The sequence below is a fragment of the Alexandromys fortis genome, unplaced genomic scaffold (genome assembly GCF_014885135.2).
Source record: "Alexandromys fortis isolate MF-2015 unplaced genomic scaffold, M_Fortis_MF-2015_v1.1 scaffold_103, whole genome shotgun sequence".
NCBI classification, from domain to species: Eukaryota; Metazoa; Chordata; class Mammalia; order Rodentia; family Cricetidae; genus Alexandromys; species Alexandromys fortis.
Genome location: NW_026067978.1, coordinates 3510211 through 3651681, shown reverse-complemented (window position 1 = coordinate 3651681; position 141471 = coordinate 3510211). Strand labels below are relative to the sequence as shown.

Sequence of the window (141471 nt, the reverse complement as noted above, 5' to 3'; positions counted from 1 at the left end):
GTTTAGTCTCATTGCCAAGAGCTGGTTGGTGCTAGATGCTGGTGCTGCTGAATCCCTCAGAAAAGAGTCAACAAATGCCCTATGGTCACTGGGTGATTAGTTACTGTTCTATGACTGTGACGAGACACCACGACCAAGGTAACTCTTATGAAAGAAAGCATTTAACTGGGAGCTTGTTTACAGTTCTAGAAAGTTAGCCCATGTTATCATGATGGGCAGTAGCTGAGAGCTTTACAGACTGATCCACATGCAACAGGAAGAGACAGAGAGAGAAAAAAAAAACATACAGACAGACAGGCAGACGGACAGACAGACAGAGACTGGGACTGGCATGGGCTTTTGAAACCCCAAAGCCCACCCCTAGTGATACATCTCCTCCAATGAGGCCACAACTCCTAATCCTTTCTGAACAATTCCACTAACTGGGGAGCAAACATTTAAGCCTATGGGAGAGGTGCATTCCTTTCAGAACACCACACTTGGCTAGACTATGGTAGAACCAGAAACCCAGAGTTTTTCTATTGATTTGCTTTTTATTTCAAAGGCTACTACCCCGCCAACATCCCCTTACTTTTGACAGGGTCTCACATACACCATAACTCAAACTTACTGCATAGCTGAGGATGACCTCCTGCCTCCACCTCTCCAGTGGTAGCAATAGGAGCCCGTGTCACCATGTCTGATTTATGCTGGTGATCAAACCCAGGATCTCTTGTATGCTAGCCAAGCATTAAACCAACAGAGCTACATCTCTGCTCCAGCAGAAGTCTTGGGAACAATGCTGCAAACCATCAGGCCAAGTCTTTTGTGCTCTGATGCAGGGAGAAGCCAGAGCCTTCAAGGCTATCAGCCAACACAACACATCGCCAGCCTACTACAGGGGCAATAAGGACTCTGGCTTCATCCGGCTCCTCTTCCAAGATACATTTCTGGATTTCTATAGCATTGAATGACATACAGATGTTTCCAGATGTCCTTTTTATTAACAACTCTCCAATACATCCTCCCTATATGGATGGTTTTGTGGTTTATATTTTGATGCAAAACTTCCTGCAGCCCAAGACTGGCCTTATCTTTTCATCTTTGCTAGAGATAGCCTTGAACTCTTGATCCTCCTGCCTCCACCTCCCAAGTGCTGGGATTAGAGGTGGGTAGAATCACACCCTGTTTATGGCAGTGCTGGGGATTGAGCCCAGAGTTTCATGCAAGATAGACGAACCCTCTACAAACTGAGCTGTATCCCTAGTCCCTGATCATCCTGGCACTTCTCTCTTTACTGCCACCATTTCGAATCAACCCATGGATGGGGCATCGATTGCAGCTCTGAAGGCCACTCATTTTTAGAGGACCTCTGCTAGGCTGTTGCTGCAATCGAGGAGCAGGAACATTGCCACATCTCTGGAGAGATTCCAAAACCAGTGATTGCATCCAGAGCCTTGCTTAGGCTCCAATCATGCCACCAAGCAGGGCATGCGTGGCATCTGGAAGAAGTGTCCTCAGAAGGCTTGCCAAGGGGAAAGAGACTGAAGAAATCAACTCCCTGTGGCTGAGCTGGCAAGTGACTTCACCCTGAGTGGGAGTGGGGCTGGCACTGCCGAGCTCCTGAACGTGGCTCCTGGGGAACTAAGTGTAAGAACTGGATAACGCCAGAGCAAGAGCACAGAACTGAAGGCCATGCAAAGGGAAGGAAACTGTGGAATCAAAAAGAAAATCGCCAGCCCAGACATGGTGGCCCCGGGCTTGCCATCTCACCATTTCGGGAGGCTGAAGCAAGGAAATCATGTTGAGTACCAGGCTAGCCTGAGCTATGTGGCAAGAATAAGATTCTGTCTCAAGAGAAATAACAGAGAAAGAAATTCACAAGGAAGGGTGCAGCCGACCTGCAGACCTCAGCTGGATTTCAAGAGTGCGGGAACCTGACGGCGCTCAGAAGGCATGGTGGTGTGTGTTCCTGACATCTAGGCACCGGGGTCTGCGGAAGGAGGTGGAGAGTTAAGATCGGCCTAGGCAGCATAGATGACACCCTGCCTAGAAAACAAACAAACCCAACCTTTCACAGGGCTGGAGAAATGACTCGGCAATTAAGAGCACTGCCTGCTCTACCGGAGGACCCAGGTAAATAGTCCCAGAACCCATAGGGCAGCTGGTAAGTAGTTCCAGTTCCGGATTATCCAATGCCCTCTTCTGGCCTCCATGGACACTGCATGCGAATAGTAAACAGAAACTCTTTTAGGCAAAGCATAGATACACATAAAATAAGAATAAACCTGGGAGCCAGGAGTGGTGGTGCACGCTTTTAATTCCAGCACTCAGGAGGCAGAGACAGGTGGAGCTCTGTGAGTTCAAGACCAGCCTGGTCTTTCCAGGACAGCCAGCAACCAGGACAGAGGACCCCTGTTTGGGAGGGGAGGGTGGGGGTGGAATTCAGAGAGCTGGACCCCGAAATCCCATCAACTCCCTTTAAGAGAGAGATGTTCACAAAACAGTAGCTGCTTACCGTAAATCTAGTATGCATTTATTATTATTAGGGGGCATTTCACACATCAGTTTAAACCATAAAACCCAATATGGACAATTCAACAGATCCGCCATATACAGGCTGCCCATGCATGCTTCAGCACTGCCAGGGCATAAACTTTAATTTCATTTCATACATACCACAGCAGGTATGTGGAGGTTAGAGAACAATTTAGGGAGTCCATTCTCTCATCCCACTATGGAATCCCAGGGAGGCTCAGGTCATCAAATCTGCACAAAAAGAGCCATCTCCACAGCCCACCAGGTACAAATGTCAGCAATGGCTCTTCCATAGGAGGACCCTCAAGTTGTTCAGGATTTTTCCAGAAGATATCGTCATAGGAGGTGACAGCCCCCGACTGTCCTGAAGAACCTCCAGTTGAAATGGTGGCTTTCCAGGCTGGTCTTAAACTTCTGCCCCTTCTGCCTCCACCCCCAGAGTGATGGTATCACTGTGTGTCATCACACCTAGAAAAATGTATTTTAACAGTGTAGCCCAAGACTGTTCATAAAGTCCATAGCAGTGCACTGTTATACTCTGGGCCTGCACACCACATCTGCTTCCTGACACCGGAGCAGAGCAGTTCTAGGCCTCCTTTCATAGGAGGCCCAAGTCCTGAGTTTGCAGCATGAGCCATCATGCCCAGCTCAGTTCCTACAGTGCTGAGAACAGAACCCAGGGCTGCATGTGTGCTAGGCGAGCCACATCCCAGCCCTAGAGTGACCTCCTGTTCCAAAGTGGGTGTCTTCATATTGTGAAATTCCATAGCAGGAAATAATCTTCATGCCAAATGGTCAGGAACTATAAAGAGAATCAATTGTCATTATTTTTATATTTTACTAATTCTTTGAGAATTTCATATAATGCATGTTAATCATATTGACCCCCAACTGCTCCAGATCCACCCCCATCTCCCCACCTTCCCACCTCCAGTTCCATGCTCCTTTTTTTGTTTTTTAAAGTTCTTAACTCTTATGCAGGCTCTGAGAGAGGTCTTGAGGGCTTTGCAAGAGAGCATTTCAGACAGGATTCCCGGGAGCCTGCAAGAAGGCACCACATTGCCTGGCCATCATCCAGCAACTGGCCAGCAGGTGGCAGTATATGTCCACTTTCAGCTTCTCCAGGCCGTGCCCAAAGATAGTCCTATAAACAGTAAATTAAAGCCCAGAGAAGAGAGTTAAAGAAAATCCCCAGTCCCGGTGCATTGTTCTGGTCTGAGTCATGGCATCTCACCCTCTCCCATACAGACCCCTTTGGACAGGCCAGTCCGTGGAGAAAGGGGCCCTGGAGCGTTCCAAAAGCGTGATGTCATCTGGATGCTTGCTTCCTTCCAGGGTTTGTTTCCATCAGACTGTGAGGAGGCCGTGACACCTGCTTACTTACAGTCCCACGGCTGAGGGGGTTTCCTCTTCACACTTAAAAAAGCACAGAGTTGCACTCAAAGCTTTCCTCATATCTCAGATTGTTTTCTCAGGACTGACTCCAAGAAGCAAAGACAATGACCTCCGCCAAGGAATGGTAACCGTTAATTAGCCATCAGTCTTGCTGGTTGCTTCCGCCTCTGAATTAAGGCCCCAGCTATGCAGCCAAAGGAACCGGCTCTTAATCCTGCCTCGGCCTCTTCAGCTGACTACAGGTAAAAGTGATTATTTTGATTACCTGTACAGCAATTTAGGAAAAGTAAATGAAGCCGACGGCCGTGCAGGCCTATAATCCAGCACTGAGGAGGCAGGGGCAGGAGGATCAGGCATTTAGGGTTATTCTTAGCTACAGAGAGTTTGAAGCCATCCTCAGATACGGGAAACTTTGTCTCAAAAGACAAAATCAAATCCGTCAGTTATAATAGAATATAATCAGTACTGCCGGGGTGTGGCAACGCACACCTATCATCCCAGAGTCTGGGAGGCCAACACAGTGGCAGCCCACGCTGAGCAGGGAGACCTTGAAAACTCGTACTCTCTAAACCATTCTCTACAAAATCTCTCGGGTCATTACCCCTCCCTGCCTCTTCCAGTCTTCTAGTGGTCACCAATTGACCACTCCCTCTGGTGCGCCTTGAACTCACTACTAGCTGAGGATGACCTTGAACTCCTGCCTGTCCTACTTCTACTTCCTGAATGCTGGAATTACAGGTGTAGATTGTGTTGCCTTGCCCCACCATGAAGACCTAAGAGCCTGTACGTGTACTGATGGTGATGATCAGAGACAGGGGAAAATCTGGACTGGGGTATGTATCTCAGTGGTTGGTAGAGTGCTTGCCTAGTATGCGCGAAGACCTGGCGTGGATCCCCAATCCACACAAAGGAAGCTTGGCGGTGCTGATGAGGACCAGTAATCCCAGCACCAAGGAGTGCAGGCAGATCTGGGGTTCTAGTCATCCTCAACTACGTTGCCAACCGAAGGCCAGCCTGGGCTACAGGAGACCCTGTCAAACAACAAAAAACACCTAAATAAATCAAATCTTAGGCTGGAGTTTTAACTAGAGTAATTGGCTAGCATACCAGGCCCATGGTTCTATTCCTAGTAAAGCGTGTGTGTGCGCGCGTGCGTGTGTGCACACGTGCGTGCATGCATACACACACGTTGGCAAAGATATGGAGAAATCTGAACACTGTGCGTTGCTATGGTAAAGATGGTGCAGTCGTTGTGAAAATCAGACCCGTGATTCCTCAGCAAGCTCGACATGGAGGAATGAAGTTCAGGGGGAGAGAGAGAGTTGCCTGGCACACATAAGGTCCTGCCTTTATTGCCCAGTGCCGCAAGGAGAGGAGAGCCATATTATCACACAGCCATGCTGGTTTCACTTCCAGGTAAACACATGAGGGAATCCGCACACTGGCATTCAAGTAAGTGTCCCCAGCTGTAATAGTGGCTCAATCACAGTAGCCAGAGAGTTGAGATGAGTTAACTCCCACGGGCCGATGAACCGAATGCAAAATTCAGCAGACTTCCACACAGAATATTATCAGCCATTAAAAGGAACTACTGACACGTGCTACAAGGTAGATGAAGTAAGACATGCCAGATGAGATCGGACCCCGAAGGGTAAAAGTGGATAAAAGAATCCATAGAGACAGAAATCCAATCCGTGAGGGTGGGGGTAAGGTGTGGGGGTTCACAATTGTAAATAGCAGCACTTGGGAGGGAGAAGTTGGGGGTGACAAGTTCAAGGTCATTCTCAACTACACCAGGAGTTAGTTCACAGCCAGCCTCAAACACATAAGACCTTGTCTCAAAAGACCAAACATGGGGGAGGAGAGAGGAAGTGAAAGGAGAGGAGAAGAAAAAAAAAGACAAGGTAGGACTGAGGAGGAAAAGCAAATTGATCCCGTCTCATCCTTGGACGGGTTCAGGAGAGATGGGGACTGACTGCTGAGAAGGTACTGGCTTTTTGAAGTCAAGAAACGGCGTGGAGTTAGACGCAGCATTTACACAGCTGTGCACTCAACCCTTGCCCCTCCCTTACCCAACATCCTGCAGCAGCCTCCTAAGGACTCCAGGCCCTGCAGGAGTTGATCCCTCCTCTGTCTCTGCCTCTTGCTGCCTCTACACCCTGGACCCCTTCTGGTCTCCAGGCACTGTAGTCCCATTCCCACCACTTTTTCCTGCTTGTGTCCGCTCGGTCCTACTGACTTCACCTCCTCTGCGTCTTCCTCAAATCTCTCAGATTTAGCTTTTGATAAACACCCTACTAAGTGCTCGCATCTGTCACCTAGCACATGTCACCTGTCCACGGTTTTTGTCCCGGCTCACATGTTGTCATTGATATGCTGTATCCATCTCCCCTGGGCTGGGATGCAGGATGCAGACTATGAGAACAGACATCTTATTTTTGTGATAAAGCTTCTGAAATTAGAGCTGGGCACATAGTAGATGCTGAATAAATAAATATAAATATCCAATCAATGGATTTTAGGACTAGATATGACATTATAATTAAAAGGTGTACAGGGATGGCAGGATGACCTGGCAGGTAAAGAAGCTTGTCCCCAAACTTGACAACCTGAGAGAACCAAGTCCTGCAAGTTGTCCTCTGACCTCTACATAGATGCTGCAGCACTCGTGCTCAAAGGTGAGTGCATGTACACACCTGTACACACAAATTCATAACCGTGTGACTGAAGGAAAATGCTCAGTAAAAGTCAGTAGCTATGACTGTGTGCAAGGAGACCACTGACCTCCATCTTGGCAGGGCCAGCCCTCTTCTGTCTTCTTCCCCCACCACTTCTTCCATTATCTTCTTTACATTTAATTTATTTGGTTGTCTGAGAGTCTCAAATAGCCCAGGCTGTTCTTTACCTGCTAAGTGGTTGAGGATAGCCTTGAACTTCTAATCTTTTGAGCACTGGGATCACAAGTGTGCATCACTAAATCCAGTTTTATATGGTGCCGGCCATCCAACCAGGAATCCGTGCCTGCCAAACACTCTACAGACCGAGTCACAACCCCCAGCCGGGTTTTGCAAGTTTTTGAGACAGAGTCTCACGTAGCCAAGGCTGGCCTTGAAATTGTTGTGAAGCCAACGATGACCTTGACCCCCTGATCTCTGGCTTCTCCTGCTTCAGCCTCACAGTGGGGACACAGGCTCTGCTGGTCTCTCACTTGAGCTCGCTCTTCTCCAAAGTTCTGTCATTCCCATTCCGAAGGTTAGACTGCCCAACCTGCTTCACCTCCTGTGTTTCCTCTACCTTAGGCCCCAGGCTTCCTGGAAAAGCCATCAAAACCTCCTGTCTACTGGAAGGTCCCCAAGGGTGGGGCAGGGCTGCGGCACCCATCTGTTCTATTGGCTCTAGCTGCAGCAAGCACTCAATCAATGCTCACTGGGTGAAATAGAAAGCCAGAGAACACGTTTTCCAGTCAGACCTTTCAAGAAGAGGCTTGTAAGTCTCTGAACTAGTGACAGATTCCGAGGATAATATTTTTTAAGAACATTACAAATTACATTTTTTTTTTATCAGAGTGGGTCTCAGGGATCAAACTCAGGTTTGGCAGCAAGCACCCTTGTCTGTTGAGCCAGCTCACTGACCCCTGAGGATGAGCCTTAAAGAAGCTCAGAGAAGAACCTATGGACAGTTTGCTGTCTGCTCTGTGGCCACCAAGCAGGGAGCCATCTCTTGTTAAGGCCAGGCCACCTGTTTCCTAGGGACTCCCAGAGACGGCCGCTTTTCCAAACACAGACCTGGGTGACAACGTGGTCTCCTTGGCTGACCCTCTTTGACCAGAGCGCACTCCCCAAGACCAAGGGAGCCACCTGCCCGGGGTTGGAATCCCAGCTCCACAATCTGCAAACTGTATGACCCTGGGCGAAGCACTGTCTCCTCCGGGCTTTTCTTCCCTGCAAAGTAAGTGACTCTGCCTGTGACCGGATAGCGCCGCGCCGAAAGGCGTGAAATCTGATCAGTCCGGGAAGGTCTCACTTGGATCCTGACAAACCTCAATTTTCGGTTTCTCAACAAACCTTCCGTAAGTAGCAAGAATGTGGAGCAAAGTGTACGGAACAGGACTTTAGCTTGACTTTAATTCTGATTTTCCGAGTCTCCTTCCGTCTGGAGGCATCAGGTCTGAGCCTGAACCGACCCAGGTAGGAGATGGCAGGTACCCCGGGAGAGCACCCTCCCCCGCACGCCCTTTCCCTGCAGCTGGTGACACCCAGACTCCAAAAGTGAAGCACTCGGGGTGGGGCGGGGCGGGGCGGGGCGGGCAGCGAGCGAACCCGATTGGTCCCTACATGCCACGTGTCCCCTGCCACGGTGAGCCCAGTCTGCGCTGCAGCTGCTGCTAGGCTAACGGGCTTCGAGCTGCGTCGTCTGTCCGCCCTGACCTAAGGCCTCCCCCGCACGGTGAGTGTGCAGAGTCGCTGCAGGGCACAGAGTCCATGGCTGCAGGGACCGGGGACCGGCATCTTGCTTGCTGGGTCCCTGCTGGGGTACGGCCACCCCGGAGTGTCGCGGTTGGGTGTGTCCCTGGAGGGAACCTGAGATGCAGGCGTGGGGTGACAGCGCCTCTGCGGGGGAGGGGGAGATGGTGAAACCCCGGCCCCGCCGAGGGTGTGGTCCAAGGCTGGGGACGCCTGATCGTTTTAATTTCACGGGTGGAAAAACTTGGGAAGACTGGAGACGCAGATCTAGGGACCCTCTGGGAAGTCTGTGAGTTGCCCAACTTTGAGAGTTTGAGGAATCCTCTCCTGCGCGCCGTCCCAGAGACTCCATGATGCCCACCTAGGAAGAACCAGCTGTGATCCCGAGGGTTCTGATGGTCTGGCCCACATTGCGCAGCTGCTCACCTGTCGGGGAGCCACAGAGGCGCTTAGCCGGATGCAGAGGCCCCACTCTTTCTTCTGCTTCTCCTAAGCCAACCCTGCACCTTCCCAAAGCTCCAGGGCCTTAGATGCGTTCTAATGACCTCGAATCCTGACCCCGCCACCAATTTATAGTGTGACCTTGAGCCGGGCTCTTTCCCTCCCTGAGCCTCCTTCTCCCCTCTTGCTGGGTAAACAGTCACTGTGAAAGTGGGTTGCTCTGGCTGCCAGTACAGGTGTGGGCGGTGAAAAGCTCCTTTAGGAGAGTGAATCTGGCCTCTGCTTCCTCCTTCCCTCCCTGTCCTTTTGTCTAAACTCTGGTGGGTCTTCCCAGACACTTCCAAATTTGGGCATATGGCTCCTGGGTTTATAAGAGCTCCGGGTGTCCCCCGAGGATCTGCCCTCCTTTCCTCCTCCTCTCCTGCCCAGATCACATCTTGAGCTGCTGTCCCCACCCCCAGACAAGATAGCTTGACTTCGAAGCCTTTCTTGCCCCATCTGCAACCATTTCGGCCCGGAGCTTTGCAGAAGACCCTGGGCAACTCTTCCTTATGTCCATGGGCGGCAGCTTGCCTGGGGCCCTTGGATGGGTCTCTTTTTCTCTCTGGACCCTTGTGGCCCATAGCAGTCTGCTGAGGTGGTTGCTACTTCCGGTGCTCCCCCACCACCACCGCCCAATTCAACTGCTCTCAGATTTGGGAGTTGGGTGTGGCTGGGCATGGAGGGAAGGTCTTCATCCCCTTGCAGCTGTGACTGTCGCTCACCATGTCCCTTTACTTCCTGTCCTTTTGTTCATGAGCCTCCCTCTGCTGGGACACTGAACCAGTTTGCTGTGTCTGGGCAGGGGAATGCAGCTGTTGATGGACAGAATATGGACTTGCCCTGAGAATGGAGAAGCTGGGGTTGGGGGTGGGGCTGGGAGTGGGGGGACTGCAGCACTGGAGAGCTGCCAGAGACCATACAGACATCTGCACTGCAGCTCCCAGAGGAGTCCTGGACACCAGCCCCAGCCCCGCCCCATCTCTGCCCCTTCACACACCAGCTGGGCACCTCCCCACCTTGATTCCTTCCTCCCTGGAGGAGGAGACCTGTACCCAAGCCCCCAGCTGGTAAGATGTGTTGGCTCTTTAAAGTACCATTCAGGCTCAGTGGTGGCCCCAGGGCATCCCTAGTCAACTTCTTCAAGAGACTTCCTGGGTGGGGTCAGAGCTGAGGATGTGGTCTCCACAGATTCCTGGGGTGGGGGGGGGGTGAGGGTTGTATCCTGGTTTGCTGCTTCTTGGCTTGGAATCAAGCCTCTTCTGTTTACATTCTGCATCCATTTGCATTCGGAATGCTCTCCTGGTGGACTGAGAAGCCCCCATTGAGGCTGGCCCTGCAGAGAGCTGTGTCAGCTTCCGGGTTCCACCATTTGTAAAAGAAGGACTGAACCCTTCATGTGGTATCGAGCCTGTAGATATGCAAGTGCCTCGCAAACTGTAGAGTGCTCTGTGTAGAGAAGCCAGTGCTGCCATGGTAACCTCAGCCGGTTGTGGTACTCAGGAGGCTACCTGAGCCTCAGGTTCCTCTTTCTGCTGTCCACAAGCTCCTTAAAGTCATTGTCACTGATGGAACCCTTCCAGCTGAGCAGACTCAGGGAACCCTCCCTGGCTTTGTTGGATGCTGGTATTAGACCATTACAGAGATAGAGATACCCTAGTCCTCAAATGTAAAGAAGTGGCTAGAAATGTGGTCCCCTACTTAGGGGATGCTTTGGTTCCTTCCCCCAGGGTGGCATAAACTGTGTGTATCCACAATCCCAACACTTGGGAGGTGAAAGATGCAGGATCTGGAAGGTCAAAGTTCAAGATCACTCTGAGCTACTTGGTACAGGAGGCCCCATCTCAAAAAAAAAAAAAAAAGGTGAAGCATAGTTGTAAGCCCTTGCACAACACTTTCTGTGCATGAACTTTCTGTGCAAGGTCCTTGTGTGCACACTCATCTTGTCTTCATTCTTGCCAGGTGTGGTAGCCAATGGCTTTGTTTTAATTCCAGCAGAGGCAGTTGGATTTCTGAGTTTAAGGCCAGCCTAGTCTGCTACAGAGAGAGAGAGACCTGTCTTGAATCAAACAAACAAACAAAAAGTCTCAAATGTCTTTATTCTTTACACCTTAACCATAATCTTTATGAGAGTTAGGTTTTAAATATTTTTATTTACATGCGTTTATTTATTTGAATATGTACATATGTGCCAGGGTATGCATGTGGAAGTCGGGCCATCTTTCCCGAAGTTGATTATCTCCTTCCATGTTGTGGGTCCTGGATGGAACTCAGGTCAAAAGGCTTCTCACATGCTGAGTCATCTGGCTTCTGTTTTTATCCCCATTTTCCTTGAGACAAGGTCTCTCTTTTTGTTTGCCACTAGCCAAACAGAACTATCGAGGGTTCTCTTGTCTCTGCCTCCTATCCTGCAGTAGGATGGTAGACTTGGGTTCTGGGGATTTGAACTCAGGTCCTTCCCGCCACACAGTTTCTAAATAGCACCTTGGAGCTTTGACTTCAGGACTCCTGACATCTGTGAGACTTTATCATTCACGGAGTGACCTCACCCAGGATTCAAACCCACATCAGGCAGTTTCTGATCCTGGGGCAGTCAGACGAATGCCTGGGGCCCTGCCCAACTGGGGATCAATGACTGTTGGTCAGGAGTTGGAAGACACTGCTCTCGAAGAAACCTGAGTGTCTGGATTGGGGGGAAGGGCAAGAGAGGGATGCTCAATCCTACTGTGTCAGCTGGGATTGGGAGCTGCTCCTTCTGGCTGGGGGAAGCCCATAAGAAAAAGAGAAATCATTTTCTAGATTTACCTTTTCTTGGAGGTAGGAATAGAACCCAAGGACTTACACAGGCTGGTTGAATAATCTACACTAAACTGCATACCCAGCCTGAGAGGAGTTTTGAAAACCAAAGCCTTCAAAGTACAATAGACTTACCCCAGGAGGCACCAAACCTTTCTGGCACACAGAAAGTTCTCAGACTCTGTTATTAAAATGGTTGTTTTTGAGACAGGGTCTCATGAAACTAATAGGTTTTCTGTACCCTGATAGTAGGTTTCTCCGCCGGCACAGTAAGCCAGATCAAGCCAAATTAAAAAGTAAAAGACTAGGTTTATTCTGAGCAAAGCAACTCCTGGGTGATTCCTCCAGCCCCCAGAGATGGAGGTGGGAGAAGGGGCAGGAAAAATCACATGGCCAATCTAAGGGAGGGAGCTTAAATACCCTCTGGGGAGGGTGAGGGGGTGGGTGTGGGTGGTGATGACCACAAGCTGGGTTTGCACCCAATTATAACACCTTAGGCAGGGATTGGACCGACACCCCTGCCTCCAAGAATGCAGAACTGGGCGTTTGGCTGTCTTGGAGATTCACCAAGAGAGCGGGGTTTGGAGAGAGAGAAATGGAGGTTTTCAAAGGAGCGAGCTGGAAGTCCCAACGGAACAGTAGCCCAGGCTGGCCTTGAACATGCTTTATAACTGATGGTGAATTTCTAATCCTCCAGCTTCCACCTCCCACATGCTAGGATTGCTTGTGTCTACTATCATGCCTGATTTATTCGGTGCTAGGGATCAAACCCAGGGCCTTCTGCATGCTGGATAGGTACTCTGCCAGCTGAGCTACATCCCAACCTACAACATGTACTTTTTCTATGTTATTTTAAAAGTGGACTGAAGGGTAGGGACGTGAGCAGTGAAATGGCTTAGTGGGTAAAGGCTCTTGCAACTAAGCCTGATGACCTGAGCTCATACCCCAGGACCCACATGGTAGAAGGAAAGAAACCAACTCTCACAAGCTGTTCCATCGCACATATGTGACCCCTCAAAAAAAGTCTATCTAACCAGTGCTTGTTTCTTTTTGTTGTTGTTGTTGTTTGTTTGTTTGTTTCTCGAGACAGGGTTTCTCTCTGGCTTTGGAGCCTGTCCTGGAACTAGCTCTTGTAGACCAGGCTGATCTCAAACCCACAGAGATCCGCCTGCCTCTGCCTCCCGCGTGCTGGGATTAAAAGTGTGCACCACCACCGCCCGGCCAGTGCTCATTTCTTTTCCTCTGTAGTTACCGATGAGGAGACTTCAGTATTAGGCAGCCAGTGCGTGGGCACAAGAGCCTTGGCTGTCCCAGTTTCTGTCCTAGCCCCAGCTCCCACCAGTGACCCTAAGTTGCTAGTAGGTTTGTTGCTTTGTTTTGTTTTCTCATGAGTCCCCTGTTAATCAGTAATTTTCTCTATGGACTTGGACAAGTTACTCAACTTCTCAGGTCATTTCCCCTCTGGTCACAGCAAGGGGAGCAAAGCAATTTGGTTCAATGGTTTCATTTTTTTCTTTCTCTGTGACTTCTCAATGGTGTCCCTAAAGAAACCTCTCGTGGCTATAACTGAAGTTTTTATCATGTAAACCTGGATTTCTGCAGCCCTAGCTGGCAAGGCTCAGCCACCTGGTCCCAATAAACCAGTTAGAGACCAGTCATAGTAAATATATATGAATAAAGGAGGTTTATTCAATGTGACCAAGTTGGGAGGAAGAACAAGCTGAGGGAGGCTGCAACACAAGCCCATTTTTAGGATACTGACATGAGTCTTAGGTCTGAAGAGAGGAAGAATTGGGACAGGAGCTGTGCACAGTCAAGTAGTCCTGGTTTAGAGTTGAGTGTCTCCATTCTGGTTCTTCTAGAAGGTTCATAGAAGCCATTATCTCTGTCCTTATCAATACCATTGCTTTAGGAGCTCATCCTGGTTCCTATTGACCAAACACTTCTGCCTCAGGGTAGAGTTTGCCCTCACGTAATGACTGTCCTCTTTTACAGGGTGGTCTGTTCGGTACAGTGTTATTCTTTGGGAATCTAAAGTGACTCCAGAGGAGAGGTTCAGGACGGTACTTAGCTCTGTACTTCCAGCCAAAGTAAAGGAGAGAGACGGACAGACAGACAGACAGACAGACTCCAGATGAAGAGATGCCAGAAGATACCTTGGATTTGGTTTCCTTGTGAGCGGAGTGAGGGGTCAGTGCTTTTGAGGAAAAGCATCCTGGAAAGATTGGTTTCTTAGCCTCTCAGTGCAGGATAACCTTTAGGAACTACCCTCCCTGACCAGAGGCTCACAGCAGGCACAATAGCTGTGCAGTCGTGTCCCCCAGAAAGGGCCAAACGGTGAGTCACATGCAATAAAATAAAAATGATCTTTCGCTCAGGGTTTTATTCTACCTACAATCAATGGACTAGTCCAAGCAGTTATTAGTAACCAGCTCAAAACGGAACCGACAGCCACCGTCATATTGAAAAGACTATGCACTTAGAGGCAAAACTGGTTTTTCCACCCAAGGGGGAAGGGAGAGACAGTGGTATGTGCAAGTTATTAGAATGCTGTGTATGAATATTAGTCACCTACAACTCGCTGAGCTGTAAAGAGCCTGAAGACAAAAAAACTGGAATCAGATAACCCAGAAAAGTTTTCTTTGAAGAGAATTTTTTTTTTCTTCCCCATGGTGCATTCAGGGTCAGTGACCTCCAGCTACACAGGAATGGCAAATCCTCAATGGTTGACCACAAGCCAGTCAAGGGAGGGTGGTGTAGAGCCCGTGGGGATTCCAAGGAGAGGAAATCTCCCTGGCTCCCCAGTTGAGATAACAGCGGAGACCAGTCAGTTGGTTCTCAACTTTTGGTGGCTGCTATGGCCCTGAAACGTTAAGTTAATCTCTAAGGTTGGCCTTTGGTCATTTGGGGGAAAAAAATCTTTAGGTTGTACTAATAAAGCTAGAACACTGGTTTAGGTACTAGAAGATTGGGTAGAAAAATGATAGTGGTGGCCATTCCTGGCATAGGGAGAGGAGGGAACAGAAGCCATGAAGGATAGCCAAGAACCTTGAATGCTGGGCCTAGAGACCTGGCTTTGGAAGGCGCTGTAGGAGGGAGACTGCTTACAACCCTTCAAGCCCTCCTCTTCACACGTACAGTTTGAAGTAGGGCTGATCCAAAGTTTTGATCATTTAAAAAGATAATTTATTATTGGTGCACTGTGGATGTGTGTGAAGAGAGAGAGAGAGAGAGAGAGAGAGAGAGAGATGCATGTGGAGGCCAGAGGACAGCTTTGTGGAGTCTGTTTTCCCCTTCCACCTTTCACAGTTCTGGGAATCAAACTCAGATCACCAGGCTTGCATGGCAAGCGCTTTTACCTGTGAAACTGTCTTACTGACCAAGTTTTGTTTTGAGGCAGGGTCGCACTCTGAAACCCTGGCTACTCTGGAACTAACTTTTTAGACCAGACTGGCCTTGAACTTACAGAGATCCACCTGTCTCTGTCTCTGCCAGTTCTGGGACTAAACACGTGTGCCGTCACTCCTGGCTCTACCTACCAGTTTTATTTTCATCTTTGAAATGAACTGAAATTATACAGGAGGGGAAAACCATAACAATGACCTCTGTATTACATTAATATGCATAAGTGCTATTGCCAGGCACTCCAGAAGAGGCAAGGGACCCTGCCTGGGGGTGCACATCTGTAATTCCAGGACACAAGAGGCTGAGGGAGGGGGGGTAACCTTTTCCAGACCAGCCTGGACTATATAATAAGGCCCTTTCTCAAAACAACAAAATCAAAACATGGGGCTCCCGGGATGATGGAGCCCTGCAGTCAGGTAAACAAAGGGATGAGGTTGGGCTTCTAGGGGGTAAGAAGTGGCCCAGGCCTATAATGCATATAAAGTCTCTCAGGTCAGGGTCACCTGTGGTCATTTCCATCTGGGCCAATCAGACCTCCACTGTCCTCCTATAGATAAGATCTCTCCTGCGCAGAACAATGCCTGCACTCGCTGTCTACTGACTGGGCAGAAGTGAACAGCTTCCTTCAAAAAAGCCCATGTTCTATTTGCAAAGGTCTGTAGTTCCTCTGAATGGCCAACTTGACATAGGGCACGGAAATACATTTGGTTGACCGTGGGTGTGGCTCAGTTGGTAGAGTGCTTGGAAGCCAGCCCTGGGTTCAGTGTCCGGCACTGTATAAACTGGGTGCAGTGATGCGCGCATGCAATTCTAGCACTTGGGAGATGGAAGCTTGAGGGTCACCTTCTGTATCATCTGAGGACGCATAGTAAGTTCAAGGCTAGGCTGGCATACAAGAGACCCCGTATCGAGTAAAAAAAAATTAAATAAATAAATAAAGCAAAACTGTGCTAAAAAGAAACAGTCTGAGGCTAGAGAGATGGCTCAGTGGTTCAGAGCATTTGCAACTCTTCCAGAGGACCCAAGTTTGGTTCCCAGCACCCAGGTCCTTTGGCTCACAACTGTTATATGGCTCCAGCCCCTTGGAAATCCAATCCCCTCTTCTGATCTCCATACACTCACATGTGGCATACATTCACCCAGACAGACGTACACACCTAAGCGTAAATAAAAAGAAATATTTAAAAAGTTACTTGTGTAGGCCTGGAGAAGTGGCTCAGGGGTCAAGAGCACTTGTGGCTCTCACAAGAGAACACAGCATCTACAGGGTGGCTCACAACCATCTCTAACTCCAGTCTCAGGGTTCCTACACCCTCTTCTGACCTCTGTAAGCACCAGATACACATGGGGTACACTTCCATACGTGCAGGCAAAACAGTCATACACATAAATGAATTGTAAAAAAGCATTTCAGTTACTTTCAGGTGGGCTCTTTTGGTCTCCCTCAGAAAGGGTGGTTTTTGCACACTATCTTGCAAAGAAAACCTTACAGAGTTCCCATTTCTAAGAAGGAAAATTTCTAAACTGAGGCAGAGAGAGAAGCAGCTCAAGTGGTTCAAAGTCCTGAACAAGGTGTTTGCAGTGTCAGGATTTGAACTTGGGGATCTTGACTTCAAAGCCTTTGTTACTTGCCATGTTAAACTTAGCCCAATAAAAACGATCATTTATTGCTTTTTTTTTCTGTGTGCCAGACTAAGCATTTTTCATCTGCTGTGTCACAGTTCACATTGGAATTCCAATGTCTTTGCAGATGCGCAAACTGAGATTCAGTTTAAACAATTTATTACGTAAGTCAGAGCTCAGGAGACACAGTGACCCCTGTCCATTCTCTAGGTTGGGCAATAGGACCCTGCCCCTGCCCCCACCCCACCAAAGACCACAGTGGTCACCAGCTACCAGGCAGGGCAATGGAGATAGCCACCCAGGAAGAAGCCATCCAGGTCACTGTCCAGAGGGAGGGGTTTTCAGGAACGGTCCAGTTGCTTGGGTGGTCAGATGAAAGAGACTTAGGGCTCTGAGGAGAGAGAAGCCAGTTTTAACCAGTCTTGAGCATCTTTTTCAGGTAAGTTGGTAAAACTTACAGATTGAGGGAGGGCTGAGGAGTTCTGGGATCTGGGGAGAACCTTCCCGGTGTTCTGTTGTGGAAAGGGCTCACTGAAATATAGATAAGTCATTCGTATTGACTATGGGGTTTCCCAAAGAGGAGAGCTGTGCGTTGACCTCATCTCATTAAGTTCCAGAGAGGGAACTCAGCAGGAATCACATACCGTGGGCCTGTCTCCAGCTGTGTGACATGGGACTGTAGGCCGGTCTGCTAGCTGAGTCCTGGCCATCTTGGAAAAGGCTTGGAGGTCAGATGGTTCAGGCCTCAGCTAGGATCCTGGGCCAATGGCTGCTTAGCCAGTCTGAAGCGTGTGGTGTAGGCTGTCATGGGAGGGGCCCCCAGTGCTCAGACAGCCACCATGGTGCTTCAGCCTTTAGCTTCCCTGTTGGAATGGACCGGATTGATCCTCTGGACTGTGATCTAAATGTTAAATTATCAAGGAAACTCACTTTCCACACACGCAAGAAGCAGGCCCCCAACGGGCCCACAGAAACTGCCCTTGGAGTTTCCCCCAAAGGCATGGTGGCCTCTCCTTGGAGTTGGCTCTCTGTGGAAAGGGGCTGTCGTCCAGATGGGCCTGGGCGCCAGCCAGCTGCTGAAGTTTCCAGCAACCACGCCAAAAGAAAGTGCCTCGGCCTTCAAGTGACAGGTCCCAGCCCTCCCACCCTCACGTCAGCTCACTTCCTGGGCCTCTTTCACTCCCTGGGTCTCTGGCAGTTTGGGGGCTGGTTCCTTCACCAGCTGCCCCTTGGGTCTCCAGGCTTGGGGAAACCCCAGAGCTGGTTCTGGGCCCAGTCCTGGAAGTCACCCCTTCTCATGTGAGGTTTCCATTTCCTGGTGAGAGCTGCCCTTTTATAGCAAGGGGCCCCCAGTTGCCCGGGCAACAGCAGGGTTTCCTGTAGCTGAGCTTCAATCACAGGCAGATCTCTGTGTCCCCCAACGCCAGCATTACCAGGTCACTGCTCCTTGCTGACTGCCGGACTCCAGCAGAGGCAACATGGGGGCAAACTGATAAAGTCCCTGTACCTAAGGCCCCACCAGTACAATAAACCACCACCCCTGACATGTCTGCTCTATGCTGGAAGTGATTCAGGTCCCATCCCCCAGCAGTTTGTGCTTAGCATAACCTTGAACTCAGAAATGGGCGCTAAGCCCCAGTCACAGACCTTAGAAGTGTCAAGGGAGCCATCTCCTAAGTTAGGGGATGTGTAGGGCTGGAGAGTGCTGAGTTGCAGGTCCCTATGGTTCCACCCTCCTTTCTAGTTCATTCCTTGCAAGTAAGTTATTTTTTGCTCTTACAAAGCAGTTTGTAGCTGTTTTAAGGCAGTCCGCGTACGCCTGCCGCTCCTAGTGGCGGTCAGTGGCCCTCCGTGGTTCCTGATTGCTTAACTTGCATCTCCTGCCCTTCTGCTGAGTGCTCGTGAGCTCAGTTCAGCCCTGCGCCCACTTTGCTTCCCTTTTTTATTTATTTATAAATTTGTTTATTTATATACCTGTGTCCCAACTTCATTGTAGCTCTTGTCCCTGACACCTCCAACCCATAGTCCTTCCCCGGTTTCAGTAAGATATTTCACCCTGTTTGTTCCCACAGTGGCGATGGCCGTGTTCCACCAGAGTAGAGCCAAGTCTTCACAGTGACCTCAGGTCATCCTCTCACCATCCTTCTGTCTGCTGCCACCTCAGTCACCTCAGTCACATTGACCTCTGTGTTGCCTCTTACCCAGGCATCTGTGTGAGACCTCTGGCTGGCCGCCCAGGGTTACATCCCATCGCCTTTTGTCACCAGGTGCTTCTTGTAATCCATGTGGGACTGTGAAAATGGGACCGTCCAGTCTTGAGTATGTTCTGCTGTGTTCTCAGGGTTCAGGGCATTGCTGGCTGAGATAGATGATGGGCGAATGCAACATACCCAAGCTGAGATGATGTCCTCAGAGAGGACTCCTGCTTCTTCCCATTTGTATGTGAGAAGGCCTGGCTGGGAAGTCATTCTCAGTGGCTTGGAACAAGGGCACACCAAGTGCATGTAGCACACAGGGGCTCTGGATTCTGGAATTCTAAATGGTTTGTATTTGGACCAAATGTGGTACCTGGCCCTGGTCTCCTGTCTCTTACAAAGAGCATCTGCTGCCTGTAAGGACTGCTAAAAGGATTAGGGGAGATACCAGGCACATAGCAGGGCCCGGGTCAGTGCTAGGTCAGTGGTCATACCCAGCCTCCCTTCTCCTCCAGGTGCCTTTCCCACCCTGCTAAGACTGGCTGTACAGTATCTAATCCAGCCCCTGAAAAACAAAGTTCCTGGCTCCACCGGGTCTCTGGGTATGAGAACAAGAGGGAAAATTGGGGGGGGGGGGGATAAAACAGAGTTACAGAGTCCTGGAGTGGTCTCTCAAATTTTCTTTGTCTTTCCACAGTGGTTTCTGCTACAGAACCTGAGACCATGGCCAAAACAGCACAGGTAAGTGTCTCTCCTTCTCAGTGTCCTACCCTTAGGTCTGGGAACCCTAGCATCAGTAGGCCAGAGTCCCAGGTACCTTCAGCTAAGCTAGGTACCTTCAGTTAACCCTTGGGGCCCTCAGCTAACCCCTGGTACTTCAGGTAAGCCCTGGTACTTTCAGCCCTAAAGGACTAGAAGTGGCTGTAAATTCACAGCTCTTCCTATGCAAGTCGCCAGAGACGATGCACAATATCCCAGGTACAAAAGGATGCGAATTGACTCAAGTACTGGGAACTGCAGGGCTTCGGGACTGGTTGGATCCAACTCTTAGATGGCAGAGTGAGGATTCGGCTTTGGTGGGCAGCTCTTTCTAGATTGCTTCATTCCTGAGAGGTTCTTTCTTGCCTGCCATGGGCATCGTGCACCTCCAAGCTTCCATTATCTGGTGGTCTTCAGAGACCCGGATACAATAGTGCAACTTATTTTCAGTGGTTCTGGGTTTTATCCTCATTGGCCGGGTTTGGGTAACATGTTTTTTAGAGTGGGGAGTTGAAGTGACCCCACCAGAACTATGGGGGCCCCAGGAAGGGAGATGGGCACTAGATCGCAATGAGAGGTGCTTATGCCCCGAAGAGGTGTGTTCCGTGTTATACCCATTGGGGTTATGTTTTCCTGGCTGGGAAGATCATGACCTCGGTCTTTCATGCTATTTGGCCACTTTATTGGGTGATAGAATTTGAGACCAAATGAAGCATTCTCTCGTATGTGACTAAGTGAGGCATAAGGGATTCCTCTGTGTCAGTCAGGGTTTACCTGAGAAGGGGTCCCACTTGGCTACCCTTACAGTGCTGGAAGGGGAAGATGAGCTGAGGGACCCCCAGCAGATCCCTTTTTGTTGTTTACTCCATCTCTTTAACTTCCGGTCACAGAGCAGGCCTCTTACCGTCTGGCCGAACTGAGAGCTAATTTCACATCATCCCTCCTTGTGACATGACACGCAGTGCACCGAGGATAGCCGCAGCTTGCAGAGAGTCGTGTTTATATGATGCAAGACAGACTCTAAATAGCTCTTGCACAGCTTCCACCCATGCCCCTGAGGAGCAGCATGCTTTGTCCCATAGCCTCTATGATCAGGCCGACTGGAAAGAATATTCCTTGTTGTACAGAAAGCTCCAGGACGGGAGCTGCTGCTGCTTCCTTCTTCCTGTGTGTGTGCACGGGCAGGAGCTGGGAGGCACTCGCCTTGCAGGGTTCTGAATGACTCAAACGACAAGTCAAGCTGGAAGATCGTTCGGGCCAAGACTTGGGGTTCAGAGGTTTGGGCCAGGGCCAATAGACCAAGCAAGTTTCAGGGGGGTTGGGTGTGAATGCAAGTCAGGCATCCTTGCGTCATGCTTTGGTGGGACATGAAAAAGGTCTGGGGCCAGCAGAAGGGTACCCCCTTTGGGTTAAGAGGCTTTGGAAAACAAGAGGGGTCTGGGGCAGGCTGGCTGGATCAGAAGGCCAGAACTGAGAAAGAATCCAGTGTAGTCAGGGCACAGGGTAATTCTGGGTGCCTGGCAGGCAGCAACCTCAAGAGGGAGAAGGTTGCTGAAGACAGGGCAGCGTGAAGAAGGAAGTTTGTCTATTGCTTGCTCTTAGCACTGTCTGCAGGGTGCCTCCTCCCCCCACACACACACCCTCGCAGACACACAGCACATTGTTCACACTCCTTGGGTCCAGTCACCTTAGCTCCTTCCATTATGATGATGGGTCCTTCCTGTCACCTTCCAAAGAACTGAACTTGGAAGAAGGCCCCAGGAGACGTGGCTCTGTGGCCTGTTTAGTAGTGAGATTTGGTATTGAAATGCAATAACAAATACAAAAGCACTTTGCAGACAGGGAGAGAGGGGTGGGTGTCCTGGGATCCCAGCAGCTGCAGGATGAGGTGGGTACCAGAGCTGGCTATGGTTGCTGTCTGCTAGAGTTCCCGTATAGGCAATCATCCGTCTAGGTAATGTGTATCTGCGTTCTAGGAGGCCCAGGACACCTGCAGTAGCTGGGGTGGGGCCTCACAGGCTGGAGCCCCAGGGCCCAGGCTGCTCACCACCTGGCAGCGGGGTCTGCTAAATATTTCAGGGTGGAAAGCTTTCTCCCCCACTCCCTCCGTCCTGGGTATCTGCTTCCAGAATCCTATCTGCATGGGGTGGGACAGGCTGGTTACAGGTGGCCGGGGCAGCTGCACAGGTGGCATTTAGGAATATAAACTTCCATAATGGGGTGAGCCATGGCCTGTGGGAGCTAGGCCTAGACGGTTTGAGGGAATGTTTCTATAGCTTTATGTTAGCAGCTAGAGCTAAGTCCCATTTTGCTTGCAGTGCCCATGACTGTGTGATATCTTAGATTGTGGAGCTAGCGGGCAGGCAATGAAAAGACTTCTCTATCCTTGTGCAGAGCCGCATGGGGGACTGAACTAGATCCCCACTTAGTTTCTCTCTGGCCAAGCCTATGTGGGCCATTAGCCACCCTTCCCTGGTGTCACCTTGATTGTTTTATCTTCAGCCCAAACAGCACAAGAACCCAGCCACACCATCCACAGCGGGAGAAGGGCAGAGACGAAGTAGCCACAACAGGGAGGGCAGCATGCCTGGTGCTCTGTCTTCTGCCCCACAGCCTGGCAGGTGCCTCTTGTCTCCTCCAAGCCCTGTAGTGACATTTCGTTTTTATTTTAATAAATAAAGCTTGCCTGAAGATCAGAGAGTAAAACAGCCTTACAGACCAGGCAGTGGTAACACACATGTTTAATCCTAGTAGCCACACTAATTGCCATAGAAACCGGGCGGTGCGTGCCTTTAATCCCAGAACTAAAGAGGATTATAAAACAGGAGGAGACAGCTCTTAGTCTCAGTCTCGTTCTGAGATTCCTGGAGACAGGATCGCCATTTTCAGACTGAGGACAAGGTAAGAGCCAGTGGCTAGCTATTTTGCTTTTGTGACCTTCAGGTTGAACCCCAATTTCTCTCTCTAAGTTTTTATTAATTGTGCTTCACAGCCCCTGTAGGCAATTTCTAGTCTTATGGTCATTGACCTTGGGCATCTGACTATGAGCTTTCGAGAACCATCTCAGAATCTGTCTTGGCACTTGTTGCCTCTACCGTGAGCCTTGTAATGATTAATCTCAGTTGTCAGTTTAATAAGATCTAGATGCACCTAGGAAAATGTCTTCTTGGCATGCCTACGGAAGGATTCTCTTCCCTGTCCACCCCTACACACACTTTATGTAGCTCTGGCTGGCCTGGAACTCACTGTTTAGACCAGTCTGCCTGCCTCTGCCTCCTGAGGCCTGGAATTAAGGGGGTATGCCACCATGCCCAGCTCTGGAGGATTACCTTAATTAGGTTAATTGAGATAGGAAGACTTACCCACTATGAGTAACACCATTCCCTAGGCTGGGATCCTAGACTGTATGAAGAGGAGAAAGTGAGCTAAGCACAAGCCTTTATTGTTCTCTGCTTCTTGACACTAGATTGAGTATAACCCCAGCTTCTCCACCATGATGCACTGTGCTCTTGAACCATGAGCCAGAATAAGCCCCCTCTCCCTTAAGTTGCTTTTGTTCAAGGTATTTTATCTCAGAGATCGAAAAGAACCTAAGGCATCCCTACTATTGGCCTTGAGAAAGGCATCAGTTTGAAACTGCTGCTGTTTGACAGCTTTTAACCTACACAGAAGATGGGTTAGTTACATGGTTAAACTTCCTGGGGGGGGGGGATACAAAATCCTGGAAACAGCATCATGAGGAGCATCTCTGTTTAATGGGCAGAGACAGCAATGCCAGGTGCAAGAACCAGGCCCTGACTTAGGGGGCATGCCTAGGGTAGCCAACAGGACTGCAAGCTCTTGATAACATTGCAACCCCATCTTCTTCTTCATTCTCATTGCACCCCAAATGAGTTGAAAGACTCTGGGCATCAGCTCCTAAGCACTGTATCCTGGGGTTCCTTTACGCAATGTTCTCACTGTCTCCCAGCCCTCTGCCGTATCTCCTCTGTGTGGTAATTTCCACAGCCTGTCTCCCGAGGATAGAGGACCACCATTACTCATCCTATAGAACTCACGGGGACTCAGACATCATCTCCAGGAAGTCAGCTCTAATCTGCTCAGCATGTATTCTCATTAATTCACATCTACTTCAGAAGCTAATACCAGGTGTGCCTAGATACCCCAGGTCCTATGCTGGGGGCTGGAAATACATCAGTGAGCAAGACAGATGCAGTCCCAGCCTTCACAAGGTTTCTTCTCCAGCCCCTGTGATGTACTTAGCTGATTGGATTGTGGGTGCACTTACCATGTAGTTCCCTACCCGACTGTGAGTTCTTACAGGTCCCCGGGCTAAGCACCTTATAGATTCTCAGTGAGAGATGGATGGATGGATGGATGGATGGATGGATGGATGGATGGATGGATGGATAGCTTGGTAGGTAGATGGAATGGCAGATAGACAGATTGACAGATACATAAACAGACAAACAGATAAATGGATGGGAGGATAGATTGAGCATAAATTGGCAATGTGTGGTTTGGTAGGTAGATAGGCAACTGAATAACAGATGGATGAGTAGGTGGCTCTAGTTTCCCTGGAAACAAGAATCTTCGTGTGAGAAGCCTTTGGGGTCTAGGCGTGGTGAGGCACTGATGCCTGTTTATAGCTTGAATGTGGGTCACCCTGACAGGGAGAGGAAACGGGTCTCCAAAGCTGCCATCCCAGCAGGGGAGTCAGACAGTGCAGGACAATCGTTCCATGTTTGGTCTTCAAGAAGAGATAGGTGGGTGTCGTTAGCTGGGGAAGAAACTCTAAGCTATATGATGGTCACGCCTTCCCTTATGATCGGCCACACCATTCTGGCATCTGGCAGGAAGGGAGAAAGCTTGGTTTGCTAGAAACGGCCATCTTGACCTTCTCAGTCAGACCTCTGACATGCTGGCTGGTCACATGTCACTTGTCCTCTCTATTTTGGGTCTTTGAAATTTTAAGACCCGTTACCTTTTTTCTCCAAGTGAGCCCGAGAATTGGTGGCAAGGAGGTTGGAGCTAGAGAGATGAAGGCGTGTGGACTCAGGCAGGTGGAAAGAAAAACATCATGAGTCATGGCAGCAGCTGGCTGCCCCAGATAGACCCCAGAGGACCTGACTCCCAGAAAGCTATTTCAAAGCTGGACGCTCTGTTGCTGGTCCCAGCATCTCCAATGCTGAGCAATGGTGCTAGGAATCCATGCTAAGGAGTCAAGCTGCCCTCCCCCGACCTGCCTCCCTCTTCAGCATTCTTCACCTCAGTCCTTCATTCAACTCAGTTACATTTAGCAAGTCCTCTCTGGTCTCCATTGCTAAGCCTGTGCTGGGTGTGGGGATCCACTCTGTCCTGTGTGGTCATGTCCTGTTCATGACAGCTCCTGTCCTTGTGGAGTCAAGAGTCTGAGGGCCAGATGTGGTGTCACTCACCTGTAATCCCAGCACTCAGGTGGCAGAGGCAGGTGCATCAAGAGTTCAAGGTGAGCCTTGGCTACTTAGTGAGTTCACGACCAGCCTTGGCTACATGAGACCTTATGTCAAGCAAACAAACAAAACTCCCAAAAGGATCAAGAGGAAGAAAGGTTAGACTAAAAGTCTTTAAGGCCCTTTGCAAAGCAGACATTCTGGTTCCCTTTGCTCCCTTTTTCTCCACCCTAGAAGCTAATGGTAGTTATTCTCTGACATTGCTAGACCAGGATAGACAGAGAGAAACACCAGGTGATTAGAAGGTAAAATTCCAGCTGGACACCGTCTTTTTTTCTGACAGCAGGGACTTGAGGGTCTCTTCTGGTCCGTCTCTGAGCCATGCGCAGACCAGGCCTGACACTGGACCTCAGGTCCCTGGATCAGGCTATCCAGGGTGGCACTGTGCAAATGCAAATGTAGCAGGCAGGCCTCAGAAGGGCTGAAGAGGGCGGAGGGAATCTAGGCAGGAGGTGGGGCCAGCATGTGCCATCCTTTGCCTTGTCTCTTGCTTTGCCCAGGCCTGAGATCAGATTGCAGGGGATTCCCGAATAGGGAATGGCGGGAAGAAGGTGTGTCCCTTGGAGCACTTTAAATAGTCGCCCTGCACCCACACACGCATACCTCTGAAGAGTTAGCTTTGGTGACCGATGGCAGAGGGCAGACAGATGTCTGGCTGGACTCTGTGGGAGGAGCCACCAGGGGACACAGGACCATGGGAGGACTCCGGCTTTGCCTGTCCTCGTCTCACTCATTAAGACACAATCTGTGGACTCCTCAGCCTCCTGCTGCTCCTCCATCTACAGAACCTTTTATAATCTCTCTGGAGCTGGTGTTGGGCTTAGCTGTTTCCTCTGTACCGTGCCTCTCTCTCTTTAGGTGTTTACATAACCATTTCTGGTTCATCTCTGTCACTGGGCGAGGGGCTCAACAAAATTAGATCTTCGGTTTTTCTGAATCTTCAGCCCTTGGCCCAGGGCCTGGCACAGACTGTGTGTTATGTGCCTGCCCAGCGACAGCCCCGTGTGCACTGGATTTACCAGGTGGTTCTCCCAGACCCCATGCTTCGCCATACTGTAAAGCTGACCCACATCTGACTCCTCCGTGAAGCAGCCCATTGTGCATTCAGCTTTGATCTGATGTCTGAGGTCCGTTGGCTCTCTGCCTTCCTCTTCTGGCCTGCAAGGACCCTGCCAGCTTATCCTTAGATGCCAGTTCACAGCTCAGTTTACTGGGCCCCCAGGACCTGTGCTCATCTTGGCATTGAATCTGAGAGTAGCTCTGGGTCCCCTGAGTACTTGGCAGCTGTTAGGTTTGTGCAGCTGAGGGGAATAGGGAAGAGGACCGCGGTCTGTGGGACTCCTTCTCAGGGTTTGTTTGTAGATGCCACCTTAAACACGGCCACCATGGCTAATATAATTGTGTTCACGGAGACAAGAGGCTTTGTAAACTGTAAAATGCCGTTAAAAAATGGTTAGGAGTACTGGGAAGGTGGCTCAGACCTCCTCAAAGTACTTGCTAGGTAAAACATTGAGGACCTGCATTCAAGCCTGAGAACCCAGACCCCACCCCCTCTGCAAAAACAACAACAAAAAGCAGCATGGTGGTATGTCCTTGTAATAGCAGTGTCGGGGAGACAGTAACAAGTGAATCCCTGGGGCCCAGTGGCCAAGCCACCTATGATAGGTGATCCCCAAACCCCTGAGAGACCCTCTCTCAAAAAATAAGGTAAGCCAGGCATGGTAGTTCATGCCTTCAATCCTAGCAGAGGCAGGTGGATCTCTGGGAGTTGGAGATAAACTTAGTCTTCATAGTAAGCTCCAGGACAGCTGGGGCTCTGTAGAAAGAGCCTTGTCTTGAAAAACAAAGAACCCAAAACAAGATGTATGGCCTGGCAAGATGTCTCAGTGAGTAAAGAGTCTTGCTACACAAGCCTGCCACCCTAAAGGTGGAAAGAGAGAGCATCCACCTAAGGCGGAAAGAGAGAACCGGCTCCAGCAAGCTGTCCTTCATATGTGCAGCATGGCCTACACATACCCACCCTCTAAACACAGTAATAATGAACTTTTAGCCATTCTTAACAAAAATAAATAAATAAATAAATAAATAAATAAATAAATAAGGTAGGACGGGGTGTGATGGCACAGGCTTTTAATCACAGCATTTAGGAGGCAGAGACGGGGGTGGGGGTGGGGGGCATCTCTGTGAGTTCAAGGTCAGCATAGTCTACAGAGCAGTCCTAGCCCTAAGTAGTGAGACCCTACTTCAAAATAAACAAACAAAAACATCAAAGATGACACTTGAGAAACAACACCTATGGCTGCCCTCCAGACACACACACATACACACACACACACACACACACACACACACACACACACACATGGGACTCTTGTCACTCACAGGGATCATTTCCAGCCCTGCCACTCAGCCAGGCTTTTTAAGCTCTCCTGCTGGTGCCAGGTGATGAAGGGTGATGAGCTGTGACCCGTGGCCAAGCTGCCCTCCCTTGGAGGATGGCACTGTCTTTTGAGCAGCCACTCCCTTCCCAGGTGACCTCAGGTGACCTCTGGGAACGGAGCTCAGCCTGAACCAGAACTAGGGTCTGACCTGGGTGCAGGTCCGAGGTTGGAACTCACCCTCTGCTTTTCTCTCCACAGGGCACGATGTACCGAGGCTCCATCCATGACTTCCCAGACTTTGATCCAAATCAGGATGCTGAGGCTTTGTATACAGCCATGAAAGGCTTCGGTGGGTGTCGGCCACCCAAGAGTGGGTCGTCCCATGGGGAGGAGGGTGCATGGAAGGTGGCCAGTCCACTCTGCATGTGGCCTGTCCTCGAGCCATCTGTTAGTATTCTGTGGCTTTTCCTAGAGAAACATGAACAGACTTTAGTCTATCCAGTTAGGGCACCCCAACAAACCAAAGACACCATTCCAAATTCATCTAGTTTGATGAATCAGTGAGTTTATTGGGGTTACTTAAAGGAGCATAGGTGACCTCAAAACAGCTGCATACCAAAAAGCCCACGTTCCTGGAAAGCTTCATCCTTAGTGCCCCCTGCCCAGCTTGCAGGCAGCTCCATCAGCAAGGCTTCGCTGTCCCCAGCCATTGCTACTGTTTTTATAATCCTGGGGAAGAGCCCCGTGGTCCATGTCGCAGTCTGTGCTTTCTGAATCCACTAAGATCCCAGAACTTCTGAGCCCTGTAAATTTCATGAGCATCTATGCCTTAAAAGCCTCCCTCCTCCATCCTTGAGAGAACGTCCCAGCCCGTGGAAATGGCTACACAGTAACTGTTGGTGGGGGAAGAGCCTGGAATGTGGTTTGGTTTTGTTTTGTTCCTGTTGCTAGGGGTTGGACCCAGAATCTCACGCATGCTAGACAAGTGCTCTGTTTTGTAGCTGTGTGATTAGCTTATTTAATTAATTTTTTGTCTTTTTCATATTTATAAATTCTCAATAAAATATGTCAAACCAAAAAAGTATATACATACACACACATATATGTATATACTTTTTTCTGTATTTGTGCTTCAGAGAGCTCGATCATGTATATATTTATGTCAAACCACTAAAGAGAGGTTTAAAAAAATACTGAAGCCTTACCCATAGACCTGAGCTTATGGAACAGACCTGGTTGGTATAACTGAAAACCTTGGTGAGTTGGTACCCTCCTGGTGACTCCCCTGCCTTTCTTCAGGGTGTCCACTGACCTGAATTTGTGCTCATTGCCACCTTTGCTTCTCTGCAGTGGGCAGAACACATGCTGTTAGGACATCTGGGTCTTTCTAAGTCAAGCACATTGTGAGGCCTTGTGGAAATCCTTACCTGTCTCTGTGCCTCAGTTTCTGTATTTGTGCCACAGAGAGCTTGATCAGCGGCCCTTTGAGCTCAGGTGTTATGAATGCAATGACCCCTCTCTATGGGTATGTAGAGGTCCCTTTAGACCAGTGGTTTTCAACTTTCCTAATGCTGCGACCCTTTAATATATTCAATCATTTCATTGCTGCTTCGTAACTGTAATTTTGCTACTTTTATGAGTTGGGCTTTTTGTTTGTTTGGTTTTTGACTTTTTGAGACAGGGGGTTTTCTGTAACTTTGGAGCCTATCCTAGAACTAGCTCTTGTAGACCAGGCTGGCCTCGAACTCACAGAGATCTGCTTGCATCTGCCTGCAGATGCTGGGATTAAAGGCATGTACCACCACCACCTGGCAACTGTTATGAATTATAATATAAATATCTTATATTCAGGATAGCTGATGTGAGGGGTTGTGACCCACAGATTGAGAACCACCATTTCCTTGTTGAGAGCAGAAAGTTGTTGAGAGCTGCAAGGCCTCTGCCTGATAAAGGAAGCAGCCTGGAGGGCTTCCTGGAGGCAGGCTGGGCGGGGTGACAGCTTAACTGACTATAGTAGACTTGCACCTTGTTGAGCAAGTCGAGATAAACAGAGTGGAGAGTTGAGTGGTGGACGATTCATTACCTGCGGCAGGGGAGAAGGCCTACAGCCATTTCCCAGCCAGCACTCACACTGAACAAGTCAAGCATGGACATTTTAATGCAGGCCCGTACAGATTCACACAGCCACGGTCGGATTCCTGAGTGAGCGTGCACTCACGCTAAGAGTACAGTCCCAAGCATGCTCACTTTAGAGTGCCATAAACGCCTCTGGGCATGCTCCACACGCACCACGAAGCTTTAGTTGAAACAGTCGGAAGGACATTTTGAAAGTGAATTAACATGGGCCTCTGAACCTGAAGGCACTGTCTTGCTTCGTCACTAACAGGTGCCCTCAACTCTTCTTTCTAGGCAGTGACAAGGAGTCCATACTGGAGCTGATCACCTCCCGCAGCAACAAGCAGAGGCAGGAGATCTGCCAGAGTTACAAGTCCCTCTATGGCAAGGTAATTCTCTGACTGCTTGTGCGCTGGCTCTTCTTCCTCTGCTCTTTCTTGTCCTTCGGTGTCACGTGTCATCTGAGTACCAGACCTGTGCCATAGCCACTCTCTTACACACCTGGATCCGAGGAGACACAGATAGTGGATCTCACAGTGGTGGGGGAGGGCAGTGCCGAGAGCTAGAACCTGCATGGCCTACTGCCAGCTGCATGGCTTGGGGCAGTGGCCTGAGGTCTCTTGAATCTTCTTTAAGTGGCACTGGTAGTGTCTCTTCCCAAGAGCTGGATCCAGCAAGGCGACTCAGCCTTGGCCAGGCAGAGAAAGCATTCACTTCTCACTCATCTCTACCATGGTGTTCCTCCAACCCCAGGACCTCATCGCAGACTTGAAGTATGAGTTGACAGGGAAGTTTGAGCGGCTGATCGTGAACCTCATGAGGCCGCTTGCCTATTGTGATGCCAAAGAAATCAAAGACGCCATCTCGGTAAGAAGCGTGGGTCGAAGTGTGCACTGCAGATGTGGGCAGTAAGTTCTGGGCTTTGCCACAAGCTTGTGGTCAGTCCCTGCCCACCCAGCACATGTGGCCTGCTCTGAGAGCCAGCCTGTTGCAGATGGGTTTCCTAGTCTTCTCCAATCTGATAGATGTGGGCAGAGGTTAGGGAAAAGTAGACCCTGTAAAATGAGGCCTTTGTTCTGATCCCCATGCCGGGAGTCATAGTCCTGAGAAAGTGGAGACATGGAGACAAATGCTGTCCAACACACTTGAAGCTGAGGGCACAGTAAAAACTAATTATTGAAGACACTGGGTCTAAGAGGACCAAGTTGAACCCAAAAGCCTGCAGAGGCTCTGGTGGATAGGAGCGCAGAGGACATTCCAGGCTGGGGGCTGTGTGTTCAGCTATGAGAAAGGCTTAACCTGCTTGAGACAGAGGGATGCCCTTGGTTAGGTGTGGTGGTGCCTGCTGGCAATCACAGCAGTGGGGAATGAAGGCAAGAGCATGGTAAGTTCGAGACTGTAGCCTAGGTTACAGAAAAGACCTAAAAAGTGTGGGGAGTGGGGCACTGGGAAGATGGCCCAGTGGGTAAGTGCTTGCTATAGCAAAAGTGAAGACCTGACTTCAAATCCTCTATAAAAAGCCTCTGTAACCTCTGTGTTGTGGGGAGTGGGAACAGGTGATCACCAGGGCCGATTGGTTAGTCCATCTAGACAGAACAGCAAGTTCTAGGTTTAGTAAGAGACCCTGTTTGGAAAGCTAACGTGGAGAGAGATAAAGAAGACATCTGAAGCTGCCCTCTGACCTCTGCATGCATATACTTGTGTATGTGTGTAAACACACACAAAGCCCCCAGTTTAAGGTGTGTGACTCAGAGATAGAATGCCTACTTGGAAGCTCTGGGTTTCATCCCTAGCACCCTAAAAAATACACACAACAGCCCTTGGTTGTACCTGGCATTTTGCAGTGTATAAAGTCTATGACCTCTGCCGTCATTGAGTTCCCACACATAGATGATTCAGTTCGTGAGTGGGTACAATTGGCCATGTGGGAATGTATTGCTTTCCAGGTCATCCTTAGAATTTGTCAGTGTAACAAAGAGCTTCCTCGTTGTATAGATGAGAAAATTGTGGCCAGAAAGATGGAGTCGTTGTTGTTGAAGGTTTTATAAATGTTCGTTTTATGTACAAAGTGCTCCATTGGGTGGGTGACTTGGAGAATTCATTCAAAGGTCATTCAGTCTGACTTAATGAACACCGTGTACTCTATGGGCAGAACTCTGGCAGTACACTTGGAGGCTCTGAGGCTTGTGCAGGAATGCCAGCAAAGGTGTAATCTCTGCAGTAAACTTTACTGTGCCAGCAAAGTTGCCAGTGGACCATCTTGCTTTCAGTAGTGATTCTAGGGAGAAAAGAACACAGGATTGTGCTGGTTTTTGAATTTTTATTAATTTATTGAGTCAGGGTATCATGTAGCCCAGACTGGCCTTAAACTCCTAAACCTTCTTTCTGCCTCTACCTCCCAAGTACTAGGACTAGATCTTTATGTCTACCATGCCTGGCTTTATGCAGGTCTGGGTCAAACACAGGGTCTTATTGCATGGCAGGTAAGAACTATACCAAGTGAGCCACATCCTTAATCCCAAGATTGCATTTCTTAATGAGAAATCATCACAGCTGCTATATAGGTGGGACTAGAACCCATGCCTTGAGTCTTAGGATGGCATCTCCCAAATGATGCCTAGAAACTGAACCAAAGACACCATGGCTGCAGGAGGTGTCACAGCGCAGGCTGCTCCAGGGTCCCTTGTGGCTAAGGCTTCCCATTCTGCTCTACCCCACATGTTCCTTCTCTCCTGCAGGGCGTCGGCACAGATGAGAAGTGCCTCATTGAGATTTTGGCTTCCCGGACCAATGAGCAGATGCACCAGCTAGTGGCCGCATACAAAGATGGTGAGATGGGCGGGGATGACACTCAGACTGCAAGGGTGGGGACACTGAGACTACCCATCCCCCTTCCCCCTGGCCTATCCATCCCTCTGACCATCAGTTATCCACCCACTCACCCATCTATCCACCCATCCTTCATCATACTGCCCATCCATCCAGCATCCGTCCATCTATTCTCTCATACGTCCATCCACCCCTCATCCATATCTGTCACCCATCAACCCATCCATCCATCCATCATCCATTCCCTCATTCCCCACCCATTCACTGTCTACCTACCATCCATCATCTATCAACCCATCATCTATTCATCCGTCTATCTACCCATTGTCCATCTGCCCACTGACCCATCCGTCTGTCTGCCCATCCATTTACCACCTACCCATCCTTCTATCCATCATCTACCCACCCATCTATATACCATTTATCCATCCATCCATCACCCATCTAACTTCCTGTCCATACTACTCATCAATCCATCTATCCACCCATCCATTTACTCATCCATATCTATCTTCCCATCCATATATATCTCTATATCTATCCACTGTCCTTCTGTCTGTCCATGCGGTAAGTACCTGTTCTGTGCTGGACAGTGTACAGGTTCTCAGGAGATGGTGATAGATAGAAGCAATGTAGTCTCTATATCTGGAACTTGTAGCCTTGTGATATAACAGTGAGTCTCAGAGAAAAATAACAATGACACGGTGGTCAGATTTTACAAAGGAAATGAACAGGAACCAGACATTCCCAAGAGAGGACCTATGTCAGAAAACCTGTCTCAGGAGGAAGTGAGGAACTTCTTGTATGGAGAATGGGGTGACAGATGGTCCTTCTGGCAGAGGGAACAATGGTGTATAGAGCCCTGTGCAGCAGTAAGTTAGGTGGCCCAGATGAGGCTGGAGAGGACTTTGTAGGCAACAGAGCACTGGTGTTTTGCTCAGAGTCCAGCAGCAAGTCAGTCGTGTTGGAATCAGATATGAACTCTATGACAGTTGTTTTGCCGCTGTGGGTAGAAGACCCCTCTGCCCAGGTGAGGATGATTATGCAGTAGGATGATACAAGGGGATGGAAGGAGGAAGAATACACTTCCTAGTATTCTAGTACTAGTGGCTAGAAAGAGGCTCTTGGCCATAGTAGCCATGCAGACTGGATTGGGGTTTATACAATAGCCAATCATATGGGGGCAGGGGGGACAAAAGACCTCAGTTCTGGATCCTGGAGGTTTTGGGGGGATGAGACTAGAACCCTTGTGTTCCTTCCACAGCCTATGAGCGAGATCTGGAGTCTGACATCATTGGAGACACTTCCGGCCACTTCCAGAAGATGCTGGTAGTACTGCTCCAGGTGGGTCTATGTGCAGACGTGTGCCCCTCCCTACAGCTCGCCCCATGGGAGTCACAGGCTCCTTTCACTGATTCTCAAACAAGCGGCCTAGGAGGACTACAGGGTGTAAGGGCCTCCTCTAGCCGTGCCTCCATCACTGCCCATCCCCATTTCTTTCATCCTTTGGAGCCTGAGAGGCCACTCTGAAGCCTAGGCTTTGTCTGCTGGTCTACCCTTGTCCCAATGCCCTGCGTGACACAGGCTGTGCCCTATGGAGACAAATGCCTCATTCACATCCTCCTTCCTCTCCTCTAGTACCTGCACAGGGAGGGATCTGCCTGCACTGCCTCCCCTCTGCCAAGCTCTAATCCTCCAGCTCACTGGAGGGCCTCTAAGGAGGCTATAAACTATGCTGCCATGACCAAATCCAGCCTGCCATGTTGGGTTGCTTTTTCTTTCATTTTTCTACATGAAAACAGCCAGACATGATTGTGTGTGCCTATAATGCCAGCATTGGATGGGTGGAGACAAGAAGATGAACTCAAGGAGAGCTACATGTGACCTCAAAACACAAAACAATGGGGGCCGGAGAGATGGCTCAGTGGTTAAGAGCACTAGCTGTTCTTCCAGAGGACCTGGGTTCAGTTCTCAGCCCCCACATGGGGCATCTCACAACTGCATGGAACTCCAGCTCCAGGGGATCTGACCGGATACCCTTTTCTGATCTCTGCACACGCCTGCACTCATGTGCTCGCACCCACTTAAACAGTCGAAATCATATATACATAATTACAATCTTAAAGAGCAGCTTTATGTTTATTAATAATACCCAGAAATGGAAAGATCCTACCCAAAAGCAAGATTTCTGTATTCTTTTGATTCGTAGAAACTATGCATATATGCAGTGGCTGGAGAGCCTACCCTGCTCTGTCTTCTGTCTGCTTGGCCCTATGAAAATCTGTGACCACAGACACCCAGGGGACAAGCATTGTTGTGACTGAAATGCAGCCCCAAGGTGCAAACTGTCTGAAGCTTTGCACACGAATCAGACCGCCTCTGTTCCTTCTTGTCAATCCCTTCCCCATTATATAGCGTTTTCCCCAGTCCACCCCCACCTTACCATAGCAGCCTATACTCCATGTTAACAAGCCAGGTAGTTATCAGGATTGGGCAAGTGTGACCTTTGCCCCCTTTTCAAAGCTACGTGTTCTGGAGAGGAGATTCCTGCCCCACATCCTGGAGTCAGGGATGTTGCCTTCACATCTCAAAAGTAAGTCACGTGGCACTGATTGTAGGCTTGCTGACTCTGCCACTGTCCCCGAGAGAGCTGAGGGCTGTGAAACCCTAAAACACACAGCACCAGAGGAAGAGGCCAGCTTCAGACCCTGGCATTGCTGGGAGTAAAGCCCAGCATGGCTAGTCCAGTTCCCATCAAGTACCTTCCCGTTGCTAAGCTACTCTATTGGGTGGGGCCCAGGACCTGGGCAGTGCGATAAAAGAATCAGGAAAACTGGTATTTTGCAGCTTGAGCATTCAGACCTTAGGATGCAAGTCACAGATCCTCATGGGTAAATTCTTGGGTAAGGGGGATGGGAGACCCTGGTATTAGCACACAAATGTGTAGCTCTAGGTGGGACATGATTGTATGCCTAGAATTCCAGCACTTGAGAGGTAGAGGCAGAAGGTCCAGTGTACGTTCTAGGCAACCTGGCCTACGTAGTAAGTTCTGGGTCAGCCAAGACTATATATATAGTGAGATCCTGTATCATCCTTTACCCCTTGGGCATTGTCATGAAGTGGCCTGGAGAATGCCAGGACCTGTGGCCTTGCCATCTAAAGCTCTGTCTACAAAGTGCAGGACTTTTGTCTGCCGCCCTGGGATGGAGGTATCAAAGGACCTCAGTCATTCCCAGGACTCCTGTTTGGTCAGGGAGAGGCTCCCTACAACTCTCTACAAAATGAACACTGGGCTTTTCTCCTGTTCAGTCGCTCTCCTGGGCCAACCCCTGGCTCCATACATTGGGAATACACACTTCCTTGTCTCTCCACCCAGGGAACCCGGGAGAATGACGATGTTGTGAGTGAGGACTTGGTCCAGCAGGATGTCCAGGTAAGCGATGTTGATGAAGGTCTCTACGGCTCAGTCAGGAGCCTTATGGAAGGGGAGCGATCAGGGGCCTTGTGGTCGGGTAAGGGTGAAGTCTTTTATATCAAGCACCAGGAATCCCTGAATCACACACAGCTTGTTTTTTTATAGGATTTCATCAGAAAAAGAGATGCAGGTTTATTTTAGAGGTAGCATGTATGAATGAAGTCAGAGAGTGTGTTGAAGCAAAATAATAATTTGTATTTGAACCCCAGCAGCCATGTAAAAAGTTGAAGACACTGCCTCAAAAAACAAACAAACAAGGGGACCATTTCTAAGAAGCAAAACCCAAGGTTGACCCTCTGATACCCCTTCACACACCCAACACACACACGTAGAAAGACGAGATTTTGGGAGCTTTGGAAAGGGAGAGAAGGAAAGAGCCATCTGACAGACCACAGGGTTATTTTTGGAAGAAGCAAGGGGATGTCTGATTCATCAGTGAAGGTGGAATGGGAGCTTCCACAGACAGGAAGATGGGAAGAAAGGTCAAGAAGTCACCAGTAGCTGCCCTGTCCAGGATCAGGCAGTTATTCTGCGCCTGTCCTGTCTCCCTGGGTTTGTTCTTTCTGTTATGTCTCCCTCTCTTCTTCCTTCTCAGGACCTGTACGAGGCGGGGGAACTGAAATGGGGAACAGATGAGGCCCAGTTCATCTATATCTTGGGAAACCGTAGCAAACAGCACCTCCGATTGGGTGAGTTCCCAAAAACTGCAGCACCTCCTTGGGTGGCCCTGAGAACCCCTTCCTCTTTTCCTTTTCTACTGATGGTACACAAGAGCCACTTGATCTCCAAACCAGATACTAGCCCCGTTGTGGGTTGTGAGGTTCCTTACCTGAGTTATTACCAGGACAGTACTAGTAACCTTGTCTCAAGATAGAGACCTGTATAGCAGACACGACACAACTCTGTCACCTCCCAGCCACCATACCGAAGTGCCAGCCCCAGCCTCCTGCTAATGTTTGATTCTTGGCTATTTCTCCATCCCCTCCAAAAGTCTGTGGTCTTTTGTTAATGCTGTTAGATGGCATGGCATGTCTGTCTGTCTGTCTCCCTTAGTGTTTGATGAGTATCTGAAGACCACGGGGAAGCCCATCGAAGCCAGTATCCGAGGGGAGCTGTCTGGAGACTTTGAGAAGCTGATGTTGGCTGTGGGTATGTACTGGAGGCCACAATGGAGTCGGGGATGTCATCCCAGAAGTAAGGGGATTGGAATGAAAGGGATTCCCATGGGGTGGAGTTAGAGAAAAGCAGGTGGTAGACTAGGCTTGGTTGAGCAGCAGGGCTAAGGCTGGGGATGGGGAGGAACTCAGCCATAGACAGCGATGTCCTGTGTGATGAGGGTAGAAAACACTCACTTTAGGTTGAGCTAAAAGCCATCAAAGACCTTGGAGGGTCTGCATGCCAGGCACCACAGGGTATTGAGTCTTTAGAGGGCAGGGGCCACCCCCGCCATATTGCCACTTAGCAGATGACTAACCTGAGTGCATGGAGACTGAGTCCCTTATCAAGGAATTGCTAGTAATAGATCAGGGTTACCTTGATTGTAAGGGAAGCCAGAAGCTGATGAGTCCAGATTCAAACCCAGGACCTCTCCCTAGTATCCCGCTCAACTGGGATAAGTCACCTTGCCTAGAAGGGCCCTAGTTTTCTCATCTGTTAAATGAAGGCAGAGGGATGACCGGACTTACTTTATCTTTGCCAGTCTGATATTTTAAGAGTTAGCATAGCCAGGCCACGAGTTGGTTAGTTTTTGTTTTGTTTTTGAGACGTGATCTCCTTTAGCCCAGGTTGACCTTGAATTATGAGTCAGCTGAGGCAGGCCCTTGACCACCTACCTACCTCTGTCTCTGCATGTGCGTGAGCACACGCACCACCATGCCTGACTTAGTTGGTGCTGGGGTCTGGGGTCTTTGCCATTGAGCTACATGCCCAGCCTTGTTTTCCTTTTTTATTTATTTATGTACACTGCATGTATGTCTGTATGAAGATGTCAGACCCACTGAAACTGGAGTTAGACAGCTGTGAGCTGCCATGTGGGTGGCCCAGGTCCTCTGAAAGAACAGCCAGTGTTCTTAACCGCTGAGCCATGTCTCCAGCCCTTTTCTTTATTACTTAGTTTTATTTATCTATTTATTTTTATTTTTTAGGCAGAATCTCCTATATCCCATGCTGGCCTCAACTCACCGATCCTCTTGCCTCCATCTCTGGAGTGCTGGGATTATGTGTGCATCACTCCCAACCAACGCACGCACGTACACACACATGCACGTGCGCACACACACACGCACACACGCACACACACATGCACAGGCTTCCCTTGTGTTTAAAGCTAGAGGTACTTTGGGGCTGAGGGCCATTAGAAACCAGGATTCTTCCTGCCTTTGAACGTGGTGGCCCCCAAGGGTTAAGAACAACTGGTAACATGTGTGCAATTCCCATCACTAGGGAAGACTGCAAGTTTAAGGCCTGCCTGGGCTACAAGAGTAAATTTTCCCAGGCAATTTAGCAAATAACTATTTCAAAGTAAAAACGAAAGGGTGTGGGCTAGATCTCAGCTGTAAAGCACTTCCCAGCACACCCAGGTCTGGAAATGGAGGGGAAGGGAAAAGGGAGGGACCTAGTGAGCGAGCCCTATGGGTGCCTTCCCTTTTCTGAGGCATGGGGATAACTACCTTTTCCTCCCCTTCTCCAGTGAAGTGCATCCGCAGTACCCCAGAATACTTTGCTGAAAGGCTGTTCAAGGCCATGAAGGTAAGTAGTCGGGATAGTAAGAATGAGACTGGGGGAGGGTAACCTCTGCCCACGCCCTCAAGACTGCGGGGATTTTACCAAATTCTTGGTGTCCAGTGGCCAGAAAGAGCCTTGATTTTTGTTGCTGCAATAGAATATTGTGACCAGGACTGGGGTAAGGGATATGGGACAAAATAACAAAAAAGACCAAAAAAAGAAAAAAGATTCTGTTCATAAGCAGCTTAGGAGACAAAAGGATTTATTGGCTTCTAAGACACTGTCCATCACTAAGGAAAGTCAGGAAGTTAGGACAGAACTGAGGTGGAAATCATAGGGGATCTGCTTGCTGACTCGCTCAGGTACTTGTTCAGATAGTTTTCAGGAGGACCATAGGATGTGGTCCCAGTGCTCAAGAGGCGGGGCAGGTCGATCTTCGTGAGTTCAAGGCCAGCCTGGTCTACAGAGCGAGTTCCAGGACAGCCAAGGCTACACAGAGAAACCTTGTCCAAAAATCCAATTAATTCATGAATTAATTAATAAGTGAATAAATAAATGGGTGGATAAATAAAGAAAGAAAGCAGAGCCAAGTAGTGTGTCCTTGCGTTCCCACAGCTTGGCTTGGTGGGACAGGAGGATCTATAGTTCAAGGTCTTCCTGAACCTTGTCACAAAAGCACAAAACCAGGCTGGCAGGTAAAGGTTCTTGCTGCCAAGCCCAACACTTTAGTTCAGTCCTTGGACCATCATGATGGAAGGCAAGAACAGACTGCCAAAGCTTGCCTCTGCCTTCCATACACACTCCATGCCATGTGTGTACCCACACATATAAATAAGTGTAATTTTGAAAGGTTTTATGAGTTGGAGAGATGGCACAGTGGTTAGGAGCACTTACTGCTTTCCCAGAGGACCTGAGTTAGGGTCCCAGAACCTGTATCAAACAGCTCACAACTGCCTGGAACGCTAACCCAAGGGATCTCATAGCCTTTCTGTCCTCTGCAGTCACCTGCACACATACAAGTAGATACATGAATGAAAATAAAAATAAATCTTTAAAAAGTTTTAAACCATAAAAATAAGTAACAAACCAGAATATTCCTATGTATATTCCTATGTATATCAGACCACTTTAGAAAACACTTTGGCATCTGTCAGTTAGCTCTCCACATTCATAATGCTGGTCATGTGACCAGGCAGCTGGTTTCCCTCTAGGCATGTTCCAAAGGACGGCATTCCCCAGGCTTTCTCTCATATAACACAGACACCTGTGACATTTCCATGGCAAATGAATGTTTGCTATGGGAGATCCCCAAGCGTGGGCTGTCCCAGCCCCTCTTGGCTACTCCAAAAGTGTAGAGCAGATGGTCAGACATTCGCCATGAGTGCTGTCCCTCATGCCCTCGTGTCCTCCAGGGCCTGGGGACTCGAGACAACACCCTGATCCGCATCATGGTCTCCAGGAGCGAGCTGGACATGCTTGACATTCGTGAGATCTTCCGAACCAAGTATGAGAAGTCACTGTACAGCATGATCAAGGTGAGCAGGGCTGGGGACGAGGTGGGCAGGGGAGCAGAGAAAGCATGGAGGCTGGAGCAATGGCTCAGCTATTAAGAGCACTGGCTGTTCCTGCAGCCAGGTTCAGTTCCCAGCACTCGCATGAGGGTTCACAGCTAACTATAATTCTAGTTCTTGGGGATTATAATGCCCACTTCCGGCTTCCTCAGATACTGTACTCATATGGTACACGAGCATACTTGCAGGCACGCACTCATACATTTAAGTAAAAGTAAAGAAAACTTTAAAAAGTAAGGCATGGCTGATGCTGCAGGGCTTGCAAATAGTCTTTAAGGGCCAGGGTGCTGTCCCAAGAGCAGCAGGTATCCACAGTCTATGCAGAGTTCACGGAAGCATCCAAGTGAGCATTAATTAGAAAACACTAGAGTCTGCTGAGTAATTGGTGCTATCTCAGGGGTGGCCGTCCCATGAGGCCTTGCCAAGAGATCACCAGACGTAGTAGTTTTTATAAGCCCACAGGGGAAATGATCCAATTTGTACTCATAAATGGTATCCAGAGAGGATTTTTATGGGTATCATGCCCTGGACGTCCCATGGGGAAATAAGTTTGGAAAATTCTAGAATAAGCAACGATGCTGTTGCACAGGGTCTTTTCCTGGGAACCTCTCATAGCCGTTAATATTCCAAAGTCTCAAGGAATAAGACATCTATATCGTCATGTGGCTTCATCAAATGGTTGTTTGACTTTGAGCGGTTTCCCATGGGTTTGTTCATGGAACTGCCCTTCCATGGACTGTTTCCCCTGGATGTGCTGCACCTGGGACAGGGGAATGCCGGGGGTCACGGAGAATAGCAAGCATCTGGGAATTCCATGTTTTAATGACATCAGCATGGCAGCGGATGGCTATTACTGGAAGTATTTATGCCTCAGGAAATGTGACGGACGACCTACTCTAGAGACTTGTTCCTTCCCGTCTTTCCCAGAGCGCTGATTGCTGGATCGGTGACCCGCACTGTACTGCTTGGTGGCCTCAGCCACTGCAGGCAGGAGGAGAGGCAGGGCTGGTGTGAGTGAGTGCTCTGCCCACCCCCACTTGTCCCAGAAGAGCCGGGGCTGTGTCCGAGGTCACCTTTCCTCTTCTCTCCCCAGAATGATACCTCGGGCGAATACAAGAAGGCTCTGTTGAAGCTCTGTGGAGGAGACGATGAGTAAGGGGGTTCAGGGCCTCAGGGTGGAAGGGTGGCCTGACTCTTCTGGTGACCGTCCCCAGTAGATGGGAGATTACATGACTCTGGGTCTCTTCTGAGGCTGGAATGCCAGACGAAGGGAAAAGCGGCTTTTGGCCTTCCAGTCTCTGCTGTCATGGTGTGTGTGTGTTGTGTGTCTGAACAGGTAGAGTCCACTATATGTGGAACTCTCTATTGTGTGAATTTAGGAGTCAGTCGGCTGTCTGGACCAGGAATTAGAACTCAGAGGACGTAAGCTGGGCATGGTGGCACACACCAGAGGCAGGCAGATCTCTTGTGAGTCCAGCCTGGTCTACATAGCAAATCCCTGGCCAGCCAGAACTGCATAGTGAGACCTTGACTCAAAAGAGCCGGAGAAGAAGGTCTGAGGAGTCACCTCTAAGAAGGCCTGGTGATGAGGATTGACTTGGCTTCTTCCTGTGACCAACAATGCTTTCTGTGGAAAGCTGCTGCAGGGGCCCTTCCTGAACTATTAAACTAGGTGACTATGTCAGGACATGACCTATTTATACACAGGAAATTGTGGGTGCTGTGACTTCCTTCTCCAGAGTTCAATGGCAAGTTAAAGAAGGGATATGAGAGCTTCCCATTGACTATGCTTGGGCCACAGAGGCCACAAATCCCGTGCTGCACACACTGGCCCCTCACATGTCCAGGTGCCTTGAAAAAAGAGGTATGGGAATGATTCAACCATACCCTACCCTTGGCTTATTTGAGAGGGGATTTGAGACAGGAGGCACCTGTGCAATACGGAAGAAAGAAGAGATTGAGGGACTGTCCTGCTGCTGGGGAAAGCCCCACTGCATAGGAGCTCAAGGGAGGACAGAAGAATCTCTGGACTAGAGGGTTTTCTGATGAACTCAGGCTGGAGAAGTAAAGCCAGATAGGTCTGTGTTGTGTTAGGGGTGTGTGTGTGTGTGTGTGTTGATTGTATGTGAGTATTGGACATAAGAGTGCTGGACATGTGGGGTGTTGCCCATGATGACATTCCCCTCCCATCCTCTCCCCGAACCCCTCCATTCCAGTGCGGCTGGCCAGTTCTTCCCGGAGGCAGCACAGGTGGCCTATCAGATGTGGGAACTTAGTGCAGTGTCCCGAGTCGAGGTCAGACCCTCCCCATTCCCTGCTTGACCTCTTTGATCACTGCCTTCCACACTTCTGCTTGTGCCTTTCCCGCTGAGCTGGTTGACCCCCAGCTGCCCCCTGGTGGCCAACCCGCGCTGAGCCGTCTTCCACCTGAAGCTTCCAGATTCCTGCCTTGGTTCTAACGGTCCTGGGAAGTGTTTGTTCCGCCTGCTCTCTACTAACAGGGCTTCCTCCAGTGAGACTGGGCTGGTTCCGTGGGGGCCTCTACATCCTGGGCCTGGCAGCTGGGCTTCGCATACTGAGCTGCCCTCGGTAGAGCAGAGGGTACCCCTAGGATTCAGGGGTGTACTCCTGAGCACCCTCATATGGGCGGGGGCAAAGGACAGGATGAAAGGTTTCACAGAGGCTCCTGGAAAACCAATCTAGACACTGTTGGGTCCTCACCCTCCTTGTGCCCTCTATGCCTGAACCTTTCAAGAAAGGGGGTTATACATGGCGGTCCTGGTGGCCCAAAGGCTCTTGAAGTCTGATGCTCTACTCTCCCTTAAATTTGAAGGTGAACACTAGCCCTGCAGGAGACCTCAGGTTATATATATGCTTCCCACAGCATTAAGTAACAACCACCCTCACAAAGAGCTGCCCCTTTTCAGTTCCACCAGCCTTTCTGATAAGTAAAATCAGCTTGGTGCTGTCCGAGGTGGCTGCCCTTAGACACAGAGGCCTTAAGTTCAGTGCTTTTGGCAAGACCTGATGCTGCAACTGTGTTGTACAAGCTGGCGGCCCTTTTATAACATAGAGAGCCGAGGGAGCTGGCCTAAAGTTCTGTGGTCTTGGCAAGCAGTACTGTCTTAAATTTGGTGACCTTTAACCTGAGTGGAGCCAGGCACTACATTTATTGTTGTGGGTGATCACCTGTTAATGACATAGGATACATTTTTTCTAGATTGCGATAGTACATAAAGTATAAAGTTATTTTTATCTCAAAGCTAGGGATATAGCGCAGTAGTAGAGTGGTTGCCTAGCAAGCAGGAGGCTTTCAGCTTAATTGCCATCATGGAAGAATATCTTTTCACCGATTTATTAATGTGTTAAGTATTTTTTTAAATGTCCATTATGTGGCAGGCACTTGTTAGCACAAAGGATATAAAAAAAGTATATATATAAAAGTTTAAGCTGCCGGGCGGTGGTGGCGCACACCTTTAATCCCAGCACTCGGGAGGCAGAGGCAGGCGGATCTCTGTGAGTTCGAGGCCAGCCTGGTCTACAAGAGCTAGTTCCAGGACAGGAACCAAAAGCTATGGAGAAACCCTGTCTCGAAAAAAAAAAAAAGTTTAAACATGGTGGTGCATGCCTTTAAACCCAGGGCTCAGAAGGCAGAGGCAGCTATCTATAAGTTCAAGACCAGCCTGGTCTAGCTAAGTGTACTTCAAGATAGATCTGCCGGTGCTGAGATGTTGCTTAGTATGTTAAGCACCCCTTCCTCAAATTATTCTAAATAAAACTGTTTAAGCAAAGATCGGGTGTGATGATGCCCACTTTATTACCAACATCCAGGAAGACAGAGGCAAGCAGATCTCTGAGTTTGAGACCGTGCTGGTCTCTTTAGGGAGTTCCAGACCAGGCAGAGCTACTACATAGTGAAACCCTGTCTCTATACAAAATAAAACAACAGTAAAACCCAAAAACCACTGAAGCGAAATTAAAAGAAAGAAATTAAGAAATAGCAAATACAGGAAGCAGCATGAACGTCATTGGGTAATGACTAAAATTTGGAAACTATTCTGCTTCTGAGTCCTTTGGCCTCCTTACGGAGGAGCCATGTCTACATCAGCATCGGGGCACCAGGGCAGGGTGGGTGGGATGCTGAGGGGCCCCAGTGGAATGGTCAGCCTCTGAAGCTGGGACTGAGCCAAGTCCGACTGCAGGAGCTACCCTCTTTCCTGTCCAGCACTCACCTGTTTCCGGGCCTGAGACTCTCTGCTCTCTCAGCCCTGAGTGGGCTTTGTCTGCTATGCCTTCTTCCCCAGGCTGCTTGGCTTGGGACTCAGCCTGGAAAGCCCCTGCCACTCTGCATGCCCCTCTCTAGATCTGACTCCCCAGGGGCTTCCAGACACCTGCTGAGCCTCATTCTCCTTCTCACAGCTGAGGGGTACTGTGTATGCAGCCAATGACTTCAACCCTGATGCTGATGCCAAGGCCCTGCGGAAAGCCATGAAGGGAATTGGTAAGGATGATGAGGACCAGAGAAGGCCCATAGGCAGCAGCCTGGAAGGTTTGGCAGCAAGGGGCTAGGCAAAGGGAGGGATGAAGCCTCTAGCTAGGCTCTGCAGGATGAGGAGGAGTGTGTGGGAGCTTCCTCCACCTCAGGTAGGAGGGAAGGATAGGAGAGGGGTTGGAATGAACTTGACCAGAGTCTTTTATGGACACTAAGTGTCTCTCCAGTTTCTGAGCAGGAGCCTGATGTGGAAGAAAGTACTGGCCATGAAACTTTAGGTGTTGACTCGGTGTGACTCTGGATAAGTCCTTAAACAGCTCTGGGTCTCACTTTCCCAGTGTGTAAAATGAAGTCCATTGACCTAAGAACTCAAAGCACCGCAACTGTTGGCTCCTCCAGGCTGCGTTTGCTCACTGTGGGGAGAAAAGCCACTGTATGAGTGGATGGCCAGCTGCCTGCACCCAGCTGGGTCTGGAAAGCCCTTGCTGGGAAAGGGAATGGGGGGTTGGTTTCTGGTGTCTTTCCTCCTCCCCTATACCCAGCAGCTACTCCCAAGAGGTCCTGCACCTCCTGGGTCTCAGTGAATTCTTCTCAGGAGAGTAATTCCTACATAGCGTCTCTATGACTGTGAGACTATGGGGGCAAATGCTCTGAAAATTAGATCCCTGTGTCAGACCTGAGGTTGGTGGCACTCACCTGACAGGCAGGAGGTAGTGCTGCAATGCCTTCAGCCAATCTGCTGTACATAGAGGGACCTAGGAGCCACCATCAGACACAGTCACTAACTGCTGAGAACACAGGGTTAGAAGGATCTCTTGGTGGTTACTTGGTCCTGTTCATGTTAGAAGTGTGGAAACTGAGTCCCAGAAAGAGAAAGGACCTTCCCAAGGTCAGCAGCCATTGCCAGAGCCAAGATTAGAACTCAGAGGCTCTGGCACCCAACACATCACTTGTCACCCCACCTACCAACCAGATGCTCATCACCCATTGCCTTCCACCTTCCTGGATGTCGTTTTATCTCATCCAGTGGCCCGACAGGAGAAAGCAAGGAGCCTGGGGCAGGGATCCCAGAAGGGCCAGGAGCACATGGCCACCAACCCAGGCCTTTACCCTGACAGAGACTGGTGGGAACTCTCATTGGGGGGATGTTGGGAAAGCTGAGCCACAGAGCCTCCTCTGAGGCATGTGGCTTTGGTGATCCAGGAACTGATGAAGCCACCATCATCGACATCATCACACACCGCAGCAATGCCCAGCGGCAGCAGATCCGACAGACCTTCAAATCTCACTTTGGCCGGGTAAGGGTCCTCCCTCCCTAGTCTGGGCCTCAGATCTTTACACCTCCCTAGAGAACCTCAGCCTGTCAGTGCCAGCTCTGTGTAATTAGACTCCAGGGGGGTTCATGGTAATGAGACCTCCACCTGGTCTCGGAATGTTCTAGCCTCCGGTCACTCTGTTCCCCTAGTTCCTTGTGATCAGCGAGCGTTGTGTGTATGGGATGGCTTAGTGGGGGCACAATCAAAGATGGGGGCAATTTCTATGTGGTTCGGAGACTGGTGTGACCTTGGCTTTGTCCTTGCAGGATTTAATGGCTGACCTGAAGTCTGAGATCTCGGGAGACCTGGCAAGGCTGATCCTGGGTCTCATGATGCCCCCAGCCCATTATGATGCTAAGCAGCTGAAGAAAGCTATGGAGGTACAGTGTACACACTAGGGGATGGGATGGGGTGGGTACTGGTACTCAGGGTCAGCACCGCAGTGGACATGTCCTTTGCGTGGACTTTCCAGGGAGCTGGCACAGATGAAAAGACTCTTATTGAAATCCTGGCTACTCGGACCAATGCTGAAATCCGGGCCATCAACGAGGCCTACAAGGAGGGTAAGTGTGAGAGGGTGGGGCCCAGCTGACAGTATTAGCCCACAGCCCTGACTTACCACCTCCGTGACGCTGTTTGTGTGCATGCAGGGATACGTGTATTGATGGAGACCAGGTTTCGGTCTCAGGTGTGTCTTCAGGTACCATCCACCTTATTTTATTTTTTATATGTTGTGTGTGCATGCGCATGCATGCACACATGCATGTGTAGGTCAAAGGACAACTGTGAAGTCCATTCTCTCCTACTGTGTGGGTTCCAAGAATTGAACTCAGGCTTGATTGGTCATCAGGCTTGGCAGCAAGCACCCTTTCCTGCTGACCTTGCTTTTTGAGACAGGGTCTCTTACTGGCCTAGGGCTGGCCAGTTTGGCAAGGCTGATGGCTAAGGAAGCCCAGCTTCCGTTCTTCCCATCCCCAGCTGTAGGATGGCAAGTGTGCACTACTGTGCCTGTTTGGTTTGGTTTTGGGAACGTGGGTCCTCATGCTCATGTGACACGCCCTTTACTGACTGTGCGTCTCCGCAGCCCTTCTATGGGACTTCAACAAACCTCTTAGTGTACCTAGCCCCCCATCTCGGGAAAGTCAGCTGCCCCAAGAGAGTCCTGGTTGTAGAAGACAATTTAGATAGAATTTGGGGAGCAGAGAGAGCATTTAGCCTGCTAATGAGAGGGAGGGCAGCTTCACGGGAACGGGGCCTGAGTAGTTACACAAAGACCCACCCTCAGAACGGTCTCCCCTGCCTTGTTATACCCTATGCCATACTGTGATACTATTGCAATTGAAGGAGTTCCCACGGCACTACATTGTCTTGAAACTGTTAAGCTTCAGTCAAGTGGCCCTATATTTTCATTCTGAAACACTATGACTTCTGTTCTAGGAACAACTTTCCTCTTGCAGAGCTTTGAGACCACAGTCATTTTAAGTGGGGGAGGAGAGGCACTAAGGTCCCAGATAAAATTTGGGGTTCAGTGAGTGCTGTGTAAGAGGGATGGTGGAGAGTGAGGGAAGGCGGGGAGGTTCCACTGGAAGGTGTCGAGGGCGGGGGTGTGTGTGTGGGGGGGTTATAGCTCTAGAGCCCTGCTTAGCATGCACAAGGTCTTGGGATCACTTCCCAACAATACAACCAAATGAATGGCCAGTGAATGGGAGAGATGAATGGGAGCTTTTGGGAGCTGATGCAGGTGTGGGGAGGGGCAGGTATCAGTACCAGCCGCCCTCCCATCAGCAGGAAGATAGCTGGATGCCCTCAAGGGCCGACTCGTTCAGTCCCACCTCCTGCTGACACAGCCCTCGCTCAGGTGTGACTCTCACTCTCCTGGCCAGCAGCTGCTCACACCTTTCTTCCTATCTCAGATTATCACAAGTCCCTGGAGGATGCCCTGAGCTCAGACACATCTGGCCACTTCAGGAGGATCCTCATTTCTCTGGCCACGGTGAGTGAATTTATGGCTCTGAGGCCCATTCATCCATGGACTGTAAGAGAGAATGCCCCCACACCCACTCCCACCCCCTTGCCTCCTGGGGTTCTGCCTTAAAATCTCTATTGTTTCCCTTTTTTGTTGTTGGTTTTGTTTTGTTTTATGACAGGGTTTCTCTGTGTAACCCTGGCTGGCCTCAAACTCACAGAGATGCACCTGCCTCTGCCTCCCACGTGTCGGGATTAAAACCGTGCTCCACCACCACCCTGTGAGAATCCATTTTTGATGGCTGGTGTTGTAACTTTTTTGGTCTCTTTCATATAGACCAGAACCACATGGGTGGCTCTGTCCTGTAACCCAGGGACCACGTGGCCTACCCTGGAATTGTTTCATGTTGTAAAAGATGAAAAGGGGTGCAGAGAGGTGACTGAGCAAGACCTACGGGTGACTGTAGGGTGCCTGTGGGGGATGTTTAGGCCTGACTTCTCGATGGTCCTATGACAGGGAAATCGCGAGGAAGGAGGAGAAAACCGAGACCAAGCCCGGGAAGATGCTCAGGTGAGATTCCCGCCCATCTCTACTGGACAGCTGGCGGGTCCCTGCCAGGAATGACTCTCAGGTGGGGCAAGATCCTGGCTGGGACATGGCTGGTTTGACTGACATGTTTAGGTCTACTCTACAAAGCGAATGCTCGAGGATTTATAGTGTAGGGTGGGAGGGTGGAGCTTGCTTGCTGGAGGGTGGGAGGGTAGAGCTTGCCTCCCTGGCCCTTCCCATGTGGAGTCTGGGACCTTCAGCACTATATGGCATTCATAGATCGCCCGGGTCAAACCTCTAAGCCTGCAGTGGGAAATGGAAGTCCAAGAGGGTGACTGGTTTCTCAAATCACACAGCAAATCTGGCCCAAGGAGAGCTGACCCAGAGAGAGTGGGTTTGGAATCTTGCTGTGAAAAAGGCCTGAGAACCAAATGTCTAGATTTCCTGTCTGAAAAATGAGGCAAAAATCAAAGGGGTGACTTGGCAAACTTTAGCAAGCTCCTAAAGGCTGGTGCCACTGTCCCTCACTGATGATGTATCCCAGGTACCCTGTGTCCAGTGATGCCTAGATACTACCAAATAGTGGCAGGGGAGGGGGTCACCAGAGCTCCTGGCCACTCCGCTTCTTAGGCTTCTCTGAAGCTGCACTTAGAGGCTGGGCAGCCCCAAGTCATTTTCCTGAGCCCCCACTGAGGTCCTCACTGTTGTCCCCATGGACCTGAGTCAGGTCTCTGTCTGTTCTGACTGCCCTAACCCCATCTGCTGCAAGAGCTGCCCCATGCTGGAGCTGGGCACAGATGCCACCAATGGTAACGCTAGCATCCAGGGATTGCAGTTGGTCACTAGAAAGAGCATTGACCAACCCAGAGTCCCAGCTGAGCCCCAGCTTCACCAGCGGACAGGAGCTGAGACACCAGTGTCAACTCAGCAATCCCTAGGATAGCCTGACAAAACTGAAATTGCAAAAATTAGGCACACCCCAGCAGTGGGAGGAGCTGAGGCCGGAAGAGCAGGAGCCTAGCCTTAGCTCAGGGAGGCCCTGTCTCCAAAAGAACAACACAAAACCCCAAAACCCCCAAGCCCTTGTTACAGAGTTTAGAAGGGGCGCCCTGTGTTGAGCAGGCATTAATGCTCCTCTGTGTACCATCTTGTTTTTCCTGCGAAGAAAAAAAGCCTTAACAGGCCCACAGTTTCTGAGTGGCTTCAGTTTGATTGGCACTCAGGTCCACCCGACTCCAATCTGGCTTACACAATACCCTCTAGGACCCAGCACCATCATCTCCCATACAGCTCCTTGCTCAAGAAACCATGGCCCAGTTGCCCAGTCCTGTTCTGGAATTACAATGTCAGAAGCTCCAGGATCCCAGTCAAAAGGATGTTTTCAATTATATACAAGTACATTCATAGGCGCTAACCATGGGTAACCCCACCATCGTTTACTGAGCCCACATTTCACACACACACACACACCCAGCAGGTATTTATTTAGTATTTGTGAGCATCCTCATGGTGTAGCAGGGGGGCTTTTAATCTTAGATTTCACCAGCATCCGTTCTCTAGGGAATGCAGCTGCCTGGTACCTGCTCTGCCTTGGGTCCTGGTGGGGCAGTGGTGGTCCTGGCCCAGCAACTGCTTTGCAAGAGAAGGAGAGAGAGAGAACCAGGGTAGAGGCAGTGGAGGGATCCTTTGAACCAGAGCCCTGCATTGACAGAGGCTTGGCAGCTTCTCCGTGAATAAGGCGCAGATCCTGGTACAGCGTCAGCTCAGTTTCTGACAACTAGCAAGGTTTTATCTCTTCCATAAAACTTTAGAAAATAGAGCCAAAGGAAAAAAACCTACCCCCCCCCCCATAGTCATCACTTAATATAGTTATTCAAATCGGGCTTTCTTTTTGTATATATAAATAGTTTCCTGTTTATAGCAGTTAAAATAAGATGGGCAGAATAAACCTCTCCTGTAAGTCCAGCAGAGCCTCCCTGCAAGTTCAAGCCCAACCTGTTTTGCATAGTGAGTTTCAGGACTCTATCAAAAGCACTATTGAAAGAAAGAAGCGGGAAGGAAGTGGCCTATAGCGGCTTTCAAAGCCAGTTCTCTCCTCCCATTTTACAAAGGCAGTGTCTCTCCTGTTCCACTGCTACTGGCCTTGCAAGCTTTCTCCAGCTCTCACTGGAGTGTTGGGACTACAGATGTGCTTGAGCGCGCGCGCGCGCGCGCACACACACACACACACACACACACACACCCCACATGAGCTCCGGGAATCAAACTCAGCAGGTGCTCCTGGCAAGTGCTTTGGCTGAGTCCTCTCCCTGGCTCAGTTAGTCATTCTTCCGTGGCATCCAATGCATTCACACTGCACAGCCATCGCTGCTACCCCGCCCCCAACCGCTCTTCTTTTAACAAAACTGAAACTCTGAGCCCATGAGCTAGTGGTTCCTCGTTTCCTCTCCCTCTACCCCAGAACAGCCTGCCTTCTGTCTCTGGATTTGACGCCTCTGCAAACATCACCTTAGGGACTTGTGTGCTCGTAGCTGGCTTACTTCACTCCGCACAATGCCCCCCATGACTCAACGAGGTGATTGAAAGTATTGAAAGCCCCGAGTAGCCCATAAGCCTTAAACGAGGATCATCATTGCCTGACATTTAAAGCAAAATGAAATTAAGTATTTCTGCAATGAGGAATATGATCGTAAAGTTCCAGGGTGGGTAAAGGAGCTGCCTAACTCTGGCCTCATGCGGTAGACACTTGAGAGACACATCGTCCGTGTAGTTACCTCCTGGTGACTATGAGTATCGTTTTCATCTAGATAAAAAAAGCACCAGTATATACAATACATATGCACATATGGACTTAATGTAAATCATATAAAGAAGTCTTGTTTTTATGATGCTGTGGTTCAAACCCAGGGCCTTAGAGCTTCTCCACTATCTCAGTCATAATTTTTTCTTTTTAATGTGTGGGCGACGGTGGCGCACGCCTTTAATCCCAGCACTCGGGAGGCAGAGCCAGGCGGATCTCTGTGAGTTCGAGACCAGCCTGGTCTACTGAGCTAGTTCCAGGACAGGCTCCAAAGCCACAGAGAAACCCTGTCTCGGAAAAAAAAAAAAAAAAAAATGTGTGTGTATGTGTTTCCTTGAGTACATAAGTGCAGTGCCTGCAGAGGCCAGAAGAGGGCAGCTTCTCCCCTGGAGCTGAGATTATGGGCAATTGTAAGCCACCTGGCGTGGGTGCTGAGCGCCAAAGCCAAGTCCTCTGATAGAGCAGTGCCTGCTCTTATCCACAGAACTTTCTTTCCAACCCCCTTAGTCTTTTTTAAAGCTCCGTGGGACCTTGAACACGGTGGCATCTTCTGTAATTCCATAACTCAGAAGGCAGAAGCAGGATTGCTGGGCATTTAAGGCCTACCTGGGCTGCTATAGAGTGAGACTTTGTCTTCAAAGAGAGGAAGGAAAGAAGCCAGGTGTGGTGCTGCACACCTGTAATCCCAGCACTCGAGAAGCAGAGGCAGGCAGATCTCTGTGAGTTCCGGTCCAGCCTGGTCTACGTAGTGGATTCCTGGCCAGTCAGGGCTACATCGTGAAACCTTGTCTCAAAACTAAATAAAGACTAGAATCTTGGTCTGTGCAGGAGAATACGACGGTTGGCAGGATGCTGGGGAAAGGGCTAAGGTGGCAGACAGTTCAGACGCATGGAGACTAGCTGGATTTGTTCCCAGACATTCTGGGTTAGAGCATCTTGGCTCACAAAAGTCCTGGCCACAATGTCTGCTCCACAAGCTGTTCTTAAGGAGAATGTTCGTAGTGCCCACCTACGCTGTGTGCCCGTGACTCCCAGACCTCAGCTGTCCTGCCTTTCTGTCTGTGACCTGGGGAGCTAAGGTGACAGAGCCTGATACCGATTCACTTCCGAGAATCTGTGCCTGTCCCGTCCCCTGCCCAGTGGCTCTGTAGGCTAGCGAAGGGGGCTTTCCTTCCTCTAGATGTCAGACAAGCTGGGGCCTGCAGGCTATTCTCGGGTACTGGGTATAAAGGGTGTCATTCTCCTTCTGGGAAGCTACATTTTAACTATTCTCAATGGGTGGTGGTGGCGGCACACACCTTTAATCCCAGCACCTGGGAGACAGGGGCAGGCAGATCTGTGAGTCTGAGCACAGCCTGGTCTACTGAGTGAGTTCCAGGACAGCCAGGGTTACACAGAGAAACCTGTCTCAGAAAAACCAAACACAACACACACAAAAAAAACAAAACCAAACAAACAAATTCCCAGGCCTGTCTTCTGCTCTGAGTTCTAGCCCAGAGGATAGAGGAAGGCGATATCCCTCCCAGTCCTTCACTGTGACCCTGGGGTCTCTCGGGACCTCTGCCACTCTGAGCTAGGCCTTGGGGCTCCAGGGTCCTCTGGCCAGTCACTCCGGCCTCTGACTCTTGCCTCCCCTCTCTCCCTCCTCTCTCTCTTCCCCACTCTCAGGTTGCTGCTGAGATCTTGGTGAGTGTTCTGTTCTTCACGGGGATGTGCCAGCTTCTGAGTCAGCCCTGCTGTGCTGGTGCTGGGCTGAGTGGGGCAGGACTGGGCAATGTCTGGGACCCTCCCTCATGGCTTCTCTCTCTCCCCTTCCGGGCCTTTTAAGGACCCTGGTAGTTTAAAAAGGGCCAGGTGTGATGGTGCATGAATAATCCCAGCACTTGGCAAGTGGAGTTAGGAGGATCAGGAGTTCAAGGCCATCCTCAACTTCCTAGAGAGTTTGAGGCCAGCCTGGGCTACCCGAGACCCTGTCTCAAAAAATGGGAGTTGTTGCAAAGCTAGTGTTCCCCAAGCTTTGGCCATTCATCCATGCCTCTCGGGCCCGCTCTGTGCTGTATAATCACCAGCGATGATTGCTGCCTGTAAACTGGCTCATCTTCATTTTAAAAGTGAGTTTTTAAAAGAGAATGCAAATAGGGTCATAGCTGGCTAGGGCATCTTTGTGGAAACTTATGTGGTAGAATACAAATTTGTTTGCCCTTGACCCCAACTGGGGGAAACTGGCTAGGACATTTTTTGCTTGCTCACACACGTGTCCATGCTCCCCAAAGGGATTGTCTGGTGACTGGGTAAGAGGACCAAGTCCCTGTACCCACCTCCAGCCCCATTTTGGGTCCTGAGGACTTCAAAGAGGGATGGAATGACCATTATGCTTGAGTTGAGGAGAGAGGGGACCAACCTCAATCTCCTCCCCCGCCCCTTCCTTCTCTGAGCCTCAGCAGAGACAGTCGGTACTAACCATGGCTTCTCATGTCTCCCCCTCAATCCTTGCCCTAACTGGGCTCTGCAGGAAATAGCAGACACTCCCAGCGGAGACAAAACGTCCTTGGAGACTCGCTTCATGACGGTCCTGTGCACCCGTAGCTATCCCCACCTCCGCAGAGGTGAGCCTGCAGGAACCCCACCCTTTCCAGTGTGGTAGTGGGAGCCCCAAATCTGACCTGAACCTCCCAGCTCTCTGTGAAGAGCAGAGCAGCTAAGTGCCTAATTCTTTCTTCTCACTCCAGTGGTAGAATGGTAGGGGACTCCAGAGCCCTAGCCTGTCCTCAGCCAACTCCCTTCCCCACCTTACCAAAGCAGGTAGAATACCTAGGATAAGGAAAGACCAGCCAGTTTCACCTCAGAAACGTGCAGTATTAAGGATGCTGAGGTGTGCTGTCGTGGTCCATCGGTGATGCCAGGAACAAAGCAGAGAGGGGTGAGGGTGGCACAGAACAGAACCACAGCTGTGTGCGGTGGCAATCCCAAAGTCCCCTGTCACTGAGACTTTGCTGTCTTGCAAGTATCTGCTCAGTATCTTTCAGTACTCAGATACTTGTTGCTTGATGTTCGGTTGCCTTGACTCCAGTCCCCCACTTACTAGCTATGTGGCTGAGCAGGTGACTGGGTCTCTGTGCCTTAATCCCCTTATCTAAGAATTGGGGTTTTAGTTGTACCTCCCATGGTTGCTAGGATACCAAACCTACAATAAACATTAAGTAATCAGCCTATGCAGGGCACACAGAGCCTCCTGTCATTTTGATTATTATATAATAAGCACCATCCCAGCCAGTCAGGGAATAAGAGGGAACCCAGAGAGGAAGGCCACCTGGGGTGGTCTGGGCATAGTTCCTTTTACACATCAGGCTGGGATAACAGAACTAACTCCCAAGACCTGAGACTATTGGCCAGACCTGGAGGCGCTGATATAGCCTAGTTGGCTCCAAGCTTTAGGGCAGCCCTGAGACCAGAACCTACCTGTCACCCCAGCCTTACCCAATGAACAATGTATGAGATAGGTCAGGTGACTCCCCCAGCTGGCGTTTACCTCCTCCTCTTTCCTCTTGGCCAGTCTTCCAGGAGTTCATCAAGATGACCAACTATGACATAGAGCACGTCATCAAGAAGGAGATGTCTGGGGATGTCAAGGACGCATTTGTGGCCATCGGTAATTGGCAGGCACCAGGGGAAGGGGCTGGGGCATTCCTGGGAAGGTAGGCAGGTTCCCAAGAGGAATGTAGCTTTAGCATCATCCTGTGCTTATGTTACCTGGGACTCAACACTGTCTCAGATCTCCTCCCTGCCAAGGTATGATTGTGGGGGGCAGCCTGAGGACATCTTCAAGGCTTTGGGGACAGGGTGAGAAAAGGGGCTTTCCAGGGAAAGGACCAGGAGAGCAGAGAAGGGTAGTGCTCTGCAGGATTGAAGTGTGTGTGTGTGTGTGTGTGTGTGTGTGTGTGTGGTGTGTGTGTGTTGTATATATTTATATCAATGTATATATTTATATCTATATATATAGAGAGAGAGGGATACCACTCACAAGACACCATATATACGTCCATGAGATTCACAGGATATATATGCATAGCGTGTAAAATGCATTCATTCACAGGGTCCACAGTGCATGTATGCACTGGACACATGTTAAACGTGTTCTCTCATACCACATTCTGCCACTGAGCTACCTCCTTTCTCTGGGATTTTTAGTTTTTTGTTACATGTTATTATTTATTTTGTGTTTGTGTACACATAAATACATGTATACAGGTATGTGCATACCATAGCATGCATGTGGAGGTCAGAGGAAAACTTTAGGGATTTGGTTCTCTCTACTGTGTGGGTCCTGGGGATTGAACTCAGGTCCTTAGGCTTGGTTTCAAGTACATTAGCCTGCTGAGCCAGCTCACAGCCCAAAGATCTTGACTTGGAAAAGGTCTCTTTCCCTTTGGGATCTCATTTCTTGCAGTATGTGTGCATACAAAGCTAAGCATGATATTGCATCCCGTGTATTCCTTATTGTACCAGCAGGTGGCGATAGAAGGCTTTCAGATTCTGTCAACTATAAAATGCATCTTGAATTTCAGGAATTCTGAAATGTGGAGGAGAAGTAGTCTAGATTAGATAAATGGAGGTATTGCTTACAGTGGCTCTTTATCACCGAGAGTGACACCAGACAGGCAGGACAGCACAGTGATTGGAAGCCGGGGAGCTAAGTAAGAACTGCCCCTTGATTGTTGTGTGTCTCTGGGCAGAACACAGGACCTGCCTCAGTTTCTGCACTCTGTGACAGGATATGAAAACTGGTCTTTCTACCCAGTCCTTAAGTGGCACGGAAGTTGTTAACCCCACACACACACCCTACCCCCCCCCCAATGTCGCTGGGATCTAGAGTGGAGTTTAAAACTCAGGTGTTTGGGGGTTTTGGTTTTGGTTTTGTTTTAGGTAATTTTTTGTGACGTGTGTGTGTGTGTGTGTGTGTGTGTGTGTGTACCACATATGTGTGATAACTTGTGAAATCCAGAAGAAGTTGTCGTATCTCCTGGGACTGAAGTTAATAGGCAGCTGTAAGTGACCCAAAGGACATAACGGGAACAAAACTTGAGTCCTTTGGAAGAGCAAAAAGTGTTCTTATCCACTAAGCTCTCTCTCCAGACCCAGAAATTCAGTTTTTAACCATCTTTTCACATGCTTTCAATGTACTTAAAATTGGTGGCCCTGCGTTCAGTATCCTGGAGAGCTTAAATCCCATTTACATATTCTGCTGACCTCAGTCAGCTTCAAGCATCTTCGCTGTAGGAAACATGCAACACATGACAGAGTGAGAGATGAACACAGGGACAAAAACAGGGAGAAGCCTTGTGGAGGGGATGTAAAACACCTTCGAGCATGGAAGGTTAGCAATGATCTGCAGACCCAGAAGCTTGGTTGCAGTAGACAGAGGCAAGCCCTGCCCAGGGTCTGAGCAACACACAGCCTCTGACCAGACTCCCTGCTTCTCTCCTCTCTTCCCCTACAGTCCAGAGTGTCAAGAACAAGCCTCTCTTCTTTGCTGACAAACTGTACAAGTCCATGAAGGTATGGCATCTGACCTGTTTATGAGCACTGTCTTTCCCAAACCTACAGGCACAGATGTGCGCCATCCCCCAGATGAGGACTTCAGGCTGCTGTTTCCCCGCTTTGCTGTTTATCAACATCTACGTTTGGCCCAAAGATAGCCTTTCTCAATCAAGGGTGATTTTTGTGCCCCTCCCCCCAGGGATATTTGTGATATCCAGACAAATTTCTGGTTGCCAAATCTTAAAAGAGTTTTGCTGTTGGCATCTGGTGGGAGTGACCAGGGATGTTAATATACCCTGTCGTACACAAGATAGATCCCTAGATCAAAGAATGATTCAACCCAAATGCTTGAGAACTCACTACATGCCAAGGCCGGAGCCTTGTGTCCACCTCTAACCACAGTTGACACCATGGGAGTTCTATGGGCCCATGGTAACCCCCTTATTTCCTAGAAGAACAAAGAGCAGTACAGGGCAGTTAAAGTTGGACCCATGTCTGTCAATTCTTTCCTATCCTATCCTTCCCCTGCCTCCTGGGGGCTGCCAGGAACCCCTTGTGTGTCTTGGGTTTGGCTGCATCACTCCAGCCTCTGCCTTCATCTTCATGTGTATGCCTGTGTCCCTTAGATGCCACCCAGAGGGTTTAGGGCCCTAATCCAACATGACATCATTTTAATCCATTACAATGGTATGGTAATTAATTTTCCATCTCCATGCTACAATATTTGGGAGGAAAATCAAATTAAAGGATGGGGGGAAAAAAGGATTTGGGCTCACAGTTTCCGAGGCTTCAATCCATAGTTTTCTAGTCCATTGCTTTTGAGCCTGTGGTGATGTAGAATATGGTGTCAGGGAGGAGGACATGGCAGAGCAGAGCTTCTCACTTCCTGGTAGCCTGGAGCAGAGAGGGAAGAAGGGACCAGGGACAAAGGATATCCTCTGCCACCCCCAGGACTTACTTCACCCTCGCCACTTCCCAGCAATACCATCAGATTGTATGTGCATCAATGCGCTGACCTGTCGAGGAAGTCGGAAACCTTAAGACCCACTTCCCCAAATCTCTAGCTCTGAACACTGCACTGGCGACCAGGCCTGCAAGTGCATGGATTTGGGGAAGGATGCGGCCTCCGAACCACAGCGACACAAAGACTCTGTTCCCAAGGTTACGTCCTGAGGCTCCAGCAGAATGTGAGCTTTAGCAGGGCCCTCTCAGCCCACACAGACCCTCCGCGCCTCTCTGTCTGGCCAAGGGAGTTATCTGTGGAAGATAGTGATGGAATAACCCCCCCACCACCACCCCGGTTTGGGAGGGCAGAAGCGACAGGCAGGCAGACATCTGTTGACCTAGCTCTCCCTCTCCCTCATGCCCCATGTATCTCTCCTTCTTGGCTCCCCCAGGGTGCCGGCACGGATGAGAAGACCCTCACCAGGGTGATGGTTTCCCGGAGTGAGATAGATCTGTTAAACATTCGGAGGGAATTCATTGAGAAATATGACAAGTCTCTACACCAGGCCATTGAGGTAAGAGAAGGGCTGCCCAGTGGGCTCTTGGATTACCGTGTGATCCGGGGAACTGCTAAATGGAGACCTGCCTCATGTTTTCACTATGAAAATATTTCTTTTATTTTATGTGTGCGTGGTTGCCTACATGCCTACAGACATGTCTGAGGCATGCCTGGTGCCCATAAAATTCAGAAGAAGGTGACAGGTTCCTTGCCACTGGAATTGCAGAGAGTTGTGAGCTGCCATGGGTGCTGGGAACCAAACGTGGGTCCTGTGCAAGAGCAGCAAGTGTTTTTAACAACTAAACCATCTGTCCAGCCCCTGGGTTTTGCTTCTTGTGGTTTTATTAAAGCATAGTTTACAGGCTGGTCAGGTGGAAACAGGCTACCAATGCTAACTGTGTTGCCAACCATACTAAAGTTTAGCTTATATACCACAAAATTGACCTTTTTTAAAGAATATAACTCAGCCGGGCTGTGGTGGCGCACACCTTTAATCCCAGCACCACTCGGAAGGCAGAGGCAGGCGGATCTCTGTGAGTTCGAGGCCAGCCTGATCTACAAGAGCTAGTTCCAGGACAGGAACCAAAAGCTACAGAGAAACCCTGTCTCAAAAAATCAAAAAAAAAAAAAAAAAAAGAAAGAAAGAAATTTCTTATTTTGAGACAGGGACACTGTGTTGCCCAGGCTAGCCTTAAGGTCACTCTGTAGCCCAAGCTGATGTTGAACCTGCCTTCCTCTTGCCTCCACCCCCTATTGGCTGGGATTACAGAGGTGTGCCACCATACCTGGTTCCTATAGGACTAGGAATCAAATCCAGGACTTCATGCTTGGCAAACAAGAGGTCTAACTGAGCCACATCCCTAGGCCCTCTTTGAAGGCTCTTATTTGTTTATTTGATGTCGTACTCTGAATTGAGGCTAGGGCTTCATGCATCCTAAGCACGCACACTACCAATGAGCTGTATTCCCAGTTCAGAATATAGCCAAGCATCTTGTAATCTCAAAGTAGTGATAGATCAAGGTCATTCGTGACTCTGTAGTGATTTTGAGGCCAACCTATGTTACGTGAGAGACCTTGTCTCCAAAACCAAAAGCAGGGCTGGAGAGATGGCTCAGAGGTTGAGAGCATTGCCTGCTCTGCCAAAGGTCCTGAGTTTAATTCCCAGCAACCACATGGTGGCTCACAATCTGTAATGGGGTCTGGTGCCCTCTTCTGGCCTGCAGGTATACACACAGACAGAATATCGTATACATAATAAATAAATAAACACTTTTTTAAAAAAAAGCATTATAAGTAAGAGGAGCCCCTTCTCAATGAGGATCGGTACCGGTGGGGAGAGACTGGCTTCCTGACTACCGACAGACCCCTGTGGTATATCAGAGTAACTGGTGCTTACCAGCGTGTTGCTGGCCTGAGCCTTGGTGCAGTGTGGCTCTCTCGGATAATGGCCATATAACAGTAGGCATCAAGGGCTGAGGAATTTGCCTGACTTCCCAAGAGACAAGATGGAGGCCTTTGGGAAGCTGCAGGGCTGAATGGACAGGAGACCTGGGATGGCAGATAGGATCCAATCTGCTCCCCAGATAGAGGTAGAGGAAGCACCGATGCTCTGTAGCTCTTCAGGGTCAGATTCTAGGGGTACCGGGCCTGTGTCTGGAGAGGTCTCTGGTCTTGGCACAGCAACTGTGTTGGTGACAGATTCTAGGCTGATGGCTACTAGGAGGCTGGGGTATTTAGACCAGAATTATTCTTTTCTTACAAATCTGCTTTCTCTGCCCTGCCAGGGTGACACCTCTGGAGACTTCCTGAAGGCTTTACTTGCTCTCTGTGGTGGGGAGGACTAGAGCTACCGGTCTTAGCGGCCCCTCTGCCAAGTAGCGGCACCAGCCACCGTGACCTGACCAAGCCATCGTTCCAGCTGCAGAGACTAAGGAAGGAGGGGTGAGGGGTGGAGCTGGACTACCATTCAGCTGGGGCTCTCTCTAGCCATGGAGGGTCCCTGGTGGTCCCTTCTGTTATCCCTCCTGCTCGTGGCTGGAGAATCACAGCCCTATATCACGCTCACCCCTGTTCCCCTCTATCTCCTCTCAGCCCTCCCTAGCTTCTGTCCCTTGACATAATCCCTGCCCTGATTCAAGCTTTGTCACATCTCAAAACATACCAAGCCTCTGTCTATAAAATGAGTGATGTGTATACTTTGGGGGAGGGGGGCCATGGTGGCTGGTGTCGGGCGAGCATTCTGGGATAAAGGAGATAGATTAGTCTTCCCCCACTGCTAAAGCACTGAGGTAGGAACTTCCATGCCCAGGTTTCACTTTGTGTCTACGACACCCTGGGCTTCAGACCTTGGGCCCATCCCTTCCCTTCTCTGGCCTCGGTTTTGTTATTTACAAAATGAGAGACCAAAATATCTTGGCTTCCCTTCTAACCCCGACCTTCTGGGCTGAGCCTGCAGCTTGAATCTTATTCTTTGTTTTACAAAGGGAAGAAACAGGGCGAAGGAGATCATTCACGTAAGCAAGTTCTGTGCAAGCGTGAGGACCTGAGTTCACTCTCCAGAACCCATATAAAAAAGCTGGGTACCCGCAAAGCACAGTGGTGCGCACCTTTAAAGCCAGCACTAAGGAGACAGAGGCAGGCAGAGCTCTGTGGGTTCAAGGGCAGCCTGGTCTACACAGCAAGGTCAGGCCAGCCAGGGATCTACAGAAAGACCCTATGTGAAAACAAGTATATATAAACAAAAAACCAGGTGCACTGTGGTTTTATAACCCCAGTGCTGGAAGATGGAGACTGGAGGACCATGGACCTTCACCTCCTCCTGCTTCTTGGGAAGATACGGCGTGGGAGCCTGCTGTAAACCCGGCAAGTCCCAGCCTCCCTGGGCTTCTGGTCCCCCGTCCTTCCTCCCTGAATGTCCTCCCCTCACAACCAACCCGTAGGTCCTCTCCAACATCCTCAAGGACACATGCTATGAGTAGATCTTCTAGAGTGGTGGGCGGGAGAGATAAGCCACGGGGCTCAGCAGCAGCTTCTCTGTCCATCTTCCCCGAGCCACCTTCTATTCTGCACTTGGATCTGAGAGTTTTCAGGGACTGTGATGGGAAGCTGTCTATTTGGCTGGCCCATGGAGGTTATTGCACTCAGGGTGTTGATGGTAGAAGCCGTCCACGTGGACAGTTGGGAGATTCTGGGTCTAGTCTTTTGTCATTCACTTACTGGGTGACCTTGCAGCCATTATCCATTGACCTCATTGGGCCTCAGTTTTCCCATTTGTATAGTGAAGGGTTGGATACATGAGTCTGAAACAACAACAACAAAAACCCACTTACTTGTCAGATCTCTTCCCTTCTTCCAACAGGCAGGAGTCCAGGTGCCCTGGAGGGTCAGCTAAGAGTGTTTTGAGGTATTTGCCAAATTTAACAATTAGCAAAATGGCTAATGGTTTTTGGAGTCAGGCTTTTTATCAATGTTATGAACTGTAGCCTCTTTGAACCTCCATTTGCTTGCCTGTCACATGGGCCCCCAGTTCTCAGCCTTTGTGGGAAGCCAGTGAGACAGTCCCCAAAGCACTTCACCGAGCATCTACGTGGCTTGAAGGCAGCGGTTGTCACCCTCTGCCTTGAGCCAGGTTCAGTGGCGGGAGCTAAGAGCTGATTCCATGATGTCTCTGAACTTGGGCCTCAAGAAGTGGGGCAGCCTTGGATCATAGAGACACCCAAGCCGAGGAAGAATGATGCCCTAATAGATATGTGTAAAGCTGCTCACTATGGCCAGCTCTGATCTCAGAACTTAGGAAGCAGAGGCAGGAGGTGAGCCTAGGTTACATATCAAGACCCCCATCTTAAAATAAAAATGGGGCTGAAGGGATGGTTCAACAGGTAATGGTGTGTGTGTGTGTGTGTGTGTGTGTGTGTGTGTGTGTATTTGTGAAAACCTAAATCCAAATCTCCAACATATGGTAAAAAAAAAAAAAAAGCTATGTATGGGGGCTGGGAGAGATGGCACAGTGGTTAGGAACACTGGCAGCTGCTCACAACCAGCTGGAATTTCAGTTCCAGCAGAGCCAATGCCCTCTTCTGTCTTCAGAACCCAAGCATGAAGTGGTACGCGAACGCACACAGGCAAAACCCTCCTACACATGAAATAAAAATAATGTTTTGCCAAGCAGTTTCTGACTGTGAATTCCTGTAACCCCAGGTGGGAGGAAAGAGAAAGTGAGGAAAGAATGTTGACTGGGCCCCAGGTTTTCTAAGAGGCCCTGCCCTGGGGGAGAGAACAGGGCCCTGGAATACTCCTCTGACCACACTCATATATTAAAATTTTTTTAATTGCATATATGTGCATCCATATGTTAAGTATTTCAAAGGGAGATGAGCTAGGGAAAAAAGCAAAGGAACGTGAGGGCTAGGAGAGAGGAGACCCCCCCCACACAAGGCAATCACAAAAAATGCTGTGGGAACTAGGAATGAAAACAGCTGAGCCCAGTGCTTACGTCGAGGAAGGCATGTTTCTGTGCCTCTGCGTTCCTCCTCCCCTCTGTCTCCAGCTGAGGAGTGTCGCCTTTCAAGGATTGCTCATAAGAGGGAGGATTTCAGTGTTTGTAGGGTGAAGTGGTTGTGACAGAAATGGAAGTTTGCATCCAGTTCCAGAGGGCCTGAAATGTCAGCATTTTTCTGGATTCCAGGAAAGTCTGTAAGAGTTGTGGGCATGGGGGTGGTGAGGTATCCCTGTGCGTGAAAAGCATGCCTTTCTGTCTGTCTGTCTTTCTTTCTTTCTTCCTTTCTCTTTCTTTCTTTCTTTCTCTTTCTTCTTTCCTTTCTTTTTCCTTTGTTTCTTTCTCTTTCTTTCCTTTCTTCCTTACTCCCTTCCTCCTCCCCTCCCTCCCCCTTTCTTTTTTTCTTGAAGCTGGGTCTCCTGATGTAGCCCAGGCTGGCCTCAAACTTGCATGGAGATGGTGATAACCTGATCCTCCTGCCTCTGCCCCAGAGTGCTGGATTACAGGCATAGATCACCAACTCCGACAAGCTGTACTTACACAGAAGTCAGCCATTCTGAAATCTTAAACAGCTTGTTCATTAATAATTATTCATTCATTCATGAGCTTAAACTTTCTGATACCTGCTGTGTACCATGCTGAGTGCTGGAAGCAAGAGCTAGGAACGCTGGGAGCTAGAGCTATGAACGCTGGGAGCTAGAGCTATGAACGGTGATGGTTCCAATCCTTACAGGGCTTCAGTGAGTGCCTCTTCTGTGTGAATCTCTCCACAACAGCATTGGAGATTGCTCTCCTGGCCCAGGCTCAAGGCACAAAAGTGATGGGGGTTAAATTAAAAGGGAAGCCACAGCAGTTCAAACCACCACTGTCTCAGAGTAGGAGATGGGGGAGGATGGCTTTGAGGTGCAGGTGGTGCCTCAGAAATTCTCACCTCCCTCGGTGACTACAGAGAGGAAGTGCTTGTCCATCACAGGAGTTTGAATGGAGTTTGAACCTCCACGGTCTGGGGTTCTAATAAACACCCCATGCCTTCTAGCATCCAAATCACCCTCTGAGATGAGCTTCAAGGCTGGAGTCTCCTTCCCTCCGGGTCCTCGTTGTTCTTTTTTGCCGTTTGTTTTTATTTTACGTGTTGAGTTGGGGGAGTACTTACACGTATGTATGTGAATCGTACATACATGCTTGTCCCCTCAGACACCAGAAGAGGACACTAGAGCCCCTGGAGCTGTAGTTACCATGCAGAAGCTGTGAACCAAATCCAGGTCCTCTGCCAGAGTCACAGGTGCCATCTCTCCAGCCCACTTGTTTTTAAAACAGGTTCTTACGTACCACAGGCTAGCCTCAAATCGCCTAGGTGACTAAGAATGACCTTGAACTTCCAACCTTCCTGCGGAAAGAGCAAGTGGGTACCACTATATATAGTTTATGTCACGCTGGGGCTGGAACGCAGGGCTTTGTGCCTGCCAGGTAAGCCCTCTGCCACCTAAGCTATATGCCTACACATCTCTGGTTCCCTAGTCACTTTCCTTAGACCGTGCATTTTCCCTTCAGGAAAGTCCTTTTCAGAAGCCTCGGTCTTTGGGGACCACACCTGAAGGAAGTAGGGCTTGGGAGGGGGCTGGCCCTGACTGGAGCAGAGCCCTGTACCTGCTCACACTTCTGCTAACAGACAGCAGTTGGCTGCTGTGAAATTCCTGACGCTGTCTCTCCCCAGCTCAGTGGAAGCCAGAGCCGAGCTGCTGAACCTCCGTAACCCCCACCAGAGAAGCTTCGCCCCAGAAGCCATTGTTTCCTTTGCAGGACTATAAGGCAACCAAGGCGAGTTCCTATTGGTGGATGACTTGCCTAAAGACAATGTCACAGCAGGACTGGCAGAAAAAACTTCCTCATTTCACACTTGGAGGGAGGCTAGAGGGAAATTCTAACTATACCACAGCTTCCATCTTGGGCCGCAGGCATGGGTCGGAGTTCCAGTCAACAACTAGCATTAGGGAACCCATTGGCCTTCCTATGCCTTATTCCTATCCCTTCTCTGAGAGGGAGGGCAGCAAGGGGGTGTCTACCTCAGAGTTGTGAAGTTAAACCAATGCGTGTACATCTGAGAGTACTGTCCATACCAGAAGACCAACTCCATGACATCGGTTCTTCATTGTTAATAATTGACACACCCAAAGAGAACCTCAATGCCCCACCCCTCGCCATGTTCAATGAGATTCTACACTGTGCCCCCACCCTCGGAGGCCTAAGGAAACAAAAAGGATTATTAGAGACTGAGGATATAGCTCAGATGGTAGTGTTGGCTTGGAATACAAAAAAAAGTCCTGGGTTCAGTCTTCAGGAAGTTGGAAGCAGAATGGGGTTCAAAGTCAAGACTGGGAAGATGCTTCAGTTGGTGAAGCGCTTGCCACACTAGTGTGAGGACCTGTGTGCATACCCATCCCCAGTACTCACGCTTAAAAAAAAAAAAAAAGAAGAAAGAAAGAAGGGGAGAAGGAGAAAGGAAAGAAAGGGAGGGAGGGAGGGAGGGAGGGAGGGAGAGAGGAAGGGAAGGAGGAAGAAGGAAGGAGGCTTGGTGTGGAAATGTGAAGTTTAGGGGTGAAGACAAGGGTATCCCTGGGACTTGCTAGCTGGCTAACGGAGCTGAATCAGTGAGTTCCAGACTCAGCAAGAGCCCCTGTAAGGTGAAAAGTGATGGAAGCTGTTAATCCTGTCTCAAAGAGGGAGGTTGAGGTGGAAGAAGAAGGAAAATAAGAGGGAGGGGTGACAAGAAGAGAGGACCCCCCCATTCTGTTATGAATTCAGGAGGAGATGGAGACAGATAGGAAGCCAGGTGTCATTACCTGGAACCTAGAGGTAGAGGGTTGGGGCACTTCTAGGAGGGGCTTTTGAAGGCAGAGCATGAGGCTAGAGCTGTATTGAAGCCACACAGCCTGTGTGAGGACAAATCCCTGCCATCTGGGAGTGGGCCCCTCCCCCAGGCCCAGCTGTTCTCAGAAGCTTCCAGCACATGCATTTCCTCCAGTGGATGGTCCCACCCCCTTCCTCTCAGCTACCACCATCTGTCTGCGATACTGCCAGCCAAAAACCCCTCCCTGGCACCCAGTGAAAGAGCCCTGGACTTTGACCTGGGAGAGCCCAATAAAGCATAGAGGAAGGAAAGGGACACTCCCCATATATGTACATATATACCCACTCCCATTCCCCACGGGTCATACAGAAAGCCAGATCACTGCCAGCCATGCCCCCAGGGACAAACCAAAGAGGGCCAGAGTCAGACACACGCTGCTAGCCACGAGAAGACACAACCTGCCGGAACACTCAGAAGCACACTGTTAACCACATAAAACCGACTTGATTAGACCCACAAGCACACCAGAAGTACATCAGCCATGGCCACATGGGAAACACCTGGCCCGGGTTCCCAAAGGTGCTTTTCACGCACACACTGGCGTTCATTCACCCTCTCCTTGCTGCCATCTGTACTGTGGACAGCCTGGTCTGGACACCTTCCTGGTCTTGTGTAAGTTCTGCAGAAGAGACACAGAGGCCCCAAGTAGTGCCCAACAGCCAGGGACTGCTCTCTGTCCTACCAGACCAGCCCCTGGTGAGCCGAGTGTGTGTGGTCTCAAGCCTAAGAAAGGAGTAGAGTCCTGGGTAGGTTTCCCCTTCCCAAAGAGGTATAAGGCCCAATGAGAGAGGGGTATACAGAGGCCAGGGAGATGCCCCCATTCTAGACACCTTGCCAGGAGGGTTCCAGGAGGGTTCACAGTAGCAGTCTTTGACAACCACCCTGGGGCCTAGAAAATGCAACAAGCTGGGATTTGCCCAAGGTGAGTCAAGGTCACTACCTGCCTCATGCCTTTGGGCCATTCCCAAAACAAAATTCCCCAGTGAGTGAGATGAAAACCCAAAATGAAACTGCTAAGACTTCTCGGACTCGAGCTTCTTCTCTGTCACCTTTGTCGGCAGCCACGGCAGATTTATCACCATGAGCATGTCATCACGCTTTCCCCAGACCCGGACTCCCTGGAGCTAGGATACACTTTCCCTTAGGCAAGGACTGTCTCACTAAGCCAAAGGCTCCCAGTCTTTGACTCAGGAAGATGCTACAAGGACAGTGAGATGAAGCCATCAAGAAGCCAACAAGGCTGCTGGACCCCTAGGTAGAGCAAGGCCCCATGCCCTCTCTGTCCTTCTCAGACCATCTCCTCTTCTCTCTCCCTCACCCATCCTGAAATCCAGGCTAATGGGAGCTAGTTATTTACATAGACATGCGACTTCACTGGGGAATTTCCCCAGTGACCAAGCTTCCTTGCTGAGGCTAAGCCACATCATCACACTGCTCCTTCCTCTCTGAGGTACCCCAGCCACCCGCAGGCTGCAGCCCTTCTCATCTGGCAGGTGTGGGTCCCAGGCACACAGATTGAGTCTCAGTCTTTGACCTTGGAACATGCCCCCAAGAGCCTAGAGCAAAAATATCAAGGTACTACACATCTGAGGAGCAAATGATGGGACAGTAAGGATGGAGGGGCCCCAGGTTAACTTAACAGCTCCCTGCCTCACCCTGGGTCCTCACCTTCCCCTTCATGAGCCTCAGTTTCCCCTTCTGCCCAGTGAGAACATTGGTAAGGATCATTTTGAAGCTTTCCTTTTGTTTTGCTTTTGTTTTTCGAGACAGGGTTTCTCTGTGTAGTCCTGCCTGTCCTGGAACTCACTCTATAGACCAGGCTGGCCTGGAACTCAGAGATTCACCTGCTTCTGCCTTCTAGGTGCTCTAATGGAAGGAGTGTACCACCACCAACCGGCTCATTTTGAATCTTTGTTCCAGACCTGAGGGCTAAGAAGCCACTTCCTTTGACAGCGGCCTTGCAACATCCGTCCTTGGATCCTCTCCTTTAACAAAACATCTTTCAACACACCCTTCGTATCTGTTTCCTCGGAAAGCACCATTTTGCAAAACTCATCCCTGAATCCCAGTTTCCAGGTCTTGACAGGATTACACATACCCATTTCCCTGAAGTGACTTTGAGTTTTAGTTTTTCCTTTTCTATCCCTGGTGTGTGATGCTGTGTGGCCCAGAAGGGAGGAGTGAAGTTTCCTCCAGAGCAACTGAACTCTTTTCTCTCAGATCCCACTATCCGATGCTGTCAGTCTGTGACCTGGCTCTGAGAAAGCACCTCCCTGGCCCAAAAAGTGGGCTAAGATGAAGATTGGGGTGCTTCAACCCTGAGGTCCTAGGACTCCTTCATCAGAAACAACGATTAAAAGAGCAGCTTCCAGAGCTGGGGATACAGCGCAGTTAATAGGGGACTTGCTCTGCACTCATGAAGCCTTTGGTTTGGTCCCCAGCACTACATAAACCAGGTAATACACAACTGTAATCCCAGCACTTGAGAGGTGGAGACAGGAGGACCAGGAATAGACGGTTATCTTTGTCTGTACAAGAATTCCACGCCAGCCTGGGATACACGAGTCTCTGTCTCAGAGAAAGAGACAGAGAGGTAGAGAGACAGAGAGACACAGAGAAGGCATGAATGAAAGAGAGTTGCTGATTTAAACTCTAGCCAAATCCACAAATCCCCATATTCTGGAAGAACGCTGAAGCTGAGAGCCCCCTGGCCAATCAACTCCTTCATGAACTCACCCCACTGTGTTCTGTGTATGCACAACAACCACCTCTAGATTTCTAAAAGGACCAGGAAAGCCGCCTCTCATAGTGGAGGAAGGGGGAGAGACAGAGACTGGTTCAGTCACAGGGTGAGTCAGACACAGCTGTAGGTCTGGCACGTAGCAGGTACACAGGTGCAGGTAGACTCTACTTGCTTTTGGATATCTGTCCATCTGTTCAGAGTCTGGAGTTTTTTGCTTGCCGCTCTCCAGTGCTACCGAGTTGCTCAGTGTGTGCCCATAGCGCAGGGAGGAATATCCTGTGCATTCAAATGGTTCCTATGTCCCTAGTCAGTCTTCCTCCTCAAGACACACCTGTCACCATCTTCCTGTCTCTAAGGCACCTATTGAATTGGGTCACCTTCATCCTCAACAGCTTTTCATTCAGGACAGAGATGTAGCTCAGTTGATAGAGTGCTTGGAGGCCCTGGGTCCCATGCCCAGCACTGCATAAATCTGAGTGTGGGAAAAAAATAAAACTGGGCATGGTGGTGCATGCCTGTAATAGCAGCACTTGGGATGCAGAGGCACGAGGATCACAAGGTCAAGATCATCTCTCACTACACAGTGAGTTTTGGGCCAGCCTAAGCTACTTAAGATCTTATCTTGGGAGACAGACCTGTGCTCTATGTAAATGAGAGCCAACCCATCAAGGTATCATGTCCCATGTCAGGCAGTTTGTTCCCCATCACCATTAAATATAGGTGGGACTTGGAGATGGATGGCACTCCCCTCCCCACCAAGAGGCAGACACACTCACCCCAGGTGGGCCCTGGACCGGTGAATATCAGACGGTATATGATTCTATTACTTCTAGATACTGTGCTCCCATGTCAGATAAGAATGACAGCTGGGCATGGTGGTGCACACCTTTAATGCCGGCACAAGAGGCAGGTGGATCTCTGTGAGTTCGAGACCAGCCTAATGTATATAGTGAATTCCAAGACAGCCAGAGCTGCACAGCGAGACCCTGTCTCAAGTTGGGGTGGTAGGAGGTAATAGTGCCAGCTGCTACAGGACCTTTTCAGAGTTGAGTATTTGGTGCTTGACCAACTCCACCAAGCATAAGCACACTCTTTCTCTAGGGCTGCTTGGCCTGGTTTGGTTCTTTGTTGCTAGGATAAAGCACGAACCAGAAGCAACTCAGAAAGGAAAGGGTTTGTTTGGCTTGCATACTCCGATGGATCACAGTCTGCCCTTAAGGGAAGTCAGGGCAGCAACCTGCCCAAGGGTGGTGCTACCCACAGTAAAGAAAATAGCCCACAGCCACGCCCACAGACCAGTCCAATGGAGACAAATCCTCAGCTGAAGTTCTCCTCCCCTAGGAAGTCTTCCAAGTCTCTAGTTTGTGTCAAGTTGCCAACCTGTGCTCAGACAATTCTCTCTTTGAGCTTAGTAAACTCATCTCTGAGAGCTTGGGCCTCTCAAACTCTTCTAAGCCCTAGGTGACCCCTGGGATCATATTTAAAATTCTGCTTCTAGGATTCTACCTTGCAGGGTCTGAAGCTGTGGGTTTCTGCAAGGGCCCAGAAACATGCCCTAATCCAGGCTCAGCCCTAACAGCCGGAGTGGCTGTGTCTTCTAGAAACTTTCAACAGAATCGGTTCCATACCTGGCTCTCAAAACCTATGTCAACTCTTAATACAATCTGCATTCAATCTGTCTCCAAATGTCCCTGAATATTAGTAATCTGAGCATTATCTGCAAGACTCAAGGCAGACCTTTAACTGTGAGTTCCTAGCAAATCAAAGAGAATATTACATGCTTCCAATATACAATAACCAAGAGCAGGCATTTCCCACGTTACCCTGTGTTAGCCAGGTGCAAGGTGGTACTTGCTCTCTTCTGAAGGAAAAAGAAATCTTTCAATGTATGTACTCATTAATAACCCTTGTCTGGGATGAGAAGAGTCTGGCCTACAGCTGAGATATCCTCATGGCTTCTTTCCTAGTCTCCCAGTACAAAGTATCTAACTCTTTTAAATGGTGTTGATCTCTTCAGAGACAACAGCTTCCTTAGTCCCAACTTTAGGTAGGCTTTTCTCTCTAAACTACAAGTTTTAAAAGTCTTTCTGCCCGAACTGTCACCATAAACTTGGCTAAAAGCAGCTAGCAGTAATTGTGCCCCAGCCTGAAATGCTCAAGTCCACCACATGAATGAATTAACCCCTCACCTTCATGCTCAGGCTCACTCAAAGTCTCAGGACTTGCATAGATAAAACATAGACAAGTTCTTTTTCAGATGTACCATGCATGGCTTCTAATCTAGTTCACAATAGTGACCTCATTTCGATCTGACACCTCGGGAGCCTGGTCTTTGCTCTGCATTCCCATCAGCATTCTGGCTCCCTGAGCTTCTCTAGGATGGCCCATTAAGTTTTGCTAGTAGCTACCGAGCTTTCTTTCATTTGCATTCTCAGCTTTCCCGAATTCTTCCTGCAAATCAGTTCCAAGGCTTAAGAGCCACACTTAAACTTATAGCAACAAATCTACTTCCTTGGAATTTTTCTGTGTTACTCATTTTTCTCCCTCAGACCTGTCATGAACAACTTAAGGGAGGAAGAATTTAGTTTTGAAGGTGATTTCAGAGTTTTTTTTTTTTTTTTTATTCATAGTCCTTGGCTCTGTTGACTCTGGGCCTGTGATGAGGCAGAACGTCATGGAGGAAAGAGAGTGCAGAGGAGACTGTTTACTGCACAGCAGACCAGCAGACCAGAAGACAGTCACAAGAGGAGCGGGTGGGATGGGTTGTGACCAGGTTTGACCTTCAAAGTCACATCCAAAAGTGACCTGCTTTTTCCAACTAGGCTCTACCTCCTCAGACTTCCAGAACCATCTAAAATAGTGCCACTGGGTACCAAACAGTCAACACATGAACCTGTGAGAGTAATCTTTCATATTCAAACTGGAACATCCTGGATTTATTAAATATAACCTGTTTGCTTGTTTGTGTATGTATGTATATATGTATGTATGTATTTTGAGGCAGGGCCTCGCTATGTAGACCTGGCTGGCCTGGAACTCACTGTGTAGATTAGGCTGGTCTTAAACTCACAGAGATCCACCTATCTGCCTTGTGAGTGAAGAGATTAAAGGCATACCTGAATAGTTTTGTTTTTAATTATGTGCGTACATGTGTGTCTATGTGGTAGGTGCACATGAGCCAGGAGAAGGTGTTGTTGAATCCCTAGGAGCTGGAGTTATAGGTGATTGTGAGATACAATTCGTATCCTGGGGACTGAATGTCAGGCATTTGTAAGAGCAGCAAAAAGCTCTAGCCTGGGGAGCATTTCTCCAGGCCTCCATCTGTCTTTTGAGTTCTAGCATGTCATACCTCCATGGGAGGATAGGAGACAGTATAGCCAGTCCTTGGTGTCCACAGAGGATGGGGTTACCTGCTCAGCTATTAAAATCCAGGAAAACACAGTGTTTGTACACACATCCTCTTGGATGTCAAACCAGCCCTGGGTGACTCATTATACCTAATACAATGCCGATGTTATATAAACGGCTGCCACACGGTACCCTGGTGGGAGTGATGACGCACAAGCTCTGCCCGTGCGCAGCAGAAAGGCAAATTTTTTCCCCGGCGTATTTTCCATTCGCATTTGGTTGAATCCACAGCTGCAGAACCCACGGATACTAACTGCAACAGAGCCGGAACCCCAGCTGTCCCTCTTAACCCTCTCCAAGCCTGTGTTTCCTCGTGTGAAAACATTGACACTGGTCTCCTAAGGTACTTACTAGGTGTTTGAGAAACAAGGATCAGCGCTTCATAGTACAAATCCTTGGAGTAGCGAAAGTGGGATTTGTTTTGGCTTTTTGTTTTTTTAACTTGAAAAGTCCAAAGCCAGGAACTGGCAAGACAATACGGTGCAAAACAGTGAGATGTTCAAGAAGACAGTCTTCCCTGTGTCTAGTATTGCTCCCTCTCTGAATGCCCATCCTATTGGTTCAGGACACAAAACCTCATGTAGAACCTGGATTTCCAGAGTCTCTTTCTGCTATGTGGGCTGAGTCTTGTAGCAGACTTCCTGGAACTTTTCAAACCTAGAGTGAACTGAGAGCGCCTAGACGCGCAGGCACGGTGGCCAGCTAGGGAAGACGGGGGCCTAATGCTGTTCAGTGGTTTGTGATTCGTTATTGAACTTTCAAAGCACCTCTTACTAGAAATGGACCATAATGAATTATTTCTTACAGAAGCACATGAGATAATTCATTTTAAAAAGAATTTAAAGGTGCCGTGCCATAGCCCGAAAGAGATGGAGACTTTCAGACTGGAAAGAGGGAAGAGCTGTGGGCAGAGGCTGGGGAAGCTGACCAGCATGTCAACATGCATAGACCATGCCAAAGGCCCATGCTGACCCAGCTCCTTGAACTTCCCTGTCCTTTGCAGGACCCCGGCCACTTGAGGGGCAGGCACTGGTGCAAGCCGGGTCCTGTGAACTTACAGGGGTTCTGCAATTATTGTGGCCATGTTTATAGAGAATTACGAGAACATCTGGACCAAGCGACATGTTTTTACTCCCAGTTGATGGAAAGGTCTATGCTCAGGAACTTGTACAGTGCTCTTTGCCTCTGGTCCAGCAAAACTTCTCGTGATGTTAAAATTATCTGTACAGCCCAATATGGTAGCTGCTTTTACATGAGATTTCTTGTTGCTGTTCGATTTTTTTTTTAAGATTTTTACTTTATTTTTAAGTGTGTGTGTGTGTGCATGCATATGTGTGTACATACTTACACACACATATATTTGAATGTGTCTTTGGAGGACACATGTGAATATGTCTGTTGAATCTCCCTGGGACTGGAATTATAGGCAGTTATGAGAGTTGTCCCCAACATGGATACTGAAAACTGAATTCTGGTCTTCTACAAGAGCAGTGGGCACTCTTAACTGCTGAGCCTTCTCTCCAGCCCCGTGATTATTTTTTTGAGACAGGATCTTACTGTGTAGCCAGGCTCAAACTTCCTCCTGCCTCAGCCTCCCTGGCGCTGAGATTAAAGATGTGCACCGTCCTGCTCTTGGCAAATGACTTCAGAGCTCTTGACAAGTGGCCAGTACCATGAGGAAGAGAGCATGGTGTCGGGTAGAGCCCTGGATTAGGAGTCAGGAAGGCCCCAACTTACTCAGGGAGAAGTCACTTCCCCTGTCTGGCCTTCACTTCCTGATGCAAGGGGATGAGTGATACAATGATCCAAGAGGTTTCTCCATTGTTCCCTGTGCAGCCCCAGCCTCAGGGGCACAGGAGCAGTTGAGGAGTGAATTCTGCAAACTCTGCCCCAGATCTCCCTTTCTGGGTCCAGCCTTCCACATGGGTTTTGTGTGAACTCCAGTTCACCCTTCTTCTAACTCCATGCCACATTTGGGGTGAGCAATTGCCAGTACTCTGCACAGATACTTCTCTGTGCACATTTGATTCCCTTTGTGGCAAACACCCTTCCTTGTTCTCTTGCTTGGCTACTTTCAGCTCTCAGCTTAGAGAAGTCACTTCCTGTGGGATGACTTGCCAGGCCCCCAATCCCATTTAGACATTTGTTCTGGTACCTACAGCTCCCTGCATTTTTTTTTTCCTGCCAAAACATGTCTTTCTCACCTTTCACCGTAACCATCTGATCATATGCCCATCCTCCAGAGCAGGGCTATCCATCAGCACCCTCAAGGATGACGGGTGATGGACAGACCTCCAATCTCATGTGGTACCCAAGAACTACCAAGGCCAGAGAGGAGAAATGATTTCTGAGTGAATTAAGTTGGGGGTTTCTTGAGTCCTAGTCTAGTACTCTTTCCTACACCACATCCCCTTCCTCATGGCATTGGCCACTCTTCAAGGGCTCAAAAGCCACAAGTAGAGCAGGGCACGGTAGTACACACCTGTAACCTCAAGTCCTATGTAGGAGCAACTACTATCTTGTAACGTGCCTAATGCTACCGAGGAACTGAGTTACCGTGTGTGTGTGTGTGTACACATGTGTATGGAGCCCAGCAGTTAACCTCAGGTATTGCTCCTCAGATGCCATCTGTAGCACCTGCACTATGGGACGGTACACAAGCGGGGAACTAAGCTGGAGACTTAGAAACACACACACACAGACGGACAGAAACACGGGGACACAGGTCATCCTTGATCCAAGAATGCCAAGAATGCCCACTTTATTGTGCTCAGGGCAGCTCTTATATAGGGCTCTGGCATGCTCCCCCCACCCCCCAGCTCTTGGGATCTTTCAGCTGCAGACTCATCAAAACCCACTCCCCTGCCATCAGGGTCTCGTGCTCAGAGCAGCTGCAGGCTGCTCAGAACAGAGGAAAACAAGTTGTTTACAAGAAATTCAGGGTCTGGTAGTCAGCAGTTCCCAACAGCCATTCATCTTGCTTTTTGAGCCAGGTTCTCTTACCGGCCTTTACTAGTTTACTAGTTTAGCTAGATTGCCGATCAGCAAGTCCCAGTAATCCTCCTGCCTCCTCTGCCTTTACAGCACTGGGATTGAATGTGCACCACACCAGGCTTTTCCACTCAGGTCCTGGGGCTTAAACACAAGTCATCATGCTTGGGCAGTGAGCACATTACCAACTGAACTATCGCCTCAGCTCCTAAATTGCTGCTTTTATTTAAGTTTAATTAAATTACAATTTGGTGGGAAGTCCTTCCATATATGTGTTGCTTTTATTGGCTAACGAATAAAGCTGTTTCAGCTAGTGGTTTAGCAGAATAGAGAAAGGTAGCAATTTTAAACAGATAGAGGAGGGAAAAAAGCAGAGTCAATAAAAAACCATATAGCTGGCAAAGGAGTCAGACACCCAGGAACTTTGACGGTAAACCATGAGTCTTGTGGTAAAATATAAAAGAATAAAAATGAGTTAATTTAAGATATAAGAGCTAACTAGCAATACGCTTAAGTGACTGGCCAAGCAGTGTTTTAATTAAAACAATTTCTGTGTAGTTATTTCAGGTCTGGTGGCCAGGAACGAATGAGCAGCCCCTATCAACAAATTGGCCCCCAAAGTGGGGCAACTACACCCACATAAAACCTGAGAGAGCTTACAAAGTAGTTCTAAAAACAACACACACACACACAAAACAGTTTAGTGCAGCTTCTTGGTAGCTGGCATTTTTGGGGGGATGGGCTCTGTTTGCTTGTGGCAAGCAGGGGTGCTGCAGCTCCTTTATATGTGGTTATTTTAGGCCTAGGTGGCCCGAGAAAGAACGAGTAACCTCCATCAACAACAACTGATCCACCACGTGTGGATAATGGTCACTCAGTTGGACAGGATAGCTCTGGTATCTACGAGCTTGAGCTTCGGGGAACAGGGATCTGATTGGATTTCTCTATCTATGATCTTCAGGGGAGAGAGGTCTGATTAGATTTGTCTATTTCTTTGTCCTTAGATGCTGTCATACCAGAACTAGGAATGATTAAGAAAGCCTCTCTAGCTGGGTGGTGGTGGTGCACACCTTTCATCCCAGCACTCAGGAGGCAGAGGCTGGTGGATCTCTAAGTTTGAGGCCAGCCTGGTCTACAGAGTGAGTTCCAGGACAGGCTCCAAAGCTACACAGAGAAACCCTGTCTCAAAAAAACAAAAAACTAAACAACAACAACGAAAGTTCTTTCTAGCTGGGTGGTGGTGGTGTGTATATGCCTTTAATCCCAGCACTCGGGAGACAGAGGCAGGCGGATCTCTTGTGAGGTTGAAGCTAGCATGGTCTACAAAGTGAATTCCAGGACAGCCAGTACTGTCACACAGAGAAACTCTGTCTCAAAAGAAGAAAGAAAGAGAAGAAAAGTCTCTCTCACCAATTCCCTCCCAACGTCTTTGCGGCAGGCACTGAAGAGTGCAGACTCTATGTCTGTAGCCAGTGACTTACAAGGGATGATCGCAAAGCATGTCTTGGCTTCTGTAGAGCAGCAGAAATCGGACAGAGCAGGACTCATCTCCCCCGGTGGGTGTGAGGGTGGATAAGGTGGGACTGGACAGGTAATATGTGAGTGTTACCCACGTTACTCATTGCTATGACAAAATACTGACAAGTAGCATCTTGAGAGGGGTTCACTTTGGCTCCCAGTTTGAGGAGACACAGTCCACCATGGTAAGGAAGGCCTGGCATCGTGGGAGTGGGCTGGTGGCAGGGGGCATTTGGCTGCTTGCTCACGTACAGTGGATCGGGAAGCAAAGAAAGTGGAAAATGGTGCTTGCCCAACTTCTTCCTGTCCCCCTTTTTTATTTAGTCTGGAACCCCAGCCCCCGGGACAGCTGTCCACATTCAGGGTGGGTCTTCCCTCTTCAGGGAAGCCTCTCTGGAAAAGGCCTCAGAGGCACACCCAGAGGTGTCTCTCCTAGGGACTTCAAAATCCAGTGAAGCTGATGATAGAGCCTAAAGCCAGCACACAAGGTTCAGGAGGGGGTGGCTTGCCCAGACTACAGTTGGCCAAGTTCAGAATGGGCTGTGGGTCATCAGGTGTGACTTAACATCCAAATGAGACTCAGAGTTCGGGAAGGAAGGAGACTGCTTTCCTTTTCTGGGAAAGACTCACAGAAAGTCCTACATGGGAACAGATGTGGCAGGAACAAGGCAGGAGGATGTCAGCAGCACGTCTGGAGATTTCCTCAAGGCCGCGAGCACTGGAATCTCCCTTTGGACAAAGGAGGAAATATAGATGTCCAGGAGAACCCAGGAGGGCAGGCCAGGTGGCCTCTGCCCTCATACCTGCCCTTGCCTTATTCCCGACCTAGCTCAGGAACCACTAGGCTCTCAGCTCTTCTCCAGAGCCCCCTCCCCTTCCTGGAATCTATGGCAAGTGATAGGCAGCCTGGAGAGCAACAGGTGGAGGCTGGCAAAGGGCCCTCTGCTCTGCCAGAGGGCGGGATGGGGCCTCAGCTGGGCCTTGTAGGACTGCCTGGTGGCTGGCTTCTCCATCAAGGGGGAATTCCCCTCCTGCCTCAGAGTCAGCTCCGCCCAGCCCTCCTTCCTGCAGAAGCTCAGAAAGCCCAACAGCCTTCACAGGGACACAGGGACGCATGGCCGCACACACGGTGACATTGCCTCGTGATTCCTCAGGTGAGTGACCTGGGCTAGGGGTAGGTGTGACAACATAGGTGACAGGCCTCACCACATGGTGATGCAGAGGCCATCAGACCTTCCCAGCTGTGTGTCAATAGCTGCCTGGCCTCCCCTTCTCTGCTAGCTGGGGTCCTTTGCTCCCCAGCCTACTTTGGTGGGCCCACCTAGGGCCTTGAATTCCTGGCCTCTGCTCTTTTCTCAGCCTCCTTTGCCCTCTGACCTCTATCTCTGGTCCCTTATGCTTGTTCTACCGTAACCAATTTTCTCTTCCAATGTCTCTAACTTTTCCAAAGGGCAGAAAAGAGAGACTTATTTCTGTTTTATTTCTCTCTGGGGGCAGAGGGGGAGCTCTTTCTCTCATGTATGTTTTTTGTGTGTGAAAAGATGTGTTTGCATCTGTGTCAGACTCACAGGAGCAGGTCCGTGTTGGTCCATGGAGTATTTGTGGATGGTCTGGGTGTCTTTGTGTGAATGTGAATTTTGGGGGTGTGGGGCGTGGGGTGAGCTGGGTCATTTGGAAGACTAACAAAGAGGGCAGGGGGAGCCCATAATACTCCCTGGGGGACACAACAGTGATTGAGCCCTTTCTTGACACTGGAGTAGAGGGACCCCGCTCTTGTCTCTAGGCATCTTTGCTCTCAGGCCCACTGGCTCCTTCTGAGGGTGAACCTTTCACCGAGAACTTGAGGCCCTGGGAGTGGGCCAAGGGCTGGCAGATGGTGGTGACTGACTTCTTTGATTACAAACAGTCCAGTTTTTCCAAAACTGGTCAGAGGCCCAGCCCAGGGAAGTCCCTGGCTAAGGAGGGTAAGGGTCAGGGACTGTGTCAGACATTTGACAGTGACCCCTGGGCTGCAGAATGAGGGAGGAATGTGGAGAGGTCCTAGAAGACATGAGAAGGTGGGGGTAGGTTGAGAGAGAACCGCTCTCAGAGCCTGGTAGGGCTTCCCAGGATTGGGGAATGTTCTCGTCCTGTGGGTCTGCTTCCCCTCGGGGCTGAACTATTTCCACTTCCAGGAAGATGACCAGGAGCAAGTTGGGATCCCAGCCTTAAGCCAGCTTGATACTCAGACCTGGAGTTAAGAGGGCCAGGCAGAGAGAAGCAGACCCAGGACTCCTAGAGACTGTGGGAGGGGCCTGGCAGGGCCAGTGTGACGAGCTGGGAATTTCCCGGGTGTCACTGTCCTTTCTTCTCTTCTAGTGGTGCCCTAGAAACCAGAGAATAACAGGCAGGTTAGGGACAGAGGGGGAAAGAGCTGGGAAGGAGAAAGGGAAGGGAAAGAGGCTGGAGAAAAACTCAGCAGTCATGGCCAGAGGCCAGCTCCTCAGAGTTCTCAGTGAGATCCCAGGCAAAGAGATCCTCAGCTGTGGGCCTGGGATCCCCTTCAGGAAAGGAAGATTCGTACCCCCTGCTGTCCCAAACTATAACTATCATGCTTGGTGTCACTAGGGCCATTTCTCTGTGTGTGCCACAAACTGACACTGCCTGCATAGGCTTGCTTAGGAAACGAGGGTGCAGACGTGAGTGGCAGGGCTGGCACCTTAATTACTATATGGCCCGTATCTTGGGAACAGGGCAAGCTGTGAATGTAAATGGTTTTATTCTCCTTGCGATGATGAATGAGGACTGGAAAGATGGTTCAGTGGGTAGAGCGCTTGCTGTTGAGTTTGACAACCTGAGTTTAGTCCCTGGGACTCATCTAGTAGGAGAGAAAGAACTACAAACTGTCCTCTGACCTCCACACATGTGCTGTGGAATGTGTGCAGGCAACAGTACACACACACACACACACACACACACATGCATGCACGCACACACTTGCAATAGATAAATATATGTAAAAGATGCTAAATGAACACAAAAATATTGCTGCCTTCATACCCTATGAAGGCAGATAGAGTTTAAAAATGCCTTAGGCAGAGGGAAGCTGGGACTACAGATATAGTTCATTTAGGGACAGTTTTTGGTTGTGTGTGATTGGCGGTGGGGGGGGAAAGCTTGTTGTTGTTGCTGTTTTGAGTCAGAGTCTCAGATAGCCCAGGCTGGCCTTGGATTTTTGGTCCTCCTACCTCTGTCTCCATAGAGCTGGAGATTGGAGCATTCAGTACTACTTCCAGCTGGCATGCCATCTTTTCTTCCTTCCTTTCTTTTTGTTATTTTTTAAAATACAAGACACTTTTAAAAGTTTTTTTTTATGTGTACTGACGTCAGAGCCCCTGGAACTAGAGTTACAGACAGTTGCAAGATGCCATGTGGGTGCTCTTGAACCTGGGTCCTCTAGAAGAGCAGCCAGGGCTCTGAATCACTGAGCCATCTCTACAGTCCCCCCCCCATCTTTCTTCTTATTTTTCTTCCTTTCTTCCTTTTTTTCCTTCCTTCCTTCTTTTTTTCCTCCCTTCCTTTCTTTCCAGCTGAGTCTCATGTATCCCAAGCTAGCCCAAACTTTCCTATGGAGCTGAGGAGGAACTTGAGCTTCTGGTTCTCTTGCCTCCACCCCTTAGGTTCAGGATTACAGATGTTCAGGATTACAGATGTGTGCCATCACATTTGATTCTCTGAGGCACGAGGGACTGACTCCAGCGCTCTGGTGCATACCACCAGCACCCTCAAGTACCATTTTAGTCAAGGTCACATGTTTGACATTCCTTATCTCAATTAACTTTCACCCAAATCTCTCTTTTTGATAAGCACACACCCAAGAGCAGAAAGTACCTAGAATCCACTGAAGGGTTTTGTATTCCAAGATCGCCTTGGGCTGAGGATCCAGGAAGGGATCCAGGACTGCTTAACCACTCCTACTCCTGCTCAGGTCCTTCAGTCCCACTCACAGCCGAGGCTCCCAGTTCTCATTCTAATAGAATAAGGTTTAGGTTGGTTTGAGTCTGTTTCCAGCTTGGGAATGAAGCTTAGTTCGGGAGGCAAGACAACCAGCTCTGCTGAGGTCTCAGGAGAGTAGACATCAGATGTGGTGAGGCATCCCAGCACCCAGGCTGAGGTCATGAGAACCAGAAATAAAATGTCTTCCTCACTACACAATGATTTTGAGGCCAACCTGGGCTACGTGATACCCCTGTCTCAAAAAAGCAAAGAAGGGGTAATGGGATAGCTTGGCCAGTTGAGGGTTTGAGTTCAATCTCCAGAGCCTATGTAGAAAAAGATGAATATAGTGATACCACTTATAGTCCCAGCACCGGAGGAGAGAGATAAGTGAATCCCTAGGGCTTGTTGGCCAGCAAGCTTAGGTCACAGGTCCCAGTAAGAGACCTAGTGGAGGGTTACTGAGTAACGACATCCAGGCTGACCTCTGACATCCACATACCTATGCTTAGTACACATACACAGACACACACTCAACCACACACAAATATGCATACACACTCATACCGAGGCTCACACACATACACAAACACACAGGCAAGCAGCTGTGCTTCCCATCAGTTGGATCATGTAGGAAGAAAGCAGGTGCTCCCATGGGGGAGCCCAGGTGCTGGTGTCAGCATTAATCTAAAACTCAGGGTCACACCTGCTGCAAGTACTAGCCTTGCTCTGGCCTCAATGCAGCTCCACCCACAAAGAGTGGTCATGTCTCTGCCCTCTTGTCCGTATTTCATTGCAAATATCATCACTTGAGTAGGGTTGGGGGTCTGGTCATTTCTACAGATCCTTTTGAGGCTGGCATTCTGAGTTCTGTGTCCTGCTAGCTGGTGAGATATTGTGACATGATGCTGGAGAGCCTGGCATGAAGCTCTGTATGAACTCCAGTGAGCATCCATCCACCTGATTGTCACAGACTGGATGGGAGATGAATTATGTAAAAGTGTAGAACTAGCACGTACTCCATCTTCTCTTTCTCACTCTCTGTGTGTGTGTGTTGTATACACATGTGGAGGGGGAGGGTACACACATATGTAGAGTCCAAAGGAGAACATCATGTACCCTGCTTTATTACGTTGTTCCTTGTTCCGTTGAGGCAAAGTCTCTTACGGAACCTGGAGCTAGGCCAGTAGTCAGCTAAGCTGCAGCAATTCTCCTGTCTCCACCTCCTAGCCCAACAGCAATGGGGTTTTAGACATACACACAGCCACGCCTGACTTTTGAACTGAGTGCCCTATGTTCACATCAGGTCCCCATGCTTGGGCAGCCAGGCTTCTTGCTCCCTAGCCATTTCCCCAGCCCCTTCATGTTATCTTCTAACCCTTTTATGCCACAGCCCCCACTTCCTGCTTCTGTCACTTGATTGTGCATAGTCTTTTCAAGGTATGTTTTTAGAAGTGTGCACTTGGCTACTTTGGAGCCTCCCTGGTAGAGGAGGGAGTGGCAGAAAGGACGGGACTTCGTCTTCTTCAGCACAAAGCAAAACAAAACACAGGCAGTGTGGTTCTCCTCCCAGGTGGGGCTTTTTGAGGTGCTTGTTGACACTCTAGAATAGTAAGAGGTTGCCACCTGCCTGAGTCACTCACCTCCCAACTTGGAAACTCCCTTCCAGGCTAAGGGGGTGGCAGAGGATGCCAGGCTAGGGGCATCTGCCTCTCGCCAGCTCCATGTCCCAAGTCTAGGGGGATGGAACCAAAGAAGATTACATTGGTGGGTTTAACAGTGAAATCTATCAATACGTGTAACCCACATCTGGACATCATCATTTCTCCGACGCTAGTGTGTGCCGAGCCTGTCTCTACCACACTCGTTCTCACAAACACCTGAGGGGGAGGTACAACCTGGGTTGGGGTTGGGGCCTGTGCTTCTGTAAGAAAGCGAAAAGGGTGTGGGGGTGAAGCTTGCCCTGCATGCTGGAAGCCCTGTGTTCTGTCTCCTGTGCTACATAAACTAGGCAGTGGTGGTGCAAGTCTGCAACCCAGGAGAGGGGAGGTGGGGGCGGGAGATCAGTAGTTCAAGGGATCAATCTACCTTGCAAGTTTGAGGCCAGGGAAGGAGAGAGAAAGAGAGAGAGAGAGAGAGAGAGAGAGAGAGAGAGAGAGAGAGAGAGAGAGAGAGAGAGAGCGAGCGAGCCATTCTGACACTGTGGAGACAACACTGCTCTGTGGAGAGAAAGCAAACAGGACCTGGAACTAAGGCCCTGGGTTCTGGTTTTGATTGTGTCAATGGGTGTGGCCTTGAGCAACGCTGAGGTTCAAGGCAGCTCTGGTGGTGCAGCGCTCAGCTCCGGAGTGAAACCTCTGGCGGACAAGGATAAGAAGATGACCTTCAGTGGTTGAGCAGAACAGAAAAGAAAGTTTTGGGTGTGGCCATGCAAAGTTATCTCTTCACTTAAAGGTCAGGCAGGAGGATGGAGAGGTCTAGACCAGTTTGGGACCACACGGTGAGACCCCCACCCACCCACTCTAGAGATTCCTCCACTTGCAAGAGTCAGTCTCCTTCCACCTTGTGGGTTCCAGGGATTGAACTCAGGTCCTCAAGCTGGTCAGCAAGCACTTTTACCTAACTCTGACCCATTTCACTGGCCTCTAGGTGGTTTTATTGGTGGTAGGGTTTTTTGTTTGTTTTTCTGTTTGTTTTGAGACCTGGTCTTACTGTGAAGCTCTAGCTGGCTTTGAACTTAGTACTTAGACCAGGCTGGCCTCAAATCCCAAATCTCAAATCTTTAAAGGCTACCTAGGAATCATGGACATTTGTGGGAATGAAACCACTCAACTTTCTGAGGTCAGATATCTTACTAAAACAGTGGAAGCAGTATGCAATCAGACTGGAAATTATTAGGGACTTCATTTTAAAGGAAATCTCAGTACTGGGTAGTAGGTAGGAGTGAAGAGCTGGGACAAGATTTAGGGAGTGAACATTCCAGGAAGAAGCAAATTGAGAAGCACAGGGAAAAGAGGCAGAGAGACACAGACCTTTGGAGAATTGATACATAGGACAAAGGACCCAGTTCCCCCTGCAGCCTCTCCTGAGGGTGATTGTGCATCCTTTCTTGGGGAAATCTGACCTCTCTCCCTTCAGAATCAAGACACATGCATGCTTCTTTCCATAAGAAATGCGACCTAGAATGTCGTTTTGCAAACCTGCCAGCTCCTGTGAGGTAACTGGGACATAGGTGACAGAAAGCCTAAAAGGAGGGTCCTTGGAGAAGACATATGCTTAAGTAGGTGCCTGCTCACAGTCCCCATCGATAGATCTCTCTATGTAAAATGAGGGCATGTATGAAATAGCCCCCTAGATCCTCATCCCCAGTCCAGAAGATGAAGACCTGTCAACGTTCTCAACAATTCCAGTGACAGAAAATGTTTCAATCTTCTTCCTGAAAACCCTACTGTCCTCCTTGTTTTAAAAACTTTTATTACAAAGTCAAGGCTTTCCGCTATGTTCGTGCCTATGGAGCCCAGAGGTCAACGTCAGGTGTCTTTCTAAATTGTCTTACTTTTTGGGCCAGAATTATATATACACGTGTGTGTGTGTGTGTGTTTATTTATTTCTGCTGGTGGTGGGGTGAAATGTGATCTCGTATATCCCAGGCCCGGCCTCAAACTCAGGATCCTCCTGCCTCAGCCTCCGAAGTGCCGAGAAAGCAGGTCCTGCATCTGGGAACTAGAACAGACCCGGTACTTGGCATCCGGTGCTTAGTGCCCTCCCGGGGCACAGGAGGTATGGACCGAGTTGGACCTGAGTGGTCGGCAGTGTCCTGAGGCCCACTAGGTTTGAGCCGCGAACTGCTCCACCCAGCCAAACCGCTGCGGCTGTTTACATCGCAGGCCCCACCCCCGGCGCGCCCAGCGCGCGGCGCTATTGGATGGACGGCGCGTCGGTCTCCGGGGACTTTCCCAGGGGCGTGGCGTGGCCCCAGCATTTCCTGGTACCGACCGGAGCCTAGGGCTGTAGAGTCTGGCTCGGTGCCCCGAAGTTCTCGTCGTAGGGTGAGCGGGGCCGCTGGGGGGGATGGGCAGGCGGGAGGAGACCGGGGCCTGCGCCGGGAGCGAGGGCTAGTGGCGGGAGTCCCGGCGTCGGGAGGTGTTGGCGTCTCGTCAGGCTTTGGAGACTCCCGGCCCGCACTGCCAGCCGGGCGCGCATGCGTACCGCCTGCGGAGCGCGCCTGGGACCGGCCCGCGGACCCCAGCGAGCAAAGTTTGGGTTACGGTGTGTAGACGTCGTAATGACGAAAATCAGCATCATAGCCACGCTTATTGGTCGATTTCCAGATAGTCTTTTCTTGTTTGTTTTGAGACAAGGTCTCACTGTGTAGTACTGTCTGGTCTGGAATTCGCTACATAGAACAGGCTGACCTCGAACTCACAGAGACCCTCCTGCTTTTTTCCGGAGTGCGAGGATAAAAGGCGTGCAACCAAGTGTTGATCTAAATTTTTAGTGTGAAACTCATCCAACTGTTACATTCATTCTAACTCATTGTTTTTTTTTTTTCTCTTCAAGACAGGGTTTCTCTTGTAGCTTTGGAGCCTGTCCTGGAACTCGCTTTGTAGACCAGGCAGGCCTTGAATTCACAGAAACCCACCTGCCTCTGCCTCTGCCTCCTGAGTGCTGGGATTAAAGGCATGCACCACGACCGCCTGGTGACTATTACTTCTTTTAAAAATGCATTTATTTATTGTTTGCATGTAAGGTTGTGGACAGACCACTTGCCTGACTCATTTCTCTCTTTCCAAACCTCGTGGGTTCCCACCCGGGATTGAACTCATGTGCTCAGGCTCCGTGGCCACCCCTTCTCCATGAATGTTACTTTATATCTTCACCTCACCAGCGAGGAACACAGGCAACTTGCAGATTGTAACTAATGCGTTGCAAAGTCGGATTATGAATGCTTGGCTGCGAAGCCCTCTGTTCCATCCTTATTGAGCTCATTTTGCACAGCCCTGGAGGCGTTTGTGTACACAGGTGCTGGGTAGATCCAGTGAGTTTCTGGGAATGATTTAGGGAGAGATGGCTTTTACGCTTTGGGTTGTGTTTGGCCCGTGGGAAGTTCCTGCGCCTCTGTGTGAGATCACGTGCATGGAAGTGGTTTGCTGTGCCTGTATTCATCTTGTGCCCGGCAGTGGGTGGGAATTTGGGGCTGTCAGTGAGGAACTGTTTTGGTAAAAGGGAGGGAGGGACTTTCATGGATGAAGCAAAGGTCTCAGCAGTAGCGGTCCCCACCCCCTTGCTGAATGACAGTGTGGGAAACGTGTGGATTCCTGATGCATCATTTTGATTTCACAGTCAGTCAAAGTGGGATTTGATCAGCTCTTACTCATGCGACCAACAATGAGGGGTGTGGTAGAGGGGAATTCAGACTCATGAGTGGACAGTCAGGGGACTCTCAGAATGGTTTTTTCGGTCCTTGACAGAGAACATTTTGTTCAGAGAGTGGAATGCTCACACTAACCAAGCAGGCTCAGTGTCCCTTTGTCCCTAGCAAATGGCCTGTGAAACTAACCCATAATGATAATTCTAGTAACCTTACGCTGGTGAGATGAATTTTTAAAACTTTTTAATCTTTTTTTCACCCTTTTTGGGAGACAGTCTTGTATTCCAGGCTGACCTTGAACTCTGTAGCTAAAGCTGACCTGGTCCTCCATCCGCTGGGATTACAGGGGTGTTCCACCATGCCTGGCTCTCGTTTATTCTTTCTGACCAACCTGATAGTAGTTTTCAGGTTTAGTAACCATCAGTTTTCAGCGAGGCCCTCTGTTGTTGGTTTTTAATTTTACACTTGTTTGTGCTTAGATGGGGGTAAGTGCATGCCAAGGTGCCCATGCCCATGTGGGGGTCCGAGAACAACTTTAAGGAGTTGGCTGTTTCCTTCTCCCATGTGGGTTTTGGGACTTTAACTCAGGATATTGGGCTGGGCGGCACACAACCTTTTCTCACTGAGCCATCTCGCCAGTTCTAAACTCTGTTGTTTTATTTTGTAACGGGGTCTTTCTAGCCCAGGCTGGCCTTGAATTCACTTGTAGCAGAGGATAATCTTGAGCTTCTGATCCTTCTGCATCCCTTTGAGGGCTGGGATTAGAGGCGTGCACTAATCCTGGTTTATGTGGTACTGAAGATTGAACCCAGGGTTTCATCCATGCTAGACAAGCACTCTATCAGCTGAACTACACCCTATCTCCAGGGGCCCTGTTCTTTTTCCAGTGGCTTAGACTGTTGCCATTGCTGTGTCCTTGGGAAATATTTAGGGCCAGCTCTTGGAGGACACATTTAATCTTGTCCCTCTGAGAGCGGCAGGTGGGAGTGTTCTGCATGCTTACATATGATCGTGTTGTCCCCTCCACGTGGGCATCCTGTAGTGTGGGTACAGTATAGCTAGGGGTGGGTGTCTGTCCCTGGATGCCCATAGCAGCTCCCTTGGAACCCCAGGAAGCCATGGGTCTGACTCATTCCTTCACCCCCGTGCTGCTGTGTCTCTGGCCCGGATGTCCTGGCTGGGTCAGGCCGACCTGGTTTGAATATGATGGTGCTTTGAGAGGTTGTTTGTCTGCCTCCCTCCACCGGTTACTGGCTCGCTTCTGTGCCCACTGCGATTTGGTAGCCCAGGCTACCTGCTTTTTCCAAGCTGTGTGTGCACTCAGCTTGTTCTCATGTTGAGTCCTCAACCCCTGCCATCCCAGTGCCCAGAACACAGTTCCCAGCCCTTCCCATGGCTGGTTTTTCCTTATCTGTTTAGTCTCAGCTCAAATGTCACCTTCTCAGAGGGGCCTTCCCTGTTCTTCCTATGCAAAATAGCCCCCCTTTCACTTTCTGTCATATTACTACTTTTTTTCATTCATTTATCATGATCTAAAATAAGCGTATTTGTGAGTGGTGTGTGGTATGGTGGTGCAGGCTTTTGCACCCATGCTCAGGAGGCCTTGGAAGGCAGATCTCTGAGTTCAAGGCCAGCCTGGTCTGCTGAGTGAGTTCTGGAGTGGATTACTGGAGGCTATGTTTTCTGAAGTTCCTCTGAGCTTTCAGCTGGGGGCTGTTTAGGCCACACCTGTGTGTGAGGGCCTGGCTTCACCTTTCTGTGCTCCCGGTTCAGAGCTCTTCCTGATAGCATCATGGACCAGTGGACAGTGAATAAGGCTAGCCATCATGGATATACCTAGGATCTGAAGTCATTCAGGGGCACCTGATTGGTTAAGCAAGACTCCCAGAGGGAGGTGATGTTAAGGGTAGGTCATGGAAAGATGGTGACATACAGAGTAGGGCCTGGACCTTTTAGGGTTTGAATGGATGTGACAGACATGGAGTGAATCTCAAAGATTCCAGGCATGGGAGTGTCCATGTTCCCCCACTGTGATGGCTCCTGGTGTAGTCAAGGATGCTGCACCCCCCTTGCTTCCTCACCCAGCTCCAAGGGATGGCAGTATCACCCTGCAGATCTCTCTGCATACTGGCTGAGGTTATTGTTAAGGCTGTTAGAATCTCAGTCACAAGTGGCAAGTGACCTCACTTCCCAAGCTTCTGAATAGCCCACCTCTAGCCGTCTACTGGCCTGTGTTCTGTGCTTTCTGAATGACTTGTCCTTTGCTCTGTCCCAAATGTTGGGCCTAGGATGTGGCTCAGTTAGTGGGGTGCTTACCTACCATGAGTGAATTCTTTGGTTCTGTTCTCTGTACTGCATAAACCAAGTGTGTTAGTGAACACCTGTAATTCCACCATTCAGAAGTAGTGGTAAGAGAGCCAGAAGTTCAAGGTCATTCATTCTTTGCTAATGTTTCAAGTTCAAGGCCAGACCCTCTCTCAAAAATCCAAATGAAATGAATGGTCCAAATGGTGACAACCAAGCCATTGGACCCTCATTGTCCATTCACTGGACGGTCCTCGTTAGCTCTAGCTGGGCCAGGTCTTTTTGTGCCTCCTGCTGATGTCCACTGCATGCCCCTCTGCTGGACCCTGTCCACCTTGACCCTCAGGAGAGGTGTCATGTTTCCAGCCACAGCAGAACTTGGCAGCCACCAGGCTGCTGCAGGAAATTAGTTCTCTGTGTTCTTCCTGTGACCTGCACTGGACGGTCACACCAGTGACTGGAAAGAGCAACTGCTGAGGCCTCGCTGATTCGTTTCTGATTGTAGTCCCTGCAGGGCTGCCTTTCCTCACTGGCCTTGTCCCCAGGCTGTTCTCTGAGCCTGGAGTCTTTTCCCTGCAGAGCACAAGGGCGGACAGACCAAGGCCTCAGCCTTGGGGGGTGGAGATGAGGAGTCACTGAAGCCAGATTTGGCCTTTGTAGTGTGGAGGAGCCCCTAAGTCAGGGCCCTCAGTTTGGTCTCCACTCCTTCCATAACTAACTGCGCTGTTCTAGGTTCCCCAACCCTGATCTTCACTTGGCTAACCTTGGCTCACCACTGGGCGCTGTGTTTTTCTGAGACAGGCTCTCTCCCGCTGACCTAGGACTTACCCATTAGGCTAGACTGTTCTGGGGATTTATCTGTGTCCAGCTCCTCAACTTGAGATTACAGGCAATGCCCCCAGGCTGGCCTTGCACTCATGCTGGGATTGCTAGTGTGAGCTATCAATGCCCATCATGTTTGCCTTCTGACTTTGTAAATGTATGATGACATTTATTTATTATGTCTGTGTGAAGGCCAGAGGACAACTTATAAAGGGCTTGGTTCTCTCCTCTGTCATGTGGTGAGATCAAAGTCAGGTTTCCAGTTTAGGGAGTAAGCACCTTTAACCTCTTGGCCATGTCGCTGGCACCCCTTCCCCAAATGTGTGTTCTGAGATAAACCAGAGGTTCTCATGCTCGTGTGGTAAGCACTTGAATGAGCCCTCTCCCCAGTTCTCTTTCGTGTTTCTTTCAACTTATATATGAATGTGTGCATGCATCCCTGACCAGTGTGTAACCTTGCTTTGTATATTGTCAGATGTGTTCTGAGCCTTCTCATGGTCCCATTCCAACACAGTCTGCATATGAAAGAGTCGTCCAAGTTTGTACCCTACGAGCCGCACCATTCATTTCCACTGCTGTGCTATATTCCTCGAGGCTTCGCCACAGCCACAGTGTACTGATCCGTTTTCTTCCTTTCATGGGCCCTTTGCTGCCCTTTGAGATGAGCATCTGATTTAGCTTTCCTTTCTCTGACTCCTGTTTGGGTTTCACATTGAGGTTTGCAGACAGCTCTGTGCTTCCCACTTGGTTCACACAGCATTTCCCATAGGGAAAACAGAACAACGGGCCCTGGGGAGGCAGCAGAGAGAGGCCAGAGTCTAAATTCTCTTCCCACCATATTTGGTATAAGGAGAGTTCACAAAAACTGGCATCTTCCTCTGAAAGGGGAGTTACAGGGTTGCATAAGTCAGCTGTGGTATTTGGGCGCCGAGAGACAGGCTACTCCAGATGCCATCCCTCTTGTCCTAAGGTTGGCCTCTCAGCTGATGGTTGAGGCCTCCTGGCTCAGTGACACCCCTTGTCAATTCTGGGCCCTAGCTGAGGGGAGGGTATGAAGGGCAGTGGGCCTGGTAGTGGGGCTGCTGACTCGGCCCTTTGGGTCTTATTGGTAACAGAAGCTCAGACCAGGGCTGTGATGCGATGCTGTGATTTAGGCTCCACTTTCATCCTTGAGATCTGGCCTTGGGTTAGGCCCTGTCCTCTGGACTTGGCTTTCTGAGAGCAGAGCAGGGATTGTGCTGCCTTTTCTTGGGCTTGTTCCTGGCCTTGGGTACATACCTGTAGTCAGGATTTTCTCTTCCCCCTTTTGACCTCTGTGGGTACCTGCAGTTGAGAGGTAGAAGCCGAAGGATCGGGGCTCAAGGTCATCGTTGGCTGTAACAAATATAGAGGCTAGGCTGGGCTGTATAGACCCTGTCTCAAAGAGCTAAGAAAGGAAAGATGGACAACCCCTGCCTATGGTAAAAGTTGTTTCCTCCCCTCTCCACCAATTGCATAAGAGTCTAGATTTCCCCTACAAGGAATTAAGGAAAGGCTTCAGAAGACAGCAGCCCTCCGCCAGGGCCTTTTCTGGGGTTGTCAGCAGTTCTTGGCATGTATCCTTCCAACCTTTTTTTTTCTTTTCCTTCTTTTTTGGGTGCACACTTAGGGTATGTGCCCTGGAAATCTTGTTCACACATAATCCGTACTTGACTTTTTATTTTATGGGCATTTTTCTGTATCTTCACAAAGCAGTGAACCCCATGGATTTGTTTCCTATGTAGCATTCCACACATCAGCTACACCTTGGTTTATTAAGCCAGTGCCCTTTCGATGGCCATTCAGGATATTTTTGCTATTATGAAGCACACAACAGTCTACTTTCCATCCAGCCCCTGTGTGGCCCGATGCAGAAATCTCTAGAAGCTGTGATAGAAGTTCACTGGGTGGGTTAGCTCCGGCACACTGGATAAGGGGAGTGGCCCCCAGCTTGCTCCTCTACAGCAGGGCTTGATTCTCAGCTCAGCCTGTGACACACAGGCTGGTGACAGCATTGGTAAAGGACACAGCTGCCCTTTAAGGACAGGCCTGTTTTGCCGTACAGTTTGGGTGGTTTGGGCACTGCTTCTGGACAGTTGTGATTGACTTGGGCCTGCAGTAAGGCAGCATAGCACAGTGGGAGTACATGGGGAGGGATGGACAGCAAGGTCACTCACCTCCTCAGTCACGAAACGGAAAGAATAGGGAGTGAGGCACCCTAGGATCAGACTTAATAACGTGGGGCTTTGGGGGACGTTCACTGTCCGACTATAGCAGATACATTTTTTAATGTATATGTCTCAACTGTAAGAAACGTGACTGCCAGGGCTCTGCCTGTACTTTTGTGGAAGCAAAAGTCCCTGTGTGTCTGATTGTGAGGCAATACCAGCTCCAGGGCCTGCTGCAGGATACCGGATTGGCAGGTGGTGGGACAATGCCCTGAGGTTCCAGACCTTTTAGACTGACGTGAGGAGTGACTTCTTCTTCCATTGGCACCTAGGATGTAAAAGCCATCAGAAGTAGAATTGGGAGTGGTTGTGCAGGCACCATTGTGCCAAGTGCCAAATTCAATCTTGCAGAACCCCATCTCCTCTGCTGCCTTCCAGCCTGAGATGCTGAGCCCAGGTGACTCCAGGTCAGGGTAGACAGAGATGGAAGCCAGAGCCTGGGTTCTTCCTTGTGGGATTCTCCCTCTTCCTCCCTGGGCACTGGAAGCTAGATTGTTTGTTGACACACAACAAGCTGTGTATCCTCAGGCAGATAGCTTAACCCCTCTGAGTCTGCTCCTGCTTGCTATCTAGGCAGGTGGCTTGTTCTCCTTGCTGGAAAGCAGGGCTAAGCGTGTTTACTCTGGATGAGGTGGTGTGTAATGGTTCAGCCAGCACCTGGCGCATGGTGGTGCTGAACCAGCCGCTTCATTTCCTTACCTCACCCTTCTGAGCACTCCTTGTGTGTGTCATTTTAAACCCAGCTGACATTCCAGGCAAGTTCTGTGAACCAAGTATCAAGAGGACAGTAGGGACTCCTTCTGTAGTGATTCAGCACAGGAGAGGGAAGAGAGCCCAGAGAGGGGTGTGTGCTGTGCTAGAGGGGCACAGTCCCCAGGTTTGGCTGGAGCCCTACGTGTCTTGTAGTAGCTGGACCTGCAAACAGCCCTCAGCCCAAGGCCTTTGCTCCCCCTCTGTGTGCGTGTACGTGTGTGTGTGTGTGTGTGTGTGTGTGTGTGTGTGTGTGTATCCCTGAATGAGCTCACTCACTGGTGAGTCTAGAATCCCTCAGGCTGTAGAGGCCAGAGCTGGGACAGATGATAGTCCTGTTAAGGTCAGAAAGGGGTGGGCTGTGGAAGTGTAGTACCAGTTCAGCCAAGCATTTTGGCACATGCCTATGATCCAGTACTAGAGAAGTGGAGGCAGGAGAATCAGGAATCCAGTGTTGTCCTTGGCTACATGGGGAGTTTAAGGCTGGCATGAAAGAAAGGGAGAGAGAGAGAGAGAAGCGCTAGGTATGGTGGCACATGGCTATATCCCAAGACTCAGAAGGCACAGGGAGGTCTGTGAGTTTGAGGCTAGGTTCATAGTAAGACTCATACTAAGGCCGGGCGATGGTGGCGCACGCCTTTAATCCCAGCACTCGGGAGGCAGAGACAGGCGGATCTCTGTGAGTTTGAGACCAGCCTGGTCTACAAGAGCTAGTTCCAGGACAGGCTCCAAAGCCACAGAGAAACCCTGTCTCAAAAAAAAAAAAAAAAAAAGACTCATACTAAGAACAACCGAGGATGTAGTTGAGTGACAGAGTGCTTGCTTAGCATGTGGGTTCCATCCTCAGCTCCACAGTACATAAACAAGTAGCAGGGGGCTTGGGGAAGTAAAGTGCTTGCTTCACAAACATAAAAAGGACAGCGTTTAATTCCTGGTTGCCCACGCCTTTAACCCCAGCACTCAAGAGGCAGAGGCAGATCTCTGTGAGTTCGAGACCAGCCTAGTGTATAGAGTGAGTTCCAGACAAGCTCTAAAACTACACTACAAACAAAACACAACAACAAAAAATGGGCTTGGCAGCTCTTACCTGTATTCCCAGTGCTGCAGAGGAGGAAACGGCAGATCCCCGAAGATTCCTTCGCTGCCCAGCCTAACCTAGTCATTGAACCTACAGGTCCCCATGTAAGACCCTGCCTCAAAAAATGAAAAGTGGACAGCTCCTGAGGAATGACACAGAAGGTTGACCCTTTAGTGCATGCACGCACAACAGTACCCACACTCACACCACACTCATACATACATGCCTGTATGCACAGGCGCGCGCGCACACAGACAAAATAAAAATAAAAACCAACCAAGGATGGAGTGTCGGGACAGTTCTTAGGTCAGCTGGGCATAGTGGTGGGATCCCCTTTGCTGAATACCTACAGTGTGCTACATACTGAGCTGGGAACCACCTACTCGTTATATTGGTTATTTCATTCTGAAACATGTTTTCTTGTTGAGTAAATCATGGTTGGGAAATAATGTCAGAAGTGAGAACCGCTACCACTATGTACAGACACGCCATTAAATGTCTTCACCTTAGCCTGGTAGATTTTCATAATCCTGTTTTACAGAAGAGCAGCTGGGGCCCAGAACGGATAAGTGACTGACCCAACATTCCACAGCTGCAGGGTGGACAGAGCTGGGCCCGGGACAGGTGAGGCCCCAGAGTGCAGTATGCTAGTGCGTGGACTGTTTCTCTCACGTTCCCTGGTCCTGGGTGGAACCTTCTTCCTGTTTCTACAGCTGTACATCTGTGCATCCGGTATTCCATCTCCTCTGCTCTCTGCCCGGCTCTTGCTCTGCAGGCTTGGGTCCCTCTCATCCTTTGGCCAGTAGAACGCACTCAGCTTTCTAGTCAGGCAGCTTCTGTCTGTCTCATGCACATCTCCCCCCTTTGCATAAGGGGGATAGGAGGCCAAGGTCATAGAACAACAGAGGAGGGGACAAGCAGGGTTTGTTGTTGTTTTCCTGAGTTTCCCTTGTCCCTGTGTTCTGGCCACATCTGCTGGCATATCTCACAGCTATGCCTCTGCTGAGGACATAGACCTTTGCCACCATGATGTGATGTGTTGGAGCCATTCCCTTCACTGCCTCCAGGGCTGTAAGGCATAGCTGTCCCCAATACAGCCAGAAACCAGAGACATTAGTGGGACTTAAGTCCCCAAGCTGAGCTTGGTGATCTTGTCTCTCAAGATCTTGCCTTCTTCCCAGGACTGTTGGGACAGTCAAGTGAAAGAAGAATGCCTGAGACTTAGAATGTTATAAATGTCAGTGGCTATGCAAACTAGCATGACTTTGGGGGTCATGGAGCCCTTCCCTGTGGTTTAGTACCCCGTCCTTCCTGGTGCCTACTCCCACTTCCTCAGCTGTGAGAACATGGCAGTGGCCAGGCACTCTGAGACAGGCAGGAGCTGAATATGAATTTAGTGGGACTCTCTCCTCCCAACCCTCTCTTCCAGAAGTGGGTCAGGAATGGGGACCCTCTCTACTGCCCCATGTACACCCCTAGCTGCTCCTCAGCCACAGAGCATCCCATGTTACAGCTTTGCTTCACTACCATGCTCTTTTCTGTCCTAAAACCAGGCCTCTCTAGGTCTGTCATGAAGCCCCGGATCTATTTCAGGGGGTGTCATGGGGAGCCACTTACCAGCCCAGGGCTTACCTAAGAAGGTCTGAGTTGGCTGCCTCTTTATCAGTGTCTGTCTCTGATTTGGGCAAGATGTTGGTGTCCCTGCTGCAGGAAGGTCCCTTGCTGAATAGTGGCATCTGTATAGGTGGTCAATACAGCCTCATCCTGGGCCCTGGTTAATAGTCTGCCAGACCCACAAGGAAATGGGCCTTTGTGTGGCCTTGGCCCCCTTGCACCAGGCCCTGAATGGACCCGGAGGGAGAATCTCATGAAGTCAGGCTCTGATCTTCCTGTCTGTCCCCTGCTCTGGTCTCTGGGGACCTCCTCTCTTGATCAGCTTCTCAGTCTCTGACAGTTAGTTCCCTATGAGTGTCTTCTGTCTGAGGGTGAGACTGGCTTTGTTGTATTGGAAGAGCCCTCGTGGAGAGTCCTTGGAAGTCCCTTGATCCTTGTACACCATCAGTGGCCATGCTGTGCCCTAGCCACTAGGCCAGAGCTTGGCTGGAAGCCACTCAACCCTCACAACTTTTCTCCTGGCATCTCTCAGGCCACTCCTTTCTGGGGTTTCTCCTCAGTCTGCTACCTTGCAGGGAGCCTGACCCCTGCTCCAGCTCTGTCTTCCCCAAAGGCCATGGTGGGGTCATTCCCTGTCCACTATGGTCGTGTTTCCTATGAACCCCTCACTTGTCAGCTCCTACATACTAGCCTGCCACCTGGCCTTGTCTGGGCATCTCTGGGAGACAGTGGCAGTGATTCCAGTTTTGATTCTAGAAGTGTTGGGCTGGCACCTCGCCACCGTGCCCAGTGATGGTGGCTGGGTTGGCTGGCTGTTTTAAACATGGGCCCTTGGGAGGTAAGGTAAATTCCAAACTTCAGGCTCTAGGCCTTGGAATAGGTGGTATGTGTTGGACCTGTGCGTTCACTGCTTTCTGAAGCCCTGGCCTTGGGCTCTTCAGAGAAAGCTCCTGCCTGTGTGGAGCTTTATCTACTGAGAAAGCCACACAGAGAAGAAAGTGACCAGACTGCCCCATAACAGTGACTCCGAGTCTACTGTGAACCCTGGGAAATGAGACTGGGAACCCAGGCCACCTGGAGCTACTTGCCATTCAGGGTGGCCCCAGCCTCAATTTCCCCATTTTTTGTGAACTCTGTTCCTCCCTTCCAGATGACCACCCCCCACACAGCCGCCGCTTCCTGTGCTGTGACAGGAATACAGAGATAGGTTAAGCCTGTTTCTGCCCAGGAAGGTGTTAGGCTAGTGGACAGGTGCTGGCTCCAGCCGGGCACATAGGCGAGCAAAGGAGGGACCCTCATGAGGGCTGGTGGTCTGAGTGCCCAGCTTCTACCTAGTGCTTCACCCACATCGTCTCCTTTTGCTCAAGAGCACAACAGTGTTTGCCATTCCGCAGTGTGTGCTGACCTTTCAGGTTAAAAAAAGTCCCTCCTAGCTAGCAGTGCGGGTGTGTGGGCAGCTGTCCTTTCCCTCACAGGGCCTAGCAGAGAGTGGGTACCTCTGCAGTGGGTGTTCAGCTGGTGTTTGTCAACCTTGGGGTGGGGGTGGGGTGCTTGTCCAGCTTCCTTTTTTCCTTCTGGCCCAGTTGTTCTACAGCTACACCTGGTAAATGGGGCTGATGCTTATGTGGCTGTGGGTGTGGCTGTGTTAGTGGAGTCCGATGTACAAGGCCCTGCTCCATCCCCAGCATAAGATGGCTGATGGTTCTTATACTGAAGGAAACAGCTAGAGCAGGGTTCTCTGTGGGTCGTGACCCTGGAGGGGTGGGGTTGAATGACCCTTTCACAGGGGTCGCCTAAGACCATCTGAAGACACAGATATTTACATTATGATTCATAACAGTAGCAAAATTACAGTTATGAAGTAGCAACACAAATAATTTTATGGTTAGTGTTCACTAACGCATGAGGAACTGTATTAAAGGGTCATAGCATTAGGAAGGTTGAGAACCACTGAGCTAGAGACTATTTGGTGGCCTGTGTTAAGGGAGCTATGACTCCCCACCTTGTGTACCTAGACGGAGTAGGAACTATGGCCCTTCCAGGCAAAGCTCTGCATCTGATGCCCACACACTGGCCTTGCTCTCTGCCTGAAGAGTTAGGCTCAGTGGTCTCCGTTGTCGCTTTATACAATGAGGATTGCTGGGCCCCTGGCAGAATACATCAGAGACAAACATTCAGTTAGCAAAGGATGATGAAGTCACTGTCACTAACCCTGCTGCATGCTTGTCTTTAGTGGACACTGTGGAGGTCAAAAGAGTGGTTCAGTACCCCTAAATCCTGAGTTTCCCATTCCCCATGGAAGTCTTTTGGCATTATTGCCCAGTACCCCACACCCAGACTACTACCTGGCACCTGAACCCCAGAAGTCATTTAAATGAAAGTGGGCAAGAATGAATGAAGGTTGCTTTGCTAAGCCACAGGAGTATACAGTAATTACAGAGTGGTTTTAAATGAAATAAAGCAGATATACAACAACAGCTTACAGCAGGAAGTGTGCTACCCAGTGGTCTGATGGGAAATTCTTCTGCTTGGAACTGAATGGGACAGAGTAGTCAGGACTGAAGACCAAGAAGAAAGTTAACAGTGTGTTAGAACCTAGCCAGGGTCTTTTCCTTAACTTAGAGATCATTGTTTAGGACTTATGTTTCCCCTCTAGGAGAGGAAGAGGGGCTCTCCCATCCCCATAGTGAGTTTGTGACTAAGCCATTTACTTGAGTACTGTATATTTTGCTGGTATGTGGTAGATATTGGGAGGGGCCAAGGGGACAGACACTCAGGCCTCTCCTGACTCCTTGCCAGATTCTCTATCTCACCCAACACTTAATTTTACTACCACTGCAAATGAGCCACAGTGTGGAGCACCTGCTGAAAGGAGCAGATGCTGCTCCAGTTATACTCAGAAGGGACTGCTGTACTCTGCAGTGCTGGGCTCAGGCCAGCCTGACTTGAGTGTTCTGTTCTGGATCATGGGGACTCCTTTGTGGAGCTGTGGCAGACTAGAACATCATCCCCAGAAAAGATGACCTAAGGGCCTGGCCAGCCCTCTGATGTCTGCCATTGTCCCTACAGCCAGGTGGCCGTCACAGCAGGGGTTGACTTACCCTCATGGAAGGGAGAGGACCCTACCGGATCTACGACCCAGGGGGCAGCACGCCTCTGGGAGAGGCATCAGCAGCTTTTGAACGCCTAGTGTTGGAGAATACCCGGCTGAAGGGACAAATACAAGGGATAAAGACGTTAGGTAAAGCAGACCGTGCCCTCCCCCTGTTGTCCCTCTTCCGCAGCCTGCAATGCTAGCCCCCTCACAAAGGCTGGCAGGTGCCTCTGCCCATCACGTTGCTGTCCCTGTGACCCAGTGTTAGCCCCTGGCATCTTTGTGCACTCTGTAGCCTGGTGATAGCATTCCAAGCCCTGACTTCTTCCACCCCAAAGGATGTCCTTGAGAGACCAAGAGGGAAGCATGCATGAGAAGAGCACAAGGCTCAGTTTGTGGACCTGGAGCCAGAACGGTCTCAACCTGTTGGAGAAGTGAAGTGTGAGAGATGAGGAGAGCCAGTGTGCCAGGGCACCCCCAGAACCCTGGGCTTGGATGCCCGGCCAGGAGCAGAGCTGGCCCAGAGCTCAGTGCAGCAGGGCCCTTGGCTCTATTCCTCCAGCTTCTGCTCAAGCTACCCCCACTGTCCAGCCTATCCCTCCATCCTTGCCCACTCCTGACCACTGCACAGCATGCTTCTCCTTGGAGCAGAGCCATCACTCATTTCCTCTCACTCTCCTCGCACTGTGTCTGGAAGTCACTTTCTTTGTGTTCAAGCTTGGTGTGGAGGACCTAGCACCCTGGCTTTCCAAGTGCTTTTTCCCTGCTTGGCAGAAACCACTTGGGATAGTGGTGGTTGGGGGTAGGGAGGGTTTTCCTTTCTCCACCTGCAGAAGGGAGACTGAGGCCTAGAATGCAGGCAGTCCCTCAAGAACCTCTCACTTTCTGCCTGGGGGTGGGCAGATGTGGAGGGAGAGGTAGACAGGAAGAAGAGGCCAGAGGTAGGAGGTTTCTTTAGGCCCCACAGCCAGACTATTCTTATGATGGCCTGTTTTGGGGAGGGAGGCAGCATAAGTGTGGACTTATAGCTCATATAGCCATGATGGTAATGAAGTCAGTCCATGGCCAGGTCTAGCATGGGAATGGGGAGAACCATGCACTGGGTTGGGTAAATCTGTATACTTCTCCACCTTGTTACTCTAGGGGGACTTCTGGAAGAGTCGCAGATGGAAGCATCCAGGCTTCGACAGAAGGCGGAGGAGCTGGTCAAGGACAGTGAACTGCCGCCACCGCCACCTGCGCCTTCCTTGGGCTCTTTTGATCCCCTGACTGAGCTCACAGGTACCAAAAAAATTCAGAACCCCTGCCTTCTTGGAACCTAGACTGACGAGGCCCTGAACCCCAGAAGGCCTACCCCTCCTCATACATACCATCTTCCCGTGCACATCTTTTGGCCACAGCACCCATAGAAGGTCAGCTCTATAAGGGACCTCAGATGACCCTAGTGACTCAACACTCCTGATGCCTGTTGTTTGTGATCCATCACAGTGGTCCTTGGCACCAAAGAAACGGCCTTAGGGCTTTATCAGCATTGATATCAGCATTGATTATCCCAGGCATAGGAGCTAGACATTCTCTGCCCCCCCCCCCCCCACGACTTCTGTTTCGTAATAAGGAAGCCTGAGGCCCAGCATGTTAACCTGGGGGTGCCAGAGCCTGTGGCACTGTTGTCAGAGGGGCATTCTAGTCCTCACTGGCCCAGTCAGTTGTTAATTCTCAGTGTCTGATTGGTGCCAGGTCCATTCCCAGTGCAATGGGGAGATGTTCACAAGGCTTCCGCAGCAGGGGCCCCCAGTAGTAAGGAAGTTGAACTGCATTTGAGTCCAGGTTTTACAGTTGCTAACAGAGGCACTGGCTTCCTTTCTTTAAAACAGGAGTAATACAGGGCTGCCATGAGAACACCACAGAGGGGGGCTGTAGTTCAATGGGTAGAGCGTTCACCTAGCCTGTGCAAAGCCCTGCATTCGCTCCATCTTCAGCTGGCACACCTGTAATCCTGGAGTCTGGGTTTGGTGGTCCTCCTCAGCTGCATACTGTGTTTGGGGCCAGCCTGAGATATACGAAACCAAGTTTGAAGTCAGCCTAAGTTATATGAGTCTCTCTCAAAACCCAAAAGAAAACACTTGGTTAACTGAAAATTCTGTCCATATCCCTGAGGTACATCTAGGGTAACAGGAAACCATGGGCACCTTGGAGTTTTCCTAAGAAGGCTGGGAAGAGGGTCTCTGCTCAGACTCTGTCCACATTACTCAGGCCCGTCATTTCACCGGACTTCTTGTCTAAAAGGGACAGCCTCCCTTTTCTCCAGATCAAGAGAGAACTCAGTGAGAGATCTTCCATTACTGTGGGCTGGGTTCAGTTTTCTTTCCGTCTGGATTTCTTTAGTCATAGTCTTGATTTTCCAGGACAGGATGCACGGGTACATGCTACCGCCACCACGACCACCACCACCAACACCACCGAAAACTCCATGGAGAAGTCAGCACCAGCATCTAAGACTCCATCAAATGTAAGTTACGTTTGGAGTGTGACTGGCTGCCTGAAGCTCTTCCCACCTCATGTTAGTCCAGAGCGCTGGGAGGGGGCAGCTTACCATTTTGAGATGAAAGTTACAGTTAATATGACCGTAAGGCCCTGATCTGACGAGGAAGTTCTCTCATTTACTGATCTATGTAATGTGCTCACCAATGGGACACACACACTGCCAAGAGGCTTGGGAACCATGGCCTGCAGGCTCAGTGGAGAAGTTTAGCTTGTTGTCCTAGGGCAGTTCCTTGAGGAGCCTTCAGATGGTGAAGAGAAAAGAGCCTTTACAAGGTCACGTCTGGGGAGGCCTTCTCTAGCAGGGCTGATACCACATGGGGTCATGGTGGCTGTGACTAGTGACCACCTGGGCTGGCTTCTCCCATCTGTCTTACACCATCTCAGGACAGGAGAAGCTGGATAATCTCTGCTGGTCAAGAGGGTTTGGGAATTTTTATTTTGTTTTGTGGGGGTTTTGGTGTGTGTGTATGTATATGTAAGTACTGTATGCATGAGGGGAGTGTGCTTGTGAGGACAGAGGAGGAGGACATCAGGTGTCCTGTTTTACAACTCTCTTCCTTACCCCCGTATTTCTCTTCAGTGAACATTTTCAGTTAGCCAGCTGGCCAGCAAGCTCCAGTGATCCTCCTGTCTCTGTCCAATCCAGTGCTGAGGTTACAGTATATGGATGCCCAGACGTGTTTTTTATGTGGGTTCTGGGGAATCCAAGCATAGGTCTTCTGCTGGTGTAGCAAAGGCTCTACCCACTAAACTATCTCCCCAGCCCGTGGTCGGGTTTAAGGGAACCAAATGCAGGTTCAGATGGACTATCGGCCTATTGTGATTGAACAACCAGTAAAGTCTGCTTAGAATGGATAGCGGTATGAAAAAATGAAAGATTTGGCTAGCCGCCACCTCGGTTTGGGGTGCATCCTGAGACACTTTCTGCTTTGTCGACCCATCCTGGGGGTTCTCAGGTCGGTTCTCTCCTGGAGACCTCTGGGGCTGGGTTCACACGGGCAGTGTTGGACCTTCCTTAGTGGTAGCTGTAATGGCTGCTGTCACCCAGGAGTGAGCTAGAGACACAGCCTAGGAGATGGATTGGTTGCTTTGGCAGGATCTGCCATCTTGTGCAGAGTCTCGCCATGTGTGTTAACTGACTCTATGCACTTGGTCTTCTCATCTGTCCAAAGAGAATGTGAACCTCCCGGCTGCTCCATGAGTGGCTCTGAAGAATAAGCTCATGAAACATTTTAAAATGTAGAATCCTTGAGCCAGTGCAGTGGTTGCCTATCAAGTCTGAGCTCAGAAACCTCACTTCTATCTTCAGAACCCACAGGGAAGAAAGAAGCAACTCCCCAAACTTGTTCTCTGACCTCCACACATGTGCTGTGGCATCAGCACGTGTGCACACACACACACTTGTGTATACACACACGCCCTCCCCGTCTGCCCACACAAGCACACACCAGTGAGCAAATAAATAAATAATAGTGGTTCAAGGTCAGCTCTCCCCACACCCCTTTCACAGAGATAAAGTAATGGCCATGGAGGGGAGGGGTATGACCTCAGATCACAAGGTGGGTGATGGCGGTTGTGTGGAGTCCTGGGTGATTTCATGTGAATGGAGTGTGACTGGTCGTCTCTGGGAACTCTAAATGTTTGCCCTTCTGTCCCTTCACTGTTCTTCATTGGGGGCAGGTTATTTCTTTTGGGTGGCCCCTAACTCCCTTTTTGCACAGGGCACCTCTTCTGACTTTGAAGTGGTCCCCACTGAGGAGCAGAATTCTCCACCCCAAACTGGCAGCCCTCCTAGGAACATGATGGTGAGCACAGGCAAGCCCCCTGAGCACGTCCCCCGCTTTCCTTTCTGTCACCTGCCCCCTGCATGACAGGCGCTGGGGCCACTCAGATCCCTTGGGTCCCCTGGAGTTACATGGGGGGACACAGAGGGGCTAGAGCATGGGATGCTTCTCGTTCTCATATGCAAATCCCCTGCTGGTAACTTCCCCGACGTGGGGCACACAGTACCCCACTGTTGTGAAAGCCTGGGCCATTTGCCAGTCCTGCTGGCCTCTGGGCCAATCACCTTTCTATCAGTTATGATGACTCAGCCATTTGGGTCTGTAGGCTCGAAGCCTGGGGGTGTGGAAAGGGTCTGACTGGTGCTTGTGGTGGTGGTGGGAGTAATTTACCCTTTTGTGCAGGAGCTGGTGGGTTGGAGGTTAAACTTTCTGTTCATGTGTGGGGTGCACACACTCCTCCAGCTTCACAGGGGCTGCTCATATCCCCAGTCCTGCCGTGCAGGGCTTACCACCTTGGTCCCAACCGTGCAGTCCTTCTGTTCTTTATTAAAATGCCAGACTTCTTGGAGAGCTATTGTGACAGATCTGGAAGATTTGTCAGAGACCTTACATTCCTTCCTCCTCCTCATCACTCCCTTCCTTCTTATATAATGTTTGCTTTATTCTGTTTTGTTTGTGTGTGAGAGAGAGGTCTCCCTCTGTAGCCCAGAACTCAGTGCAAGCCTCTTGCCTCATCCCTAAGTCCTTGTGATGACAGACATGCCCCACTGTAGACTGTAGTCTTAAATGGCTGCTCTGCCAGTGCTCCATGACCTCACCTTCACTGATGCTGCGGTCTCTACCACCTCAAGTCCTGAGGGCTTGAATGACTGGTGTGCTTCTGCTCACCCACAGAGACGGGCATTTAGCCTTTAATGCTGAGGGCATTTAGCCTTTAATGCTGAAAGATTCGTTCTGTCAGCCAGTGCTGAATGTGAGGCAGGACCTCCGTGTTTCATCTCCTGGGACCTTATGTCTCTCGTCCTGTTCTGTCCCTGAGGACTCAGACACACTGAGGAGGCAAGATTCCCTTGTTCAGAAAGGTTTCACCATGTGACCATGGGCCAGTAACTTATCTCTTGAGGTAAAAGTCCCTGTGTAAGTCAGTCTGTCTTGCCTGTGCCACGTCAGAAATACACTAGCTCCTGCTGGTAGCTTGTGGGCTAGTTGGAGAAATTTAAGAGCACTTTGAGCCTTCAGAGAACAGCCTTGGTCCTTTGTGGGAAGACATGGTGGGGAAGGGATGAAGAATTAGAGAGTGGTACCACCTTTCTTAGAACGTGGTGCTGACAAGGAGTGGACTGAGCATCCAATCCAGTTGCCACAGAGCTCAGTAGCAAGTCACAGAGCCCTGCATTGCAGTCAGAAAACCCCGTTTGTAGGGCTTGGCCCTGCCACGGACTGACTGGGTTGTTGTGAACAAGTTCTCTGTTGCTGTTCTTCACTGTCCCAGCCTGAACCCCGAGGTCCCTGTGGCTCTGCTCTCTGATTCCCTGAAGTGTTGCAGGAGGTCTGTTGTGTGAGTCTCTGAAGTATTTGTGGGGAGGGGGTCTGGAGGAGCTGAAGTGTGAGAGCATTTGGGGTAGATGATCAGGATATATAGAAATGAGGCCTGTAAAACCCTGGGGTCTGGCACAGGGGCTTGGGCAAGAGAAGGTTGGGAGGCCAGGACTGATACAGCAAGAAGGAAATGGTTATGCCTGATTGGGCATAATCAGAGTAGTGACTTCAGTAGGAATGTTCTCGAGAGAGTGGAGAGAGCCGTACTCAACTGTTCTGCCTGAGCTGCCCTCTCCTAAAATACTGCACTATGTTGGGGTTCTTTGGCATATTGTAGCTGTGATTCTTTGGGTCAGATGGTATTTCATCCACTCCCAGGGAGACCCTCATCCCCACCACCACCACCACATGGAAATGGGGTATGTACAGTGAGGGACTCCCTCTGTGCAATGAAGGAGGGAAGTGATATCCACACACTGCTGAGACAATGCCCAGCCTGGGGGAGGGTAAACCGACTACCCTCAGGCACTCACTCAGTAAGACTCAAAGCGTAGGAGGAAGATGGCTCTGGTGCTGTTAGGCCAGTAAGTGGCCTGGAAGTTCTAGGTCCTGCCCTGTGAGTCAGCTCCAGATAAGGAACCTGTGCAACTGGAAAATTTCCCTGGGCTAAGCAGAGGCCACAGGGGAAACTGAGTCATGAGGAATGGGGAAGCAGTGGGAGAATTGGCCTGGTAAAGATCATCCCCTTGCTCCCACAGGAGCTGGGGCCCCCACCCCCAGAAGACAGCAACCTCATGCTCCATCTGCAGCGCCTGGAGACCACCCTGAGCGTGTGTGCTGAGGAACCTGACCACAGCCAGCTCTTCACCCACCTGGGCCGTATGGCCCTTGAGTTCAACAGATTGGCCTCCAAGGTGCATAAGAATGAGCAGCGCACAGCCATCTTGCAGGTGAGGCAGGCCAGCGCCCCTCCCCCACCCTTTGGGGTTAGGAGGTTATAACGATGGGGACGTTGGAGGGCTGGATTCTAGGCCTCCTTGGGCCCCTTATTCACACTGGTGACTGCAGTAAGGAAGTTGTGGGAAAGTGTGTGAAAAAAGGAGGAAATGAGGAAATAGGAGGTGGGCCTTGCAGATTCACAATGGGAGCCCTGAGGGGTGTGGCCTGGCCAGCTGGGTATGGCCTAGTTTGTTCTTGTTTCTTTTGGGTTTTTTTTGTTGTTGTTTTGGTTTGGTTTTTGTTTTGAGACAGGGTCTTACTGTATATCCCCAGCTGGCCTAGAATTCACTGTATAGACCAGTCTGGCCTTAAATTGAGAGATCTGCTTGCCTCTGCCACCTAAACTCACACTGTGGCTTGCTTTACTGTCACTGAAACTCTCTGTATGTTCTGTCCCCTGCAGTGAGAGCCGTTCATAGAACCCCTTCCCAGATAGGCAAACAGCACTCAAAAAAAATTTTTTTTTTTTTAAACCCAAGGTCACCCAGCTGGTAAATGATGGAGTGATCTTAGAACCTCAAAACCTCAATTCTTATATTCTATTTTGTTTTCTTGCCTTTTGGGTTTTTTTTTTTTTTTTTTTTTTTTGGCAGTCAGTCTCACTCTAACCCAGGCTGGCCTGGAGCTCGCTCTAACCCAGGCTGGTCTCAGACTCACAGCATCCTCCTACCTCTGCCACTTAAGTGTGGGAATTCCAGATGTGAGCCACCACACCCAGCTTTAATCTGTCATATTTTAAATCTCATACCCATAGCCCACCCTCCCTCCTCACCTTCGTTCTCAAATCGCTCTCAAAAAGGCTTCCTGTGTGTGTGTGTGTGAGGGGTGGTCAGATTGCTTTGCTCGGCCAGGTAAGGCTCTGGAGTTATGTTGCCCTTGGTTCTTCATTACTGAATGGTCTTGGACAAGTCCCTAATCTCTGTCCTATCAGGAAAGAGCTAAGCAGTGTCCCCTCCTGGGACAATTACATCAAAGGAGGCCTTTGTGCAGTCTAGAACCCAGTACTAGGAGAGGTCACTGTCCGCTCACTCACACTGGACAGGCCATCTTAACTTGGAGGGCTTTTCAGGTAACTGTGGTCCACTTAACAGTTAATTGGTGACCATTGTAAAGATGGTAAAAATAAGGCTGCTGGAGGCCCTGCTCAGGGATTGAGCACCCCTTCCTGTGGGCAGAGCCCTCACCTGAAGGCTCCCCTCTCCTGGGTAGACCCACCACCTTCTGTGCCAGTTGGCATCGATGAAAGGAGGGGATCTACCCTCTGTATTTGAGCAGCTGAGGTCTTGGCTGGCTATATGACAAGGGATATCCTCTTATTGGAGACTGGAGAAGCAATGGAAATGTGTGGTGGAGGGCCTGGGGTCTAGGCTGGGCGAGGAAACCTCTTTGAGAGGCCACCAAGGCTTTGGGGTTTCCAAGCTGAGCTCTGTGAAAGAAAACCTAACACAGTACAGGGGCTGAGATCATTCTGAGCATCAACTTTTGGCACTCAGATGGGGGATGTGTGCTGGCCCCTGATACCCACCAGCCTCTTACATTGGTCTCCTGCTTATTCCCTTCTTGGCTCTAACAGTACCAACAGTTCTATCTTTTTAGATAGTTGATTTGCTTAGTTTGTACTCACAGCTGAGTGTTGTCTTCACAAAGGCAGCATACTCACCATGGTACCCTGGTGCCTGGCACTTCATCCACAGTTGGTGAAAGAATGAGCAAGCCAGGTGTGGAAGCTCACACCCATAATGCCAGCTCTAGGGGCCGAGGCAGGAGAATCTCAAGTTCAAGATCATTCTGGGCTACTTAGCTAGATCCTGTCTCAAAAGCAAAAACCGAAAAACAAAGTTGGAGAGATACTTAGCAGTTTAGAGCAATGGCTGCTCTTGCAGATGACCTGGTTTGGTAACCAGCACCCACGCTGCATCCATCTCACATCTCTAGCTCCATTTCCAGGGGATCTGACGCCCACTTCTGGCCTCTGTGGGCACTCTGCACATACGGTGCACAGCATACATGCAGGCAAAATACCTATATACATAATTTTTTAAAAAAGCAAATCAATCTTTAAAACAAATAATGGACAAGCTCACAGGTGTGCTCGTAGACTCTCTGATGGAGGGTGGTGACTTTGTACCCAGGGCATTTACCTAGAGGCCCCAAAAACAGCCCTCTGTCCTGGAATGGCAGTGTAACAAATGAGGTGTCATTGTGGCCTTCCCTCAGAGACAGGAGCAGTACATTCTATTCCCTGGAGTCCCCACCCAGGGACATAGCAACTCCCTGTTTCTCGGCCTCTGGGTGGAGGAAGCTGAATCCAGTTCCTCCTCATTCTCTCTCTGATTTGTTTCTTGGCTCACTCAACGAACATTGCAGGCTTGCGCCTGGAATCTCAGCACTTAGGAGGCCGAGACAAGAAGATTGCTGGGAGTTCAGTGCCAAGTTGTAGTGAGTTTCAGGCCCAGCCGTATTACAGGATGAGGCCTTGCCTAAAGAAGAAAAAGACATACATATTTTTTGAGATCAAATATGGCACAGGGCCCTCCGTTAGGCACTGAAGGAACCAATAACAAGCTTTCTGTTTTCTCAACCTTCAGCCCACAGTGTCCAACACCTGCAGTGCAAGGCTGCCCTTCCATCCATCCAGGACTGTCTTATGCTGGTCAGAAAGGGGGGCAGCAGTTCTGAAGTCTCCCTGGTGACACGGGTGACGTGCACAACTTCTCTTGTATGCTGTAGTAGGGATTCATTCTTTCCATACCATTGCTCTAGTGGATATAAGATGTCCACCCTAGTTCGAAAAAGAGAACAGAGAAGTGAGCCAGGGAGTGTTGCCAAGGACGAGCAGTCTAGACAGGGAGATCTATGCAGGGAAGAGAGGGAATTTCACTGTGAGGACCAGGACCCCAGTGCATCCTCACTGCTGGCTCCAATGGAAGAGAAGCCTAGTGGCCTGGCTCCCAGCTATCCTGCCAATCAAAGGGATATAGTATCTGGTCCTGCCTGGGCTGGCTGCAGCTCCAGATCCTTGTGTCAGCCTTGTGTCAGCTCAGGATATGCACCCTCTTAACCCCCACCTGTCTACCAATCTGTCCCACAGACCTTGTGTGAGCAGCTGCGCCAGGAGAATGAGGCCCTGAAGGCCAAGCTGGACAAGGGCTTGGAACAGCGGGATCAGGCTGCTGAGAGACTGCGGTAAGTGCAGGCCACCTTGAGACTGGAATGGGAGGAATAGAGCAGGAGGAATAGATAATGTGACTCGTTGGTTCCTGGAACGAGGCCACTTCTTAGAGCTCTGTTCTGACAGCAGATTTCTTGGCCCTTCTTGGCAGTCTGGGATTTTTCCCTTGTGTTTTGTTTACCTTGGGAGGGGATGTAAACAGCTTTGAGAGCTGTCTTCCCCTGGGGAAAACTGATTACATTAGTGTAGGATCTGGCTCAGGACTGTCCTGCCCCCTGGTGGTCATTATTCCCTGCTCCCATTTTTCTGGAATCTTTGGAAGTCCCTCACTGCACTCAGGCCTGTGGGAAAACATGGGTGTCCAGCCTCTCTGGCTTTGACAAGACTGAGTTGGTATGTCTTAGGTGAACCATAGGGTCAGCCCATCACCAAGGATTGCTGTGACCACAATGTAGGAGGCCTGGGGAAACAGAGATTTGTGAATGCTGGATCTTAAAGGGCCTTTGCCCTTAGATCGTACAGACTAGCCCACATTGTGTGAGGCGAAGCAGGCCTGGAGAGAGGCAGGCTTCCTAAGGGTCTCAGTACAAGGACTTAACTGTTCACTAGCAGCAGTTCCTGCTCTCTGTGGCTCTGGGTAACGGTGCTGTGTTATCTGCTGGACGAGTGACTCTGTATTAGAACCAGTACTTGCTACTCTGTGTTTCCTCTTGGTCACTGTGGCCACAGGGCCATTTTGCATCATTGAGCCTTGGTTTACATTTGGATGGCCCGGTGGTTGGGGCTTTAGAGCCATACTCCATTACTCTTGGAGGACGTGAATAATGTCAAGGACAAGGATGCCCAGGGTGAAGGACAGATGAGGGAGTGAGAAGGCAAAATCCTTCTCCCAAGGGCTTATGGGTAAGAAGGCAGGAATTCAAGTCCTTGTTGAATGACCTGGGGAAAAGCCATTTGACGCCATGGTATCCCTGTAGTTAAGTAGAAGATGAGGGAGTGTGTCCGTGCAGGGAAACTGCACGCTCTTAGGGGGCTCACGGGTGCCCTTTTTGTCTCATCACACTTCCCAGAACACTGCTGCAGTGCCTGTGACAGTAGGTCCTTGGCTGTGAAGGCCCCCTAACCCAGAGCTGACATTGTGACTTCTCCACTTCTCTCTTATCCAGGGAGGAAAACATGGAGCTTAAGAAGCTGTTGATGAACAGCAGCTGCAAAGAGGGCCTCTGTATGCAGCCCAGCTCCCCAAAGACAGAGGGTGCTGGCAAGAAGGGCATCGCTGGACAGCAGCAGGTACATGGCAGGAAGTTCTTGTATCCCAGGCTTCTCAGACCCAGGATCTGCTTACCCCCTCAGTCAGAGTGAGCTCCCTCTTCCTACACACAGTTCCAGCGGCAGAAGGTTCTAGTTGATAAACCATGTTTCCTAGCTCAACATCCGCTTCTGTGGTATGACCACTTCTTGGCCTTTTGTTCTGCTTTCATTCCCTGTGGAATGTCCCATTCCCTAAGACACATGCTCAGAATTATTGTTCGTCACGTGGCTCTGTGACCCTTCCACTGGCTGCTTCTCTTGCTTGCTAGCTCGGATTATCCAACTGCTGCTCATGGGAGTTGGGGTTCAGTGTTTTGCTCATTCTGGGTACTAGCACCTTCATGCATTTTGTCAAGGTCTCTCTGTGTGTGTGTGTGTGTGTGTGTGTGTCTGTGTCTGTGTCTGTCTCTTTCTGTCTGTCTCCCTGTCTCTCTCCTCCCAAAAGTCAGTGTAGCATATCAGACATTCCATGGAGAACTGAGATGTCAGACTGAGCAGGGTCCTATGGGGTTCTTGTTAAGCTTGTGAGATTGTACCTTGGAGCCTCTGCATGGAAAGGAAGATGCTGGTAGTATCCTTATGGTCCGAGGATGCCACAGCACTGACCTCCCACCTCCAGACCCAGTCTTGCCACACAGCAAAGTCCCAAGTGTCCCTTGCTCCACTTTCACCAGTCCCCCAATCTCCTCTCACCCATTCTCTAACAACATCTCCCTCTTGCAGCATACGCCCTAATGCTGACTTTATACTGTGTAAGGTAGTAATTATCTCGGTCACTCACTGCTCGTCACTGGATAGAGATGTACTTTCCCCAGGACTTGCAAAGCCATAAGCTCATTCAGGCGCTTCTGCCTGAAAGGATGCCTCATCTCTGGCAGGAGTCTTGGCAAGGTCATGTGCCATCATGTAATAAAGATTCTTCCATCATCTCTCAAGCAAACCTGGGTTTGGCCAGCTAAACAGCAAAGCCTCTCCACCCCCATCTCTTACTAACACTGTGCCCCATTTTCATTTTTTAAAGCATGATCACACTATATAGCCATGGTTGGTCTGGAGCTCACCGTGTAGACTAGCCTGGCCACCAGCTCACAGAGCTCCTCTTGCCTCTGCTGGGATTAAAGATATATGCCACATCACCTAGCCTTTAGCTGTTGCTTTTCACAGTAGATTTGGAAACAGGAGTGCCTCTATCTGCAAAGGTAAGGGAGCCCAGCACCCTCCAGGAGACAGTGGGCTTCCTGGGGGCAGGCATCTCTGCCCTTTCTCAGAGACCGCCATACCAAATACACCTTTTCCTTTCCAGGTGTTGTGGTATGCTTACAGGGCATAGCCAGTAGGGGGCACTAGAGGCCCATAAACTCTGCTTCCACTCTGCCCAGCCTGTGATAGATAGGAAACAGAATGTGAGAGTAGGGACAGCGTGACTGCAGGGCAGATCGGCCTCACTGGGCGGGCTCTAGTCAACGGGGCTCGTGCAGACCCCGTAGTCTGCTCTCCCAGTCGCTGCATCTGCACTCCTCCTGGTCTGTGCTTGTCACCTCAAAACTTACTAGTTGTTTAACTTCAAAATATTTTATTTTGAGCTAATTTAAACTTACACAGAAATGAGTTCTGGTCCCATACTTCCTCTGGCTTTCCTGGCCAGCTTATGTTACCACAGAACCACCTTACCAACAGTCTTACATAACTATGGCTCAGTTACCAAAGCAGGAATTACATTGTCCTTCCAACACTACAGATGCCACACATCCTTCACCCTTGTCCTTCCTTTGTTCTAGAACAGAATCCAGATCACACATGGCCTTCAGTTGTCACAGCTCCATAGTCTCTTCATGCCTGTGACATTGCTCAGCTGTTCCTTGTTTTCATGACCTTGACACTTTTGAGTTCTGCTTGCCAGTTGTTTTGCAGAATAGGTTTGGGTTTCTATTAGATTGTGGTCTATTAGAAGGCTTTCTCTGTTCTCCTCAGGCCAGTGTGATGGCAGGTAAAGTCCCTGAGGTGGGGGTCTTGGGTACAGCCGAGAAGAAGGTGAAGATACTGGAACAGCAACGCATGGAGGTAGGTGGCTAGACCAGAGGGATGAAGGCTCCGCTTGGCTCTCTGGTTCCCACTGGTCCCAGATCATTTTAGAGAGTTATAATGGAAACCATCGGACTGTCTTTCCATGGGAAAGGTCTCTCTTGGTCCACCACAGCGATCACTGAAGATACTGTATTTGTGGTACAGCCTGAAATTGTTTGGGGTGCTTAGGGGGCTGGAGAAATGGCTCTTTAGTAGGAGAGCATACTGCTCTTGCAGAGGACCTGCGGTTCAGTTCCCAGGACCCTCATAGGGCCGCTCACAACTGCCTGTAACTCTACCTCCAGAGAGTCTGACCCCCTGTTCTGGTCTCACCCACACTCTCGTGTACAAACACACATACAAGTGCGTGCATGTATACATATAAGTTAAAGGGGAGCGCGAAGGATGGCTAAAGTAAACTGAGTGGTCCGGCAGGTCACCGTGGGAGACACATGCTGCAGTGTGGGAGTGGCCAGCAGTGAAGGAAGCTCCCCTGTTCTTGGCCTCAGCATTCTGTCTCACAAGCCCCTCCCCACCTCCAGCCCAGGGCGGTAGCCTGTCCCTCTCTCTAGGTCTCTCCTTATAGCTGGGTCCTTTCCCAGCCTCCTCCCTCCTGCCCCTTTTGCCCTCACATACACCCGAAAGCCTTTTTGCAAATATACTCTGACTTATTTTACTCAGGTCTCAGAACTAAAAGAACACTCATTATAAAATGAATCAGAACTCTCCCTAGAGATAACTACAGCTAATTTCAACTCACTGCATTCCCTTGGAGTTGTTTTGTTTTACTTTTTTGTGGTACTAGGAACTGGACCTATGGCTCCACCTAGTTGCCTAGGCAAACCTTGAACTCACAGTCCTCCTAAGTAGCCAAGGACACAGAGGTGCACACCCTTTGTTCAGTTTTTTTTTTTATGCAAAAAAAATGAAGTGACACATACTACTTTTCAGGTTAATTTTTTTCTTTTAAAATTATCTCAGAATATCTGTTCAGCTCTACAGCATAAGCCAATTGCTTCATTTTTTGGTACTTTTGTCTTTGGCGTTACATCTAAAATTGGAATATCCTCTCTCATGTCTGTCATTTTATTTTCTTAGTGATGCAGAGTTGTTTTTCTTCCCCGAGAACTTGCTCTGTCAAGAATCTATATTATAATTAGCATTATCTTAAAGCTGAGAGAATGTATTAAGTGTCTTCATTTTCTTAATGGCCGTGCATTACCTGCTTATAGTGTGATTTAACCAATGTCCTACACTAAGCTGACCTCTGGGTGGGTGCGCATGCACATACACACACAGAGGAGAGTATCATTTTATTTTTGGTTTTGTTTTAAGATAACATCTTTCTATGCAGCCTTGGCTATGTAGATCAGGCTAGCCTCAAACTCACAGAGATCTCTTACCTCTGCTTGAGTGCTGGGGTCAAAGGTGTGGCTACCGTGTCCGGCTAATTAGTCTTTCAGTATGTTTTCACACTTGGCTGAAGTGTTTTACTTTCCTTCTTTTTTCCTTCCTGTATCAGGGATTGAACTCCAGGCCTTGTGCTTGCTTAGCAAGCACTCTCTTAGAGTCTCACCTCAGCCCTTGGTTTTAGTATTTCCATTAGTTAAATTTGTTAAAGTGGAATAATTGGTGTTAAAGACAGTGAAAATCTGAGATTGTCACATCCTTTTCAAATTGCCCTCTGAAGAGTCCTGTTTGTGCCTCACAGTAACTGTTTCCTGGTCTCAGTGTTCCCTGTGGCTTTCCTAGCAAGGCTGAAATGGAGCTGGAGGTGGGGGGGGGGGAATAAAGGCAGGGAGCTTTTGCTTAGTGGGGGGGATAGAGGAGGCCCTCCTCCCCTCAGTATTCTCTGGGCGCCTGGGGTGGGTTTCTGGCACTCCTTCTGTGTGTTTTTAACCCAGCACTTGCTTGCCCACAGCTGCTGGAAGTGAACAAGCAGTGGGACCAGCACTTCCGGTCCATGAAGCAGCAGTATGAGCAGAAGGTGGAGTTCCTGGGAGCTGAGCCAAGGATGGCTCAAGGAGGAGGGATGAGAGGCTTTTATCCAGACTGAAACGGGGGTGTGGAGGGATAGCTGGTGCATGTTCCCCCCACCCGCCCTCACACTCCCTCTCTGCCACTCCTCCAGATCACAGAGCTCCGCCAGAAGCTGGTGGACCTGCAGAAACAGGTGACTGAGCTGGAGGCTGAGCGTGAGCAGAAGCAGCGGGACTTTGACCGGAAACTCCTCCTGGCCAAGTCAAAGATCGAGGTAGAAGAGGCAAGTGTGACCAGGCCTGCAGGCTCTGAGGTTCCAGGCCCCTCCCAGAGTCCCTGGGATCAGTGAGTCAGGGATAGAGTCAGGTGCTCTGAGACCTCTGGTGGGCCTGTCTTCTTTCTAAAATTGAGAAGTCAAGATAACTATTGCTTTTCAGTTTTTCCTGCTTGCATTTTGCAAAGGTTTTTTGATCTATTGAAATTTTTTTTATGATTATTTACTTTTATTTTATGTGTATAGGTGTTTTGCCTACATTTATGTCTATGTACCATATGTGTGCCCTGTGCCTGCAGAGGCCGGAAGAGGGCATCAAATCTCTTGGAACTGGGATTACAGACAATTATGAGCTCACCATATGGGTGCTAGGAATCAAACCCAGGTCCTCTGAAAGAATAGCCAGTCCCCTTAACCACTAAGCCATCTTTCCATAAATCTTCAAATCCCAAGGAACTATACAAAGAAGTACATAATATGAAAACATGAAAATGGGACTGACAGGCTCACACCTGTGATCCCAGCACTCGGGAGGCTGAGGCAAGAGAGTAAAGAGTTACAGGCCCGCCTAAGCTGTATACCACGGGCCTGTCATGGGATGGAGCTGGCTCTCAGTTGGTAAAGCACTTGCCTAGTAAGCATGATGCCCTGAATTCAATCCTTACTTCTACATAAACCAGGCATGGGAGTATGCAGAAGGAAGTACAGAAGTTCAGGGCCATCCTTGGCTGCATAGTGAGTGTGAGGCCAGCCTGGGCTACATGAAATTGTCAAAATCAAATTAAATACTGTCTCCTGAAACAGATCAAAGCAGGCGTTGGTGGGGTGAGGTGCTGTTGTGAGTAGAGCAGGGCCTAAGAAAGAAGGAATTTGTTTATCCAGTCATCTTGTCAGCCTGCCCAGGCACTGTCCCAGACAGACTCAGAGGAAGTAGTCAGCTCTGCCCTGGCTGGAGAAGAGATGCTGAGCCACCAGATAAAGGCTAATAAGTGAAAGTGTGTTGTGTACAACAAAGAAAGGGCAGAGATCAGTGGCTGGACAGAAGGGGCCTGATTCAGGCTGTGCTGTGAAGCAGCATTCTGAAGAAATGGCCTCTGCTCTGCCATGTGTGACTGGTGCCAGCCACCTGACTCCCAGACCCTCGGGGGTTTAGTGACAGTGCCAGCTCATGGGAGCTGCACGCGGGCCGCTTTGCCTAGCTTTAAAGCGGATACTTTCAACACAGATTGCATTTCAGAGGCCCTCCAGCAGCACGTGGCACCCGGGCCTTATCAGAGCGCAGCCTGTGTCTGTGACTACCTCTTTCCCTTGAGGATTGGTGACAGAGACACTGTGCCTTTCTTCTGAGTGCACCAGCACGGCACCCAAGCCAGGTGCCCTGACTCTGTGGTCTCTTTTCCTCACTCACGTCTACAAGGGAAACAGATCCCTGGGATCTGACCTTCTGTCCTGTCTTCTGAAGGAGGGCAGGGCCTTTCCAGGGTAACCCTGGCCTTGAAGACGAGAACTCTGGTTGAGGACACGCTTTGTCCTAGAGTCTTCAGCAGGAGCCAGGCCATCACCTGTGTGTCTCGGGCCAGGCTGCCCTGAGCCACCTCTGACTAGAAACCACTCACCCACCGATATGTGAAATATTGACTAACAGTCACACAGAAAGGAATGAGCACTGACCCACCTCAGTCTGTCCCTTGATCCACATGACACAGTACAGATGAGCTAAACACTTTCCTGGAAGACTTCCCCTCCCCCTCTCCAGACCCTGGTCCTCTGAGAGGTAACCATAGTTACATTTTTTTAGATTTATTTATTTTATGTATAAGGTTATTTTGCCTTTATGTATGTATGTGCACCCCCTATGTGCCTGATCTCATATGGGTAGAAGAAGGATTAGTTTCGATGTTTGGAAGTCACCATGTGAGTGCTAAGAATTGAACTGAGGTCCTCTGCAAGAATGAGTGCTTGTGATCACTAAGCCATCTCTCCAGCTCCCAGACCTTTTTTCAAATATGTGTCTGCTGACAATACAGTTTGTTTTTAGCCTGCTCTTTGTGCTGCACTGCCACCCACTGCTTTAATTTTTATCTGTTTTTGAAACAGGCTTCTTGCTATGTAGCTTAGGCTGGTCTGAAACTCACTATGTACTTCAGACTGTACTTGTACTTAGAGATCCATCTGCCCCAGCCTCCAGATTGTGTGGATTAAGGTGTCCACCACCTCTTTGAGCCCAACCACTGTTTTAAACTCTGGTGCAGGCCTGCAATGCCAGTTTCTCGGAAGGCTGAGGCAGGAGGATCACCAAAGCTCAGAGCCTCCCTGGGCTGAGTTAAAGCTTGCCTAAGCAAATTAGTAAGGCCATGTCTTGAATATAAAAATCAACAAAAGTCAGGAGCTGAGGAGTTGGAACCATAGCTCACAGTTGCTTAGCAAGCATGAAACTCGGCCCCTAGAAAAGTAAACAATCCGTTTCTTGGCCTGGTGAATAGCATTCGGTGCTTTCACCACTACGGCCGGTTTGATTCACAGTCAGGGCAGTATATCTAGGTCAGGAAGATGGGTGGGTGAGTGAAGTACTTGCCGACTCTCACAAGTTGTCATCTGACCTCCACACGGGCATACCCACACATACAGACAATAAAAAAATGTAAAAAGGGGCTGGAGAGATGGCTCAGAGGTTAAGAGCACTGACTGCTCTTCCGGAGGTCCTGGGTTCAGTTCCCAGCAACCACATGGTGGCTCACAATCAAATAAATCTTTAAAAAAAATGTAAAAAGTAAAGAAACTCTTCCTTTGATGTGAGTGGACTAGAAATGAGGGCCTTGAATTCTGCCCCAACTCCCTGTGTGGTCTGCAGAAAGTCAACACACTGAGAGTTTCTCATTGAGCAAAGGGGCCTAATACCCAGCCACCATTCCAGCTGTGTCTACACACACACAGTTTCTCGTTGAGCAAAGAGGCCTGATTCCTTGCCACCATTCCAGCTGTGTCTACACAAACACCATTTCAGCTGTGGCTGTGTGATGCAGAAGCCTGGAAGCTTCTACCCCTCAGCTGTGGTGACCTTTTATTCTGTACACTTCTCTGGAGGGCCTCCTTCTGTCCCGTTTATGTCTTTGAGTCTCTTCTATTCTTAGAAACCCAAGGTCCTTAAGGGGCTGTGGTTGTCTTCATTCTTTGTGAATCTGGTGGAGACAGGGGCTTTACTCCTGAGAGAGTTTCACAAACAACATTTTACACTCCATTTTGGAACTCACAGCGCTCATGAGGTCCCTCTGTGACTTTGGCTAAAGATCTATTAGCCCTAGGACTTAGCTTACTTAAGAGGGCCTGTGTGGGGCAGGGTCTCTGCCAGATGGTGAAGGAGCTAGCATCAGACTTGGGGGCCTTTTTCACTCTGCCAGGCTTCTCTTCCTTGAAAGCAGGACAAATGGGCTCTCAAAGACACCAACCTCTCCCCAGGTTACTGTAGAAAGCACTGAGATGGTTCCTGAAGGAGGGAGAGCCAGGGCATGGGTCAGGCAGTCCAGGCCTCCTGGAGAGTCCCTGTTTACCAACCCTTCTCTCCTGCAGACCGACAAGGAACAGCTGACAGCAGAGGCCAAGGAGTTGCGCCAGAAGGTCAAGTACCTGCAGGATCAGCTGAGCCCACTCACCCGGCATCGCGAATACCAGGAAAAGGAGATCCAGCGGCTCAATAAGGTGGGCACTAAGACACGTCCCCTTGGGGGAAGGCTTCTGTGAGCTCAGCTGCAAGGCCCACCCACTCTTCTGCTGGCACCCATCAATCAGGAGAGGCAAACCCTTTTCAGTGGGTTAAAGGCACAATTCCTGTCATCCCTGCCCCCACACACCCTGGGTGACCCACTCATCTCTCCCATATGGCCTTTGTACATGGTGGCTTCCTCTCAGGAGCCCACTATCTTCCTGACGGTGTCTGGCCTACCCAAGCATAAGCATCACTTGTTCAGCAAAACTGTCCCTGGTTTCTTTTTGGTGGCCCCATCTTATGGTCCTAGGGTAGCAACAGCTGTTTCCTCGCCCTACTGATGATTGTCTTGTTAATGCATACATACACACATACTTCTTGAAGCCGGGGTAAGAGACCTGTCACTGAGAGGCTAAAGTCCAAGGAGCATTCTGTGGACAAGAAAGAAAGTAGTGAGAGGGTGTGGGTGACTAAGGGCACTTTGCCTTCTTTGTTGGTTTCATTTTTCGAGTCAGGGCTACTCTATGCATCCCTGACTGTCCTGGAACTCATTCTGTAGACCAGGCTGGCTTTGAACTCAGAGATCTCCTGCCTCTGACTTCCAGGTGCTGGGAGTGAAGGTGTGCACCCTCATACCCAGTTTGCCCCACCACCCACTCCCTACCCCAGCTTTGTCTGGTCTTCACAGTTGGTAAAAAGTAGAAATTGCAGTCCAGGCTCATATAACTAAGACAAGGTAGGTTGCTGGGGCTAAGTAAGAATCCTGAAGATGCCATCAGACAATGCAGCTTCTCTTGAAAAGCTAGGCTTCTTTCTAGGTCTTGGGTATGAAAAGTTGAGCCAGGCCTGTTCAGAGGTCTTTGTACTGAAGACCCCAGGTTAGCCTGCAGGTTAAAGGCACACAGGTTGGGTGGACAGCCTTGTGCTCACTCTTTAGCTGTCTCCCTTAGGGTTTCTGTCGCTGTGATAAACCACCATGACCCAGAGCAGCTTGGGAGGGAAGGGCTTGTTTTATCTATAAGTTTCAGGTCCCAATCTGTTATTGAACTAGGACAGGGCAAGAATTTGGATGCAGGAGCTGAGGCAGAGACCACAGAGGAACACCGCTTACAGACTTGCTCCTCCTGGCTTGCTCAGCCTGCTTTAGTATATACTCCAGGACTAACCAGCCCAGGGGTGGCACCACCCACAGTGAGATAGACCTTCCTGTATCAATCGCTAATCAAGACAATGCCTCAAAGGCTTACCTATAGGTCGGTTTGATGGGGGCATTTTCACAGTTGAGGTTTCCTGTCCTCAGATGATTCTGGCTTGTTTCAAATTGACAAAAAAAAAAAAAAAAAAAAAAAAAAAAAACCAACACAGGACACTCAAACTGAGTCACAGTGGGTCTCTGGGTCTCAACTTTCATTTGTGGAAAATGGGAGTAAGGTCCTAGCCATGGGATGATGATGAGGCTTCAGTACAGTGGCCCAGGTACAGCATTGATGGGTAGAGCTGGTTAAGGACCACTGTTGTGGGGGTGACAGTTATAGTCACTGTCCTGTCAGAAAGAGGCTCTCCGGGAGTGGTCTGACTTCAGGGAGGCTGCTGCTGATCCTGTCTCTTCTCCCCTGACCCCAGGCTCTGGAGGAGGCTCTCAGCATCCAGGCCTCTTCATCTCCACCACCAGGTTTTGGGAGCCCAGAAGGGTCTGGGGGCCACCTGAGGAAGCAGGAGCTAGTGACACAGAATGAGCTACTGAAACAGCAGGTGAGGCTTGGAGAGCTGATGCATCCCTGGGAGCCAGCCGACCCTCCCCCATGCTAGCTCTGCTGTCCATCTCTATGGGCCTGGCCATCATGTTTCTACTCCTTAATATTAAGCCAACGATCCCTTTGTTCAAATAAAGTCCTCTCTCAGGTCCACAGTATAAGACAGAAGAACACAGAATTACTTTAGCGAAGTTGGATCTGGGGCTCACGGTGCTCTACTCCAATCTCCAGTGCCCCCAGTGAGAAGCATGGGTCCTGAGCCCGAGCAGTGCGGCTTCCAGAAGGGTGCCCTGACCCCTCACATACCGGTTCCCTCCAGGTAAAGATCTTTGAGGAGGATTTCCAGAGGGAACGGAGTGACCGTGAACGGATGAATGAAGAGAAGGAAGAGCTGAAGAAGCAGGTGGAGAAGCTGCAGGCCCAGGTCACCCTGACAAATGTCCAGGTAAGAGCATCACCCTGGCCTTAAGGGGTTAGAGGGCCCTGGGGACTTACTAGACTCCATCTCTACTGCCACTCCTCTCTAGGACCTGCCAGTCCCTTGTCCTCTAACTCTGACTCTAAGTCAGTGTTGATGCCTAGGAAAGCAAAATGAATAGGACAGAATGAAAGGACGCTAGCAGGAAAGCACTTGGGTGCCCTCCTGACCTGTGTCAGCCACCAGGAAGAGCAGGGGCCCCACAGCCAACAGCCCAGCTTCTGCTGTGCCCATTAGTGCCCTTCCCGGAACGTCCCAAGCTTGAGTAGCATCCTGGACCTCAGCCATCTGCCTTCATGGTGTGAGGCTTTGGGCCTACACCTGCCTATGAGCCATCTGTACTATCGGGCCTCTCTCCCTCCTCCAGCTCAAAGCACTCAAAGATGAGGAGAAGGCCAGAGAAGCCCTCAAACAGCAGAAGAGGAAAGCGAAGGTGAGCAGCTGGAGGGAATGGGCAGCATGCAGTGTCTGCCCACCTTCAGGGAGTGGGGTCTCAAGGGAAAGATGGCTGGCATTCTGCCAGTTCAGTGCCAACAGAACAGTCATCAGTAACCGTCATTATCAGTCATCTGTGACCAGTGACCAGGTCCCCAGTTCTGCCTATGTCCCAGCCTCCCTGACCTCCTGAGAGAGCTAAGATTCCAGCTACAGGGTAATAAGGTTGGTGCCGCTGGCTGGTGGCGGGTCAGAAGCAGATATGAGCCTTTCTTGCAGGCTTCGGGAGAGCGCTACCACGTGGAACCCCACCCAGAGCACCTCTGCGGGGCCTATCCCTATGCCTACCCACCCATGCCAGCCATGGTGCCTCACCACACCTACAAGGACTGGTCCCAGATCCGCTACCCTCCACCCCCCATGCCCATGGAGCACCCACCCCCACTCCCCAACTCTCGCCTCTACCATCTGGTGAGTCTGTGTCCCTCTTTTCTGCAGATTCCATCTAGAAAGGAAGGTCAAGTGAGGGGGTGGGAACTTGCTGTTCAGGCTGTTTCTCAGAGACAGGGTGACTGTAGGCAGGTGTCCAGGCCTGGCCCCGGGCTTCTCTCCTTGGAATTAAGACTCTGCCGCCCTAGCTGCTCAGCACCAGTGGTGTCAAAGGGAGGAGGCCCAGTAGGAATGCAGAGAAGGAGGGACCACCATCAGACCCCTTCAGTTGAGTCAGGTCTGACCTTGACCGTGCTTCTCCCCCTTTGCCTCTTTCCTCTCTCTATTCTCTCCTTTCTCTCCTTCCCTTTCCTTCTCGTATTTTGGCTCCTCTCCTTTTCCCTCATCTTTCTCCTGCCCCCTAGAGTTGTTGTCACCTGCCCCTCCTTCTACAGTCTCTATAGCAGCCCTACTCCAGGTGTGCCCAGCTCTCCTCGGCAGGTACAGTGGCCTCCTGTCTGCCCTCTCTTGTAGCTTCTCCCCTTATGCACATTTAAAACACTGGTGACGATGCTGTGCTTAAGAGGTTGGTCAAAGCCAGGTGGTGGTGGCACATGCTGCCTTTAATCCCAGCACTCAGGAGGCAGAGGCAGGTGGATCTCTCTGAGTTCAAGACCAGCCTGGTCTAGAGTAAGTTCCAGGACAGTCAGGACTACACAGAGAAACCCTGTCTCAAAAAAACCAGAAGACAAAAAAAAAAAAAAGGAGAAAAAGAAAAAAAAGGTTGATCAAGCTAGATTGGCTCATGTAATCCCAGCACACCTAAGGGAAGAAACGCCCACAAGTTTGAGGCCAGCCTGGGCAACAGAGAGAGATATAGGTCACCCTGGGCTACAGAGTAAGACTCTTCCTCAGAAAACAAGAAAAGGAAAGAGGCATGAACTAAAAGCTCCACTTGGCCATTTTCTCAGCTGAGTGATGTGACCCTTAGGATTTGGTACTTTGCTCCTGTGCGTTTAGGACTGTTCTGATTGTAGCTGCTGCTCTGACTCTGGAATGTGGTTGTAGATTCTTTCTGGGTTTGGGGGGAGGGGGGTGTTGGTCTTTTGGTTTGGTTTAGTTTGGTTTTGGATTTCTGAGAGACAGGGTTTTTCTCTATAGCCCTCACTGTCCTGGAACTCGCTTTGTAGATCAGGCTAGCCTTGAACTCAGAATTCCACCTGCCTCTGCAGTGCTGGGATTAAAGGTGTGTGTACCACCCCTGACTCAGTTGTGAATTCTTAAGCACCCGTCTTGTTGCAGTCAGAGTACACCTGGCGTCCACCATGTGCAGGGATTCAGAATCCGACCTCCCAAGTGATGGACCCGCCCCCGGACAGGCCTGCAGAACCAGGTGAGTGTGGGCGCCCTCCCTTTAAAAGGGACTTTCACCAACCAACATTGACCCAGTTTACAGATGCTGTTGTTTTGTGAGCTTGGTGACATGGAGGCCCAGCTTCCTGAAGTAGTGTTGAGAGAGGAAAGATGCTGACTGGAACTAGAAATGATTGGTAGGAACATACATTCACTTTCTAGTACTGTGCTAGGAGCAGGCATGTTCCCATCCTAGTCAGGGGGCAGAAGTGGATTTTAGTACTCACATAGTCAGATGGGTGCCACTCGAGTGCCCAGAGAGCAAGTTTTGTGAGAGAGGTCAAAGGGCCTGACCTGGAGCAGGGTCAAGGAAGTTTTGTGGAGACGGTGACATCCTAGCTAGACAAAATGGCTGAGACAATCAACTTCTGAGAAGGAAAGACTGGGGTTTTGGCTCGAGGTTTCACAGATTTGAGTCACTGGGTACTCGGCCCTATCAGTTTGAGCCAATGACTGTCTAATGCATCATGGCAGGAGAACACAGCAGAGGTCTCCTCATCTCCTGATGGCAGAGGGGGAGCGGGGGGAGCTAGGAAACCTGTATTGTGCAGGGGCATGCTTGTAATGACCCAACTTCCCCCCCCCCCCCACTTCCTAAAGGTCTACCACTCCCAAAGGCTGGTGACGGAGGCATTTGGGGCCAACTGTCTCTAGCTCTGAGGCTTACATCCATCTCACAATGCATGCAGGTGATCTCCCAGAGTCCCCATGATCTTGACTCTTACGACATTGCTTAAAAGCCCAGTCTCTAAGGCTCAATGCAGACTTACCTCAGAGAAGTTAACAGAAACAAAAAGAGACAGGCATGGTGGCACGCACACACTGTTCCCATCACTTGGGAGGTGGAGGCTAAAGGAGCAGGAAGGAGTTGAAGGTCATGCTTGACTTCGTAGCAAGTTTGAAGCTAACCTGGGCTATGACTATCTCAAAACAAAAATCCAAAGAGAAAGTTTCATGCTTCCAGTACAGTAGACAGTGTTGAGCAAATCATAGAGTGACTGACCCTGTTTCAGACGGGAGAGGGTGTCATAGACAAGATCAAACTAAAGTTATACTAAAACTCAGAAAAGCAGACAAGAGCTCCTAGTTCTGGGCTGTCACTGTGGCTGGCTGTGCTTGCTGCCACGGCTCCCCACTGATCCACATTCTACACTCCTGGCATCTTTAAATTCCTGGGGTCTCAAGTACAGCTTAGCTGTCATCACAGTTTACCTGCTACCCTGTCTGGGTTGTCCACCGGAAGGTGGATCCTGCCACACACTGCCTGACCCCACCCCCAGCCCTTCCTTTGAAATCTGGGTGGAAGCCATGACCCCATAACACTTGGCATCATGCATACCTGCTCAAGTACCATCATGTGGACAAATGTCAACATAACTGCGAACTAGAACTGTGCCAGAGCCTGCTTGAGTCACAGTTGGAGTGGTCAAGGGCCTGTGAGTATGTTGGAGCTGAACATGGCAGAGAAATCCCCTGGAAGTAGTTCTCTAGGAAGCCTCCCTGAAGACACATGGTGCTCTCATCTCAAATCAGAGGCTTTACATGTCTAGGTCCTCTGGCCTGGGATTCTGTAATAAACCAGTTGAACTCAGACCTGCAGTGATCCTTCTGCCTTTGCTTCCCAAGTGCTGGGATTATGGATGGAAGTCACCATACTTCACTTGGGGTCTTCCTATTATGGAGATACCCTCAACACATCTTTCTTACTATTTCTGGCAACGTCCTTTGCTGCTTTTTTTTTTGTTAAGGTTTATTATTTTTAATTGTAGGTGTGTGTATGTGTGAGTACTGGCACCTATGGAAGTCAGGTGTCAGGTCCCCCTCGAACTGGGGCGGTAGGTGACTATAAACCACTCGATGTGGGTTCTCAGTACACGCTTTTAACCACCCCAAATTGCTTCTTTTGAAGGGTCCTCCTTGGCATACACTCGATGCTTCTTTTCTAGCCAAGCTCCAGTATTTTTTAGTCTGTCTGCCCTGCCTTTGCTCCTGTACTTAGAGTAAGTCTGACTGAAGGCAGTCAGCAGAGGCCTTGTGACCTTGACATTTGCTCCACCTCACACAAGTGTCAGGGCATGGACAAAACAGACGGGTTCCTGATAGAGCATAATACAAGTGGCCCAATTTCCAGTAGGATCTTCATGTCTACCCAAAATGTAATGAGCCTGGCCTCACTGCCCACACACCAGTCAGAATTGAGCTCTTCTGAATCCTCACTACAGTTGCCCACTTAGTTTTTGCTTACAGCCATCTAGGTGCTTTCTGGGGCTCTGAACTGCATCAGACTCCCTGGTGATTGATCCCTCTCTTGGTCAGCAATTTTCTTGGTTGGCAGCTTGCTTGGCCAGCAATTTTCAGTGTTACTCAGCTTTCCATCCCTGGGCCCAAACACCCAAGATAATCTACTTACACAAAGGAAAGATGTAGTTTTGACTTAGAATTTCTGAGGTTTCATCCCATGGTTACTTGGCCCTGTCACTTTGGGCCTCTGGTGGCTGGCCTCTCATAGTAGGGAGTATATAGCAGAGTAGGCATGTTCACCCGGAAACAAGAAAGTGCTGGAGTCCCAGTATCCCCTTCAAGGATGCTTGTCTGGTGACTTTCATTTCCCCCATGGGGCCCTACCTCCTAACTGTTCTTTCCTGATAGCATCATGGGCTAGCTGGTGACTAAACTCTTAAATGTCTTTTGGAAAACACTTAAGATCCTAGTCATGGCATTTTAATAAGAATGAAGGAAAGTGGTTGATTTCAGCATCTGAGGGAGCCAAGAACAAGGAGGTGTGAGAGCTCGGGCAAGGTTGGGTGAACGATGTCAGAGGTCTCCAGGTGTAGGGACTTTGCAGAGTGTGGCTGGAGGGCTGGTCTGAATCCCGAGTGTAGTGTGGAGTCCTTGGATGTCGCATAGCATAGTGACCTGACCAGACTGGAACTTTGGAAAGCTCCGTCTGGCCACAGAGTTATTAAAGTCATTAAAGAGGCTAAAGGGCCTGGAGCTACAAGCTCGTCAGGGGACATGCTTGTAGTTCAGGAAGCACTGAACCTGTGGGGCTCCGGCAAGGCCATGTGAGAAGTGGGTTCATGCAATAGGGAGGCCGTGTCCATGGAGAGGTACTTCCTAGAATAAGTCACTGTTGTGCAGAAGTCAGGAGGTAGTGCAAGCAGAGGTCACAGACAGATGACTCAGGCAGGGCTGGAGAACTTGGTGCTTGGAAGAAGGGATTGGACTGGCTGATTATTTCCCCAGAGGGTCTTTGAAGTCATTTGGGCCTGCCTTAATGAACGGCAGAGGGGGACATGGTAGGCAGGCCTGACCCTTCTTCCAGTACTTAATTTTGGGATTTGAAGATGGAGGGACTGAGTTCAAATCCCAGCTCCACCACATTATAAACCCCTCCTCTCATGCAGGGGTGACAAATGACCTGCACCTCAGGGCTGGGTGCAGATTGCATGAGCGCCTAGAGACATCCTGACATTCAGGAGCGTCCAATAACTAGCTCTTGTTTACCCTAGTGAGGAAGCCTGAGTTGGCATCTGTGTGAGACTGAGGCTGAGCAGGCCACGTGATCTTAAAGCTTCCAAACTTTTGTTTATTTAGAGTCTGCAAAACATGACTGTGAGGGGCCTCATTGAGACTGCATTGGGTCATTTGGCTCCACCTTCATCTTGCAGAGCCAGCTGACCTCAGATTGCCAAGAAACTAGAGGCCTTGTCATATTCTGTTTGGCCAGAGACTGGGATGAACAGGTGACCCACACCCTCAGCCCCGCCTTGAACTGTTTACAAGACCAGGGAGACTACGTACGAGGCCTCTACCAGGTGTGTCTGGATGGAACTAGGAAAAGCTCAACACACCCTGCCTCTCGCCAAGACGAGGGGGCCTCACCTGGCTTTGACCTGCCCTTTTTGCTGAGGCTACTGGCTATCCATCCTACAAGTGGGGTGCAACGAAGACTCCTTCCTCTCAGAACCTCGAAGAACTGGTTCCAGGCTCTTCGGAGACCACGCCCAGTTCATGTGCATGTGTACTTTTTGCTTCAAGCTCAGTAGCTGGACCTGCCCCATGCCCTCTCTGTACCCCTCCGTGAGGAGTTATGGGAAGGGGGCTCTGTTGCAGAAGAGAACCATGGGATGTTCTGGTGTCAGCGTGCTCTCCACTGCAGCCATGGCAGCCTCTTGAGAGCCACCATCATCTGGGATGAAGGCCACACCATCATGTCTGCCTGAAGCTGCCCTCAGGCCACCAGTTAGATGTTCATGGTGCCAGAGGTCTGTATTAAGGTAGCTGTCTGTTGCTAGGCGGCTGTTTGCACAAATCTTGGACATAAATCCAACTTGAGGATCAACATTTTGTGACTGGTAGTTTTTCCATGCCCTCACGGCCAACAGGAATGCTGGTTCTGGTTCCTCCTTCAGAATTCCTTTCCTACATACCCCTGAGAGTGTTGCTAACATCTTAGGAGCACCCAAGGGTGGAGGGAGGGGAGATCCTGGGCAGGGGATTAGAGGACTTGGGGCTGGGGCGAGCCTTAGTTCCTGCCCTTCAGAAATGATACCTTCTGAGCCCTCCATTTCCTGAGGAAGGTGGGTGAGACTGAGCTGATGTGAACTCGGTTATAGACTCCAGTAGCTAGCTGGACAAGGGCTGCAGTGTGGGCCTAAATAGACGCCAAGTCACGGGCTCCAGTGCACACTCTACACACCTTATTTCTCCTTCCTTCCCCCTCCCCGTTTCTATCCCCAGTCCCCACCTCCCATGCCAGGAAGCCACCACAGGGAAGCTGAGCTGCTGCAGAAAGGCCTTTACTGGGCAGATGGGGTGTGAGAGATGCCAGTGGACAAAGTGAGAGGACAGCATGTCTTCCAGAGGAGCAGGGGTAGGATCCCTGCCTGGGAGCCTAAGCCTGAATGCACTAAGGGCTGGCCCCACAAACAGGTTCAGGGGAGGCCCGCCCAGAAGGGCTTCGGGCCCCTCCTTCATGGAGATACCACCTCTGACTTGGGGTACATGGCCATCACACTCACAGTTGCCTTTGCTGTTCTCAGGAACACTATAGGGTGGGGATGGGGACTCGGAAGGGCCCTTCAGGAAAGATGAAAGAGGCTGGCAGTGTAGTGAACCCAGATGTGGACGGGGACTTAAGTATGGGCATGTGGGAGACGCTGGCCCCAAAGGTGATGTCCAGGTTTGAGAAGGACTGTTGGACCTAGAACTGGTGTTTCCACTGGGTTCATTTGGAACAGAAAGCGGGAAAAAATATGAAGGTATAGTTCCCCAGTACCAAGCTGTGAGCACAGCTGGTCCATGCCTGGGTATCAGGCAGGCAGACAGGTGGCTGTGTAGCCATGCACACATGGGCACAATTGTCACATGTGTGCACAGTAGTACAGACACATAGTCGTGCCAGGTTTGTCTTGTATGTAATAAGAAAGGGGGCCTGGGGCAGGTGTAGAATGATTGGGAAAGTGGGTTCCTTCCTGAAGAGCCCCTCTCCAGCCCTTGCATGATGGACAGGGGATAGAGGTTGGGAAGGGGCATCAGTTACTTCCATCTGGCCCCCAGGGCTGCCTGCTGCCTCATGTAGGACAGGATATCCATCTTGACATTGCTGACTGTAGTCCGGTGGTACCAGCGCATAATAGGTTTGCCGTCCGGCCCTACCAGAAACTTCTCAAAGTTCCAGCGGATGTCATGGATCTTCATGGGTTCCCAGAAGAGGCGGCTAGGTGAGCCCAGGAGCTCCGCAGTAGGAGGGCAGGAGTTCTAGTGCAGGGTGAGAGGGGTGTCAGCCTGTTTTGAGGCCCCTCCTGATTGCCCCTCAACCTTCCTGGGAGAAAACTTAAGGAAGGGCCCCAGTTTGAGAGCAAGAATGCTCAACTGCCCATCTCTGCAGTGACTGCCCCTCAGATGCCCCCCGCGGGCCTTTGCTGCACAGTAGGCTGAGGGACCACAGAGTCTGCCAAGCCCTCTTATGGGAGTACTAGACCAGGGCCAGGACATCCCTGGGGGCTGAGATGCGTGGGGTGCGGCCTGAATAGCTGGGGGGAGGTCCCCCCAGATTACCCACACTCACCTTCAGGAAAGTGTAGACCTTCTGTTCTTTCTCCCCGTTCACATCTCCTTTCTCAAAGAGCTGGAAGTTAGGGACAAAGCCCCCACCTGGTCGGACATACCTGCGAGGAATGTTCTTAGTGGGTCCAAAGGAGCCACACATGGCGAAGGGACTGAGGGGACGGAGAGCTGGGAGTCCCTTTTATCCAGTGGCAGCTCTTTACTTGGACACCCACAGGCCCAGTGTGTATTTGCCATCTCAGTTCCTTCTCTGCACCACCCAACATACCTTAGGACTCCCAAGCGGTTCTGTTTCCTGTCCCCTCACCCTCACGCCATGAAGCCCCATCCTGGGATGGGCATGGGGGAGCAAGTGACTGAGTGGCCGGCATGGAGACAGTCAACAACAACCCCTGCAGCCTCCCACTCCTCTGCCCATAGAGGCCACCATCTCCAACCACAAGAACTCACTTGAGACTGGGTAGGATCTCCGAGTTCTCACCCGGCTCCTGTTTGCCAAATTGATTGCTGGGGAAGCCCAGGATGACCAGACCGAACGGGCCGAGCTCTTCTTGTAGTGCATTCAGTTCTTGGCCAGGGAGAGAGAGAGCAAGAACAGTGAAGAGCCCGCCTCATCGCCCACTCGCCACCCACCCTTCAGACCCGGGACCCAGTGAGTCCTGTCCTGACTCCAGTGTGGGGACAGTGAGGTTTAGGGGGAGAGTCAGTAGCCTCAGGGTCACTGCCTGGGTCCCTCGGCTGAGGGCTCGCGCAGGGGGGTGGTGCTGTCAGGATTCACAATCCCTCCCATCGGGAAATTCAGGAGCCCAGAGAGGCCCTAGCCCGTCTCTTCAGAGAAGCATTGCACTGTCCAAGGACTGGACAAAAGCATGGGGTACAGAGCCGCGGGACCACACACCCTGCCTGCAGATCCAGGAACTCTCCTGCAAGTGCAAGCCCGGTAGCCAGGCTCTGCTTGACTCCAAAACATCGCCCCAAGAACCATCGAGCTTTGGCCTGATTGTTCCCTTGGTTCTGCCTGTCCTCACTGAGAAGAAAGGACAGAGGAAACTGACCTAAGGAGGCTGAGCTGCAGTCAGACACGGAGTTCAGCCATCGCCAGCCTTATGGCCCTAGTTGTTTACACAGGCTGAGACCTAGATGCCCTTTCCTGTGTACTGAGTTCAGAGGAGGGCTGAGCTAGACTTTTTGAAGGTTTGCTTAAGAATGAACTGTTGAACCGGGTGTGGTGGTGCATGCCTTTATTCCCAGCAGTTGAAGGCCAGCCTAGTCTACGGATTGAATTTCAAAAGGGCCAGGGCTATGTAGAGAAATCCTGTCTCAAAAACGAGCCAAAAACAAACAAACAAACAAACAAAATGGACTATTGGTTGCGGCCAGCACATCCTGTCCTTTTCAACTTCCAGAGCGGAGCTAAGAGAAGGGCCCACACGGAAGAGACCGTAGGGAGAGAAGCATTCGCAGCCAGCATGAGCTGCAGCCACCATTTCTTACTCCAGTCAAGGAAAGCAAGAAAGTGCACAGCCCGGGTAGTTGGAAGCTTCCTAGAATACTCCATCAGGCCTCAGCCTTATATAATTATGAAATGCAGAAAATATGAAATGTAGTGGAGCTGGGATATAGACTTCAGCCTCTCAGTCTCCATCACCCATTTCCCCTTCCACCTCGTGGGATTAAAGTATACCCAAGGGGCTGGATAGATGACTTAACTCAGCAGTTAAGAGCATTGGCTACTATTCTAGAGGTTCCGAGTTCAATTCCCAGCAACCACAGGGCCATCTCTAGTGAGATCTGATGCCCTCTTCTGGCGTAAAGTTGTACATGCAGATAGGGCACTCGTACATAAAATAAATAAATCGTTAAAAAAATAAGTGTACCTAAGTGACAGAATCAGCCCCCAATTAAGCAGTGAGTGAAGGCATGAGGGAGCTCTTACCAAGGTACTGGTCTGTTAGACCTCAGTAACTGGCAACGTTGACAAAGAGGACGTATTTTCCTGCATATTGCTTAAAAGGGATGTATTCTTCCCCGTCAATGGTGAGGGCCCCGTACTCGTAGATGGTACCACTCACACCTTTATGGCAGTCTGTCTGGAAGAGAAAAAGATGGACACCAGGGAACAATTAGAGCGGAGACAGTTAGGAGGCAGACATTTCTCCACCTTCCAGAAACAGATGATACGTACCAGGAAGAGAATGACTTACCCAGGACCATAAAACCTGGACCTGGATTAAAACTGAGGCCTCCCGTTCACTAATAAACACTTAGTATTTGCCTTGGGCACTCCTTGACTGCTGTGGAACCCTGAGGTTAGCAATACTTAACATCGGTATTTCATAGGCAGTTGGGCTGGAACGAGAGGCAGAGTCACCGTGGCTTCTGGAATAGTCCAGGCAAATAGGAGGAGGCCTGTGCTAGGTAACTGGGAAGGAGACGCTGGACAGAAAGGATGTGTCAGGGTGGAGTGAGTCAGAGGCTCCCAGTCTGGAGGACTGGAAGGATGAGGTGAGAAAGCAGGGCCCTGAGACCAGGATCCAGGGGTAGGGAAAGGTTTGTCATGAGGGCCACAGTGTGAGGGAGAACGGTCTGCAGAGATGAGCGGTATGATGATAGCCATACACCCTCCTGTCTGTGCAGCTGCCACTCCAGTCTGCCCCATCCAGGAAAACGAGGGGAGGAGCCCTGCCACCGGATCAGTGCTATCCCCAACCGTCACTTTGCCCTCAACTAGCCATTTTCAACCCAGAGAGAAGGGAAGAGACCCACTGCCAATCAACACGATGTTACCCTGACCCCACCTCACCCCCAACACAGACAACAGGGTTTGTTGTCGGACAGGTCGTTGGTTCAGTAGCTGGGAGGGCCACATAGGAAAGGAAGATCACCCCCCTCTTCCCCTTGCTGCAAAAGCAAGGTCCTCAGCCTGAATGGGTGAAGGAGCTATGCAGGCAGCAGGGTGGGGAACCGCTCGTGGGATGCCACCGAGTGCCTCTGTCATGAAGTCACTGGGTGAATCTGGCTGCCTTTGAGGATGGTCCCAGACAGCCAACCAGCTCTCCGGGCTGTGGTGCGACGTCCCTGCTCTCTGTGAGTCTAATATTCCAGGTCCCGTGACTGAGTCTTGGACTGAGTGCTCGTCTGGAGAGCCCTGCTCCAGGCTTCTGAAGCCCCAGCTGGGATCACTTCCACCCTAAGAGGCAAACAGCCCTAGGCTTGGGGATGGCATCAGTAATGCCAGCACGGGAGCAGAAGCAGGATATGGAGAGTTCAGGACCAACCTGAACTACGCAGGGACATCCTGTCTCAGCAAGAATAACACAATACCAGCAGAGCAGGATACGACCCCTGCTGCCTCCCTGCCTGTTGTCCCTCTTCCCTCACATCACCCCATGCTGCATCTCAGTGGTGAGGAGAAAATCCCAGGGGATGACTGAATACTGGAGTTTTGAAACGATAGGTGGTCCAGCTTCTCCAATAACTTTGGGTGGAAGGAACACGGGGAGCCTCTTGAATTAGATGTTGTCTTCACTGCTTGTGTGGCACTGAGCAAGCCACTTGATTTTTTTTTTAATTAACTTATTTATTTTTACTTATTTACTTTAATTCTTTGGGCATCAGTATAAGAGGATTATCCCAGCTGCCTCCCGAGGTGTGTTTTTGTTGTTTTGTTTTGTTTGGCTGCGCAGGAGCATGTAGAAGCCAAAGGAGAGAACTGTGAGACTTTCTCCGTTAAATTCTATCATTCCATCTATTCACTTCTTTGGGGGAGGAAGCCATAGCATCCATGTGGAGGTCAGAGGCCAGTTTGCAGGAGTCAGTTCATTCCTACCATGTGACTCCCAGGAATCAAACTCAGCTCATCAAGTTTGACTTACTCACTAAGCTATGTCGCTGGCCCTCTCCAACTTGGCTCACTGTTTGGCTGGGCTGGCCAGTGAGCTCCTGGATCTGCCTGTCTCTACTCCCACCCAGTCCCCCCATTGTTGGCACATATGTGGGGATTTGAACTCAGGTCCTTGCTTTCATGGCAATGATTTTACTCACTGAGCCGTCTCCCCAGCACTTGAAATGATTTTCAGAAAACTGTTAGCAGATCAGAACAGGCTTGGGTCAGAAGGGCATGGATCTTACGGTGCCCGCAGCAAGGGCCAAGAGCCTGTGAGGCTCCTCCGTCATAGTAATGAACCGTCTTAGATGTTTGCTAGCTGCCCTAAGAAATGAAGAGCGACAACTGCTGTGCTTTCTATGGGGGGGGGGGGGAGGAATGGGGCTCGTCTGTGGTGAGTGAGCCATAGACAACACTCACCAACTCAGTCCCCACCAAAGCCTGTTCCTCCACCAGGGGGACCAGAAAAGAGTACTGAGGACACCAGAAGGGTGACACTGAGCCAGGCACATGACTGCCCAGGACTGCTGCTCCATGCCTTCCCCTCCTCCGTCTTCTCACACCCCTCGGTGTGATGCTGTGGACATGACAGGTCCGAGACACAGGAGACCTGCACTGGGCTCAGCTGTGCCTCTGGCAATGTGTGCCCACGCCCCTCCCCTCTCAGGATTCCAGCCTGTCTGCTATAAGATGAAGTGGGATTCAGGGCCACTTAAGGCCCTTCAGCCTTGACGTCAGCCTATGGTCCCATGATGCTCTCTGCCTCATGCAGTCACCTAGAAACCAGCGGTTACTAGGCTCCCACGTCAGCAGCTGTTGGTCTACAGCTCTGCAAAGCCTTTTGCAGCTGTGAGCTGGACCAGACAGAGGACGTCCCCTCTTGTCGCTCCCTCCTTCTTAGTCAAGAGGACATCTTCCTATGGCTGTGTCACCTTGGGTCTGCACATGTCCCTCCCTGAAGTTGGGCCAAGGCAAGCGGTTGCATCCCAGAAGCCAGAGTGGTGGCATGTTAACTCTAAGGACCTAGGAGGCCAGATGGGCATGCCTGGGCTGTCATGAGCCACAAGCTCGGCTAGTTGTGAGATAAGATCACACCTCACCCTAAGACTTTTCTAGACCATTCTCTCTCTTCTATCTGAACTCACCCATCTCGCCCTGGTTCCATGGACAGGCAGCAAAAGGCTGTGATGAGTATCATGGCCCATGTACTTACCTGCAGCCTCCTTAGGACAGGTTTCAACCCACCCCAAGCTATTCCCACACTGAGGCACAGGGCTGTGGCCCAGTCCACCCCACCTGTACTCCATATCCTAATCTTGAACTCCGTTCCGTCTCTGTCCTAGAAAATGACTACTGAGCTGGTGCCCAGGAATAGGGCTGGAGAGAAAATCGAAGGCTCTACAAGTACCCCATCTGTTTAGACTAAGGAGCTGAGGGCAGAAAGGGCTTTAAAAACAGGAACCACTCTTGGAACTGTCTAAGGGTGGGCAGATACTGGATAGTGGTGGCGTAGGCCTTTAATCCCAGCACTCGGGAGGCAGAGGAAGGCAGATCTCTGTGAGTTTGAGGCCAGCTGGTCTACAGAGCAAGTTCCAGGACAGGCTCCAAAGCTACAGAGAAACCCTGTCTCGAAAAACCAAAAATAAATAAATAATAAACAACAAACCAAGGAGGTGGACAGAATCTGGAAACAGCATTGCAGACTTTACAAGATCTTAGAATGAAGACCCAGGGGATTTTAGAACCCCAAAAGCAAGACAGACCGACAGACAGACAGAGATTGAAGACATCTCTCTTTCCTTGGGTCTGGCTCTACTGCTTTCTGCCTCCTCACCCGAGGGAAGGAGAGAGGTCTGCAGAGCCCACCCAGGCCTGACCAAGGAGATAAGCATGCCATGACGTCTGCCTTCAGCCTCCCCATCCCCACTCCCACTCAGGGTGCCACACCTCAACCAGCATAGTTGGAGCTCCAGAAGACTCTGCCTGGCCTGGCTTGGCTTTTCTAGCAACTGTGATTGCTATGTGACTGACCCGTGAGCTGTGAATAGGGAGGGCAACTAGAGGGTTCCATAGCCTTCCAATCATCCTCTCTCCTCTCCAGCTGTACCCTGCTGATGGAGAAACTGAGGCCCAGAAAGGGATGTGCCTCCAAGCCAAAACTCTTCCTGTGGCAGATCTCTGTCTCCAGTGCCCTGGGATGAGTGAAGAGGCTCTCAGCCCACCTCTCTACCCCCAGCAATTTTTCAGAATGGCCATCAGTTGCACTCTCTTCCTGCCTGCGGGGTATGGGAAGAGGGGCAGGAACCCACATCCTCTTCAAAACCCACTGAATGTGGCGACACCGAGATGACAGTGGAGAACATATGAACTCAGGCAAGACTGTCCTCCCGGGTTCGTTCTGCCCACTGAAGCACGCGGGTCTGGGTTTGATGGAAAGGTGCAGAGAGTGAGGGTCGCAGAGCGGGGTCGCCGCGGCAGGGCAAGGTGGGGGCACCCGGTGCCTCTGGGGAAGCGGTGGCTCTCTCTGCGGCGCGGTGGACACCTGGGCGCAGTGAACTCGTCTTGCGCCCTGGAGGTTCACTCACCTTGGACTTCTCTTGTCCCCGGCCCGGCGGAACGAACCCGGCCAGGAGAAGGGACAGAAGGCACGATGCCCGAAGGAGTAGAGCCATGGCGAGCTGGGACGCCTCTCGGGATGACCACCGTCCGTCTGAGGTGTCCGAGACGCTCAGCCACCTTTCAAGCCCTCATCGGTAGCCAATCCGCAGCTACGCCGGGGTCTTCCTAGCCAATGGCAATGCGGCTGGTATTTCAAGAAACGAGACATTCCCGCCCCGTTTTCCTCCCTCTCTCCCAGGCCCGGGTGACAGCGGAGTGAAGGGAGTCAGCTGCCAGGGAAGAACTAGAGATGGGCGTGGCCACGACTCCAGACAACACCCGGGATGCAGCTCTCTCCCCAGCCTCTAAAAATCAGGGACCCTGCCCTGGGCACGGAGAACTTAAAAGAACATCAGACCCATTTAGTGCAGAAGAAGCAATGTGTGAGCCAGGTGTAGAGGCACACGCCTCTAATCCCAGAATCCAAAAAGCTGAAGCAGGAGGATTGCACAGGTTCCAGACCAACCGTAGCTACAGAGTGGGACCCGGGAGCAACTGGAGAATGTAGCTCAGTGGTTTAGTACTTGACCACACACATCAAGGAGGACATGCGTGAGGTCATAGCTCCATCAATTCCTAGCAAACGAGAGGAATGTGTGATGGGTTTTGAATGCAGCCTTCTCTTTGGTTAAGTTATGGATAGACAATCAGGTGGATGGGAACCAGATAATACCCCCTCCTTTTAATTACACGTTGAAAACTATGTGTTCATCTCTGTGGTCCTAAACTCATTATTTTCCCTCTCTGAGCCTCTGTTTCCCGAACTGTCATGATGGAATTGGTTCCTAACCCTTAAGGTACACAACAGGTGTATAATATTTGTTGAATCAATCATTAAATTTGTGCTTTCATATAAGGTCAGGCCAGGCAGCTCTAGATAGGGGCTTTCAGGTTTCATCAGGCTACAAGAGGGAATCGGTGCTTCCTGCCTTGCTACCACAGTGGGCGGGGAAGCTGTTAGCTTGACAGATTCCTGCAGTCGGGAAGAGAGCCCGAGGACTGCACATCAGAACCACAGTGCTGGAGTCTCCAAGGCCTGCTGAGCCTCTGCCTTCAGACAAGGTGCAGACGGGATCCTAAGACACCTGATCTCGGTTTTGGTCATGTGAGTACTAGGACTGGGTGCCTTCTGGAAATTCTCTGGCCCAGAAACACCTCTCGGTACTATGCTTTTACCGTGATTCGGAAGTGACTGTGACACGTGGAATTTGGCGGGTGTTTTCTGCATTCACAAAGCTTTCCTCACACCTCACGGTGGGGCCAGTGACGAGTCTCAAGAGGTAGAAGCCCTGGCTCTACAAACCTAATGACTTGAGTTTAAGCCACAGAACAGAGGGTGGAAGGAAGGGACCCATTTCTGAAAGTTGCCCTCTGACCTCTAGCACAGTAATAAACAAACAAACAAATATACAGGTCATAAATTCATCGTGTTGAAGTATAAAGAACTTGGAAGCTAGAAAAACCTCATAACACATGGAGGCATGTGACTGTGGCTAACACAGTAGGGTCTCAATTAGTGTCACTGTTCTAAAACCTTAAGTCCCTGAGGCCTAGTAACACTGGAGTCTTTTATGAAAATTCCCACAGCAAATCCATGGCAAAGAAGGTACCGGAAACCGGTCTCTCGTCGGTGTCACTCTGTTGACTTTTGTTCTGTATGGTCTGGGAGTGAACTACAATGCTCACACTTCGGGTTTTCAGTGACGGCATTTATTAAGCGTGCTGCTTGGATTGGGTTGTTGTCTTTGTTTTTGTTTCATTCTCGTCAGCTTGTCCTAAATTGGAGTCAAGGAAAAGGGAGCCTCAGCTGAGGACTGCCTCCATCAGACTGGCTTGTGGGCAAGTCTGTGGGGCATTTTCTTGACTGATGATTGATAGTCTGTGGGTGGTTCGACCCCTGGGCAGGTGGTCCTTGCATGTATCATGAAGCAGCTGCTTTCTACAGTCTACACGGAGGAAGCGTGAATCCCAGGGATTCTGAGGTGGCTAAGGAAACTAAGGAGGATGAGGTGGTGGATAGCAAGTTCAAATCCAGTCTGAGTTGCACATTCCAGGTCAGGTTGCACTATGCAGCGAGACCCTGTTTCAGAAACAAAAGGAAAAAAATTATACACACACACAAACACACACACACACACACGAATAACTAATAGCCTGAGCTACAAAGTGAAAGGCTATCTCAAAAAAAGCCCTTCCCTAAAACCAACCGACAGAGAGATGAGCATGAAGGTTGGTGGCACAACCCATGGCCCTGTTCCTTGGGGTACCAGAAGAGGGGGATCACAAGTTCAAAGTCAGCTTGGGCAACTTAGTGAACATCTGTCTTAAGTTTTTAAAAAAAAAATTAAAAAAAAAAGAATGGGGGATATAACAAAGTTTGCAGTGTTTGCACCATGTAAAGCCCTGGGTTCCAGCCTCAGCACCACATAAATGGGCAGGAGGATCATACACTTGAGACCAGCCTGAGCCATGGAAGACCCTCTCTCTAAAGGAGAAGGAAGAGGCGTAAACATCTGGATTAGATACAAATGGCTCATTCTGTAATTCCAGCACCAGGGATGCTGAAGCAGAAGGATCATGAATGTGAGGCCAGCCTGGTCTGCAGAGGGAGTTCCAGGACAGTCCTGTCCGTATACAGGGCGAGCTTGTCAGAAAGAAAAAACACATCATAGAGTGCCTGCTTAGTAAGTGCCAAAGCCTTGGATTTGATCCCCAATGAAAGATGGGAAGGGGAGGAAGGAAGACCTTTGAAGCAGACCTGGTAGGTTTGTTCCTGAGAGGCGTTCTCCACCAATCAGCTTCCATTTGCCCTCAGGTTAAAGTTCAAATTCCTTTAGGGACTTGGAACTTACCCATTTCGTCTTCTGAGCGCTCTTCTGATTCTGCCTTCCTCAGCTGGATAGAACAGTCTCTGTTCTCAGCCTGGGGTTCAGCCTCACATGCGGAGTTTCTTCGTGCAGTATCTGCTCCCCCAGCCCGTCCCGCCCCGCCCCACCTCCCCACTTTAGCTAGTTTTCTTCTACCAGTTCAGGACTCTCATTTCTTGAGTGCTGCTCAGATCCACTCTGTTTGTTTTTGCTGTTGTTGCTGTCTGGTTTGTTTGTTTTTGAGACAGGGTGTCAGCCCTGGCTGACCTGGAACTCACTATAGACCAGGCTGGCCTTCAACTCACAGATCTTCCTGCCTCTGCCTCCCTAGTGCTGGGATTAAACTACCCAGCCCATCATCATGTCCTGCTTATTTTGTACACTGAATTATAAGGTCTACAAAGTCTTCGTTTGCAGCAGTTCAAATGAGGCTTGATACATAGTAGCTCAGGAAATACTTGCCACACTATCAAATGAAGCAGACTTTGGCATCCAGGACAAGCAGGATGGCAGGCCAGCCTTTGCTAACCATTTGAGCCCACAAGACTAGTCTGATGCTATGTGAGACTGGAGGCATGTGGGCTGTTCTGAGGAGGCTTGTTCGGGAGAGATGACTTGCAGTGGGGTGTGGGAAGAGGAAACAGACATTTCAGAGCCTTAGAGGAAGTGTTCAGAGGTTTTACTTCCTGTCTGAGAACATGATCTCCTTCATCGCGTCCCAGAGAGCTGGGCGCTCAGTACCTTTGGCTCCTTAAAAAAAAAACAATTTAAGGGGTCTGGAGAGATGGCTCATTGGTTAAGAGTACTGGCTGTTCTTCCAGGATTGGGGTTAGTTCCCAGCACCCACAGGGCAGCTCGTTACCATTTATAACTCCAGGTCCAGGGAATCCGATGCCCTCTTCTGGTTTCTGCAGGCACCAGGCATCCAAGTGGTGCACAGACACAGACAGATGCAGGCAAAACACCATCCACACAAATAAATACAGGAAACTAAAACAGAACTTAAAATATCTTCGTGCCAAGAATTACAGTGTGCACTTTCATCCCAGCACTACAGAGGCAGAGGCAGGTAGATCTCTACAGGAGTTCAAGGCCACGATGGTCTACATGGTAAGTTCCAGGATAGCCAGAGCGACACAGGGGATTACATTTATTTCTTCTCTCCCGCTACCATATGGGTCCCAGGGATGAAACTCCCCTTGCCAGGCTTGGTGGCAAGCCGAGCTTCTACTTGCTGAAACATCTTATTGGCCCTGCCTCTCTGCTCAGTTGGTAAACAAGGACTAGAGAGGATGTGACAAGAGATTTTGTTAAGTGCTGATGCATTGTGTCCTCAAGGAAAACAGGACCACAAGTTAATGAACAAAAAGGACTGTGACAGCCAGAACACTGAAAGGCACCCATTGCTGAGTAAGTGGTCTGGAGGCAAGTGAGGGGTCAGCCAGTCCAACTTATGAACCTAGATAGGGGTGGCAGAAGGGAGCACCCTGATTGTTCACTGCTAGAGTCAAACAGCAATCTGTTTTACAATCAAGAAGAGTTTGCAAAACTCAGGTGGGGCCCTGGAGTTTCTGGTTTCCAGAATAATTGGCAGATGGAATCTCAGAGTCAGCTCACAGGCAGGGGGCCAATCAATCAAGAGCAAGTGAGGTGCCCTGGTGGTAGTGACACACAACTTTAATCCCAGCACTTGGGAGGTAGAGGCAGGCGGATCTCTGTGAGTTTGAGACCAACCTGGTCTACAGAGAGAGTCCCAGGACAGCCAGGGCTATACAGAGAAACTCTGTCTCAAAAAAAACAATCAATCAATCAATACATAAATGCATAAACAAACAAACAAATAAATAGTGAGGGGCAGAGAGCTGTTCAGTGGTTAAGAGCATTTACTGTCCTTGCAGAAGACCCAACTTCAGTTCCCAGCACCTATGTTTGGGCAACTCACAACCACCCCTAACTCCAATTTGAGGGGATCTGAGTCTTTAAGTGGGCACTTGCACACGTGTATGCACACACACACACACACACACACACACACACACACAGAAATAAGAGCTGGAGCCTGCTTCTGAATCAGCACCTTCCTGAACCTGAGCCTTCCTTTTGCCATCTGTGGAACAGGAGCTGGGTGTGCCGATGTCTCCCTAGAGGTGAGGATTAAGCGAGCAACCATCAGTCACACAGTGACCTATACACAGATGCTGACTTTGATTTATCACTTTTTCTTTTGTAGCCCAGGCTGGCCTTGAACTTGATACGTAGCTAAGGGTGCCCTTGAACTTTGCTTCTCCAACCTTCTTCTCCCTAGTATTGGAATCACTAGACTTGGCTTCTGCGGTGCTGTGAACAAAACGTGGGAATTTGTGTATCTTAGACAAGCACTCTACCAAACCGAGAGCTTCACCCTCATCCCCAGTCTAACTTTCTGAAAAGGCCTTGGGATCTCATGAGAAAGGTGGTGTCGTTATTGCCATTCCCTACATGACACAGATGTGCAGGGAGATTAAGTAACTGTTTACAGTCACATACTTGGTAGGAGGCAGATCTTGATCTGAACCAGAGACATTGTCTTCAAAGTTCTTGCCAATAACCTCTGGGCCTGTGCCACCCAACAAGGTGGCTACTGACCATGTGAGCTCACTGGGTACCTTGGAATGTACCCAGTCCAAATTGATAAGGGCCAAGAGTATAAAGTACACACTGTTTTTGAAGAATTGTTCTAAAAAAAAAAAGGCAAATGGCTAGTCATAGCTTGGTGGTGGAGTGCTTACTTAGTATGTATGAAGCCCTAGATTCAATCCCCAGTACAGGAAAAAAAAAGCAAAATATTCAGTATAAAGCAGTATAAACCAGGCGTGGTTGCTCACACTGGTAATCCCAACTCTTGGGAGGTAGAGGCAGGAGGATTAGGAGTGCATGGTCATCCTGGGCTATATATCTGGTTTGAGGCCAGCCTGGGCTACACAAATCCCTTGTCTCAAAAACTGTATTATCACAAGTTGAAATAATATTTTCTTTTTTGGCTTTTGACACAGGGTTTCTCTGTGTAGACCTGGCTGCCCTGGCACTCACTCTGTAGACCAGGCTGGCATCCAGCTCAGAGAACTACTTGCCTCTTCCTCCTGAGTGGAAATAACATTTTAATGTGCCAAGTTGAAGAATAAATATATGTTTCAAATTTTGCAAAGCATGGAGACTCAGCGCTTTTAATCTTGGCACTTCTGAGGCTAAGACAAGAAGACTGCCACATTTGAAACAGTCTAGGCCTTGAAATGAGACCCTGTGTCAAAACAACAACCGAGGGCTACGGAGGAGGCATCAAGTCCCCTGTAATTAGAATTATGAGCCAGCATGTCTCAGAAAGTTGGTGGGCTATGCTCTGTGCTAAAGAGATCATTCAGGGGTTAAGAGCACTGGCTGCTCTTACAGAGGATGTGTTCGAGTCCCAACACCCACATGGAGGCTCAACATAGTCTGTAACTCTGTTTCCAGGGGATCTGGCCCTCTTCTGATCTATGAGCATGAGCACATGTGTGCATATACATCATATAATCAGTCACATGATAAAACATAAATCATTTTAAAACAACAGCAGGCCAATGAGAGGGCTCAGCGGGTAAAGGTGCTCTCTGCACAGACTTGATAACCTAGTTAAATCCCAAAGGCAGAGGCAGGCGGATCTCTGTGAGTTTGAGGCCAGTCTGGTCTACAGAGTGAGTTCCAGAATAGCCAGGGTTACACAGAGATACCCTGTCTCCAAAAAAAAAGGAAGCTGAGAACAGACACTCCGTAGAGTTGTCCTCAGACCTCCACATGGGTGCTGTGAAGCACGAATCCACACCTACACTTCACACACACACACTAATCAATTTAAATTTTTTAATTAAATAATTTAGTTTCACCTGCAAGTATTATGTCAATCTATATAATCCCATTTTCCCAAAGTTTGGGGTTAGCCTGGGCAGCCCATCAAGGCCCTGTCTTGAGATAATAATAATAATAATAACAATAAAAGATGTAGCGATTTAATTTGGGGGTAGGATGATATCTGGCTAGTAAGCACAAAGTCCTGAAAAGAAATTACCTTTTCCCTACATAGCTGCTGCCCAGGGGAGTGGTGTGCATCTCTAACCCAGAGCTTGGGCTGCTGAAGCAGGAGGATTGCCATGAGTTTCAGGTCGGCCAGGGTTAGTTACATAGTGAGTACCAACACTCAGAGCTATGTAGCAGGACCATGTTTCAGAAAGAAAGCATTTCCGAGTGGTTATAGCAAATTTTAAAATTGTGACTCACATTGGCCAGAGCTGGCTTATTTACTCGTTAAAGATTGGCCTCGGGTTCTGGTGGCTTCTGGGAAGACTAGCCTTACCTCCTGATAGGGGCCAAGGCCGTGTCTTGGTTCACCGATTT

General features: G+C 49.9%; 3 protein-coding genes across 20 annotated transcripts; 2 read left to right on the top strand and 1 right to left on the bottom strand.

The window, feature by feature from the left end:
- Positions 1-8237: 8237 nt before the first annotated feature.
- Positions 8238-60565, top strand: Anxa6 (annexin A6). 4 transcript variants are annotated; one of them, XM_050157618.1, is made up of 27 exons: positions 8344-8358; positions 19390-19476; positions 19572-19615; positions 27765-27855; positions 29916-30010; positions 30375-30488; positions 32360-32450; positions 33715-33794; positions 35827-35883; positions 36521-36614; positions 36979-37074; positions 38615-38673; positions 40062-40184; positions 41314-41372; positions 42437-42515; positions 44640-44721; positions 45916-46010; positions 46295-46408; positions 46501-46591; positions 47942-48021; positions 48511-48564; positions 53012-53029; positions 53856-53949; positions 54897-54992; positions 56841-56899; positions 58279-58401; positions 60170-60565. In XM_050157618.1, exons 3-27 carry the CDS (start codon positions 19598-19600, stop codon positions 60227-60229), a joined length of 2022 nt encoding a protein of 673 aa, XP_050013575.1. In that variant the 5' UTR covers positions 8344-8358; positions 19390-19476; positions 19572-19597; the 3' UTR covers positions 60230-60565. The 4 variants fall into 4 exon arrangements, with proteins under 4 accessions (XP_050013574.1, XP_050013575.1, XP_050013572.1 ...); XM_050157617.1 differs by lacking the exon at positions 19390-19476 and having other exon boundaries at positions 8238-8358; XM_050157615.1 differs by lacking the exons at positions 8344-8358; positions 19390-19476 and adding an exon at positions 18975-18998.
- Positions 60566-77457: 16892 nt separating this feature from the next.
- Tnip1 (TNFAIP3 interacting protein 1) lies at positions 77458-125926 on the top strand. Of its 15 annotated transcripts, none has more exons than XM_050157737.1 (19): positions 84408-84472; positions 93536-93618; positions 97678-97849; positions 98846-98983; positions 100108-100211; positions 101968-102051; positions 104328-104519; positions 107660-107754; positions 108907-109030; positions 111023-111112; positions 113037-113102; positions 113247-113378; positions 116937-117065; positions 118696-118824; positions 119146-119271; positions 119672-119737; positions 120019-120210; positions 121471-121561; positions 125179-125926. In XM_050157737.1, the coding sequence occupies exons 3-19, from the start codon at positions 97714-97716 to the stop codon at positions 125211-125213; spliced, it is 1929 nt and encodes a 642-aa protein (XP_050013694.1). In that variant the 5' UTR covers positions 84408-84472; positions 93536-93618; positions 97678-97713; the 3' UTR covers positions 125214-125926. The 15 variants fall into 15 exon arrangements, with proteins under 15 accessions (XP_050013695.1, XP_050013706.1, XP_050013699.1 ...); XM_050157739.1 differs by lacking the exon at positions 84408-84472 and adding an exon at positions 84509-84692; XM_050157738.1 differs by lacking the exons at positions 84408-84472; positions 93536-93618 and adding an exon at positions 77458-77602.
- A 436-nt stretch (positions 125927-126362) lies between these two features.
- Gpx3 (glutathione peroxidase 3) lies at positions 126363-134292 on the bottom strand. Its single transcript, XM_050157752.1, has 5 exons — positions 134125-134292; positions 129590-129743; positions 128104-128221; positions 127655-127754; positions 126363-127344 (listed from the first exon to the last, which is right to left on the bottom strand). Exons 1-5 carry the CDS (start codon positions 134209-134211, stop codon positions 127123-127125), a joined length of 681 nt encoding a protein of 226 aa, XP_050013709.1. The 5' UTR covers positions 134212-134292; the 3' UTR covers positions 126363-127122.
- Positions 134293-141471: the final 7179 nt, after the last annotated feature.

Bases quoted from the DNA above. Each gene is read 5' to 3' on its own strand.
- Anxa6 (XM_050157615.1), top strand. The intron at 30,011-30,374 runs GTAATTCTCTGA...CTCCAACCCCAG, and splicing joins ACAAGTCCCTCTATGGCAAG to GACCTCATCGCAGACTTGAA. The intron at 32,451-33,714 runs GTGAGATGGGCG...TTCCTTCCACAG, and splicing joins AGTGGCCGCATACAAAGATG to CCTATGAGCGAGATCTGGAG.
- Tnip1 (XM_050157738.1), top strand. From the start codon at position 97,714: ATGGAAGGGAGAGGACCCTACCGGATCTACGACCCAGGGGGCAGCACG. The intron at 100,212-101,967 runs GTAAGTTACGTT...CTTTTTGCACAG, and splicing joins CATCTAAGACTCCATCAAAT to GGCACCTCTTCTGACTTTGA. The intron at 107,755-108,906 runs GTAAGTGCAGGC...TCTCTTATCCAG, and splicing joins CAGGCTGCTGAGAGACTGCG to GGAGGAAAACATGGAGCTTA.